Source organism: Camellia sinensis, chromosome 3 (genome assembly GCF_055761805.1).
Source record: "Camellia sinensis isolate YWXY chromosome 3, ASM5576180v1, whole genome shotgun sequence".
NCBI classification, from domain to species: Eukaryota; Viridiplantae; Streptophyta; class Magnoliopsida; order Ericales; family Theaceae; genus Camellia; species Camellia sinensis.
The window spans coordinates 17,694,266-17,838,444 of record NC_138963.1 but is presented as its reverse complement, the minus strand read 5'-3'; the positions used below and the strand labels follow the sequence as shown (position 1 = coordinate 17,838,444).

The 144,179-nt window shown below is 38.1% G+C and overlaps 5 protein-coding genes, 1 long non-coding RNA gene and 1 pseudogene across 12 annotated transcripts; 3 read left to right on the top strand and 4 right to left on the bottom strand.

Moving 5' to 3' along the window:
• Positions 1 to 8,046: 8,046 nt before the first annotated feature.
• On the top strand, positions 8,047 to 13,281 carry LOC114305720 (tropinone reductase homolog). Of its 2 annotated transcripts, none has more exons than XM_082919191.1 (5): positions 8,047 to 8,203; positions 8,691 to 8,898; positions 10,146 to 10,362; positions 10,652 to 10,764; positions 12,934 to 13,281. In XM_082919191.1, the coding sequence occupies exons 1-5, from the start codon at positions 8,109 to 8,111 to the stop codon at positions 13,105 to 13,107; spliced, it is 807 nt and encodes a 268-aa protein (XP_082775317.1). In that variant the 5' UTR covers positions 8,047 to 8,108; the 3' UTR covers positions 13,108 to 13,281. The 2 variants fall into 2 exon arrangements, with proteins under 2 accessions (XP_082775317.1, XP_082775318.1); XM_082919192.1 differs by lacking the exon at positions 12,934 to 13,281 and adding an exon at positions 12,660 to 12,715 and having other exon boundaries at positions 10,652 to 10,765.
• A 74-nt stretch (positions 13,282 to 13,355) lies between these two features.
• Positions 13,356 to 22,941, bottom strand: LOC145822360 (uncharacterized). The gene is made up of 2 exons (XR_014363517.1): positions 22,853 to 22,941; positions 13,356 to 13,692 (listed from the first exon to the last, which is right to left on the bottom strand). It is a non-coding gene; the product is annotated as an uncharacterized LOC145822360 (long non-coding RNA).
• Positions 22,942 to 28,793: 5,852 nt separating this feature from the next.
• LOC145821355 (uncharacterized) lies at positions 28,794 to 30,116 on the bottom strand. Its single transcript, XM_082917859.1, has 2 exons — positions 29,291 to 30,116; positions 28,794 to 29,092 (listed from the first exon to the last, which is right to left on the bottom strand). The coding sequence occupies exons 1-2, from the start codon at positions 30,114 to 30,116 to the stop codon at positions 28,794 to 28,796; spliced, it is 1,125 nt and encodes a 374-aa protein (XP_082773985.1).
• A 29,933-nt stretch (positions 30,117 to 60,049) lies between these two features.
• On the bottom strand, positions 60,050 to 61,332 carry LOC145821354 (protein FAR1-RELATED SEQUENCE 5-like). The gene is made up of 3 exons (XM_082917858.1): positions 60,747 to 61,332; positions 60,413 to 60,633; positions 60,050 to 60,262 (listed from the first exon to the last, which is right to left on the bottom strand). The coding sequence occupies exons 1-3, from the start codon at positions 61,330 to 61,332 to the stop codon at positions 60,050 to 60,052; spliced, it is 1,020 nt and encodes a 339-aa protein (XP_082773984.1).
• A 2,129-nt stretch (positions 61,333 to 63,461) lies between these two features.
• LOC145821353 (tropinone reductase homolog At5g06060-like) lies at positions 63,462 to 84,483 on the top strand (annotated as a pseudogene).
• A 1,798-nt stretch (positions 84,484 to 86,281) lies between these two features.
• Positions 86,282 to 120,937, top strand: LOC114300886 (uncharacterized). 6 transcript variants are annotated; one of them, XM_082919190.1, is made up of 6 exons: positions 86,282 to 86,620; positions 100,857 to 100,900; positions 119,782 to 119,982; positions 120,109 to 120,211; positions 120,318 to 120,351; positions 120,682 to 120,937. In XM_082919190.1, coding segments are annotated over exons 1-5 (561 nt in total). In that variant the 5' UTR covers positions 86,282 to 86,409; the 3' UTR covers positions 120,320 to 120,351; positions 120,682 to 120,937. The 6 variants fall into 5 exon arrangements, 5 of the variants coding, with proteins under 5 accessions (XP_082775316.1, XP_082775315.1, XP_082775314.1 ...); XR_014363516.1 differs by having other exon boundaries at positions 120,109 to 120,351; XM_082919189.1 differs by lacking the exon at positions 120,318 to 120,351 and having other exon boundaries at positions 119,800 to 119,982.
• A 58-nt stretch (positions 120,938 to 120,995) lies between these two features.
• LOC145822359 (transcription factor LHW-like) lies at positions 120,996 to 127,970 on the bottom strand. Its single transcript, XM_082919185.1, has 11 exons — positions 127,577 to 127,970; positions 126,074 to 126,643; positions 125,193 to 125,399; positions 124,294 to 124,384; positions 124,136 to 124,177; positions 123,986 to 124,045; positions 122,338 to 123,621; positions 122,120 to 122,221; positions 121,799 to 121,948; positions 121,571 to 121,696; positions 120,996 to 121,475 (listed from the first exon to the last, which is right to left on the bottom strand). Exons 2-11 carry the CDS (start codon positions 126,169 to 126,171, stop codon positions 121,386 to 121,388), a joined length of 2,250 nt encoding a protein of 749 aa, XP_082775311.1. The 5' UTR covers positions 126,172 to 126,643; positions 127,577 to 127,970; the 3' UTR covers positions 120,996 to 121,385.
• Positions 127,971 to 144,179: the final 16,209 nt, after the last annotated feature.

Below are 144,179 nucleotides of genomic sequence, written 5' to 3'. Positions count from 1 at the left end.
TCCGTATTTGTTCGTATGTGTCTGTGTATCTTTTGTTCATATTTGTCCCTTGGTGAAAATGTTGTGGAGACACCACGGGGTTGAGGAGGCGACTTGGGAACATGAGACTGATGTCAATGAGAAGTATTCGGACCTTTTTATCGATGTTTGGGAGTTGTAATATTAGGATGTACATTGTATATGTTATGGAATAGGGTGAATTTCTTATGTTTAAGTGGGAGGTTGTGTTATCATGCCATGGTTGTGTTTCTACGGTTGTAATTGATTTTGATTCAACGAGATTATCTAATTTAAATTTCGAGGACGAAATTCCTTATGGGGGAAAGGTTGTAACGAGTTGAATCAAATTGAATTTAAACTTTAATCTCAGTTAGGGATTTATTTTAAATTATTATACTCCATTCATTTTGAACCTAATTGATTGAATCGTGACCCGTTAGTAACCATGAAATATTGTTGTGGTTTTATTATTATTATTTGATTACCATAAAAGAGTTGTGAATATTTATGATGTATACCATTAAATGAGAGTTATATTTTGTGATAACAAAAATTATACCATTTTATAATTTTATGTTACAGAATTTTATAATTTTGCTAAATCATAATTTTAATTGTAGATATTTTTATCAATTTTGAGGATAAAATCACGTGGGGTCTGCTAGCCATGCCTTGTTTGGGTGATTGGTTTGCCACTTGCTTAGCTTTTGTTTATATATACTTTTTTAATCAATTTCTTTGCCAGCACAAGGCAGAGAAATAAGGAGACTTGGATTGCTTTTGTTTGTTTCCATCAAACACCTCTCTCTCTCTCTCTTTCGGTTATTTCTCTCCTTCTAAAATTTTTTTCTTTGGTTATTTTTTTTATTATATAAAATCCTTGATTCATCAAAACGTGTTAGGTTTTTCACCCTAGTTCCATAGATCAAATTGTAGAGGGTTCCAAAGGCTTCCGATTTAATCTGAACGAATCGAAATTTTGGCAAAAATTTTTATTTTCTTGGAAGCTCTTGGATCGAGGTAGGGATTTTTTCTACACTTCTTTATGCACTTTTGCTTGATTATAGGGAGTTTAGAGTTGTATATAATTTAATTAAAATTTTTGAAAAATTTGTGATTTATTTGCTTAAAAAAGAAATTTTTAGAAAAATAAAAAGTTGATACCCAAATTACGAAAGTGTAAACTTGGAATATGTTTGTAAGGTTATAAAAGAGTTATGTTTTAAATTTGAACAAAAACGGACTTCAATTCGATTGGTTTTGAAATTTTTACTGTTTGTGACCAAAAGAGCATTTTTAAAGAAAACAAAGGAATTACGTTTAACTTTTGGGGCTTTTGATCAAAATAGGATGTCATAGTTGAATAATGTTTGGAGAATGAGTTTGGAAAGAAAATGATGTTTTCTTGGGCATTAACGGTATTATTTTGCTTAATGTATCTGTTGAAATAAAACCGATACGGTTAGAAATGGACCTTAAGAGGTTATCGGACGTGATTATGATATAAAAACTAGTGTAGTTATTCATATTTGATAAGATGTGGAATAGATTGTATTTATCGATTTTTTTTTTGGAATTTAATTGTTTAAATATCTGTTTAAAAATATCTGTTTTGGGTTATCGGTAAATGATAGCTATGATTGTTGTAGAAATGCATGAAACTTAGGTAAATTGAACCACATTCCTCATTTGTTACATTGGACATTGCATTACATTCATTTCATTGGAAATGTATCTATTTTTGAGAAATGTTTGGAAATGTATTTGTTTGCGAAAAGATGAATACTTGGTGAATTTAGATAGGGGGTATAGAACCGCGCGGTTAGGTGTCGAGCCTTCCAGTTTACTGGTAAAAATGACAGTGGTAGGGCATTAGGGCCTACTTACAAACACTCACTTAGAGATTCACAGAGCATTCATGTAACAGATATGGTTTAAAATGGAAAGTTTTTATATCTGTTGTTGTACCTCAGCATTGCATGCTTTATAAAAAGAGAGATAAACTGTTTTATCATGAGCATACTCATCTTTAGTCTTGTCATGGTCCATATGTTGTGTAGTATATCTCTACTGGGCTGTGGCTCATCCTATAAGGGAAACCATTTCAGGTACAGGTGATATGCCTCCACCAAGGCACTAACTTTGGAGGACTTGGAGTTGAGGCTCCATTTTTGTTTTATTGTTATTTGTTGAATGTAAGTCCATGGTGTAGACATCCCCGAACATCCCGGGGGGAAATCCCCGTTCTGTTTAATTTCGGCTGACTACAGTTCAGACTCAAATTGTCACGGTTCTTAATCTGAACCAAAGAGTCCAAATCCGGCAAATCGTCTTGAGAAAAACAGATTTTTAGAAAAGAAGTGCCAAACATGGACTGTTTTGCCAGATACAGAGTCGCCACCTAAATATTTTATTTTTGGGGAATTTAGGAAACCCTGACTCGTGCCTAAGGCCACGTGTCCGTCATCACCAAAGTTTCCTTGGCTCGGGAACTTGGGTACGATTGGGGAAGGTCAGCTATGAGCACCCTCACTCGCCCGATCAAAGATCGGCCTCTACTAACCATGATATCTAGTTTTTGAAAATACATGCGTTCTTATTCCGGTTAATTAGCCTAGAATTACTATGTCATGCGTACAGCAAAACAAGTATAGACTAGATCGCTTAATTTGGAACAAAGTATTGCATATCCGTTTTGGAAAATGGTTTGAAGTTTGCTGCTCGCAAGTAGGCTAAAATACAGATTTCAATGAATTGTCCCAATTCAAGCAATTCAACCTACACCCACAAGCATTCAGACAGTTATATCATATAAACAATTAGCCTCATGGCAAGCATGCTGTCATGGCAACACTCACATGCATGTAAGGATGCTAAAGCATAAGCACTTACCGAGTACACCGAGCCAAAACAGAAACTAGTTAGTAATCAAATGCATGATCCTAATTCATGTTAAGATGACTAATGCAACACATGCAAAGATGCAACTAGAATAGGCTCGGCTACCCTAAGAATGGCATATGAGATGCGACAGTTCAATACATGTATTCAACTTGGGATTGAAATACAATGCAGCTAGTATGATGCGCCGAGCCCGGTGCATGCAATACAGATGAATGATGCAAACATGCGAGCATAAGGATGCTACTTGAAATATGCCCTAGTACTAACCATCAAAAGCAGGTAAGTAAAAGGGAGAAAGAAGTGGGGATTAGAAGACATGCATCACACACACGCACGCTTATTACAGTTGTGCCCTTGCTCGGAGGGTCCGAATAAATAATACAGATCGAATAAATAATTAACTACTCTAGCTAATTAAATATTACAGACCCTTAACCAATTAACCAACTTAATTAAGCTAGTAAAGCAGTAAAACAGCCCCGGGAAGAAGGATGAATGCATGTTCGGACTGGCTTCGCTCAGAAACCCAATGCCATGCCACTGTTGCTTCTGTTTACACTGTTTTGCACCTCTAAAAACTACATAAGTCTCCAAGATGCTTTTGAGCCACCTTCTGAGCACTGTGGAAGGTCACCGGCCAAGAGTAAAGGCCATCGGCCATCCATCGACCATGGATATTGATGTCGGCCACAAATGTTTGGTCGATCGGCATTGTAGATGGCCGACCGGCCATGTCTTCTTGCAGAAACTTGTTTTGACAGCAGCAGAGGACAGACAAGGCATGGCAATGCATTTCAAAGCAAATGTTTGCACAACCACACTCCATATCATGTTTAAGACTCAAGGAAGTATGGTGCTCGACCCTCGGACCACCAATCGCGCATTTCCATGCATGATGGCCCAAGAGGCCAAGTTGTGCATTTTGATTTCAAATGACATGCAAACCAAATAAACACATAAAGCCCAACCTCTATCATACTCAATTCAAGAGGCAAAGCATGCATGCTCTATGCAATGCAACCTAGGCATGGAGGCTAAGTATGCAACATGAACATGAGGGCAAGCATGCAACAACATGCTAGAATGGTCTTAAACTAATTTGGGCAACTCTTAACTAGGCCCAAAACAGTGGCCAAATGCTAAGGAAATGGGGGCCAAGTACACATATAATCATGCATGCAAATGGACCAACACTTAAATATAAAGGAGGGACTCTTAAGCACACTTAAAAGAGATAAACATGGACACATGGCATGCATACTAAGCTCTGAAATTATGCTAGAAAAGGTGCCAAACCAACCAAACAAATCAAGCAAAACATGTTCATGGCTTTACACACTCAAGGCCTACAAGCTAGAATGCAAAAAGACTATACAAAACATGTTGAGCATGACCAAAGCAACTAAAAACAGAGCTAAAGCATACTAAAACATGCATAAAAACTTCACAAAGCTTGGCTAAAATCATGCTAGAACATGGGTCAGCCTAAAGCATGTTAAGGCAAATTCATGGCATTACAAGACAAGTATGCGAGGCATGCATGGTGTGTCTAAACCAAGTAAAAAAAGTGCTATATCATGGAAAAATAAGCACAAATAACACTTAAGACATGGCCAACATGAACTTAAAAATGGTGCTCACACATGAGGCTAAAATGGCACTTTTTGAAGACAATAAGGAGAAGGGATGGCCCTCTCCTTCTTAGGACCTTAAGACACCATTCTCACCACTGAAATCCCTCAAGATTTCATTGGTGAGGAGGCCCAAATAAGGTGGTCCCAAAGCTCACCAAAAATAGCACAAAATGAGGCCAAACAAGGCCTGGGGGGGGGTAAACAATCCCAAACACAAAAGTAACCTTAAACAACTATTTAAAGCACTTAAAAACAAGACTTTTTTCAGTTTATGACAAAGGTCGAAAATGCTTTCAAGTAAGGCTAAAAGCTTGTGCAAGAAAGGGGGATTTAAGGCTTAGAAACTCATCCTTGAAGACCTTCTTCAAAACCAGTACTCCAGCAGATTTTTCTGAGTCAAAACCAAGTCTTGAGTCCCCACAAGACCCTCCAAGAATCTTAGATGAGTGGTGGAGGTGTGTGCTTAGGAGTTGTAGTGCAAAGGGGCCAAGAACCAAGCACTTTGGAGGCTTGGATGTAGAGATATCAAGAGAGACATGTTTTGTCTTGGACTAATTTTTCAACCGTTGAAAAGGAAGGAGAGGCTCTCTATTTATAGAGGAAGAAGGGTCCAAGCTTCTCTTAGAAGCTTGGAGCAAAAGGGCCAAGAAGGCCAAGCTTTTTGGAGAAGCTAGACAAAAGGGCCAAGCTTCTTGGAGAAACTAGACAAAGGGTTCAAGCTTCTTGGAGAAGCTAGACAAAAGGGTTCAAGCTTGAACAAAGATTCAAAAGGTTTAAGCTTCCTCAAGAAGCTAGAACCAAGGGTTCAAAAGGTTCAAACCCCCTCAAGAAAAGGTCTCGGCCAGAAAAAGTGGCCGATTGACCAAAATCAGTGGCTGGCCGACCAAATACAATGCCAACCGACCATCAATAGTGCCGACTGGCCATCACCAACGGCCGGTGGCAAGGAAACAAGGCTGGTGGCCTCAAGCCATGGCCGGTGAGGTGTGGGGATGGCCTACAAGCTATTTCCCCCCCTCAGAAGCAAAGCAACAAGTGTTTGATGCAAAACCAAACACAAAACAAACAAGCCGAGAGGTCTTGAGGCAAGGCGCGCAGCCGAAACCTCCGAGAACTCAAGACGAACACGAACATGGATGATCATCGAGTGTTCAAACGATGACGTCCAAGTCTTGAGGACGGTAAAAAATGGGGTGTCTACACATGGTTGTATTCGCATTGAGTTGAAACTCCATTTTGTGTAACCACGAATGTTCTTGGATAAATTTGTAAGCTTGTAGGGCACTTATTATCTGTTTGGCTTCCATTTCATACTTGTTGTAAAATGCATGTTTTGGATTGGAACTATATGTGTTTGTCTATCAGATGGGTTTTATTGCATAAATAGATATATCCTGCCTAATTTTTTGGGTGTTACAACTTGCACCAAAAAATATTTTGTGAAGTCATATAGGTTTCATATTTATTTTCTAAAATAGTCGAGTTTTATAGGGAGTTTGGTCATGATTTGTTCATGACTTTGGAATAGAGACTTGTAAAAATTGTTTGACTATTTTATCAGAATGTTTTGACTATTAACAATTATATCACACAAATTACAATTCATATGATTAGGCCTCATTTGGAAACAAGTTAGTTTAATAATTTTTTTGATTTTTTTGGTTAAAACATAAGATAAAAAAATTAGCATGTTTGGGATGACTTTGTAATTTTTTATTAAAAGATTTGTAAAAAGTAGAGAGAAAAAAGAATTTTTAATTTTTTTATATAGCCTTCGTTTGGCATGCCAGACTTTTTAACTTTTTGACTATTTTAGTCACAAAAAGACAAAATAAGTTTTTTAACCCAATAAGACAAAATATCACATCTAACTCATGATCATTTCATTTTTTTTTCACAAAAGTCAAAAAAACTAAAAAATCTATCTCAAACGAGATTTTTTAACTCCAGACTAAAATAGTCAAAAAGTTAAAAAATCAACTTAATTTGTTGGATTTCTGAATTTTTTAAGCTTTGTTTGGTTTTAAATTTTTGGCTAAAAAAACATAAAAAGATAAAATTGGCTACATGATCCAATAAGAAAAAATGTGACATCCAAACCATAATCATTACATTTTTTCTTTCAAAAAAGTTAAACCAAATGAAACTAAAAAAGTCAAGCTTAAAAAGTCATAACACAAAAAAATCAACTAAAAAAAATCAATATCAAACGAATATTTAATAATTTTTTTGGATTTAAAATTAAAATGTGATGTTAGCAAATGAATAATATTACATCACACAAATTATAATCTATATGACTATTTTATCGGATTTTTTAATATATTAATATAAATGCTTTCTAGTCCATGTCTATTACCAAAAATAAATAAATAAACAATACTAATTAGTGCTACTATTAATGATATGACAGTGAGTCTCACCATAAATGATTTGATATTTTGATCTTTATGTTATATTTTTTTTCTTTTTTATTAAATGTCATGTCATTAATAATTTTTTTAAAGGTCTAAAATTAGTTGTCTCTATCATTGAATAATAAAATTTACAAATATCACATGATGCCTTGCAGGTCTATCGTCTGCCGCGTCAGTGCCATCAGACTGTCACGGGCATGACAAGGACATTTCAGTCAATTTATCCACTTTTAACTATTTATATTATTTATTTTCACATCTTTTGATAAAAAATTAAAAATTAATTCCAAATCAGTGTGTTTGGTTTGAGTTTTTGTGATTAAATTTTTTTTAAATTGAGTTTTTTTATTTTCGTATTTTTTTGTTTTTAATGAATATTTTTTAAATTTTAAATATTTGTTTTTACTTTTTTAGATGCACCTTATTTAGATGTATTTAAAAAGTAAAAAATTTGTGAAAAAATATTTTTAAAAATTAATAAATACATAAAAATACAAAAAATGTACTGAATTCTCGTATTTTTTTTTATATTTTTTATATTTAGTGAATTTCTAAAAGGTTTCTTTCACAATTTTTTTACTTTTTAGGTATATTTATGTTAAGTATGTCTAAAAAGTAAAAAAAAAAATTTGCTTAAAATATTAAAAAATTCAATAAAAACAAAAAAACACGAAAAATAAAAAAGTAGAATTTTCTGAAAAGAGTTTTTGGAAAACTCTAACCAAGCACTTTGCATTTTTTTTTTTATCATATTTTAGTCAAAAAGGTACTAGAAAACCTGTTCTCAAACAAAGTCTTATGTTGTATTTGGTTGAGTGATTTAGAGAGGAATTTGAAAAGGAAAAGGGAAAAGATATGTGAAATGTAGGTATATTTTATTCACATTTCACTTAATTTTTTCCTTTTTCCTTTTTCAAATTCCTGCTCAAATCCCCAACCAAATATAGCGTCAGTGAAATAAATGATACACTATGGAAGATACTCTTATAAAATTTCTCAAATAATGATAATAATAATAATAATAATAATAATAATAATACTACGAAGGAGGAGGAGGATGAAACAAACAGAGCTGGGCTGTCCTGGCCTATATATATTGGTTACCTTTAACATTTCAACTTGTGGACTTAGGTTGCAACGCAGAGTGAGAAACATGGCTCAACCGGAGTTCACCAGTGGTGATAGAGATGAGAGGTGGTCTGTGAAGGGAATGACTGCCCTGGTGACCGGTGGTACTCGAGGCATAGGGTTGGTGACCCCATTTTCAACCTTACTCAAATTTCTTTAGACAAATTAAACTAGTAATTTTTATAATTTGCTTCTTATATCAATTTAGTTTCTATAATTCTAATTGCATTAATTTCATCATTGAATTTTACATTGTATTAATTTAGTTCAATTGTAACGCTCTTTTAAAAATCAAACAAAAATCAAGTTGGCAAAACATCTCATTCACTCTTCACAAAATAATTGAACAGTTAAACACACCCTTAACGTCCAATTTGAAATATTCACTTTGTTTTTTAATGAATATCATTTTACCCTTAATTTTTGTCTAATATCTTAGCCGGGGTTAACAATTGGCTAAAGTAACACAAGGCAAAAGAAAAAAAAAAAAAAATGGACATATTACAGGAACTATGAGTATAATTTAGCCAATTTCTTTTGTTTCAATACGTTATGAATTTCCGTTAACTAGTTAATCTTCTTTTTCTGTTTTTGTTTTTCTAATTAGGCATGCCATAGTAGAAGAACTAGCACAATTTGGCGCAACTGTTCATACATGTGCACGTAGCCAAACAGATTTGGCTAAATGTTTAGGAGAATGGGGAAGAAAGGGTTTTAAGGTAACAGGATCTGTATGTGATGTGTTATTGCGAGCCCAACGTGAGAAGTTGATGGAAAATGTCTCCTCTATCTTTGCTGGAAAACTGAATATCCTTGTAAGTTACTTCAAACCTTGAACTGAAAAAGATAGCCCAATTATTGAAGGATTGAACATGATATATGGAGTCATTTTTCCTAGTCTTATATTCAACTCTCGCAAGAAGCAAAAAACTGGACTTAATAGGTTGAAATGATTTGCCAAAGTAATTTTACATATTTGAAATTATTTACAAAGTTTCGTATTGAATGACATGATGACCTATTTGAAGTTCTTGATCAAAAGAAGGAAACAAATTTCATACCATCTTAGCTCAAAACAGCATTCACCCTGTTTCATTTCAGAAAATTGGGTTTTTTGTTTTATATATATATTTTTTTGTTTGTAACAAATGTTTTTTAAAAAAATTAGTAAAACATCCCTCTCTAACTTAGCAATAGAAGTGTTCCAATATATTTTTTCTTATTAAATTAGGTCCCTCAATAATATTATTAGAGAAATTTCTTTTTGAAGAGCTGAAATATCTTTGTGAAGAGATTTTCTATGCCAAAATTTCTCTGTAAAAATGTTGAGGAAACTCAATTATTATAAAAATGTTGCATGTCTTTTATCTTATAAAATTTTAATATCAGAAACCTTAAAATAAAAACATCATTTTTTTTTAATATTTTACGCAAATTTTTTATTTTTTAGATACACCTAATTTAAATACTTTAAAAAGTATAATATTTGTGAGAAAAAAAAATTAAAAGATCCACCAAATACAAAAAATATAAAAATTTAATACATTTTCGTATTTTTTTATATTTAATAAAAAAATTTAAAGATTTTTGTACAATTTTTTTCTTTTTTTTTTTTTACTTTTTATGTATATTAAGATTAAATGGATCTAAAAAATTTTAAAAAATGAGTAAAATATTTTTAAAAATATTTAAAATACAAAAATATGAATTGATAACTCAAAAAATTGTTTTTGAAAACTTTTTGGGTCACCAAACAGGGTGATTGCTACATAAACGGATTACTGATCAAATTTTTCTACTACTAGAGACACAAATAGTGGGTCCATATTAATAAATACACATGGAACCCTTACCTTTGTGTCTAGTGGTTCAATAATCAGCTAGAATTTTGCTTGTGTAGCGTTTAAAAAAATAAATAAATATGAAAATGATAAACAAATAGAATTTTTAGATTGAAATTTTATTCAAAATGATGTTGACAAGGTCATAGTTAAGAAGTTTTTTTCACAATTTTTTCTCTTTCTTTAGGCTTTGTTAAAATTTGTAATTATTTGGGTGTTAGGTTAATAATGCTGGAACATTACTAGTTAAAGAAGCCACAGAAATCTCTGCTGAAGATTACAGCTTTATAATGGGTACCAATTTTGAAGCCTCTCACCATTTAAGTCAACTTGCACACCCACTCTTGAAGGCATCAGGAAGAGGAAGCATCGTGTTTAATTCTTCTGCTGCTGGTGTGGTTGGTGTATCACGACTTTCTATCTATGCTGCATCTAAAGGTACATACATTTCTCCACCACACATATATTATATATATAACAACATTGCGAAATAGTTTTTTTACTTATACCGAAATCAATTATAGAATCTGACATAACTGTTACATAGATTTGAGACATACACAAAGATAAATCTCACCTCTTGCAAAAGAATTGTATCTAATTTTGTTGTCGATTTCTGATTCCTAAATTTTTTTGTATTCAGAAGAGGCAAACAAGAAGAATATTTGATATTTTTTCTCTTTTTTTTTTTCCTGCATTTTTTTTTCGTTGTTTTTGCCTTTTGTAGGGGCAATGAATCAAGTCACAAGAAACATGGCTTGTGAGTGGGCAAAGGACAACATTCGAGTTAACTCAGTTGCGCCAGCTATCATCAAAACCTCACTTATTGATAAACCGATGGTACAAACGTTATCTAACCTTTCACTATTATGTAATTTCAAGTTTTCATCCCCTCGTTTGATAAGTACCTTTTTTTACAACTTTTTTAAAAAAAATTCATTAAAAAAAAACTCTACAAAAATAATGTGATACTATCATTATTGTAAATAAATTTATTTTCATAAATATTTTATTTTAAAGTAAAAATTACACATTGAGTCAACTCATTATGTTTGAAAATTTCTATTTATATATCATTAATTGCTATGTAATTAGCCTATGACAGCGTCTTCAAAGTTCAACCCATATAATCATTGATTATTGCCCACAAACATTCTACTCCTTTTCAATACTTTTTCTTTTTTTTCTTTTCTTTTTTTCAGAAAATTGAGCTTAGTTTTTAGAAAATTGAGTTTTTTGTTTTTTATTCTTGTTTTTATTCAAAAATTTTAATATTTTAAGAATTTTTTTAGATACACTTAAAAAGTATAATATTTATAATTTTTTTTTAAAAAAAATCCATCATATACAAAAAATACAAAAAAATAAATATATTTTTGTATTTTTTTGCATTTATTGAATTTGTAAAATATTTTTTCACAAATATTTTATTGTTTAGATGCATATAAGTTATGTGCATTTAAAAATTAAAAAATTTACTTCAAATATTACAAAAAATTTACATAAAAAAAACACATAAAAATTAAAAAATTCAATTTTTAGAAAAAAATCAAAACCAAACAAGGTATTGTCATAGATGCCTTTTAAGATTTTTAATATATTTTGCCCATTTGATAACATCAATTTCTTTACAATTAATATCATAGACCAATAAAAAATAAAAATAACATTAATGTTGTCAAATACTATCTTTTATGATTAAGGGCAAATTATGTCGGTAATCCCTATATTTTGGTCCTTATATCATTTCAGTTCATGCAATTTTAATTTGCTCAATTTTGATCATGAATTTATAATTTTATTTTAATTTCCAATTGATCATAATTATTAACATTTTTAATGAAAAATAAGCACATAAGTGACAAGCGGCATGCTTTTAAGGGTACTATTATTTATATATTTAAAAATTATAAATATAAATAATAGTTAATCATAGATAGTACATTTATATAATAGTTGTAGTAGATATTATTATTTTGTTAAAATATTGAGCCTCTGTTTGGCAAGATGGTTTTCAGGCTTTTTTGGCTATTTTAGCCACAAAAAACAAAATAGGCTATTTTAGCCATAACAAACAAAACATCACATCCAACCTATAATCATTACATTCTTCTCTCACAAAAAAAGTCAAAAAAGCCAAAAAGCCAAAAAGCCCTTCCCAAACCAAGCTTTTTAGTCCAGGCTAAAATAGCCAAAAAAGCCAAAAAGCCAACCTACTTCCCAAACCAAGCCTGAAAAAAATTTTATAGTATGCTTATATATATTGTATATATAATTGTATAATCAAATTTTAATTGTAACTGTGATCTCATGCGTAAGTATAAATTTATAAATTTTTTAAATTGTTAAGGCTCGTGAACAACCTCGAATTCGAATCAAGCTTAAACCAACTCAGCTCAAACTCAATTTATTAAATTTTTATTAAACTCAAACTCAAACTTGTATTCATTAAAATCTTAATAGATAAATTTAAACATACTAAAATTTAGCTTGACTCGGTTAATTTGCAACCCTTCGACCCCAGCTTTTGCTGTCAATGCATGGGAGCTCTTAATTGCGCTCAATAATTAACTCTATACGTGAGTTTTTTTTTTTTTTTTTTTTTTTGTCTTTTTCTTTCCTCGGTGTACAAGAATTATAATGCATGTGTCGGGTGTAGAAAGAAATTATGGAGTGTATTGAGAAGTTCTATTAATTCATCAAACAACATTTCTCACATAAATTAAATTTTCAAGAGGAAATAGCAAAAGGCATAAAGAAATTACGGTGGGGCTAGATGCACCAACTAGTGTACTAATTAATGTACCAACACTAGTTATGATATTATTATTGACTCCACTCATTAATCACATTATAAATACTAAAACCTCTTAAATTATGTCACATTATCAATTGATATATTAATTAGTACACTAATTAATATATATAGCATTATTCAAGAAATTATGGAGTGTATTGAGGAGTTCTATTGATCCATCAAACAATTTCTCACATTAATTAAATTTTCAGGAGGAAATAGCAAAGGGCGTAGTATCTCGAACTCCTATTGGTCGGCCTGGAGAACCTAATGAAGTTTCGTCACTAGTGGCATTCCTCTGCTTCCCTGCCGCTTCATATATTACTGGCCAAGTCATTTGTGTCGATGGTGGATTTACTATCAATGGATTTTACCCTGACCATTAAAATATTGAGAGAGCGAGAGAGAGAGGAATAATTGAAAATCTGCTTCCGATCTGAATAATCTTCCATTTGAGATGATTGAGAAAGTTGTTATTGATGTTTTGTTTATTTTGCTTCCTATTTGTAATGGTAGTTGATGATGTTTTTTTACATCATTGTTAGTGATGTTTAATTGTATGTCCTGTGTCAGCCAAACAATATATCTTGTTATAAAATTAAGAAGATATGAATAATGCAAGATATAAGAAATATATAAAAATAAGTTTATCATAAAAACCCAACGGGTTCTAGCATTGTGGTAAGGCCTTGAGGTTTAAGTCCCAAGGTCACAAGTTTAATTCTCCCCTTGGGTCAATCTCTTGGGCGAAGCACTATTGGTTAGGAGGTTGGACCTCAAGTTGTCTAGTCAGCACTTAGTGTGGGTTTAATGCTCCCCACTGTGCGAGTCCTGACTTAAGCGGAGCTTGTCTTGGGAGGTCGGGGCAAGTTTCCAGGTTATAGTCTCTTCGCTCGAAACGGCTAACAGGACACCTTGGTGATCTCTGTAAGGAGCGGCCTTGGACCTGCGAGAGGGTATGGAGGATTTTTCTGTAACAACAACAAAAAAAAAAAAAAAAAAAAAAGTTATCATAAACATTTTTCTTGCTGCTTGGTACCTTGCCAAGAGCTGGTCTTGTCCTTGGTGTTTGGAAACTTAGTTGGGATATGCTCATCTTACTACCATGCAATCTTTTTACCTTTGCTCTTTTTATTGATGAAATCATTTTATATAGAAGTTAAAAAATAAAAAATAAAAAATAAAAAGAAAAAAAGTTTTGAGTCTTATAATAAAATGAATCTTGAATTTTTGTTTTTATTAATTAAAACAGTAATCTTTTGACTCGTTTTTAATCTAAATCATTTTTTTATTTTATTTTTGTTAAGTAAATTGTAAAAAAAAAAATTATATTTTATCAGTAAAACGGATATTTTAGACATTTTTAGTATACCTACAATGAGATTAATGACAAAAATATCAATTTTTCATCAATTTTAATTAACGAAAATAAATGAATGGTTTAAATTAAAATAAGTTAAAAAATTATAATTTAAATTGATAAAATTTAAAATTTATTTCAATATAAGGTTCAAACCTTTGAGGTTTTTTAGTAATTTCTCCCAGAAGTTAACTAAAAATGAAAACTAAAATTGAAAAACAACAAAAAAAAATTTCTCAACAGAAAAAACTAAAGATGATAAATAAATAAAAATAATAAAAAATAAAAAAGCCCAGCCACACAGTTTGGGGAAGTTATTAAAAAGGAAACACTACGGTAAGTTTTCACTTATTTGTTACTTCAATTGTAAAGTGTGAAGTTTTCAAGGGGAAGTGGAGAAGAACATGGCACAAGAAGCAGAGATGAGTTGCAGAAACGGAAGATTGTCTCTCAAGGGCATGATAGCTCTTGTCACCGGTGGCACCCGAGGCATAGGGTCAATAACTCTCAGCCATTGGGTAATTATTCAGTAATTTCGGAATATAATATGTAGTATTTCATTGTATTGTGATTGGTGAAAAAAATAGATAGGTGGAGTATTATGTTGAGTGATTGAGGAACATGAAGAAACATATTAAATGATGATTAGTTAAGGAGTATGGACACGTTGTATTTCGGGAACATTCTATAATTCTCCCATCGTTTTATATAGCAATATCGTTTATAGTAGGTCAATATAAGAACTATTGAACAATACCTATTCAGAATTAAATTCGGTGCTTTTCTTATTTTTTTAATGGATGAATTACAAATACATTCTTTGAGATTTACTTAAAATACAGATTGACTCATGTGGTTTGAATAATTACAAAAACTCCCTTATTAGAATTTTTTATTTAACAAAATTAGTTGAAAAAATAAAATTCCTAATTGTTCTCCTATACAATAATAAAATTACCTAAATTATTAATTGAAAAATATTTTTAATATTTTTAAAAACTGTTAATTGACTTGATGATTTATTAATAAAATAAGTAATTTGTTATGAAATTAAAAACCTCAAAAGGTAAAATATAATTTTCAAAATCACAAAAAATAATTCGTATTTTAATAAAATCTTAAGAGATCTATTTATAATTTACCATCTTTTAATCTATCAATTGCAAAAATAAATAAACAAACAAACAAGTGACTTCATGACAATCAAAACCGCCGTATTATTGAGAAACGGACCATTTAGGAAGCATGGATACAGGATCAGGACATGACACGATATTAATATGGTACTACGACAAAATTTTTAAAAAATAAGATACTAGTATAGTTATGATATTTTTTTTTAGCTGAAAGATTAATTTGAAAGAGAGGCTAGAGAGCAAAGAGTGTTTCTGTATTGTGTGTTATGTTATTACAAGAGAAATGAACTCTCTCTTTATAGAGAGAAGCAATGTACATTGGATGCCAATCCATTACCACCGAAAGCAGAAAGAAAGCCAGCTATACAATTAGCAAGAAAGCTAGACAGCTATACAATTAACAAATTAACAATATTATATTAACAGCCCCCCGCAAACTCAAGGAGGGAAAGCATCTACCAAGTTGAGTTTGGAAACAAGATCAGTAAAGCGGCCAGGAGGATGAGCCTTAGTGAAGATATCAGCGGGTTGATCGACTGAAGCAATAGGAAGAAGATGAACAGTTCCACAAGTAACATGCTGGCGAATGAAATGACAATCAATCTCAATATGTTTGGTGCGATCATGAAAAACATCATTGTGAGCAATCTGAATAGCACTCTGATTGTCACAGTAGAGAGGAGTAGGAGTAGATGAAGAAACTCCCATATCAGCAAGGAGCCAGCGAAGCCAGAGAAGTTCCTGAGTAGTATCAGCAAGAGCTCGGTATTCAGCTTCGGTGCTAGAGCGGGCAGTGAGAGATTGTTTTTTGCTACGCCAAGCAAGAAGAGAATCCCCTAAGAAGAAGCAGAATCCCGTGGTGGAGCGTCGATCCGTAGGATCCCCAGCCCAATCAGCATCGGAAAAGGCACGTAGGTCAAGAGAGGAAGAAGCCGAGAAGTGAAGACCATGGAACAGAGTGCCTTTGAGGTAGCGAAGGATGCGGAGTAGAGCAGTATAGTGGGGAGTGCGAGGAGCCGACATGTACTGACTGATAATGTGAACAGCATAGGCAATGTCAGGACGAGTGACTGTGAGATAGACAAGACTGCCGACGAGCTGGCGATAAAGAGTAGCATCAGAGAGAAGAGTGCCATCGAGAGGAGTGAGACGAATCTGAGGATCAATCGGAGTAGAGGCAGTTTTGCAATCAGTAAGACCAGCACGAGCCAGAAGATCGGATGCATATTTGGCCTGGGACAAATAGGAACCAGTAGAATCATGAGAGACTTCAAGGCCTAAGAAGTAGTTAAGAGTACCAAGGTCCTTCATCTCAAATTGTTGGTGGAGAAATTGTTTGAGGTGGAGAATACCAGCTGTATCATTACCAGTGATAATCATATCATCCACATACAGAAGAAGAAGAGTAGTACCATGAGCAGTAGTCCGTATAAAGAGAGCAGAGTCATAGGAACTAGAGGTGAATCCGAAGTCAAGAATGGTAGAACTGAACGTAGCAAACCAAGCACGAGGTGCTTGCTTGAGACCATAGAGAGCACGCTGTAGTTTGCAAACCTGATGAGGTTGAAAAGTGGACCCAGGTGGAGGTTGCATGTAGACCTCCTCAAGGAGATGACCATTGAGGAAAGCATTTTTGACATCCATCTGAAAGAGCCCCCAGTGGCGAGCAGTAGCAACAGCAAGTAAACTACGAACAGATGTAAGCCGAGCAACAGGAGAGAATGTCTCCTCATAATCAATGCCATATTCTTGGTTGAAGCCCTTGGCAACAAGACGAGCTTTGTAGCGTTCAATAGAGCCATCAGAATGTGTTTTGATTTTGTAAACCCATTTGCAGCCAATTGCAGTCTTGCCAGGAGGAAGATCAACAAGATCCCAAGTATGAGCTTTATCCAAGGCATGAAGTTCATCAGTCATAGCTTGCTGCCAAAGAGGATTAGTACAAGCCTCACGATAGGAGGTAGGTTCATAAGTAGAGAAGGCAGCAGATCCAACAATATAATCACGAAGATGGATAGGAGGTTGAGTTACCCGGCGTGGTCGACCCGGAGGAGGATCGGTGGGAGGAAGAGCCGGTGGAGAAGGAGGTGTGGTTGCAAGAGGTAGACCTTCAGGGAGAGCAGGCTGGACAGGATCAGGGGTGAGCAAGGGCGTCTCGATGGAGGAGGAACCTGTATCAAAATCAGCAGAGAAAAGATCGATGGAAGGATCAGTAAATAGTACAGTAGTGGAAAGTCCGGGTAAGTGAAAAGAGGATAACGAGGAAAACATTTGGTGTTCCCAGAAAACGACATGACGGGAGATACGAAGACGTTTAGAGAGAGGATCCCAACAGCGGAAGCCTTTATGTTCAATGCCATACCCAAGAAAGCAACAAAGACGAGAGCGAGGTTCAAGTTTGGTGTGTTCATGGGATTGAAGTAGAACAAAGCAGGCAGAACCAAAAACCCGGAGATTGGCGTATGGAGGGGGAGTGCCATGCAGACGTTCAAAGGGAGTTTGATTATGGATGACAGGTGTAGGAGAACAGTTGATAGTGTAAACAGCAGTGAGGGCAGCTTCGCCCCAAAAGTTTTCAGGGCAGGAAGAAGAGAGAAGGAGAGCGCGAGTAGTGTCAAGAATATGCCTATGTTTCCGTTCAGCGCGGCCATTTTGCTGGGATGTGCCAGCACAGGAACGATGAGGCAATGTACCATGATGCTGAAGAAAGGAAAGGAAATCTGAATCCCGATATTCCATAGCATTGTCAGAGCGAAAAATTTTGATGGTTTTGGAGAATTGGGTGTGGACCATTTGTGCAAAACGATAATAAATGTGTTTCAATTCAGACCTATGTTTCATGAGAAAAAGCCAAGTAAACCGGGAAAAATCATCAATAAAAACAACAAAATAGCGGGATCCCCCCATAGTAGTAGTAGGTGAGGGTCCCCAAATGTCCGAATGTATAAGATCAAAAGGTGCAAGAGAAACAGAAGTACTTTTATTAAATGATAAAGCAGGTTGTTTGGCCAGTTGACAGGGTATACAATCGAAATTATCGGGAATTACATGACCCAACTGTCCACTAGAAACCAAAGACCTTAAGCGATTAACAGAAATATGCCCTAAGCGACAATGCCAAAGATGAAAGGGAGATAATGAGGAAGTAGATGTAGGAGCAGCAATTTGAGGAGAGGCAGGAACATGAAGGTGAATGAGTTCATAGAGACGTCCATGCTTACGGCCGATCCCAATAGTCTGCCCTGTCTGAGGGTCCTGTACCAAACAATCAGTAGCAGAAAATGTGACAGTTAGACCAAGTTCACATAATTGACCAATGGAAATAAGGTTTAAGGTAAGAGCAGGGATATGATAAACGTGAGGTATGGATAAAGAAGAGGTGGAAACAGTACCAACATGACGAACAGACATGAGAGAACCATCAGCAGTATGTATTGAGGGAATATGAGGAGAGGAAGATAAGGAAGAAAAAATAGTAGAACTGGAGGTCATATGATTACAACAGGCAGAGTCAAAATACCAAGAAGAGTTACCTGGAATGACAGACAAAGCAGTAGGAGGAGGTGTACCAGATGGGGAGAGAAGCTGTTTGAGCATGGCCTCTACATCTGTTGGAGAAAAGCGAGGGGTAGATGGAGTAGGTGACTCAGAGAACCCGGCAGAGGTGGCAGTGTCAGTGTGATGAGACTGATTCCCGGAAGCAGCAGCAGCAGTGTGATGAGACTGATTGCCGGAACTGTGAAAGTTTCCCCGGGAAGAGCCACCGCGAGAGGAGTGGCTATTGGAGGATGAGCGAGAGGGATTGCGAAAACAATCCTGTTGCAGATGGCCAGGACCAAGTTTGTTGCAGTAGCGGCAGGATCTGACGGGGCAATGGACCAGGAGATGGGTTGAAGGAAGGCCCCGATTCTGACAGTAGAGGCAAGCAGTAGTTCGCTGGGGAAAGGATGGCCGGGACGGAGGAGTGGCAAGAACAGAGTCCACATGATGAGTTTGAAGAGTACCGAGACGAGTCTCCTCGGAGAGCAACTCAGAAATTGCTTGTTCAAGAGTGGGCAATGGATGGCGATGAAGCAGAGAGGCACGTACGGGCTCAAAAGATGAGGTAAGAGCCATGAGAAATTGCACCAACCATTGCTGGTTGCGATGGATAGTAAATAAAACGGCATCTTCGGGGTCATGCCATGCTGGTTCGGAAAGAGCAAGCTGATCCCAAACAGAGTATATTTGAGAAAGGAAGTCATTAATGGACTGAGTGGATTCTTGGCGCATGCGGTGAAGTTGGTTCTGAAGTTGATATTGATGGGCAAGACCAGTAGTCTGGTATCGTTCTTTCAAAAAATCCCAGATGTCTTTCGCAGGAGTAATTACAGAGTCAAGCTGAAAGCGGCCAAATTGAAGACTGATAGAGGTAATAGAGGTATTACGAAACCAGGTAATGATTTGGTAATTCTTACTGTCCCATTCCTCAAGTCGGTCTTCATAAGTAGCAGTATGAACAGGAGTTTCAGTAGTGGCACTGTCTTTTACTGGTTTAGCCACATCCCCGGTGACAATTCGCCAGAGCTTCTTGCCTTTGAGGAAATAGGACATAGCTTGGGCCCACAGAACATAGTTTGAACCATTTAAAATGACGGAAATGGGATGGGAGGCATCATGACGATCCATAATACTAGTTGAGTAGGGTTAAAGTAATAGAAATAGATCCGTAGGAGCAAAATTTGGTAAAACAGAGTGTACCAGTGAGTCCGGAAGGTCGAAAATAGCAAGGAAAGGTATGCTGGACAGAGATGATGTCAGCAATGATGTCAGCGGCGCACGTTAGCAGAGTGCAGGGAGGAGTACGTTAGCAGGAAGGCAACGGCGCACGTTAGCAGACAGCGCAGGCGCGGCGCACGGGAGCTGGTTTGGCGCACGCGGGTGCACAATAGTAAAGCGGCGCACGGTACGCGTACGGTAGCAGGCGCGGCGTATGGGAGCCGCGGACGTGTGGGCACGTGTGGGCGCGTGGCGGAAGTGAGCGACAGGAGTTGGCGCGTGCGAGCGCGTGTGAGAGTGGTGGCGGTCGTGTTGACGCGCAGAGGCTAAGGGCGGCGCGTGTGGGCGCGTGTTGGCTTTTCTGAGAACGGGCTTGGTGCCGTTGGACTCAGGAGAAAATTTCGAACAGGTTTATGCGCTCTGATACCATGAAAGATTAATTTGAAAGAGAGGCTAGAGAGCAAAGAGTGTTTCTGTATTGTGTGTTATGTTATTACAAGAGAAATGAACTCTCTCTTTATAGAGAGAAGCAATGTACATTGGATGCCAATCCATTACCACCGAAAGCAGAAAGAAAGCCAGCTATACAATTAGCAAGAAAGCTAGACAGCTATACAATTAACAAATTAACAATATTATATTAACATTAGCAGTGAGTTATACATAAGTTAAATAATATTGATAATCACATTGTAATTTTATAATGTAAAATATTAATGAATTAGGTACTTATTTAAATAAGTAAGTTGTTTACTTTTTAAATTTAAAATAAGTCTAACAAATATTTCTTTTTAATATCAAATTGAATATGTTTATATTATGATAATAGTACAATCCACAATCTCTCTGGACTTTTCCCTTTGGCACAAATGTTATATTCATATTTATTTACTTATTTATTTATTAAAAAATGTTCTTTTTGTTATATTCTCTTCTTAATCTTTTTTTTCTATGTAGTTATAGGGGACATGCATGAAATAATAAAGATATATTAATTTGACAAATTATAGAACTTTAACTCAATATGTTCTTATAAAAATAAAAATAAAAAAAATTAAACAAAGTATCAAAAAAATATTTTTGTATTTATCCTTGTAATTATATTATATTATAATACTATGTAAGAAATGTCACAAATCTAATTTTGTTAAAAAAGTAATACGTGACTTGAAGTATCTAATATTTTTAATAAATATCTAATACGCATCCATGAGTATCCAAAGAATATCATATCCACTACGGATAAGTCATCCTTTTTAAAATATCCGTACTTCATTCTAGGTCATATATTTGTGATTTTCAATCCAATTGATAAGTGTCCATATCAAAAAGATAAGACCTGATACAAATATATATTGCCCAATATTTAAAAAAGCAAAACTACAAGCTCAAAAAGAAAAAAAAAAAAAAAAAAAAAAAAAGGCAAACTATGCAAATAGTCTCTGTACTTTACATAATATGTTAATTTGGTCTTTGTAATTTTAATTTACTCGATTTTATTCCTTAATTTAACGGATTGTGTCATTTTAGTCTAATAAATAACAGTTATTAAGTTAATTTAACGAAAAATCAAACAATGTGTCAATTTGGTTTCTGTGTTTTTTGCAATATATCAATTTAGTTCTTGTCAAAATTGAGAAAATTGAAACTACAAGGACCGAATTGACACACAGTGTAAAGTACATGGACCAAATTGACACATTATTTGACATTCCGTTAAATTAACTTAACAGTTGTTATTTATTGGACTAAAATGATACAATCCGTTAAATTAAGGGCAAAATCGAGCAAATTAAAATTACAGGAATCAAATTGACACATTATATAAAGTACAGGGACTATTTACATAATTTACCTTTAAAAAAATCAAAATATAGTACCCAAAATTTCTAATCAGTGGATAAAATTCATCCTTGTTCTGTGCCCACAAAAATAAATTTAATTCAACACCTTATATCGAAAATTTTGGCACATTTTCTGCTTCTTTTTTTTGGAATTACTTCTCTGTTATTCTTTTTCTAGCATTTCAAGTGTTTTCATATAATTTTTCGTAGTTAGTCTTTTGTCTGGCACTACAAAAAATTTTCTTTTTTGCGACGATAAAATACCGTCGTCAATATTCAAAACGCCGTCTCAAAAGTTTTTTTGTGACGGCAAATAGCTTTTAGCGACAGTAAGAGGGGGGTCGCAACAAAGGGGGTTGCTAAAGGCCTTTAGCGACAGTAAGATGTCGTCGCAAAATATAGGCAACGGCAAACATGCCTTTTAGTGACGGCAAAATACTGTCGCCATTAATGTGTAGAAATTTGAAGTTTTTGAGACGGTACTAAAATACCGTCGCTAAAATGGTTATTTGCGACGGCAACAACACCGTTGCTAAAATGTTGGTTATTTGCGACGGTACAAATACCGTCGGTAAAATGGTTATTTGCGACGGCAAACATCCCGTCTCTAAAAATATTATTTGCGACGGTATTAGGTGAAGAATACCGTCGCTAAAAGCCTTTTGTTTCAACTAATTAACAATGCCAATATCTTTGGTGACAACTATACTACCGTCGCAAAAACCTGATTTTAATTTTTTTTGAGGCAGTGTGGTGCCGTCTCAAAAAAAAAAAAATGCAATAAGATTATTAAAAATATAAAAATTACCTGTATTAAATGAAAATAACTAAAAAATAAATCGATAATTATATAATAATATAAAAATTCCTGTATATAAATAAAAATTCATCCATAATTAAAGTATTCTTCCATTCAAAACAATACATCATCAAAATTATCTCATCACATAATGTTACATAATACATATATAATGTTGTTCCCAAATCTAAATAACGTAAATCAAAAATAAAAATTTTCGTACCTAAAAATTACCTCTAAATTATTCTGAGCTTCTCCTCGTTTCTTGCGTTCCTAGCTCGAAAACTCTATATTGATTATAGCACTTTGTGTACTTGTTGGATGCCTTCTCCTACACTACCCTTCCTATTTATAAAGGACCAAGAGTGAGGCCCAAGCAACACGTTGGTATTTTCTCTCAATGCCACCTGTACATAGAGGCTTCTATTTAGGCCATCTGTTTGGCTTTGCTTTTGTCTCATGCATTCACCAAGGGCTAATGGCAGTCATGTTGTTTCTACTTTCTGCCACGTTATTAGTTTGTTGGTATTTAAGGGGTGAAACCACCTGTCCTATATCGTGAGTCATCAAAATTAGTTTGGCTTTATAAAATTCTTAAGGGTTATCACTCCTTTGGTGATTCATAATGATTCCTAAAATTACATATAATTATAAGTTAGGTTCACGTCTAAAAACCTCACTACCAAACTATAAAACATCACTTACCACTTACTAAAATATTTAACGTGCGGTGTCTCACAATTTGTTTCCTTAACAATTTAATCGATTAATTCCCAATTTCCTAAATTATGTATTTATTTATTATTTATTATTATTATTTATTTATTGATTTATTTATTTTTGAGTTCTATTTATTGAAATTTTAAATGAAAATTCGGGTGTCACATTTCTCCTCTCCTTAAAAGAAGTTTGTCCTCAAACTTGACATACCTTGGTTTTCGAAGTGGTGTGGGTATTTGGCTCGCATTTGGCTTTCAGTTTCCCACGTTGCTTCTTCGATACGATGGTTCCTCCATAAGACTTTTACGAGAGGTATAGTCTTATTTCGAAGGACCTGATTACGGCGATCAAGAATTTGTACAGGCTGTTTTTCATAAGGGAGGTCTTCTTGCACTTCCAAGTACTCATAATTGACAACATGCTATGGATTCTGAACATATCGCCGAAGCATCGAAACATGAAACACATTATGCACATTGGACAGTTCGGGTGGAAGCGCAAGGCGATATGCCACAGGACCAATCCTTTCAAGTATCTCGAATGGGCCAATGTAACGTGGGTTTAACTTTCCTCGCTTTCCAAATCAGATAACCCCTCTCGTTGGTGAGATTTTTAGGAACACATGATCACCCACTTGAAATTCTAAGTCTCGTCTCCGTGCATCTGCATAGCTTTTCTGGCGACTCTGAGCAGTACGAATTCGCTGTTGGATGAGTTGGATTTTATCGCTTGTTATTTGTACGATCTCGGGGCCTAATAATTTTCCGTCTCTAATTTCCGTCCAACACAGAGGTGATCGACATCTCCTTCTATATAGTGCCTCATACGGTGCCATTCCAATACTTGCATGGTAGCTATTATTATACGCGAACTCCCCCAAAGATAGATGATCATCTCAGTTACCTTTGAGATCTAACACTCACAAACGTAACATATCCTCCAAAGTCTGGATCGTCCTTTCAGATTGCCCATCAGTTTGAGGGTGATAAGCCGTGCTAAACTTCAGAGTAGTTCCCAAAGCTTCTTGTAATTTGTTCCAGAAATGAGACACGAAGCGGGGGTCTCTATCGGATACGATTGAAACTGGGGTGCCGTATAAGCGAATGATTTCCTTAATGTATAAAGTGGCGAACTTAGATAGAGAGTACATGATTCTGATTAGTAGAAAATGCGTCGACTTCGTCAATCGATCCACGATAACCCATATTGCATCATTCTTCGAGACTGATTGCGGTAGCCCGACCACGAAGTCCATAGTAATGTGTTCCCACTTCCATTCAGGAATAGGGAGTGGTTGCAATATTCCTGCAGGTCTTTGATGTTCTACTTTAACTTATTGACAACGCAGGCATTTGGAGACATGGCTTGCTACGTCTTTCTTCATTCCTGTCCACCAGAAGTGTTCTTTCAGATCGTGATACATCTTCGTATTGCCAGGATGGATCGCAAACCTTGAGCTATTAGCTTCTACCAATATTCTTTTCTTGAGTTCTGGAAGGTCGGGTACGCAAATTCGATTCTGAAATTTTAGCATCCCATTGCTTATTGTGAAGTCAGGATCAGGCGTGCTTCCTTGTTCCTCGTACTTTTTCTTCAAAAGTTTATCTTCACATTGGCAGATTCTAATTTCTTCAATCAACTCGGGCTCCACGACTATGTTGGCGAGCAGTCCATGGATCTTGCGGGTAAAAAGGGTACATGCCAAACTTTTGGTCGTTTTTCGACTTAATGCGTCTGCTACTACGTTAGCTTTGCCGAGATGGTGATAGGTCTCTATATCGTAGTCCTTCATATATTCTAGCCATCGTCGTTGCCTCATATTCAATTCCTTCTGAGTAAACAGATATTTGAGACTCTTGTGATCAATGTAAATCTCACAGGCTGCACCGTAGAGATAATGACGCCAGATCTTGAGGGCGAAGATCACGGCAGCCAATTCTAGATCACGAGTTGGGTAATTCCTTTTGTGAGTCTTTAGTTGGCGGAAGGCATAAGCAATGACCTTCCCATTTTGTATAAGAACGCAACCCAACCCATTGTATGAGGCATCGCTATAAATTACAAACCCTTCTACTTCCGCTGGGAGTGCTAGTGTAACAACCCTCATACTGTTTACTGATTAATGACTGATCGATTACCGATAATCACCAATTACTGCTAAACGGAACTGATAATGACTGATAACTGACTGATAATTGAACTGATTAAAGTACTGAACTGACTGACTGAAATTGGAAAAACGAATTGATTGAGTATATGTTAGTTAAATTGCATTCTATCTGTTTGCCTGTATGATTATCTGTTCATGCTTATATGTTTAAACTGCTAATTGAAGGCCTTATCGGCGGCCGAACTAGAAACCGATTGATGTTCCGTGACCCTCATATTTAATGTGATTTTATGATATAATTATCTGAAAATTGATTAGGTATGATTAAATTAGATTAAATAAGCTAATTGAAGAGTTGGACTTAATTACCGTTCTGCCACTTAGTGGCCACCACATCACACCTCTTGAGCCTTTTACACTCCACGTATGTGATCAAACCAAACATTTCTTCTCCTCTTCTTGCCTCAACCGACCTTAGAGAGAGAGAGACTTGAGGAGTTGGTTTTCATCTCGAATTGCTTGGAATTGTTTGAGAATTGAAGTGTGATTGCTACTTTGAGCTCCTAGACCTTGAATACAAGACTAAGGTAGGACATTCATCTTCTTGTTGTTGTTCTTGAGTTCATTCTTGCACAATTCATGCTTTAATTGTAGAGTTAAGCCATGTTTTGGTGCATACATGTTGGATTGAAGCTCATCTCTTGCATGCATGTTAGTATTATTGCATTTTGAGGTTGATTACATGGACATTAGTACATGCATGCTCATATTGTTGTTATAGACCATGTTTTCATCTGGTTTTGGAAAGAAATGAGCTCATTTGAGCAAGCTTTGGAGCTTCAATTTGGTTTAAAACTCATTCATGCATGTTTGAATGTTGTTCTTGAAAATGGGTTTGAATGTGGTTTTAATTGACTCATCTTTGGGGCTTGAATTCATAAATTGAGCTTTGAAACTTGTTATACATTGAATTTAGTGATGTTTTCCAGAATTTGGGCCCAAGAGGTCGAGTTTGGAGTGGTAGAATGCTTGGTTTGAGCTTGGGAGGCAGATCTGGAAATTCCAGATTTGGCTTCCTCGCTCGAGCGAAGGATTCCCCGCTCGAGCGACCACCTTTGTCCAGGGCTCCGCTCGAGCGACCATCGAGCGACCATCGCGCGTAAAATCACAGCATCCAGTATTTTTACTATTTTGCAGACCGCTCGAGCGAAGGATTACTCGCTCGAGCGAAGCCTTTGAGTTTGGACTTACGCTCGAGCGGAGAAAGTCTCGCTCGAGCGAGGCTCCTATTTTCAGCAAACTTTGCAAAATGTTTTCTAAGTGTATTTTTGCATCCTCATCCCATCCTAGGCATTCTTAGGCCTAGTTTAAGACATCTTGATGAGGATATCGATGTAGAACACACCAAGGCAAATTAGGAATTAAGTTATGATATTTCCCAACTGTGTAGCTTAGTGTGTTCAACCTGTGAACTGTGTAGGGTTGGCGACTGGAGAGACACGCTCTAGCATACTGTAGCCCAGAACTCTGTGAGTAACGATTGTGTAAAGATATGTTCACAAATGATTATTTTCTGAACAACTGAACTGTACTGTTTTCTGAACTGATTACTGTTAACTGAATGAATGTATGTCCTTTATTTCTGAACTGTACTGTGGCATCCTTAGCACCTACTGTTTACTGTTACTGTTACTGTTACAGAGATCTCTGTCGGTTCCCTCGTGGAACCACTACTGTTTACTGACTGATGGCCATCATTACTGTTCGGTCTTTCAAGACCTACTGTTACTGTTATGCTAATGGATGTACCACATATGACTGTTTACTGTACTGAACGACTGAAATACTGATTGAATTGAACTGTTTTCATTACTGTAAGGACATTCATTCTAAACCCCTTTACGCTTTATGTTATTCACTGGGCTTTAGCTCACTGCTCATATATATATGTAGGTGTTCAGGCACCAGACCGCAGCTAGAGGCGTCAGGGTTACTCCAGTTTTGTCAAGCCAGCCTTTGTGCCTCACTGTGAGGTTCCGAGTTGCCATGCTATGGCTTGGGGGTGTTTTGTTTGTTTTTCCCCCTTCTGTACTGTTTTACTGTTGTGTATAGACCGAGTGTTACTATACTGTTATCAAGGGATTAGGTCCCTGTACCGTGTGACTGTAAATTTTGTATAGACTGTACTGTTTGTATATGTATGAATGCATGAAAAATCTTTTTGGCATACAGACTGTCACAGCTCAATGGACACTATTTATTTACTGTATTGGCTTCCGCCAGGCCCTGTACTCTGTTTACTGTATTACTGTTCTGCAGGCCTTCGGTAATCTCGGATTACTGGCCGGTTACGGTGCTAAACCCATAGGGCCGGGTTTGGGTCGTGACAGCTAGTATAGGAGCCATCAGGAGTTTATTCTTCAATTCTTGGAAGCAACGTTCCTGCTTGCCCGTCCATTCAAAGGGCCTGTTCTTCTGAGTTAGCTGGGTCAAGGGTGAAGCTATCTTCGAGAAATCTTGCACAAAGCGCCGGTAATAGCCGGCTAGGCCCAAGAAGTTTCGAATCTCAGACACGTTAGTCGGTCGCGGCCACTCCACGATTGCTGTAACCTTTTGGGGATCAACTGAGATGCCATCTTTGTTAATGACGTGACCGAGGAAGTGTACACTAGTGATCTAGAATTTTCATTTCTTCAACTTGGCATAAAGCTTGTGATCACATAATGTCTGTAGAACTCTTCGCAAGTGGTGCTCATGATCTTCTGGCGATTTGGAGTATATAAGAATGTCGTCAATGAAGACAATGACGAACTCGTAAAGATAAGGTTTGAATACTCGATTCATGAGGTCCATGAAGGCCGCTGGAGCATTTGTGACGCCAAATGGCATGACGAGAAACTCGTAGTGCCCGTAACGAGTTCCGAAGGTAGTCTTTTCGATGCTTTCTGTTTTGACTTTTATTTGATGGTAACCAGAACGCAAGTCAATTTTTGAGAATGCTTGAGCGCCTTGCTGTTGATCAAACAAGTCGTCAATTTGTGGTAGAGGGTACCGGTTCTTGATGGTGACTTTGTTTAGCTCCCGGTAATCGATGCATGGCCTCATTGTACCATCCTTTTTCTTTACGAACAGTACCGGAGCTCTCCATGGTGAGGTACTTGGTCGGATGAAGCCTTTGTCCAGTAGTTCTTGGAGTTGGGTTTTTAGTTCTTTCAATTCTGTCATGGACATGCAGTAAGGGGTCTTTGAGATTGGTTGTGCACCAGGTTAGGTTTCAATGGTGAATTCAATTTCTCGATCAACTGGGGTGCCGGGCAGGTCTTCAGGAAATACATCTGAGAATTCTCAAACCACAGGGATTGCATCAAGTGTGGGGGTCTCTTGTTGAGTATCAATCGCATAACAGCTATAACTACAACAACCCTTTCTTAGTAGTCGTTGGGCTGTCATGAAGGATATAATACATGAAGGGAGAGAGGTTCCAGTTCCTTCGAAAACAAGTTCGAGTTGGTTTGGTGATCGAAGGAAGACCTTTTTGGCTTCACAATCGATAGAGGCATGGTGGGCAGCTAACCAATCCATTCCGAAGATCACATCAAAGGTACTAATGCAGAGGGGAATCAAATTTACATGTAAGGTTTTACCTTTTAAGGATATAGTACAAGATTTGTACATATTAGTACTAAAGGCAGAATTACTAGAAGGAAAAAACACAGATAATACATATCCTAAGGGTTCGGGTGTTGATTCCAACTTGGTAGCAAAGTGTGGTGTAACAAAAGAATGAGTTGAGCCAGAGTCAAAGAGAACATGGGCTAAGTGACCACAAACAGAAAATGTACCTGACACGATGTTCTCTGCAATTTTTGGGTTTCCAGGCACCAAGGCAAAAGTTCTTCCTTGGCGTTTTGGGTCCTTTTTCACTCCTCCAGATACTGTGGGTTTTTGGACTAGTTCAAAGGGGCCAACTGTAGGACTGGCAAGCTTTGGGCAATTTCTCAGCAAATGGCCAACTTGGCCACATTTAAAGCATGCTCCCGTGTCTCGACGGCACTGTCCCAAATGAGTCCTTCCACAGGTAGTGCAAGCTGGAATGGTGTCACCACTGGGATTTGTAGGACCTTGATTGCTTGAACCGGTTGAATTGGTTATGTCTGTATTTACTTTCTTGAAAGGTGTGGCACCGGGCCTTCTGTTATCTCTTTCCCACAATCGCTTCTTCTGGCTTGATTCCCTGGAACGCAAGGTTTTGATCCCTTTCTCCGCAATGTATGCTCGATATACCACCTTCGCATAGGTTGGTAGTTTCAAAACCTCCAGCCTGTCTTTAATTTCATGATCCAATCCCGCTTCAAATTTTCTGGCTTTTCGAGCTTCGGTGGGGATAACATGTGTTGCGAATCGAGCCAGTTGCGTGAACTTGCTTTCGTATTCGGCCACTGTCATGGTTCCTTGCCTTAGATGTATGAATTCCGACACCTTTTGTTCCCGCAGCGAATCTGGAAAGTATTTTTCATAGAATACCTCCAAGAATCTGGCCCAAGTCACAATATCTTCTTTTTCCAGGGCAAGTAGCCACCATTCTTGTGCATCGTCTTTGAAGGTGAATGTGGCAAAAGTCACCTTCTGTCTTTCTGAGCAAGGCAACACGCGGAAAATTTTCTCCATATCTCTGACCCAAGCTTCTGCCACCAGTGGGTTTGTGCTGCCGGTAAATATGGTAGGTTTCAAGTCCTGGAACTATTTTATAGTCGTTGGTTCTTCTCGTCGTTCAGGCAATCCACTGTTAACATTGGTTTGTAGGGCTCGCAAAAAACTAGTAACTGCTCTTTCCATGATTTGCTCCATTTGGTCAGCACCACTGACCGATGATTTGGTTCCATTTCCATCATTAGCCATCACTACAAGGTGAAAATGGTTAGTGAACTTCTTTTTGTTGTTGTTGTTGTCTTTTTTTTTTAATCAATTATTATCACAATATTATATCTATGATTCATAACGATCCTAACATATATATCCAATACATACATTATTTACCTAATACCGGTTTTACTTATATAAGGAAAAGATACTAGTACAACACACTTAGATAACGGTCAAGTGTTAGTGTCTAATCCTACTGATACAAAATTGGATTAGGCTAATCACCGTCAGGTCACCAAAGGATCATCTAGAAGGGGCTGTTAAGCTACCACCATGAGAACTGACTTTGGAAAACTGGCCCATGAAATAACCCTGCAAACTCACTCTGCATGAGAGATTCGAATTCCTACCCACTGTGCTCTATCCCAAAGCAACTCCATACTACCTGGACTATGTAGATAGGAGCACCGTGATCATAACCCCAAAATTCCCGTCCGGTAATTTGTACCAGTACCTCCAAGCATGATACACCGTCAGTGAGGTCCACAACTGAGGTATGGACAATATGCTATGGAGGAGGTGTCGTGGTGCGGATATGGCTGCTAGGATATACGTGTCCCCTCCGCTCCGCAAAGCCTAGGGGTAGAGGTGCGACCAGAAAATGCGGCTTCTCTAAGTCTGGAGCAAGGCCAACGACGCGGGTCGGCCCTATGTATCTCTCACGAGTGCTGCCTCGGCTAAGTCTCTAGAATAAGAAATCCTCATCAGGGTCGTCCTGTAAATACGCGGGTCGTCCCATGAGTCGGTCTAGTGTGGGGTGGGTTTGCCTGACAAGACTCTCCGAATCACCCCAGCCCTCTAATAAGTTTGGGACAAGATGAACTCCTGGAGGCTCGAACCAAAACAACTCCACGAGATTGGTCATTTCTTACAATACAGAAAAACTTAGCCTAGACATTATAACATGGTTTACTTGTGTTAGACATACCACCTAATATCAAATAACACAATTTTTTTGGAATATATTATATATATATATATATAGTTACAATTCAAATAATGTGAATCTCAATTAATGTAAATAAAATTAATGCGAATAATCGTACAGGAAATTTCAAAAAAAATATACAATTTTGGTTTATACACATTTTTTTTTTGTAATAATTTTCAATTCAAATAATGTGAAAATTATACGGAAAAATTCAAAAACTTAACACTTCACTATGCTTGGTTACCACTTTTCAAAAACACTTTTCAGAAAATTCTACTTTCTTATTTTCCATATTTTTTTGTTTTTACTGAATTTTTTTAATATTTTAAGAAATTTTTTTAATTTTTAGACATACCGAACATAAATATACCTAAAAAGTAAAAAAAATTGAAAAAAACCTTTTAAAAATTCACTAAATACCAAAAATACAAAAAAATATGAGAATTCAGTACATTTTTTTGTATTTTTATGTATTTATTAATTTTTAAAAATAATTTTTCATAATTTTTTTACTTTTTAGATACATCTAAGTAAGGTGCATCTAAAAAGGTAAAAAAAAATGTTGAAAATTTTAAAAATATTCACTAAAAACAAAAAAATACGAAAACTAAAAAATTCAGTTTTCAAAAAAGTTAATTCAAAAAACTCAAACCAAACACACTGATTTTTTTTTTATTGCTCTGATACCACTTTTGTCACGACCCAAACCTGGTACCCAAAGGCTCGGCATCGTAACAAGATAAGAATAAAATAATTCAAATAATTTTGTAGTCGCAGCGCAATCAGATAAATTAAATAAATTAAAATAAAATAATAGGGTACCAACTGCTTATTTAAAAGGGAACAAAACATAGTCATTTGAACTTTATTGTATTACAAGAGTTCAAAACAAAATAGATAGAAATAAAAAAAAGATTTAAAAAAAAACAATACAGCGATTCATTTTCCATCTTGATCTTGCTAAACCTCATCACCTGAAAGGGGTAACAGCTATAAGCATATAGCAGAGTGAGAAATATTATACTGTGAGTATTAGGGTACAAAATGGCCATGGATAATTATTCAAACTAAAACATTGACATAATTTGAGTTGAATACACAAATTAATTAAGTGGCTGAAACTAAAATTAATCACTATAACCACGGTACAGAACAGAATAGAACATGGGTCACTAAAGTGACAATCAGAATAGGGGTCAATGGATCCATGACAAACAAGGGACCACAAAGTGGTCAAACAGGGGCCAATGGTTATTTAAGTCCCCCAAGGCGTGGGACTCCCGTGGTGGTACTTACATAAAATAATTGTTTACAAAATCATTGCCAAATAATCTCTAAAATTTAAACAAACATATCCATGGGTTTTAATTTAAGCAAATAGAGTTCAGAAAATAATCCACGTAATTGAAACATTAACCTAACCATAAAACATAATTTATATCAAATAAATTGTGGTAACTCAAAACATTCGTAAAATATATTATGGTAACTTAAAACATGTAGAAAACATATTATACTAACTCAATGTATAATAAAACTCATCTAAAAATTACCCCTAAATTATTTTGAGCTTCTCCCCGTTTCTTGCATTCCTAGCTCAAAAACTCTATATTGATTATAGCACTGTGTGTATTTGTTGGATGCCTTCTCCTACACCACCCTTCCTATTTATAAAGGGCCAAGAGTGAGGCCCAAGCAACATGTTGGTATTTTCTCTCAATGCCACCTGTACATAGAGGCTTCTATTTAGGCCATCTGTTTGGCTTTGCTTTTGTCTCATGCATTCACCAAGGGCCAATGGCAGCCATGTTGTTTCTACTTTCTGCCACGTTATTAGTTTGTTGGTATTTGAGGGGTGAAGCCACCTGTCCTATATCATGAGTCATCAAAATTAGTTTGGCTTTATAAAATTCTTAAGGGTTATCACTCCTTTGGTGATTCATAACGATTCCTAAAATTACGTATAATTATAAGTTAGATTCACGTCTAAAAATCTCACTATCAAATTATAAAATATCACTTATCACTTACCAAAATATTTAACGTGCGGTGTCTCACAATTTGTTTCCTTAACAATTTAATTGATTAATTCCCAATTTCCTAAATTATGTATTTATTTATTATTTATTATTATTATTTATATATTTATTTATTTATTTTTGAGTTCTATTTATTGAAATTTTAAATGAAAATTCGGGTGTCACATGCATTCCACAAGAAGCAAACTGCTACTCAGGAAATATCCGAAAATAAAAAATAAAAATAATTAAAGACAATATAATTATGTGTTAATATTTTAATTATAAAAAAAACATAAAAAATTAACTACTATATAATTACAAAGATAGTTAAGTAAATAATTTTGGCTAGACAGAAATCCGACCCTAACTCCCAAACCGGGAACCTGATTCGAGCCTTATCTTCTCCCACAAGTCTCTCGTGCCTAGGCGGCCGTGTGTGCCAAGTTTCGTGCTAAACCGACGTCGTTTGGTGATTTTGGGGGGTCAATACCTCGAATTCAAGTTTCTTCAAAAACTAGTTTGCCTAGAGTGATATCCGACTCTAACTCCCAAACCGGGAACCCAATTGGAGTCCCGTCTTCTCCCATAAGTCTCTCGTGCCTAGGCGGTTGCGTGTGCCAAGTTTCGTGCCGATCCGACCCCGTTTGGTGATTTTGAGGCGTCAACACCTCGAATTCAAGTTTCTTAAGGAACTAGTTTGCCTAGACCGAAATATGGCTCTAACTCCCAAACCGGGAACCCGATTGGAGTCCCGTCTTCTCCCACAAGTTTTTCGTGCCTAGGCGGTCGTGTGTGCCAAGTTTCGTGCCAATCCGACCCCGTTTGGTGATTTTGGGGCGTCAACACTTCGAATTCAAGTTTCTTAAGGAACTAGTTTGCCTAGACCGAAATATGGCTCTAACTCCCAAACCGGGAACCCGACTGGAGTCCCGTCTTCTCCCACAAGTCTCTTGTGTATAGGCGGTCGTGTGTGCCAAGTGTCGTGCTAATCCGACCCCGTTTGGTGATTTTGGGGCGTCAACACCTCGAATGCAAGTTTCTTAAGGAACTAGTTTGCCTAGACCGAAATATGACTCTAACCACTACAAGAAAAATCACTTTTGGCGACTAAACCAAAAGTCTGTTTTTAGTCGCCGAAAGTCCAAATTTTACCTTCCCCGACAAAATTTTTTAGTCGCCACATTTGTCGCGTATTGGCGACTAAAACTTGTTTAGTCGCCAAAATACAGGTCTTTAGCGACCAATAATTTAGTCGCCAATAGTGTTTTACACTTTTGGAAATCAGGTCTTTAGCGACTAATAATTTAGTCGCCAATAGTCACTCAATTGCCAACTAAACGGTTTAGTTGCCAAAATAAAGAGTTTTGGTGACTAAATTTTTAGTCGCCAAAGGTGTTTCCAGCGGAAAAAAAAAAAACCCACTTTTTTTTTTCTTTTCCTAAGTTTCGAACTCCAACCGTCCCACATTCCAAGCCTTTTTGCAACACACTCCCTCCACTATGCCACTACAATTTCACATGAATATATATGCAATATATATTTTTTATATAGTATATTAACCAATATTAATACAAAATAATATATATAAATATAATTATTTTAATTCAATATAATTTATGTAAAAAATAAATTACTTACTAAAAAAGATTTAGGCCACTTTTGGCGACTAAAGTGAGTTTTAGTCGGCAAAACCCCTCCTTTTAGCTACTAAATTTTTTTTAGTAGCCAAAAACATCTACTTTTGGCGACTAAAGTAAGTTTTAGTCGGCAAAACCCCTCCTTTTAGCTACTAACTTTTTTTAGTAGCCAAAAACATCCACTATTGGCGACTAAAGTGAGTTTTAGTTGGCAAAACCCCTCCTTTTAGCTACTAATTTTTTTTTAGTAGCCAAAAACATCTACTTTTGGCGACTAAAGTGAGTTTTAGTCGGAAAAACCCCTCATTTTAGCTACTAACTTTTTTTAGTAGCCAAATATCTCCACTTTTGGCGACTAAACTGAATTTTTGTCGCCAAAACCCCTACTTTTGGCTACGAAATTGATTTTAGTCACCAATAACTATGCATTTGGCTACTAAACTGTTTTAGTCACTTTTGGCGACTAATTCCATTTTAGTCGCCAATTGTCCTACTTTCAGCGACGAAAATTCACTTTTTAGTCGCGAAATCTGCTTTTTCTTGTAGTGAACTCCCAAACCGGGAACCTGATTTGAGCCCGATCTTCTCCCACAAGTCTCTCGTGCCTAGGCGGTCATGTGTGCCAAGTTTCATGCTAAACCGACGTTGTTTGGTGATTTTGGGGGGTCAACACCTCAATTCAAGTTTCTTAAGAAACTAATTTGCCTAGAGTGATATCCGATTCTAGCTCCCAAACCGGGAACCCGATTGGAGTCCCGTCTTCTCCTGTAAGTCTCTCGTGCCTAGGCGGTCATGTGTGCCAAGTTTCGTGCCAACCCGACCCCGTTTGGTGATTTTGGGGCGTCAACACCTCAAATTCAAGTTTCTTAAGGAACTAGTTTGCCTAGACCGAAATATGGCTCTAACTTCCAAACCGAGAACCCGATTGGAGTCCCATCTTCTCCCACAAATCTCTCGTGCCTAGGCGGTCGTGTGTGCCAAGTTTCGTGCCAATCCGACCCCGTTTGGTGATTTTGAGGCATCAACACCTCGGATTCAAGTTTCTTAAAGAACTAGTTTGCCTAGACTGAAATATGGCTTTAACTCCCAAACTGGGAACCCGACTGGAGTCCCGTCTTCTCTCACAAGTCTCTTGTGCCTAGGCGGTCGTGTGTACCAAGTTTCGTGCCAATCTGACCCCGTTTGGTGATTTTGAAGCGTCAACACCTCGAATTCAAGTTTCTTAAGGAACTAGTTTTCCTAGGCCGAAATATGGCTCTAACTCCCAAATCGGGAACCCGATTGGAGTCCTGTCTTCTCCCACAAGTCTCTCGTGCCTAGAAGGTCGTGTGTGCCAAGTTTCGTGCCAATCCGACCCCGTTTGGTGATTTTAGGGCATCTGTAGACACCCTATTTTTGACCGTCCTCAAGACTTGGACGTCACCGTTTGAACACTCGGTAATCATCTATGTTCGTGTTCGTCTTGAGTTCTCGAAGGTTTCGGTCGCGCGCCTTGCCTCAAGACCTTTTGACTCGTTTGTTTTGTGCTTCGTTGTGTACCAAACACTTGTGTTTTTGCTTCTGAGGGTAGGGAATGACTTGTTGGCCATCCCCACACCTCACCGGCCTTGGCTTGAGGCCACCGGCCCTGTTTTCTTGCTGCCGGCCAAATATTTTGGTCGGTCGGCAATGTTTTTGGTCGGCCGGCCATTTTTGTTGGTTAATTGGCCATATTTTCCAGCCGACCCCTTTCCATCTGCTTTTGGCAGATATTTTATGCCAGCTGTAGCTGGTATCCACGATACACCCCATCCATACACATGTATAGAGGGATTTGCTCCCTTGTGTTGGCTTCTCCAAGAAGCTTAGGAATTGAATTCCTATAAAAGGAGGGCCTCCCCTCCCTTTCCAGACGTTAAATAACTCTGAGATATAACCTATATATCACTCTCTCTCTATATCTCCCTCTCTCTCTCTCTCTCTCTATATTTGTGTGTGTAATAGTGTTCAAAAGGGGTTTTTGTTCTTAGTTTTGCACTAAAACACCTAGTGTTACACTATACTTTGGTTGCTGAGGTTTTGAGGGGTTGATTTCAGAGTTTTGAGTTGGGTTTTAATAAAAAAGAGGTGCTGGAGTTGGTGTTCTTGAAGTGTTCTTCAAGGGTGAGAACTTACCTTTTTATTTCCCATTTTTGCTTAAGGTTTTAGACCTATTTGCATATTGTTTCGAGCTTAGTGTATAACTGATAAAATTTCTGTGTTTTCATGCTGAAGATGTTTCATTTTGGTCACTTTTGTATTGGGGGTCGTCCACCCCCTCTTAGGCCTTGTTTGGTCTCTTTTTGTGCCTTCCTCTTTGGGTTTTGTAACCCTTTTGTTTTGGCCTTCTCACCACTGAAATCCAGAGGATTTTCAGTGGTAGAGAAGTAGTTTTGAGGTCTTGTATAGGGGAGGGACACCCCTCTCCCCTTGTGACTCATTTGCTTACATTTAGGGCTCATAAAGGTAGCATGTTTGCATGGCTCTATTTGGCTCCATTTCGGAGCGTATTTGGTGTTAGTCTATCATGTTAGACCTCTATTTCATGTTGGTTTGATGGCCCATTGTATGCATCATGCACTTGCTTTGTAATCCCCTCTATTGTCATAACATGTATCATGCATTTAGACCATCATACTTGCATATTTTAGCTTGACTTCATGAAGCTTTTGGACATGTTGTGACATGTTTAAGCTCTGTTTGGTGTTGATTCAGTCATGTTTGCCATGTTTTGTATAGCCACCATGTATCTTAGCTTGTTAGCTTCAAGTGTATGAGTCATGAGCATGTTTTATTTGGGTTATTTCAGTGATTTGGAATCATTTATCATTCTATTTTAGTCCATGCTCCATGCTTGTATGCTTGTATTTACCATCCTTTCAAAGCTTTGAAGAGTTGTTCTTTTGTGCCTTAAAATAGGTCATTGTGCATGCCTCTTTGTTTAAGTCCTTGGGCTGCCATATCAGTGGGTTTTGGGGCTCCTTTTGGCATATTATAGCTCTGTTTTTCTTTGAATAATCCATGTCATGTGTGGTTAAGGTAGTTGTAGTGGAGTGCCCTCTTTGTGGCTTTGAATGCCCCTCATTTTTGCACCCATTTCCTAGCATATTTTGGCCTTATCCCATGCATGTTCTAACATTATTTTGGCCTGCCATGGGACTGTTGTGGGCCACCTTGGTCCTTTTGGACTTGTGATTTGTCCATATTTGTTTCTTCTTAATGTGCTTAAGAGTCAACTCTTTTCATGCTTAAGTGTTGGACCTTCACATGTGCACGTTTTGGTGTGTCTTGTCCGTCTTTTCTTGGTACTTTGTCCTCTGTTTTGGACATGGCTGAGGCCTATCCATCCTTAGTGTAAGTCCATGGATCATGCATTTATGTATTGTTGTAGGCTTACCGCATTGCATGATGTCGCATCCTTGTGGTTGGTATCATTGTTGCATGCTTATGACTTTGTGTATTCCCATACCTAGGTTGCATTGAAGTATTGCATACTTGTTGCATTGCCATGACATTTGCATGTTAGGTTGCATCACATTGCACTTGGCATATTCATGTTACATTGCATTACTTTGAGTTGGCATGCTCATGTTGCATTGTTTGCATGCATTGCACTACATTTGGCATACTTGTATGCATTGCATTGTATTTGGTTTAGGGTGTCAAACTAAACATGAGGAATGAGGGACGTTCGTACTTGAAGTGACAAAACGTACCTCAATCCTCGGTCGTCGACACTTTTGATTCAACTTGATAGAGTGTGTAGCATTCATTTGTTTTGTTGCATTCATTCATATTGATTTGCACACTTGACATCTTTGGCCATCATGCATCAAAATGCGTGATTGGTGGCCCGAGGGTCGAGAGCCATACTCTCTTGAGTTCATAGCATGATAGGGAGGGTGGTCGTGCATACATTTGGCTTGCAAATTCCATGCCATGCACTGTCTGTCCTCTGTTGCAGCAAAACTAGTGTTCCGCAGGAAGAAATGGCCGATCGGCAACTTTCAGAGCCGGCCGATTAACAATATCTAGTCGGTGATCCCTTTTTTTGGTCGATAACCATATTTACATGGTCGGTGGTGTTTTATCTTGGTCGGTGGCATCCCAAAGTGCTCAGGGAGTGGTTCAGAAGTAACCTTAGGATTTTCACAATTCTCAGAGGTGCAGAACAGTGCAAACAGAGGCAACAGAGGCATGGCAACGGGTTTCCGAGCAAGGCAAATCGAGCATGCATCATCCAATCATTTCGAGGCGGAGCTGCAGCGGCCTTTTGAGTTTCATACTTAGTTTATTTTGTAATTAATTTGTTAATTAATTAAGGGTCTGTAATATTTAATTATCTAGAGTAGTTAATTATTTATTGGGTTTGTATTATTCTTTCGGACCCTCCGTCAAGAGGGCGAATTTGTAATAAGTGTGTGTGCGTATGTGATTGTCTTCCAACCCCACGTCTTTCTTTCTTTTATTTACTAGCTTTTGATGGTTAGTTTAGGGCATGTTTCAATTAGCATACTTATGCTCGCATGTTTGCATCATTCATCTGTATTGCATGCACCGGGCTCGGCGCATCATACTAACTGCATCGTATTTCAATTCCAAGTTGAATACATGATTTTTGTAGCATTTCATATGCCATCTTAGAATAGCCGAGCCTATCTTAGTTGCATACTTGTATGTGTTGCATTAGCCATCTTAACATGAACTAGGATCACGCATTCCTAACTAGTTTCTTGTTTTGGCTCGGAGTACTAGGTAAGTGTTTATGCTTTAGCATCTTTGCATGTGTGTGAGTGACTGCCATGATAACATGCTTACCATGAGGCTATGTGCTTATGTGATATAACTGCCTGAATGCCTGTGGGTGAAGGTTGGATTGCCTGAATTAGAATGATTTGTTGAAATCCGTGTTTTAGCCTACTTGCGAGTAGGAAACTCTAAACTATTTCCAAACAAACGAATATGCGATGTTTTGTTCCAAATTAGGCGATCTAGTCTATACTTGTATGTTGTGTGCATCACATAGTAATTCTAGGCTAATAACCGGAATAAGAACGCATGTGTTTTCAAAAAAATCGATATCATGTTTAGTAGTGGCCGATCTTTGATCGGGCGAGCGGGGGTGCTCATTGCATGACCTTCCCAAATCGTACCCAAGTTCCCGAGCCGAGGTAACTTTGGTGATGACGGACACATGGCCTTAGGCACGAGTCAGGGTTTCCTAAATTTCCCAAAAATAAAATATTTAGGGGGCGACTTTGTATCTGGCAAAGCAGTCCATGTTTGGTACTTCTTTCTAAAAATTAATTTTTCAAAACGATTTGCTGGATTTGGACTCTTTGGTGATTTATCAATCCCGTATTGCACTTTGTGAGATCAGATTAAGAACCGTGACATTGAGTCCGAACTGTAGTAAGCCCAATAAACAAAATGAGATTTTTCCTGGGACGTTCGGGGACGTCCACAGTTTCTGGCGACTCTGCTGGGGAGTTAGAGAATTTGACTCGAACTCATGATATCTTGTTTTGATTACACTTATGTGTCTCTTTGCATTGCATTTGCATTGGTGCGCCTAGGACACCGTGTTTGCCATCTGCTATTCCTGAACGGTTTGCCGAATACTCGCTTTGAGAAGCGTGCCATAAGGCTGTCACAGCCCAAACCCGCCCCTATGGGTTTAGCACTGTAACCGGCCAGTAATCCGTGGATTACCAAAGGCCTCTGAACAGATTAACAAATAATAAGGGGCTGCGGAAGCAATAATACAAAATAGACAAGGTCCAATGAGCTGTGATGACGTACATGGGATAGAACATTTCAAAACTTACTTATAGATATATAAACATGCCAGTCCAGATATACAATATTTACAAAATATTTATAAAAGTGAACTTCCCAAGATCTGACTTTACAAATAGTTACAGAGACTAGCATGAAAACAAAAGAAAACAGCCATGGCATTAGACTTTGATCAGAACCTCCTCGGGAGGCACAACGGTTGGCTAACAAAAACAGTACAAAGGCCGTCAACTCTGGCCCTGGTCATGTGCCGGCTCGCCTACATACATAATACAAACTGTGAGCGAAAGCCCGGTGAATAATAACAGAGTAAAGAGGTTATATGAATGATGTCCAGCACAAATTAGAATTCAGCATTTAAATCAGAGCATAATCAGACTTCGAACAGAAACAGATTCATATACATTTTCATATTCAGATTTTGCACAGGATCATACATGGTACACCCATTAGTTATCAGATCAGATTGGTCTAGAGACCCACATACATAGTTGGTACCAACGACCATAAAGGTCCATATCTTGCGCACAAGTAGCCATGGTATTGTTACCCCCAGGCAAGGGCCACGTGCAGATTGGCCGCGGTATTGTTACTCTCGGGCGAGGGCCAGATGTAGATTGGCCGCGGTATTGTTACCCCCGGGTGAGGGCCACATGCAGATTGGCCGCGGTATTGTTACCCTCAGGCGAGGGCCATGTGAACTAAGGGTGCCACAATTACTTTTCAGAAAATTGGACATTCATTCATAATTCGTAAGATAGCATTTCAGAAAACAGATCATTCAATACCAGTCAGAAAATACTTAAGTTGAACATAACTTTACAGAGTTATTACTCACAGTGGGCTTGGAGACAGATAGACAGACAGAGCAAACCGATCAGACAGGACATGGCACGTGACCTACACGACACATAATAGATACACACTTGAAACACACGTTCTAATTGTACAAAACTTATTTCGTTGGCTCTTAGTGTGTTTCTAATCCCTTATCCTCATTATAGAGTCTTAAACATGGCCTAGGAATGCCTAGGATGGAATGAGGATGCAAAGATATATTTTAAGACACTTTTCAAAATTTTGCTGAAACAGGGGTCCCACTCGAGCGTGTCCTTCTACGCTCGAGCGGACATGCAGACAAAAGGAATCCGCTCGAGCGTGGATTACTCTGCTCGAGCGAATTACAAGCTACAGTAAAAGTACTGGATGCACGAAATTCACACCCGATGGGTGCTCGATAACCGCTCGAGCGTGAGACACAAGTCCTCTCTCGAGCGTGCATTACCCCGCTCCAGCGGACTATAAACACATGCAAAGTACTGGATACACACATTTCCCGCTCGGGCGTCACTTTCCCCGCTCGAGCGGACTGCATGAACTCAGTATATACACTCGAGCGTGAAGTTCCCCGCTCGACCGTGAGTCCAAAATCTGGAATTTCCAGATTTGAATCTCAAGCTCAAAACTCAACTACAATGCATCAAATTCGATCCTTTTGGGTTAATTTTTTGGAAAACTCTTGTAAACTCATAGTATGACACGTTTTGAAGATCAATTTTGTAAAATCAAGCCCAAGGGTGAGTCAATTAAACACCATTTCCAAATAAAACATCAAGAACATGATGAACATGCAACATGCATGAATTTAATCAACTTCAAAGCTTCCAAAGCATGATCAAGTGAGTTAATTCACTCCCAAACATGATGAATTCATGGACTATAACCCAAATATGGACATGCATGCAATAATTTCCATGAAAACAACTCTAAACTTCAAGATATGCACATGCATGCATTATTTAAGCTTCAATTCAACTCATTAAGCCAATTCTAGACTCAACTCACTAAACTTCCATAAACCATGCAATATATGACTTAACTTAACCATTAAAAGGATGAAATCCTTACCTAGGTTCCTCAATTTCAAGTCTAAAGGCTCAATTATGCAATTAACCTTTAATATCTTCAAGTCTCCAAGCTAAATGCCTAGATGAACTCAATTTCTCCTATCTCTCTCTCTCTCTAGTCGGCTGAAGCTCTCAAAATGGCTGAAGAAATATGTTGTATGATCAAGTGTAATAAGGCTTCAACATAGTCTAAGGTAGTGGCCCACTCAAGGGTAATTTCGTAAATAATTAGACTAATGTAATTTAACGTTATTTAATCTAATTTAATCGCTCCGAACTGAATTTTAATTAAACCTACTATAAAATTCTATAAATCCTAACTAGCACATAAATCAAGTCAATTTCTGATTCGGACGTGGATAAGGCTTTCAATTCACAATTTAAAATCAATGACATGAACAGATCATTTTATGGCAAACAGATAGGAACACATAAATAATGCAATACACATGCAAATAAATTCCAAATCCTTCATAAATTACTGTTAAGCATAATTAATTATGAATTAGCATTAATCAGAGGTCGGGGTCATTACATAGGCTGACCGGTTATGGGCTTTGCTACGATGGGAACACAAACCCTGGTTTTAACTAGGGCACCCTCTTTGACCATTCGACCTAGTGCATATTCGGAATCCATAGTGACTATTCCAAACTAAGACAGGTTGCTTACCTGATTGTAGGTTGTTTGAAACCGCTGTGTGCGTAGTGAAACCCTAGCTCCTGACAATAGGACAGGGAAACCCTACCCCAACATAGGGGTGTTTTGGCTCTCACTTGCATGATATTTGCTGTCAGAGTGTGTCTCTACAGGTTGTGTGTATTAGTTTACAAGTTTAGGTATCAGGCCTGCGGGCATCAGTTCAGTATTTTGGGAATCAGTTATCTGCGGGTATCAGATTCAGTTTTGGGGGCAGTGATTTGGGAACAATGATCGGTGTTTGAGAAGAGTGTATTCAGCTTATCAACTGCATGTTTTTATACCCGACTGTGTGTTATGTTTATTTAAGGCGTTATGCTGTCCGTTTTCTGGTTGTTTATTTCCTTATTATTGCTTTATTTATCTTATCTTTTTCTAGGTAGTTTAGCACAATTGCTTCCGATCAAGCAGATATTCCCTAAGCACTCTAGACTAGAGGTCGTCGACTCCATCGATCTGAGGATCTAGTAGACAGACAACCAGTGTTTTATTCCTTACCCCCGGTTGTTAGGCAGAGGTTGAGAAAACGTAGTGTATCGGTACCGAGATTGCCAGATCAGTGGTCTTTGAACAGTCAGGTTGAGATTTTCGAGTCTACTACAGAGATACATATACCGGTAATTAGGATAGATCAGGGCAGTATGGCAGGAATGGAAGAAATGGTGCGTCAGCTCCAGGTGAGCATGAAAGCCATGCAGGAGGACGCTATTCGTCAAGCGAAATTTGCCAAATAGTAGGCCGTTGTTATGGCCCAACAGGCAAAGCTAATTACCCGACTACAACAGCAAACCGGAGCATCTGCTTCACACCAAACCCCCTACCAAGAGTCCCAATACCTGAGGAGACAGCGAATGTCCAGAATGCCCTGGAGGATATAGACATCCCAATAGGGCCAGCTCCACCCCCGATTCTACCTCAACTATCCAACGTACCTACGCCTATCAATCAACCGGACTCTCCCTTTGAGTTCGAGGTGGACCCTACAGCGTTGAAGTTGAGCGAGCTTGAAAAGTTGTTCAAGAAATTCCAAGGGGTAAAGTCCATCCCAGACATTGAGGACGGGTATACCGATGCGGCTGTGATGCTGTCAGATTGGTTCAAAATGCCACAAATCGACCGCTTTGACGGGTTCGGGGATCCCATGGTGCATCTACGTTTGTTTTCGGACATACTAAGGCCGATGGGCCTCACCAGACTACAGAAGCTTTTATTGTTTGGCCGGACCCTGTCGGGTGTGGCGGCCATCTGGTACGCAAAATTGGAAGACGATGTCAAGCGGAACTGGGATGAGATGGCCGAAGCTTTCATTGCATAGTACTCCTATAACACGCAAATCGAGATTACAACCCGTGATCTCGAGACAACAAGGCAGGAGCATAAAGAGAGTTTCTCTGAATTCGTAACCCACTGGAGGGGGGCCAAGGCCTCAATGATGACCATAAGGCTGACGGATAAGGATCAAATATGGATGGTTGTACGCAACCTCCAACCTAAACTGATGTAGAAAATGATCGTGCTCCCCTTCCCTACCTTTTCATATCTGCATGAGATGGGAGTACAGATCGAGGATGCCTTGAAGCAAGGCTTGATTGACAATGACAAAGAGCCCGGAAGAACCTTCAACCGAAACAATAATGCAATCACAAGCAGTGCTGCAACTGCTAGAGCTTCGAAAGTAAGCATGGTCACCACCACTCCCCCAAGAACCCTTGCGGCTACACCATTCTCTGGCGCGTCCAGTAGTAGCTCGCAAGCAACCAGATACGCACCCAAGAGCCAAAGAGCCTTCACTCCACTATATATACCCCTGTCCAAAGCTTTGGGGGTTTTAATCAGAAAAGGGCACTTGAAGCCCCTGGAGCCGCAGCCATTGCTAGAAAAATTTCCCCCTCCCATAACCCGGCAAAGTACTGCGTGTTTCACCAACAGCACGGTCATGATACCGACCAATGCTATAGATTGCGTCATGAGATTCAGGGTCTCATAGACAACAGGGTGATTGTGTCTCTAGAAAAACCAAACATCAAAACCAACCCTCTCCCACCACACAACTAAGCTTCACCTCCCAAACGCATCAACTTTATCTACCCAGGGTCATGTCATACGACCCCAGTATATATATCACCCCATCTCACCTACCCAAGCCGAAGGTGTTCTTTCCTGATAGCACTGACTTGTGCATGTTGGACAACTCCCGAACCCAACCCGAACCAATGGTGGTGACTGTCGAAGAAAGAATAGGGATGATTTCGGAGGAAAGTGGTACAGTGGATTCAGGGATTGAGAAATTGGGGAGCTTTGCTGAGGAGGTGTACAACCCGAGTGGCTACATTGCGTTAGCGGGGCAAATTAGGCCAAATGTGGAATTGCCGGTAGGGGCAGAAATTTGTGTTCTACAGGGGGACGGACTTGATCAGAGGATAGAGGACTTAGCAGTTCTGGAAAGGGACATTACTGACCTCCAGATTTTCAACAAACAAGATCCGGGGGACATGACGGTCAACTAGTTTGATTTTGAGGAGTCAGCAGAGGTCACAGGGTGGCTTGACGACCAACCAGATATTGTTGAAGAATTTCAGCTGGAAAAGGGCCCGTTGGGGGCAAGGACATCAATTGTGGCCAGAAAGGCCAGGGATCAGAATACATCGCTGGAAAGCGCTGGTGCCAAGAATGTCGCTTAGGATTTGGGCATTTTGAATACAGGAGATTTTGAACAGCAGGCTGCATTGACGCAGTTAGAATCGGAAGGAATCGAGGACTCTGAGAGAGCCAGAAAAGCCAAGGCCCCTGTGGGGACTGAACCTGCTGCGTACACAAAGATAGAGCGTGCTACGAGCACCTGGACCAAAAGTACTGCAAGTACAGGGATAGTTACAACGGAGTCGGACAGGTGTTTGTCGGCTGCCGATGGAATGTGGTGGGAGGAGGATGATCTATGTCTTGTCCACACAGATGAGGATTGGGGCAGTAACCAGCAGGATGATACCTGGTATATTGGTGAAGTTGACCATATGACTAAGAGTGGGCGGTATTTCAAGCCTCGCACCTAGATCAACCAGAGGCGTCCGGAAAGGACAAGGAGGTGGAGAAGCAGAAAGAGAAGCTACGTGAAGATGAGGCTGTGTTAAAACAATTGAAGAAGATACAAGCAGACATCTCCATCTGGGGGCTGCTTATGGCTTCGCTTGTTCACAGACAAGCTGTCTTATCGGCAATGGACAAGGCCAAACTCTCAATAGACACCACGCCTGAACAGTTAGTAGGATTGGTTTTTCCGGGAAGGGCTTCCCCGATGTTGACCTTTTCCGATAAGGAATTGCCGCCTGAGGGCGCGAATCACAACAAATCGCTCTACATCTCTGTGGAATGTAGAAGCAAACAGATACCGGTGGTTTTTGTCGACACAGGATCCGCTATTAATGTATGCCTGTCAAGGACAACATATGCAATCGGGTTGAAGCCCGCGGACTTTGTGCCAACAGCCCAGGAGATAAAGGCGTATGATAACACAAGCAGAGAAGTGATGGGGACTGTAAAAATTCAGACCCAGGTTGGTCCGGGACAGCACAAGATTGACTTTCATGTCTAGGACGTTCCCGCAACCTTTAACTACTTTTGGGGTGGCCGTGGCTGCACCAGGTAAAGGCAGTCTCTTCCACCTTGCACCAGATGTTGAAATACCCCCACAAGAAGGGGGTGGCTCTTGTTTTCAGAAATTCATCAATCCATCCGCCGCCGGGAGTGTCTACACCAGTTTTGGAAATTGAGCCTGGCACGGAGGATGTGTTCCTATCGGGTTTTACCCTTGCCGAGGCTCGAGTTGTACAGAATATCTTAGCTACCGAGGAGGGGGTGTATGTCAGCGCTCAATTAGTGTACCTCATAAACAAACTCCAGCACACCCCTGGGATGGGACTGGAAAGAAGTGTCCGGAAGGGCATCATAGCATCGACCGAAGTGCCGCACAACCCAGATACCTTTGGTTTGGGTTATCAGCCCACCAAGGAGGACTAGGTAAGGAAAGACAAGGAGATAACTGGGAGAGCCAGAGCGAAGCAGGCAGGAAAGCCTTTTGAGTTGATGCACCGACCCATCCAGGGTACCCTAAACGGACGCTTTGTCCGGGAGGGGGAGGACTTTCCATTTTATTGTTTCCCAGAGCCATGGCTGAATGCCGAAAAGAGGCGCCTGCCGGGATTCAAGATCTTCTTCGACCAACAGTTATCAGGAGATGATGTTGCTGAGGAGCAGACAGACCCATCAGCTGAGGTTGAGCAGAATAAGAAAGTGGATTCTGAGAGCATCGAATTTGAAATGGGGGTAGCAGTAGCTTGTCTACTTTCAGATCCTCTGATCGTACAGAAGTGCTTGGGAGATAACTTCTCGGTGTCCATGATTGGGAGTGGAACGGCTGCGAGCCCACCTAGAAACATTTTGGATGCATCCATCGCACCCTCTTTCATCTGGCAGTACGAAGAGGGATTTTTATCAAGTAGCACCGGGTCAGGTAGTGAGCCAGAATCTGATTCCACCGAATCTTTGGAGTCGGAATCAGGTTCCAGCTCGTCTGAGTCTGAGTCCGGTAATCCTGGGGGTGATAACCCGGATACCACAGTCCTGTCCAGGTCGTCTTTTTCTTTCTCTTTTGAGTCTGTTGTAACAGAGGAATCGGACGAATTGGATGTGCTTAATGAGAATGGAATAGCTGTGGCTTCTGAGTACTTTTCTGTGCCTTTGATTTATTGTATTAATCAGGACTTTCAAAATTTTGATGAAAACGACGAGGAAGAAATTCCTCCGATTTTACAACGTCTAATTGATCAAGAGCAGGAGAGATTTGTTAAACCCTTGGTTGATGAAATCACAACAGTTAATGTTGGTACTAAGAAGGATCCGCGGCTAGTCCAGATTGGGTTCACGTTGTCTTCGAAGGAACGCGAGCGCTTAGTCGCTTTATTAAAAGATTTCAAAGATGTTTTCACGTGGTCCTACGAAGACATGCCTGGAATTGATCCTGAGATTGTACAGCACCGGATCCCTCTTGACCTAGAGGTCCGACCCGTTAAACAGAAACTCAGAAGGATCCGCCTGGACTAGGCCCTCAAGATTAAAGAAGAGGTCACCAAGCAAATTGACGTAGGGTTCCTATTGGTATCCGAATACCCAACTTAGTTGGCCAACATTGTTCCGGTGCCGAAGAAGGATGGCAGGATCCAAGTATGTGTGGATTTCAGGGATTTGAATAGAGCCAGTCCGAAGGATGACTTTCCCTTGCCGTATATTGATGAGTTAGTGGACTTCACAGTAGGGCATGCTTTGCTTTCGTTCATGGATGGATTCTCGGGCTATAATCAGATAGTGATGGCACCTGAAGACTGGGAGAAGACTGCTGTCACCACCCCGTGAGGGACTTACTGTTACAGGGTGATGCCATTTGGGTTGAAGAACGCTGGAGCAACATATCAATGGGCCGCAACCACAATATTGCACGACATGATCCACAAAGAGGTTGAGGTATATGTGGACGACATGATTGTCAAGTCTAAAGAAAGAGAGGGCCACTACGCCGCCTTGCAAAAGTTCTTCCAAAGGATCAGAGAATTTCGGTTGCGGCTGAATCCTCAGAAGTGTACGTTCGGTGTCACAGCAGGAAAAATGTTAGGGTTTCTGATTACACAGAGAGGTATCGAAGTTGACCCTTCCAAAATCAAGGCCATCTTAGAAATGCCACCACCAAGGACTGAAAATGAGGTGCGAGGCTTTCTAGGTAAAGTGCAATTCATAAGACGGTTTATCTCAAAACTAATCTTGACTTGTGAACCACTTTTTGGTCTCCTGAAGAAAGGAAAGAAATTCCAATGGGACGGCTGATGCCAAGCTACTTTTGAACAGATCAATGAATACTTACAGAACCCACCCGTGTTGTCACCGCCTGAGCCGGGGAAACCGTTGATTTTGTATCTTTCAGTAACTGAGACTACAATGGGCTGCGTGCTCGCACAAGAGTCTGAGGACAAGGTGGAGAGGGCTATCTACTATTTGAGCAAGAAGATGCTGGAGTATGAAACCCGCTACACACCGTTGGAAAAGCCTTGCTTAGCCTTGGTATGGGCTACCAAGAAGCTGCGGCACTACCTGTTAGCTCACTCTGTAATGTTGGTTTCAAGATTAGATCCCATCAAATATCTCTTCGAGAAACCGGCACTTAGGGGTAGGCTAACTCGTTGGTTGCTGTTGCTTTCCAAATTCGATCTAAAATATGTGACGCGCAAGTTAGTCAAGGGAAGAGCGGTAGCAGAGTTCTTAGCTGATCATCCAGTGGAAGGAGGTGAAGCAGTTAAGTACTTATTCCCAGATGAGGCCATTTTTCATATCAAAGACGAAACTTGGACGATGTACTTTGACGGAGCGTCAAACCAATACGGGTATCGGGTAAGGGTGTTGCTAATAGCACCCGACAATTTCCGTATCCCTCTAGCCTTCAAACTCCGGTTCAAAGTCTCGAACAACGAAGCAGAATATGAAGCATGCATTGCAGGTTTAGAAGCAGCCCTAGAACTAAGGGCAAAACGGTTGGACGTCATCGGGGACTCGAACCTTGTTGTATCTCAAGCAAAAGGAGATTGGAAATTCAAAGAAGAAAAGATGATAATGTATCACCAGACCTTGGACTTGTTAATTCCTCAGTTTGAGAAACTAAACTTTGCTCATCTGTTAAGAGAGAACAACAGGTTCGCAGATTCACTAGCAACTCTATCTTCCATGATAGACATCCCTTTCGGAGTCCGGATGTGTCCGATCATCATTGACTAGAAATTTGCGCCAGCCTACGAGTCGATTGCTGCTATTGATAAGGTTCAAGATGAGAACCCCTGGTACTACGATGTTTGGAACTTCTTGGAAAAAGAGGCGTATCCACCAGGGGCAAATGCCAAGGATAAAAGGGCAATCAAAAGAATGGCCGTTCAGTTCATCATCTACGGGGGGAAATTGTACAAGAGAGGTCATCTGGGAATGCATAAGTTGTGCGTCGATGCTGAAGAATCGAAGCGCTTAATTGAGGCCATCCATGGAGGAGAGTGCGGAGCACATATGAACGGAGTAATGTTAGCTTGGAAGATCCTCAGACAAAGTTACTATTGGTCCACCATGGAGGAAGATTGTGTCGGTTTTGTTCGGCGATGCCACAAATGTTAGATCCATGCAAACCGCATGAACATCCCGCCGTCAAAGCTATACAATATGACTTCGCCATGGCCATTTTCAGTTTGGGGAATTGATGTGATCGGGGCTGTCACTTCGAAGGGGTCTAATGGGCATGAGTTTATCCTGATCGTGATAGACTATTTCACAAAGTGGGTTGAGGCCCAATCTTATGCGGTATTGAAGGCTTCACATGTCGCGAAATTTATCAGGAACAACATCATCTGTCGCTATGGGGTCCCGAACGAAATTATCTCAGATAATGGTTCCCATTTTAAGAAGGAAGTGTTTGACTTGTTAGAGAAATACAACGTGGCTTTTCACAAGTCGTCTACATATCGGCCGCAGACTAATGGAGCGGTTGAGGCCGCCAACAAGAACATCAAGCGTATTTTACAGAAGATGGTGGAAACCTATCGGGACTGGCCAGATAAGCTATCATTTGCTCTGTGGGGCTACCGAACTTCAATTAGGACTTCTACTGAAGCGACTCCGTTTTCATTGGTTTATGGGATGGAGGCCATTCTACCTATTGAAATTAAGGTTCCGTTATTGAGAGTGCTGGCTGAGTGTTAGATAGCCGAGGCAGATTGGTAGCAGAGCAGATTTAAAGAACTCATGCTATTTGATGAAAGAAGGCTAAAAGCACTATACCATGTTCAAGGTTATCAACGACGAATTGCCAGGGCTTTCAACAAGAAGGTCAAGTCCCGGAATTTGAAAGAAGGAAATTTGATGCTCAAAGACAACCGAGCCCCCATCCATGACCCTAGGGGCAAGTTCAGACCCAATTGGACTGGTCCCTACATCATTAAGTCTATTTGGTCGAGTGGAGCTATCATTCTGATGGAACTAGATGGCCTAGAGTTCTGCTAACCGATCAACATGGACAAGTTGAAGAAATATTATCCCTGAGAGGCTCGCTAGGCTGAAAACCCGAAAGGGCGACCTAGGCAAAAGTTAGAGCATGAAAAATTTGAAATTACAAAAATTGAGCTCACAAGGTTGAAAACCTGCAAAGGGCGGCCTTGGCAAAAGTTAGAGCGTAAAAAGTGATGGTTAATACACAAGTGAACTTGACCCGAACTACGTAAGGCTTGATTCCCATCTTTGGGATACGTAGGCAACTTCATCCTGAAGTCCAGCCATAAACCTTTCCCCGATCAACTTTGTCTATTTGATTACCTCGGTCATCTTTGTCTATTCAGCATTCAAAAGCTCGGTTGTGATCTCCGGTGCAGTGCTATTCAGACTAGGGGCAACTTTCCAGTTGCTGGGATCCGGGGTTGTGCATCTTAGTGACAGATCTCAGGCGTGTCCAGTTCTGATCCATATCGAAAATGGTTTTGAAAAGTTTTAATAAAAGTTGATTTTGCTCAAATTAATCTTTTACAACTTAGACAATTTTTGGACCAAACAAAAAATTTTCAGTACCCACAACCTTCAATTTTATTGATTTCAATACAGAGTTCTCCTGCTCTTGCATACAAATTGAAGTTGCTTTTCATTACATTCATAAAAAAAACTGGAAAGTTCTGATTAAAGAGAATAAATATGGGGCATAGTTAGGTGTTCTTGCGTCCCCTCCCAGAGCTGGTCGAAGCTTCTGATGCCAAACTGGGCCCAATCTGTGCCTCTTCATTAAGCCAATCTATGCACTCATCAGACAAAATGCAATTGAAAGTGGGAGCGGAGGCCAGGAGCTCTCTAGTCCTCCATGCTGTGGCATACCGAGCAAGCTGCGCGCCTCGGACCGAAAATGACCATGACTATAACTTGGGAAATTTGTATGGCCATGACTTGAACTGAACCATTATATATTGACTGACATCATCGAATGATTAGACCTGTGATCTCGAATTGTATACATGAATCAATCACGTGGGGAATTTCTGGAATTGAGAACCTATGTTAGTTTGGAAGAACGAACGTTTGCTCATAAATTGTGAATGAATGCCTGAATGATAAGGGATTGTAGACTCGTAACTGTATATATGTTTCCATGCTTGCAATACTATTAGAATTGATGGGGTTGAACTGTGGTTAATGAATCCTTTAAGATCTACTGTTTGATGCAGACTATATGCGCGACACTGCAAAGCTCTATGTTTAACAATTACCTATGCTATAGAAAATGTTTGGACTTGTATAGATATGCATACCTTTGCTTGAGAATGTTATTAGACTCTGGACATGTACATATATGATTATACCTTTGCTCAGATTGATTGATATGATTATTTGTTGATAACCTGACCATTGGGACTATGACTCTGGGAAATTGTTAGATTGACTGTGATGCTTCTTGATATGAACAATTACATACCTGTGCACCCACATATGAACTTACTTGGAGAATGTAACATTGTATATGACCTGAACTCTTCGATATGAACTATTGTGATACATAACTCTGATGTGATTTGAGAACCGAGGAACTTAGAACAACTGTAGAACTACTAACTATGCACCTAAGCGAATGGAGTATGAACTATAGAACCGAATGTGCTTCGCTTGGAAATAATAAGGATAGAACTTTCACCTGATCTAACCTGATAGAACCATGGTTTGATGAGACCTTTGTTTAACTGATGGAACTTCTGTTTGATGATTCACGCTTTGAACTTTTATTTGATATGACTAGGTAGAACTTTCATATGATATGACCTAATTGAACTTTCATTGATTTGATCTGAGGAGACCCTTATTGAGAGCTACTATCTGATTTGATTACATTATGGGGGATTGCAAATTGCTTATGATTGAATGACAGGGCCGTGTTGCTAAGGAAACTAACCTAATGAAAATTTGAATCAATCTCGAACACTTAGGAAGAATGTGAACCGTCAACAGCAGACTATGTGATCATAAATGACTTTTTACCATACGCCTATAACCGATTGGAAACACGCGAATGGCATTACAGAATTTGGTAACTTATGCTTGGAGAATATTTGAATACTGTATATATGACATGTGATTAATTACCCGGTATTACCGTTATGACTATGAACTTGTTTAACTAAAGAACGATTGCTTTGGTGTTACTGTACTTCAAAACTGACGGAATTTGTTGACAACAGCCTGGTTTGATTATAAACTCTGACTATCTGGGAGTATATGTAATCAGTACGACTGCTTCTGTAGTGACACATAGTACAATTGAATATGTGGAAACTGAGGCTGATGAATAGTATATGAATGAATACTTCGGAATCTCGTTTACTGCTATGGAGTTAATGTACGAAATTGCCTCGTATTTTTGCTATCCTTTGGATGACCTGGACTAACTGTAATGAATTACCGAATTGAAAACCAAATTGAACAAAGACCAGATGAATGACTCGGAAATGAATAAATCAAATCTCTATAACTTAACGGGGGAAATTACTTATGAAATTGGAAACAATGTGAATCTATGACCCGATAAGTACTTGATATAAGTAATGTGAGTAATAACTTAGTAAAGTTATGTTCAACTGCATCTATTTTCTGTGTGATAAAATAAGATATGTTTTCCAAAATGATATGTTTTTTGCACTGTGCAATGAATAATTGTCCAATCTCTGATATGTATTCGTGTGACACTTGGTATTATGTGATATGTGTTGGCTGTTACCCGGTATCAGAGGTTCCATCATGGAACTTAATCTGTCTATACTCTGTTACCCGTACCGGAGGCTCCATCATGGGGCTCAGTGTGTTTATTCTCTGTTACCCGGATTCGAAGGTTCCTTTATGGAACTGGTTATTCATAACCATCACGTGTCTGTATCTGTTCTGTTAGTACTAATGAATGCACCACGTATGTTTAAGCAAGATTGGTGACATCTGCGTATGATCTGGACAAGAATATGAAAATGAACATGTATCTGAATCTGTACTGGGCAAAAATCTGAATGTGTATAAGACCCTGTTTTGATACGAACCCTAATCTCTGTATATGGTTTATGATTCTGTTTCTGGTACTGAGATAATGTCGAGATTGGATCATGAACATGTTTATGATTATGGTTATGCTTCTGTTTTGTAAAGAGTTGAAGTTACATTGTAATGAACATCATTCCTTTTGATCTAAGATAACTCAAGTTTGGAGGACCAAACTTTTTAAAGTGGGGAGACTGTAACAACCCCGGTCCGTAATTAGCTACTAATTCCTAATTAAGAATGCTAACTAAGTGTTTAGAATGGAATTATGTGTTATTGTTAATTGTGATATGTGCTTTGTAGTAATTTGTGAATATCTATCTAATTTGAAAATTGTTTGTCATGATTCTTACTTTGAATCTGAAGTTGTTAGCCTAAATGCTTTTAGAAACCGAATTGAGTACATGGGTTGACTAATCAGAATTTTTAGAACCATCTGAAAAGTTTTGTTAAAAACTGATTCAGTTTAGTAAAATCGCATGTGATTAAATTAAGCCTTAATTGGAACTATTTTTGAATAATTGAATTTTGTGCTAACCTTGACTAATTAAGGTTACTTGTGTTTGATTTAAATGATGCATGATTGGTACCTAATCTAATCCTATTAATGATCCAAGATGGGATTAAGTGGTGATGTGCTAAGGCATTTGGTGATATTGAATGTAGAGGATTAAAACTCTTATGAGTGTGTTGGATTAATGCATGTGTGTGCACGTGTTGTGTATTCAAATGTGAGGTGTGTGTTGTGTATATTCTGATGAGAGTTAAGGGAGTATTGTACCATTCCTTTACTCATGTGGTCCTTGTGTGGAGAGAGAGAGAGAGAGAGAGAGAGAGAGAGAGAGAGAGAGAGAGAGTTAGAAAAAGAAGAAGAAGGGAACTAGGAAGACCATCTCTTGTTGTTTGAAATCAAGAATCTAGGTAAGAGTCTTGAGCCTATTTTTTGTAGTTAACCTTCTCTACATCATGATTTCAGCATGTCTTTAAGCTAATTTCATGATATTTGTAAGGAAATGGGTCTTAGAACATGTAGATGGCTTACATATACATTCATAGTAGACCATCTTTGATTTTATCATGTTGAGTTTGAGTTTTAAAGTCCTTGCATGCATGTGAGCTTTAATCATGTCCATGGTTTCAGAATTCATGAAGTTATTGATCACCATTTGCATGTTATGAAAAACCATGAAAGAGTTGAAAATGTGTTGCATGAAGAAGTTTTGACTCAAATCTTTCAAGAATTGGTGAGTTTTTGAATAAAAGATGTTCAAGGGTCTTGTATTGAAGTTTTCTAAAGCTATTTTTGTGTGTTTGATCAAATCATGCAAGACCCCAAGGTTTGAAGGTGGTTTGGAAGCCATTTTTGTTAAGCTTACTGCCCAGAAATTTACAGTTGGCTCGAGCGAAGAAGTGGTGGCTCGAGCCAACATTTTGAGTTCTCAGAATTTTGAACTCTGCAGAAGTTGGCTTAAGCGAACAAGTCCTGGCTCGAGCGAGCTTTGTTTTTGCCTTCTGCTGGCTTTAGCCCAGAAAAGCTGGCTCTAGCCACCAACTTATTTTCAGCATGTTTTCAAAAGATGTTTTAAGCACATATCTTCACTCCCATCTCTTTATGGGCATTCTTAGGCATGATTTATGAGCCGTTAAAGATTAATAAGCTAAGAAATAGCATAAGTAAGTGAATTAGAAAATATGTGTTGAATCCGAGTATATGTGCAATATGAACAAGTTATGTAGCATGGAATGAATGGGCAATTAAAGTGAGAAAGCTAGCCGTGTTGGCCACTTGAATATGTAATGATAAGATATGCTTGTGTTATGTATTTTGTGGTTGTAGGTCAAGACTCGAGGGTTGATTGACCATTGTAGGAAACCACTATGAGTAATGTTATTGTAAAGATACGTTCATATGAATTACGTTCCAAATGAAATATGATAAGTTCTGATTTTTGAAATGATATCTGTTTTCGTGAACAAATATTCCACGTTTGAAATCTATTATGGCATTCATAGATAGTCCCAAGTCATGGGGGACGGCATGAAAATGCGGGTCCATGACATACATGTGATTACGAGATCTCGTTAGCCACTTCATTGTGGTGATATGTGTTTAATCGATATCCGGAACCGATTACTCTAGTCGGAAGATGTTCTGTGATGTGTTCTATGGGATGTACCATTATTATGTTCTAATATGAGAATGATTATGCTCTGGTCTGTTTTTTGCTTATGATATATTCGGATTTCGTTCACTAACCCCTTTACCTTAATGTTATTCACTGGGCTTTAGCTCACTGTGTGTGTATATATATATATATATGTAGGTGGGCATTCTGGAGTTCGGATCTGTGTTCTGTTGTTAGCCAACCATTGTGCCTCACGTGAAGGTTCCCGAAGAGTCCTGTGTTTAAGTTCCATTGTTTCTATACATATAAGACTTGGTAGTTTTGTTGGCTGTACTTAAGATACTTTAATGTGTGTGGGTATAATGTATGAATGACTATTGCATACTTATATAAAGTTTTAAATATTCTGTTCATATAAGTCAGCACAGCTCATTGAATAACTATATTTATGTATTTGCTTCTGCTAGCCCCTTAATCTTGTTAATCTGTTCAGAGGCCTTCAGTAGTCCAAGGATTACTGGTCGGTTACGATGCTAAACATATAGGGGCGGGTTTGGGTCGTGACAGCCACTCACTATAACTGCCCCCTGACTTTGAATCATCAAACTTTGCCAAATATTGAATTTTCCCTGTAATTTAATCAATATATTCAATGTCGGTAAACTTGTTAATATTTGAAATAACCTTTTTCTGGATTGTAATGACTTAAACATAATTGTTGTCCTACATTTTATGTAACCACAATACACAACTTATTTATATCAAAAACAAAATATACATCTCGGGTTTATAATCATAAAAATGGAAACTACTTTTTTTTTAAAAAAAAAATTCACTCATCTTTTCAGCTAAATTATGATTTCTTATTTTTAAAAGATTCCTCTTTGCACCTATTTTTCCCACATCCTACCAACAGCTGCTCCATTCAATTAAGGACACATGGCAAGTCCACTTGAAGACAAGGGTTATCAACTAACATTGAATCTTGCATGCCACCTGACTTACACGGTGGAGCAATTACTGTCAGTGGTCATGGATTTGGCGGCCAGCCTCCAAGAGGAAACATGAACGAATTGAGAGTCTGTATCTGTCGAGGAAAGGCTAAAAGGACTTGGGCACAGGTGGCAACTTCAATGATATGCACTTCGACAGGTACAAGTGAAGGTTTTATGTGGTTTCAAGACATGGAAATGACCGTGCAGTTACAGAAGTTGCACAGAAGTAGTTGCAGATTCGGCAGATCATGGGGTGGGAAATAAGAGCTATAAAAGGTAGAAAGTTTGCAGAGAGAGAGGACATGAACAACAACACAACAACATACTTTCTACATTGTAACTTCTAAGTAGTTTTTTCCCTTCTCATTTGTACTTTGTCACTGGGTGAACTTTGGTGATTTCAACCTCAAATCAGCAAAGGTTTATCTTCTACGATTTGTTACCATCAGCTCATATTAGAAAGTTCATTTTACTTGTTTACTTTGTTACCATTAGTTCATCGAAAGAAGTCTTCATCCTTTTCAGGCATGCGAACCAACACCACAATTGCTTGATTTTCTTCTTTAACTTGTCAACTTTAAATTACTGATTGGTTGCTATCGATATAGGCCCACCATAATTTTACTAACAATAAACTCATCACTTTCATAGTTAACATGAAATAATTTCACAACTTCTGTTCGTAACTCGTAATTCATATACCAATCAGTATAGAGATAAAGTAAACGAGTTCGTTGGGTTACTTTCTCCAAGTAACACCCCCAAATTAACTGCCACTTGGATTATATACAAAATGCATGTGCTGGGATGTAATTTTGCAGAACCACATGGACAAAATTCATATTTTACTCAAAATATAATACTAATTTACTGAAACAAGTCATAACAAATCAATATGAAGCCAAACACATCGTGATAAACCACACCGCAAGAAATCCTTCAGTTAGATCCAACCAAATATGAAACAGAAACAAGCAACCTGCAATAGGAATCTTGGAATACAGACATAAGCCAATTTCTAACCCAAAAACAATACACAGAAAACCCATATATATCTCACCTTCAATTAGTTTTCAAAATGACAAGTCACTACAAACACAAATGACAACATCACTCTAAACAATATGAAAAATTTACAACTCGTGGCCTTGTACATAAGTAACGTTGTGCCATTTCCTGGCATTGCACGTAACCAATTATTTACACGTTACGTACAGCAATCCGTGCAAAATGAAAACTACATGCATATCTACCTTGTTCTTCGCAATGATGTGTTTTCAATAGCTAGTACTGTTTATCTAATAAATTAGGGGAATAAGTAAATCATACAAATTATATAATTACTTGATTCACCTCATCAATTGTGGTCGAATCATTTTTGCACATTGCTGCTTCGACACTACCGTATTGGCCCACAGGCTGTTTGGAATTAGGAGAAATATCGAAAAATAGTCATCGTTGCTTAATGTGCGGTGTACTTGGATCCACTAGCCCAGTTTTGCAGCGAATAGGCAATGACTCCGCATTGTACTCACGGTCAGTGCTGTGGGTTGTATCTGCATCTGAGTTACTACCCACAAATTGCAATTCCCACATCTTAGGACACGTTCGCTTTGTGTGCCCAATGCATTTGTAATTCCCACATTTTCTTAGTCTTCGACAGTTGGACATGGCCCGTCCCGGGTTCCCTTTTGTCTTCACAAGATCAGGATCTTCTACTCCAAATTGTCGTGGGATTGAATGTTTTCCTTTGTCTCCGTCCCCATCATTCAGATTCCTCTCATATATCTCCTTCATCCGGCCCATCATCGGAAGACATACATCCCTAGCCTCTTTGAAACCTTCCGTTGATTGCGAGGCATAGAAACACATTTCATTGTAGGAAGAACTCAATATCCCATACCGGGCCGTCTGTGTTGTAGTGCTATCAATTGAGGGTTGAGGCCATTGCTGGTTATCCTTGCTTGCAGCCCTTGTCCATCTATGCAGCACACAAGTTGGGGGAATTTGCATTAAATTTTTGGCTTTCATAACACATATCATGTGACAGCAAGGTAGCCCCAACGACTCAAACTTCATGTAAAAATATCTTATTACAGCATCCACTAGATTGTGTGTTACTATCCATGATCTATCATTCACCTTGTACTTATGAATATAGTAACATTTCTGACCATCCGGCAAAGGGAACACGTCATTGACATTTAACTTTTCCTCTTCTAAGATTTCATCACGGAACATTCTAAATATATTTCAGGTGAATAACTCAGCTCCATGTCTCTCTATATCTCGCAATGGAGTAATCAATACCGGAAAAGTGTTATTTGTTTCAGCATCATCTCCAGCCTCGTTATACCTTATCCTTGCAAGAGCCTGATCATAGTGCCTAACAAATTCATATAGCTTCAATTTGTGTTAGAGGAAGGGATTGAAATATGCATTCATACTCTTCGAACACTGAGTGCTCTTCATCCCAACAAAGAAATGTCCACGCATATATGCCTCAGCCCACATATGACGCTTCTCATATGTCTCCAACACCCAGCTATTGGTTTGAAGTCCAAATTTTTCGACCATTCTCGTCCAGCCATGCTCAAACTTTGCCTCATCCATTTCCATGTCCATGCACTACTTGAAAGCATGAACAAAGTCACTTTTGTGAACATTTGAAACAACATTTTTCCCAAGATGCCAATTACATAATCGATGTCTTGCATCTGGAAATACTCTTCTGATTGCCTCTCGCATTGTCTTATCCTCATTTGTCAGTATAGACACAGGTGCTTTATTGCCCATCGCCTCCATAAATGTTTCCAAAACCCATGTGTATGTATCAATTATCTCATTAGCTAGCAAAACGCATGCAAATATCGTGGTTCTAAAGTGGTTAGTCACACCAGCCAACATGACAAAAGGTTTCTTGTACACATTGGTTCTACAAGTTGAGTCAAATATCAATACATCACCAAACTTTGCATAGTCAGACCGCGATTTCGAATCTGCCCAAACAGATTTTGTAACTTGTTATCCTTACACACATCATACTTGTAAAAAAAACGTGCGTCAATATCAAGTTTTTCACATAAGTAAACCAACGCACCCTGCGCATTACCATCCTCAACTTCTGCTCTATGTTCGGCTTGAATATGGCTGTGCAGACCCGTACGGATGAAACCAATATTCTCATAAGACCCGAATTGATTTACCATATAGTCCATGATTTGGCTAGTCTTCATACCGACGTTGCGCATAGCCATTGCTTGAGCTTTGTCAGCGCTGTTTAAACCGTGATGTGACCTCAGATACATCACACAGTGTTGTTCCGCCAATTCATGATTGTGGTCTGCGACGAAGTGAGTCACAACATACTTTCCCCCTTCACTAGCATCTACATCGTACCGTATGTGAAATTGGGCTTTACAACCTACTCTTGTTCGTGCCTTGGGAGCTCTACTCTTCTCAGCAACACGATCCAAGTATTTTGGTAATCTCTGACCTTCCATTGAACACAACCACAGCCTACTAACAACCTTTCCCTCTTTATTTGTGTTAAATCTGAATTTTCGTATACTAAATCCCTTGGTTTTAGCATACGCATTGTAGAAAGCTTTTCCATCTTCGACTGAATCAAATTTCTGTTCCAGAATAGCACGTTCAACACCACCAACCATGTCATTGCGATGAGCATCGTCAACCATTTCTTGTTTCACATCGGCTCCGCCATATTCAACGTTCATGTTGGTTGCTTCTTCATTGCTCGGACCAGCTTCGCAACCATGATAAGGTTCCGTCCGACTTCACTGATCAAACGAATGTCATCTGCTTCGTTTGAAATGTCATAATCATCACATTCCCTTTTAACTTCCGCTGGGGCCATACTGCACGTGACATTAGTACAAACAATTACTTGATGACCGAAAAATGTTAACACAAACACAAACATGACATTTTCAGACGGTTTAATTGTTTGTGCAAACACAAACACTCGCTTGAGAAAGAGAAAGGTTAGTTGCCAATGGAGAGGTTTCTGTTTGAGCGAAGCGTAGAGCGGTTGAAGTTAGGATGGGGGTTTAGTTGAGGGAAAATAGCTTAAGTGAAGAGGCCAAAAAGAGAGGGAGACAGCTCCTTACCTCATATCTAGTTGGAGAGAATGCCTTCACTTCAGCAATGAAACCAACACAGCCTTGTAGTTGGTTCCGTTGTTGTTGAAAATTGTCCATTATACTGTTCCCTACAAAGCTTCGTCAATGGAACCCAGCAGGGGCTTATCGCTGTTAATGGAAATCAAGGGTTACACTGACTCAACCTTACATAGAGAGGAGAACAGAGAGAGATATAGACGAAATAGAGAGAGTGAGTGAGATGCAATCATGCAAATACAAGCATTAACCGGTTGCCCCGATTTCAACTTTTTTACGATTAAACAATTCAATGGTCTTGATCAATTATTGTAATCTAATGGCTAAAAATTGAGTTGCATATGGTGTGCAACCTTAAGGGAGTTGCACACTTAAACAGCGCCCTTCTTTTTTTTGTCCATTGGTATATTGTCAACCCATCTAAGACGAAGGACGGCCATTACAATGAGAATCATTTGGAGATGTAGAGGCCTCTAAAAAGGTTTAAGACTTCTGAAAAAATAAAAAATAAAAAATTATTAGTAAAGACCTTAATTTTTCAAATCCTCCTGGAAAAAATTATGTAAGTTGACTTTTTTTGTTTATTATAAAAGATGTGCAACAAAATAAAAAAGTGACGTGACTCAAATAAACCAATAAGCAGGTTATCTATGGTGTTGAGAAATGAATCCTAAAATTTCAAAAAAAAAAAAAATGGATCATTTTGTTGGGATGGGCTATTCATCTTCCTAAAAATAGAGATTTAAAAAGAGCTCTATACACTTGGCAAAAAATAAAAAAAGAAAAAGCAAGACCAAAACATTGCATCAGCTGAGCCCCACTATCCCTAGAGCTCTTAATTTAGAGCTCCGAAATATTTTTGTTGTTGGGATTGATACTTCATTATTCAACATACGACACTTGTCTTCTTATCTCTCTAAAATTAACATAAAAATTATGAGCCTTATTGTTTTGATCAATAAAGTTGCCATTTGACAACAATTTTTTTGTCTAAATAAGCATACAAAAAATAAAATATGTTAAATAAGTTAATAAGACAAAATGTTATATCAAAATCATAATCATTTAACTTTTTCTCTCACAATTATCACATCTAAACCAAAAAACCAAAAGTTCTTCCTAAAAGAAGCTAATTTTGCTAGGCTAACCAAAAAGCCAAACTAAAATAGCACTTTCCAAACGAAAATATAAATTAGGGCACCATACATATATACTTTAGAACCATGAAATAATTTTCCCAATCATTTGTCCTTTATTGTGTAGTCTGAGTCCGTGGAGCCCACCATGAATTCCATTCAAACTATTCATTTTGTCAAATTCGTCGCATGTATCATTCATACACAAAATTAAGTCAATTCAATAATCTTAACATATTTCCTTTATTATATTTGTTTTTAAAAAATAGTTTGACAATGGTATTATTAAAAATAGAACATCTATTTTTGTATAACAAATTTAATGAATTGAATGGACCTAATTTTTATCATGAATTTAGAATTTAAAATTATCAAAATGGAGCCGTGGCTCATAGCCTCGACAGCAACGGCCCACTTAGAAGCTGGCTTTATTTATTTAATTATTTATTTTTATTGTTATTATTATTATTTTTTTTGCTTGTCCTAGTTTTCACTTATATTTGCTACTTCCATTGTGAAGTGTGAAGTCTTGAAGGGGAAGAGGAGAAAAATATGGCACAGGAAGCAGAGAAGAGTTGCAGAGATGGAAGATGGTCTCTCAAGAGAATGACAGCTCTTGTCACCGGTGGAACACGTGGCATGGGGTCTGTCTGTCACTCCCTAGTTTTTTTTTTCTTTTTTTTTACTTGCATTCCTATTACACAGATTTTAAAATAACAATTTATGCTATTGGATTTTTAATTTTTCGATACCAATACATCTCAGTATATAAATTGAAATGAAAATAATACACGTGTCGGTCAGTTCTTGATTTCTGACAACTATTTTTCTTCATAATTTTTATATGATTATACTTTAATTGATATTGATACATCTCTGAATATAGTTATTTAAAACCATCGTATAATCCTATCAAAATTTGCATTTGGGAGTTAGTATTTGTCTGGTTTGATCAACCCAATCAATGATTAACTAGAAGCAACAAGTCCTTGGAATTTTTTTGTTTGTGAAACAGGTATGCCATTGTAGAAGAATTAGCAGGATTTGGAGCTGTGATTCACACATTTTCTCGTAACCAAGCAGAACTCAATGAACGCTTACAAGAATGGAAAAGGCAAGGGTTACTGTGAATGGATCAGTGTGTGACTCATTATATCTAGACCAGCGAGAGAAACTAATGGAAATTGTCTCCTCTGTTTTCAGTAGAAAGCTCAACATACTTGAAAGGCCCTCACAATATTTTATTAGCTTCAATTTTCAAATATTAGAAAGGGAGAAGCACATCTTCTAGTTGGGTTTTTAAGTGGATCGTTCTATTCTAGTTTTCTAAGTCAATAATAAGGTCCGTTAATATAATTTGAACCGGTCATGTTTTTACCTCCAAACGTGTAGATTGAAAGAAAGAAATAAATATTAGATTTATCGTATAATATATGATTTCAACATATTTGTATTTAGTACAACATTTGATTTATCCCCTTATGTTTTGAGATTAGAGCATTTTACTATCCTATGATTCAATGATTTTGAACCAATTTACAACCAACAATTTGTTCATCTAAATTAACAAAATGTGTAATACTGTTAATATATGAATATAATTGTATATGAATATAATATAATACTATATCTGTTAATATATTATAGTATAGAAACCAATTATAGCATGTATATAATATCAAAAGATAGGATTCCCTTTGTCCCCGCTTTCGGTCGTCCGCCATCTTTCGGCCCCTTTTTCTTATTATATTAAATTGTATCATCATGATGTTTTTGTATCCAGCTCCTATATTATGGAGCCTCTATCTTGATTCTGAATATATAGAGTTTACATTACAGAATTCTCTTTCAATATTACTCTCTCAATTTGTCTTTCATGGTATCAGAGCGCAGGTATTTTTCCTAAGTCTCTGTATCACATTTTTCTTGGCAGATTGCTACGTACCTCGTCCTTACCTAATACACAGATTGGACAATACCATCACCTTCGTCTCTCCACGACGAAGCCAACGCCACCAGATTCATCCTCATCTGACGTCTCACGCGCCTCCACGCGCCGCCAGAACATTCGGCCACTCGCTTGATCGTTCCAGACGCGCTCTACGCGCTTTCTACACTGTCCTGTGCTATTGTGCGCCACGGCCTCATCTGCTAACGTGAGCCGCGTGTTTCTGACGTCAGCTGACGTCAGCCCTGACTGCTTCCGTGCGCCGTGTATCTTCGCCTGCTAACGTGCGCCGCGCCACTCTCTGCTAACGTGCGCCGCGCCTGTGACTTCAGCACTGCATCATCCTTGTTTGACCAGCATCGTTGACTACTCCATTTTCAGCCTTTCTGGTCATATTTTTGGTCCGTTCACCCCTTTTCTGACTAATTTTGACCTTCTGAATTCACTGGTACTCTCGATTTTTTCCGATTCTCCCTCATTTGTGCTATTTTTCGCTCATGGATCGCCTGGACTCCTCTACCCAACCTATTTCTGTTATTCTTGACGGGACTAATTATGTCTTATGGGCACAAGCTATGTCTGCCTTCCTCAAAGGAAAGAAACTTTGGCGCATCATCACTGGGGATGTGTGCAAACCCGTTCAAGGGACCACAGATTCCGCTACCACGGACTCCGTTGCCAAATATGTCGACCGACTGGAAGATTGGGATAGTAAAAACTATCAGATCATCACTTGGTTTCGCAATACTTCTATTACATCTATCAGCCTTCAGTTTGGTCGGTTCCAACTTGACTCTGCTTCCTCTCCTGCCAAAGCAATCTGGGATTTTTTACAAGAACGCTATCAGACTACTGGTCTTGCTCACCAATATCAGCTTCTAAGTCATCTTCACGGTATGCGCCAAGAAACAACTCAAACCATTAATGATTTTCTCTCCCAAATATATTATGCTTGGGATCAGCTCGCTCTTTCTGAACCTCCGTGGGATTGTACTAAGGATGCTACCTTGTTTACTGCCTACCGTGACCAACAGCGCTTAGTTCAGTTTCTCATGGCTCTCACTCCCCGATTTGAGCCAGTCCGCGCATCTCTCCTTCATCGCACTCCTTTACCCACTCTTGAGCAAGCAATTTCTGAACTCTTGTCCGACGAAACCAGATTTGGTACTCTCCGTCCACACCCTGTGGACTCTGTTCTTGCCACTCCCTAGATTCGAAGTTCTCCTTCCTCACCTTCACCACAGAGGTCCAATGCCTGCAATTACTGTCACAACCGCCATCTTCCGTCGACTCATCTTCTGGTTAATTGTCCAGTTCGTCTTTGTCGGTTTTGCAACAAGACTGGCCCTGGTCATCTCCAGCAAGATTGCTTCCGTAATCCAGCCCGTGCCTCTCGCAATGGTCCTTCCACCGGGAATTTTTCTCGCAGCCACTCTCACCGTTCTGGGACTCCATTTAAACCAATGCCTGCTCAACGAACTGATGCTGCTGCCTCAGAGGATTTACCTTCCTCTGTCCCTATAGACCCTTCCACTCCAGTCTTCTCTCAAACTGACGTCGTAGCCATGTTTCAACATTTTTGGCAGAATTCCGGTACTCCTCCATCTACTGCTTTATCTGTCACCGCAGGTAACACTTCTTGGTACTTTGACTCCGCTTGTTGTAATCACATGACCTTTGACCCTACTATTTTTACTCCTCTCTCTTCTACTCCTCATGTTCCTTCTATCCATACTGCTGATGGGTCTCTTTTGTCTGTAAGTCATGTTGGTTCTGTTTCAACCTCTCACTTATCTTTATCCCATGTCTATCTTATGCCTGCTCTTACTTTAAATCTTATCTCCATTAGTCAATTATGTGAGCATGGTCTAACTGTTACCTTTTCCCGTACTGGTTGTTTGGTGCAGGACCCTCGGACGGGGCAAACTCTTGGGATAGGCCGTAAGCATGGACGTCTCTACGAACTCATCCATCTTCATGTTCCAGATTCCTCTCAGATCACAGCTCCTACCACTGCTACCACTGCTCCTCCTTTATCTCATTTTCAGCTTTGGCATTGTCGTTTAGGCCATCTTTCTGTTGGTCGTTTAAAATCTCTAATTTCCAGTGGTCATTTAGGTCATGTAAGTTCTGATGTTTGAGATTGTGTGTCCTGTCAACTTGTCAAACAACCTGCTTTGTCGTTTAATAAAAGTGACTCTGTTTCTCTTGCACCATTTGATCTCATTCATTCTGATATTTGGGGACCTTCTCCTACTCCTACTATGGGAGGCGCACGCTATTTTGTTGTTTTTATAGATGATTTTTCCCGTTTTACCTGGTTGTTTCTTATGAAAAATCGCTCTGAGCTCAAACAACTTTATTACAATTTTGCTACAATAGTTAAAACACAATTTTCTAAAAATATTAAGCTTTTTCGCTCCGACAATGCCATGGAATATAAAGATTTTGACTTTCTTTCCTTTCTTCAGAGTCATGGTACTCAACCTCATCGTTCCTGTCCCGGTACGTCTCAACAAAATGGACGTGCTGAACGGAAACATCGACATATTCTTGACACTACTCGAGCTCTCCTTTTGTCTTCCTGTTGTCCGGAACATTTTTGGGGAGAGACAGCTCTCACTGCTGCTTACACTATCAATTGTATCCCTACACCTGTCATTCATAATCACACTCCTTATGAACGTCTGCATGGCACCCGTCCTCCTTACACCAACCTTAGGGTCTTTGGATCTACCTGTTTTGTTCTTCTTCTACCTCATGAACGTACCAAACTTGAACCACGTTCTCGCCTTTATTGCTTCTTAGGGTATGGTATTGAACACAAGGGGTATCGTTGTTGGGATCCTCTCTCCCAGCGACTCCGTATCTCTCGTCATGTCATCTTTTGGGAACACAAAATGTTTTCCTCTCTCTCTCTCTTCCGTTTGTCCGTTCCCTCACCCTCTCTGTTTTTTACTGACCCTTCCACGGATCTGTTCTCTGATGAGCTTACTTCACCGCCCTTGCCGGCCTCTCTCGAGTCCTCTGATGAGCTTACTCCACCGCCCCTACCGGCCTCTCTCGAGACTGCCTTGCCTTCTGGTCTGTCCCATGCCCCTGCTACCTCTGATGGTCCTGCTCTTGCTCCCTCGGGATCCTCCCCTCCTGGTGAGTCTCTCCCTCTGGCTCTTCCTGCCTCTACTCGACCACACCGGGTAATCCAACCTTCCACTCGTCTTCGTGACTTTATTATTGGTTCTACTGCTTTTTCTACTTATGAACCGACCTCCTATCGTGAGGCTCGCTCTAATCCTCTTTGGCAGCAAGCTATGACTGATGAATTGCAGGCTTTAGACAAAACTCACACTTGGGACATTGTTGATCTTCCTCCTGGCAAGACTGCCATTGGTTGCAAATGGGTCTACAAAATCAAAACTTGTTCTGATGGATCTATTGAGCGCTACAAAGCCCGCCTTGTTGCAAAAGGCTTCAACCAAGAATATGGTATTGACTATGAGGAGACACTTGCTCCTGTTGCTCGTCTCACCTCTGTTCGCAGCCTGATTGCGGTTGCTACCACCCGACACTGGGATCTTTATCAAATGGACGTGAAAAATGCTTTCCTTAATGGTGTTCTTCTTGAGGAGGTCTACATGCAACCTCCCCCTGGGTCTACTTATCCACCTCATAAAGTCTGCAAACTTCAGCGTGCTCTATATGGTCTCAAACAAGCTCCGCGCGCTTGGTTTGCCAAGTTCAGCTCTACTATTCATGACTGTGGTTTCACCTCCAGTTCTTATGATACTGCTCTTTTTATCCGGAAAACTGCTCAAGGGACCACCTTGTTTCTCCTTTATGTGGATGATATGATTATCACCGGTGACGATCTTGATGGTATTGTATGCCTTAAACAGTTTCTTAGCCATCATTTCAAGATGAAAGACCTTGGTCCTCTCAGCTATTTCTTGGGTCTTGAAATCTTCCATGATTCCACGGGGTCTTTTCTCTCTCAGGCTAAGTATACCTCTGATCTTCTCACCCGCGCTGGTCTTACGGATTGCAAGACTGCCTCCACTCCCCTGGAGCCTCAGAGTCGTCTTACACCTCTTGATGGCACTCTTCTCTCTGATGCTACCCTATATTGTCAGCTGGTTGGCAGCCTTGTCTATCTCACTGTTACTCGTCCTGATATTGCCTATGCCGTTCATATTGTCAGCCAGTTTATGTCCGCTCCTCGTACCCCTCATTATGCTGCATTAGTTCGTATCCTTCGTTATCTCAAAGGTACCTTGTTTCATGGACTTCATTATTCCGTTCGCTCCTCTCTCCAGCTTCGTGCTTTTTCTGATGCTGATTGGGCTGGGGATCCTACTGACCGGCGCTCTACTACCGGGTTTTGTTTTTTCTTGGGTGATTCTCTTATTTCTTGGCGCAGCAAAAAACAATCTCTTACTGCTCGCTCCAGTACCGAAGCCGAATATCGTGCTCTTGCTGATACTACTCAGGAACTTCTCTGGCTTCGTTGGCTTCTTGCTGACATGGGTGTTTCCCCCTCTGGCGCTACTGCCCTCTTTTGTGACAATCAAAGTGCTCTTCAAATTGCTCACAACGATGTTTTTCATGATCGCACCAAGCACATTGAGATTGACTGTCATTTTATTCGTCAACACGTCACTCATGGTACTGTCCATCTCCATCCAATCTCCTCTGCTGATCAACCTGCTGATATCTTCACCAAAGCCCATTCTCCTGGCCGCTTTGTTGAACTTGTCTCCAAACTCCAGTTGGTTGATGTTTGTCCTCCTTGAGTTTGAGGGGGGCTGTTAATATATGAATATAATTGTATATGAATATAATATAATACTATATCTGTTAATATATTATAGTATAGAAACCAATTATAGCATGTATATAATATCAAAAGATAGGATTCCCTTTGTCCCCGCTTTCGGTCGTCCGCCATCTTTCGGCCCCTTTTTCTTATTATATTAAATTGTATCATCATGATGTTTTTGTATCCAGCTCCTATATTATGGAGCCTCTATCTTGATTCTGAATATATAGAGTTTACATTACAGAATTCTCTTTCAATATTACTCTCTCAATTTGTCTTTAATACATGTCAAATTAGAGAGGAAGCCTTTAGAAAATAAAAATAAAAATAAAAATGACACATGTACGCTCATTTTCTCCAAACTTAAAGAGCCCCAACTCTATAAACCCTAACCTACCATACCCTTCTTCCTCCGCAACACCTCTAGCCACCACATCCACCCTCCCCTGGTCTTGCCCTTTTTGCAAAATAATGTGGTACTAGTATTTTTGCAATTATAATAGGCCGTTTAATTTGAATTGAATGAATATAAATTTATCACATCATTCTTCGTAAATTTTATGTTTAAATTTTTTATTTGTACATCATTACTCTTACCTTATTTGTATAATAGGTACCATCTTTGACTACTTGTTTAACTAGCATAAAACTCGTACTATGCATGAGAAGTTTAAATTTTAATTCTAAAATTAAAAAATAATAAAAATCTTGGAGATTTATTAAAAAATATTTTATAGCATCATAATATATATATTTTAATCTTTAACATTTTATTTAAAATATTTTGATTTGTGAAAAAATTAAAATTGGAGAGAGAGAGAGAGAGAGAGAGAGAGAGAGAGAGAGAGAGAGAGAGAGAGAGAGAGAGAGAGAGAGAGAGAGAGAGAGAGAGAGAGGAATTATGTGATTTTGAATGTGGAATAGGCATGGTAATTCAAAATAGACAAGGAATTATTTTGTGTGTATCTATTATACCTTAGTCTTACTCTAACTTTGCTATTGTATATGTTGCTTTCTAGTGCATTAGTGAGAATTATGCAAGAATTATTTTTTAAGGTGAGGCTGCTAATATTATGGCTATGTTGCTAAGAAGTAAAGACCCTCTCGATTTGTTCGACATTCTTGAAGATAATACTCTGAGTACTTATTGTTCTTCTTACGAATCTCATCATGTTAACGAAATGATGCATTAAACAACTTGAAAAAGGAAGAAAAAGAGAAAAAAGGCTTAATTATTAGTTTTGCATCTTAAAAAATATGAAAATTCATTTTAATTAAAAAATTATAATTAAAATTTGTGTTTTTTATTTTCTAAATTAACAAAGTTGATTTGAATGTGAATTTTTTTTTTTCCAGATGCAAGTAAATTTTTTTTGCTTGATTTATCATGTTCATGATTATCCTTTCAGTCATTTTAATATTTTAAGAAAATTCTTGAGCTTGGCTAATTGAAGTGAACCTCACCCCATGACTTAAATCAATAAAATCTTAAAATCAATTTTAAAAAATATTATTTTTAGGTAAACAATGCTGGGATCCTCATTCATAAACAAACCAGAGTATACAGCAGAAGATTTCTCAAACTTGATGAGTACCAATTTTGAGGCTCCTTTCCATTTGTCTCAACTTGCACATCCTCTCCTCAAAGCTTCTGGGAATGGCAACATTGTGTTTATTTCCTCTACTGCGGGGATAATTGCTGCACCTTCTTCTCCTCCCTTTGCTTTAACTAAAGGCACATTAAGTTTGCTTGGTAAAAACAAACAATAACATTAGAGAAATTAAACACAAAATCAGACATAGAATACACATAAATGAACAAGATTTGTTTTTGAACCCACTGTTAGAACAATCTTCTGTGTATAACAAATAAATTGAAACAAATCAAACAAATAAATAAATTACTTATAGAATTTATTTTATCTAACCGAATAAAAAGATCAAATTGAGTGTGTGACACTCTGTCTTTAAAACAGATTCGCCCGCTACAGTGCTTACGGATAAAAGGCGTCTATCTCCCAGAATACAATGATCTTTACAAATTGTAATAACACTCCAAACAATTTGTACAGCGAACAAAACTTGTGTTCTATACTCTTTGAATTTTTCTCTAAAATTAGTATAAAGAATAACAATGCAAGAGAGCAAAATGAAGGCAAGAAAATCAATTTTTCGGAATGACTTGACTGCTGGAAATGGCCTGCTATAAATAGACCCGAACAGGTCCGAAAATCAAACTAAACAGGTAGGTTCTTAAATGAACAGGTGCAACAGATATAATTCAAATTTCGAACAAATAACTGCTTCCAATTGCAACAGATCTGCTGGCAGTTTTGGACAGATAATTGCTGGGCAATTTGGATTTGTCCGGGTAGTTTTAAACCTGTAAAACAGTTTGAATCTGTTGTGGAATTCGGAAGAGGCAGAAATTTTGGAAAACATTTGAATTCAAAAAATATTTTAAAATTCAAATAAATTTTATCTAAAAAATTAATATTAGAACCGACCCGACCCACACCTGCCCCCAGCACGGTTCGGCCAGCCGGCCGAACCACGGCAACATTCGTGCGTATGTGGTGGTTTAGCCAAGGTTCTATTTGTCCATAATTCCTCCCTTCTACAAACTTAGGGTGCCTCTTGAGGCCCAACCCAAGTGTTGCCACCTAGAACTTATATACACACATAAGTTCTCTTAAGTTTCTAATGTGGGATAACCATTTCAAGGAAACCCACATTTTCCTTCTTCAATTTCCTATTCCATGAACCCAAAAATGACGTCAACTTCCCATTCACTCATAAATGGTTTTGACGAACCGTTTTCACCGGGTGAGTTGCCATGCGACAAGGAATACGTCACCCCTTCGGACCCACTCCAAAAGACGTGTGTGACCCATTCTATTTTAGGCTCAAAGTTGGCCCATTATGCCTATAAAAACCAAATTTCCAACAATCTCCCACATGAATAGAATTTGACGGAGAGAAAATGCAACAATAAGTGGCTTTTGGTTTTGAACCTTCCCTTGTGAGACACTATCGGATTTACTAGCTAACCAGTGAACATAATGTCTTGAACTGTTCAGCCATTTGTGTAAACCAAGATAATATAACTCACACAGTATATTACCAGACACAGTTTAGTTTTCGCTATTGTGTTCATTTTGGCTCTGAACAACCTAGTTTCATGAGTGCTCTAAAGACTTGTAGCCATTCACAAATCTCATAGAACCAGCCCAATTCACACTCATATAGGTGAATCTTATGAAAAGTTTCCTGCCATACTCCACTAGGTATTCATAGATATAAGAATCATTAAAAGTATTACTTAACCTAAAACGCTGCAGACATCACTATTTCATTATAGAAATGGGTAGGAGTTTGACTCCCTAGTGATCCTTATGAGTTATACACAACTCGGTTGTCCTTTTGAACCTAGATCTTGGGATCTCCAGTCAACTAGGTTGGGTTTCCGTTGTAGTAACTCTTATTTAATAGGCTTAAGTCTCATTCCGCTCAATGAATTTTCAACTAACTCTCTTGCTAACCCTTTGGTTAACGGATCCAATATGTTGCCTTTAGACTTCACATACTCAATGGAAATAATTTCATTAGAGAGTAGTTGTCTCACGGTGTTATGTCAACGACGAATGTGTCGTGACTTACCGCCATACATAACTCTGTGCTCTACCAATTGTTGATTGACTATCACAATGTATGCATATAGCAGGCACCGGTTTTGGCCACAATGGAATATCTTCGAGGAAGTGACGAAGCCATTCTGTTTCTTCCCCAGCTTTATCTAAAGCTATAAACTCTGATTCCATAATAGACCTAGCAATGCAAGTCTGTTTAGAAGATTTCCAAGATACAGCAGCACCACCAAGAGTAAAGACATACTCACTAGTGGATTTTGAGTCTCTAGTATCCGATATCCAGTTTGCATCACAGTATCTTTCAAGTACTGCTGGATACCTAGTATAATTTAACCCAATGTTATGTGTAAATTGGAGATATCTTAGAACCCTTATAATTGTTTTCCGGTGTTCTACTCTTGGATTACTCGTATCTCTACTTAATTTACTTACTGCATAAGCTATACCTAGGCGAGTGCAGTTCATCAAGTATATTAAGCTTCCAATAATTTGGGCATACTCTAATTGAGAAATATTTTCCTGTACATTCTTAGAAAGAAACAAATTAACATCCACAAGTGTTCTAGTAAGATGATCATCATCTTTACTAAACTTGTCAAGTATTTTCTCAATGTAATATGATTGTGACAAAGCATATCCTTCTGATGTTTTGGTAATTTTCATACCAAGTATTACATCAGTAATTCCTACGTCCTTCATGTCAAAATGTTTATTCAACATTTTCTTGGTAGTTTTAATCATGTCATTATTACTACCTATGATGAACATATCATTCACTCAAAGACATACTATAACATAACACTTGCTTATGTTTTTAATATAAACACATTTGTCACATTCATTAATTTTAAAATCATTTGACATCATTGCCTTGTCAAATTTCTCATGCCATTGTTTGGAGCTTGTTTTAAACCATATAATGATTTAACCAATTTACACACTTTTTTTTCTTTTCCTAGAACAAAAAATCCCTCTAGTTTTTCAATGTAAATTTCTTCATCTAACTCACCATGTAAGAAAGCGGTTTTCACATCCATTTGATGAATTTATAGATTGCACAAAGATGCAATAGTAATTAGCATTCTAATGGACGTTATTCTATTAACTGGTGAGTATATGTCAAATTAATCAAGACCTTCTTTTTGTCTAAAGCCTTTGACCATAAGTCTGGCCTTATATTTGTTAATTGATCCATCCGCTTTCATTTTTCTTTTGAAAATCCACTTGTACCCAAGAGGTTTATACCCTGGTGGCAAATCCACTAATTCTCAAGTGTGATTTTGTAAAATGGATTCAACTTCACTGCTTACAATTTCTTTCCATAAAGGAGTTTCAGGACTGGACATATCTTCTTTAAAAGTTAAAGGCTCATTTTCTAACAAAAATGTTAGGAAATGTGGACCAAAAGATTTTGAGGTTTTAGCGCGTTTACCATGCCTAGGTTCCTCTTCCTCATTTTGATCTATCTCTTGCTCTTGTTCTTGACCATGTTCTTGATCCTGACTAGTAATAGTATCATGAGATCTTTTGTTAGTACTAGTCTCTTGACGCAGCGAAATACACGGGGGCTAGATATCGTTCTAGTAGACGAAAGGAGCTCTCGAATCCACGAGAAAAATAGAACCTAGAATTCACAAGGAAGAGAAAATATCTTAATATTATTGATTAAATGAATAAAAATTGTCTTTACTATGAGACTTACATAACTATTTATAATAAACTAAACATAATACTTGTAGGAAAAGTAATTATAAAATAAATTAAGAAACTTAAATCAACACAAATTAGGAAATCTAAGAGAATAGGAAACTAAAATTATAAACTATTTAAAATCCTAGTCAAAATCTAATTCTAAAATAATAAAATTAAGAAACCTAATAATTCTATAATATTTATACTAAATTAGAAGAATCCTAATAAAATAATATATCAAAAATATTAAAACTAAAAATATAAAAATTATTAAAATCTTGTCCTACATCAGACTCCTCTTCTTTGAAAGAACTCGTCCTCGAGTTCATATTAGAGATCTGCCATCTTCCATGCCAAATAAAGAGATATTTTGAATGTTTCAGTTGTTTGCCCCTCTTCCAAAAGTTGTATATAGAAAATTTTTCTTTCTGAAAGGATTTTTTATATGCTTCAATTGGTTCACAAGATTAATTAGACAAGCGTTGAAAATCAAATTAAATTGCTCTACACCAAGAAAATCAACCAAATTTACTTTATGTAGAACTTGCATGCTCTCTTGATATTGCACCATCTCAGATTCAATTGATCCTTCAATTATCAACCTTGGAATATCAAGTGTAGCATCAACCAATTTATTTTTTACACACGGTGGTTGTATTATCTCTTCTTCTATTTTCTCTTTGTTACTGGGCTCAATCAGATCTCCTTTTTCTTCAGTGTTTTTACGACTTGTTTGTAAAACTTTCTCCCTAGTATTCAAATTACCATGTGTGGATGCATTATCAACACTCGAACAAGACTTTGTATCTTTTTCATTAGTTTTACAGCCAATCTCACCACAAATAATATTTGGATGCGAATTCTTTTCTTTTGCAACTACAATTTCATGGCAATTTTTTTCCCACTCCATGAAAGTATCTTGATTTGTATATGACAATATATCTTCATGATCATAAAAGTAAAATTTTGATGCTAAAAACTTTTTCATTGTTAACCATAAATGGATTTTGTCTCTACCTTTGTAAACTCGATAATCTTATAATCTATTCCACCACTTCAATGCAATTTTATCAAGTTTGTAGAATGCAAATATAACCTTCTTTTCATGAGGAATCTTCATGAATTCAAAGAAATTTTCAAGATCAAGCAACCAATCAAGAAAATCTTCTTTTTTAAACTTACTTGAACCGTTAAAATATGAAATTTATGAAAAATAACATAAGCTAACAGGTTGGCCTCGGGTAAATCCTCCGTCGCAATTGCTGTCAACTATTGGTTGCCTTTGGTTGAGGATTAGACCTAAATCGACAAGTAGATTACAAATCTCATTGCGAAGTTCATGCACCTCTAGCCGATATTCCTCAATCGCATCCCATATGGCTTCCAGCCTACGATCAACGTCAATAAGGATTGTGTGTTCTCCATTGTCATGTGTCATCGAGCTAGGTGAATCCATGCTCTGATACCACTTGACGCAGCGGAATGCATAGGGACTAGATATCGTTCTAGTAGACGAAAAGGGCTCTCAAATCCACAAGAAAAATAGAACCTTGAATCTACAAGGAAGAGAAAATATCTTACTATTATTGATTGAATGAATAAAAGTTATCTTTGCCATGAGGCTTACATAGCTATTTATAATAAACTAGACCTAATACTTGTAGGAAAAGTAATTCTAAAATAAACTAGGAAACTTAAATCAACACAAATTAGGAAACCTAAGAGAATAGGAAACTAAAATTCTAAACTATGTAAAAATTTTACGAATTTTTAAGAATTTTTAAGAATTTATGAATTTTTAATATTTTTGATATATTATTTTATTAGGATTCTTGTAATTTAGTATAAATATTTTAGAATTATTAGGTTTTTTAATTTTATTATTTTGGAATTAGATTTTGACTAGGATTTTAAATACTTTAGAATTTTAGTTTCCTATTCTCTTAGTTTCCTAATTTGTGTTGATTTAAGTTTCCTAGTTTATTTTAGAATTACTTTTCCTACAAGTATTAGGTTTGGTTTATTATAAATAACTATGTAAGCCTCATGGCAAAGACAACTTTTATTCATTCAATCAATAATATTAAGATATTTTCTCTTCCTTGTGGATTCAAGGTTCTATTTTTCTCGTGGATTCGAGAGCCTGTTTCGTCTGCTAGAACGATATCTAGTCCCCGTGTATTCCGCTACGTCAAGAGATATTTTCTCTTCCTTGTGGATTCAAGGTTCTATTTTTCTCGTGGATTCGAGATCCCCTTTCGTCTACTAGAACGATATCTAGTCCCTGCGTATTCCGCTGCGTCAAGTGGTATCAGAGGAAGGTTTCTCCTGGCTCGATGTCATTCATCGAAAAAGGAAGCACAAGCTCAATTGACGATGATCGTAGAGAAAGATCTAATAGGATTCGAGTCAAGGGACTTACCTAAGGCCAACATGTTAGTCATGATGTTAATAGGAACTACGCTATGGGATTTGCCCAAAGCCAGCCTATTAACCACAACATCTTGAGACGATCTTCTTGTTATCAATACGATAGTGGGGACGAATCTAAAGATAAGTTATTCAAGGATTATGGTGAATACCAGTCGGTAAGACGACAACGAAGATTCAGTGATTTGTTCAATAGCAATAATTGCATCAATCATGACTTTTCAAATTATCAAGTTCCATTAGAAATTCCCTATTTTAATGCTTCTTGTCATGCCGAGGATTTTATTTATTGGTTTCGCAAAGTTGAAAAATTCCTTGAGTGTATGGAAATCTCTGAAGAAAAGCAAGCCAAATATGTCGCACGTAAGTTACAAGGTTATGTTTCTACATGGTGGAAACAATTGCACTATGATCGAAGGCGACAATACAAACAACCTATTTGGACGTGGCATAAGATGAGGAAGTTGATGAGTTCTAGATTCTTTCAATCAAATCATGGGCATATGTTGTATCAACAATATCAAAGAAAGCTTGAATCGAAATAATTGTTCCAAGGTAATTCTGATTCACAATACTCTTCATAACTCAATAATTATTATGCAATTGTGAAAAATAGATTATTCGAGGAACATGACTATGGTTCTATCAAGTTTGGGTCAATCAAGTCTTGTAGGCCAACAAATTTGTCACGCTCAACCATACATTGAAGAATAAAAGATTTTGAGTATCACAATGTTTCAAAATTTTGAAGACCCAAACAAACATTCAATTGAAATAGATAATCAAGTTGATTGTAACAATGGTGAGAACATTGAAATTGATAAAAGAAAGGTCACTAAAATTACTTTGATCAAGAAGTTTGACGAAGACGATGACGAGGTGAAGCAAGAGAAAAACGTTGAAGGTAGCCAAGAGCTTCTGATGACAGAACTATCATCTCTTGATTATTATGATGGTTACGAGATCGCAAAAAGAGATCAAGTTAAAAAATAAGAAATAAAAGAAGAGGTAATAAAGTTGACATGTGCACCAGAGAAGTTGATTGAGGATGCAATTGATATTCCAAGATTGATAATTGAATGTCCAATTGAATCTAAGACAGAGCACAGTCCAAAGAGTATCAAACATCAACATAAAAAACACTTCATTGATTTTCTTGGTGTAGAGCAATTTAATTTGATTTTTAATGCTTGTCTAATTGATCTTGTCAACCAATTGAAGCATATAGAGAATAATTTTCAGAAAGTAGACTTCTTTGCATATAATGTTCAGAAGAGGGACAAACAACTAAAGTATTCCAAGTATCTTTTTAATTGGGATGGACAATGGCAGATCTCTAATATGAACTTGAAAGCGAGTTCTTTCAAAGAAGAGGAGTCATGAAACAAGAGAAAAACGTTGAAGGTAGCCAAGAGCTTCTAATGACGGAACTATCATCTCTTGATTATTATGATGGTTATGAGATCGCAAAAGGAGATCAAGTTGAAAAAGAAAAAATAAAAGATGAGGTAATAAAGTTGACATGTGAACCAGAGAAGTTGATTGAGGATGCAATTGATATTCCAAGATTGATAATTGAATGTCCAATTGAATCTAAGACAGAGCAAAGTCCAGAGAGTATCAAACATCAACATAAAATACACTTCGTTGATTTTCTTGGTGTGGAGCAATTTAATTTGATTTTCAATGCTTGTCTAATTGATCTTGTCAACCAGTTAAAGCATATAGAGAATAATTTTCAGAAAGTAGACTTCTCTACATATAATGTTCGGAAGAGAGACAAACAACTAAAGTATTCCAAGTATCTTTTTATTTGGGATAGACGATGGCAGATCTCTAATATGAACTCGAGGGCGAGTTCTTTCAAAGAAGAGGAGTCTGATGTAGAACAAGACTTTAAGAATTTTTATATTTTTAGTTTTAATATTTTTGATATATTATTTTATTAGGATTCTTGTAATTTAGTATAAATATTTTAGAATTATTAGGTTTCTTAATTTTATTATTTTGGAATTAGATTTTGACTAGGATTTTAAATAGTTTAGAATTTTAGTTTCCTGTTCTCTTAGGTTTCCTAATTTGTGTTGATTTAAGTTTCCTAATTTATTTTAGAATTACTTTGGAACAATTGTTTCAATTCAAGCTTTCTTTGATATTGTTGATACAACATTTGCCCATGATTTGATTGAAAGAATCTAGAACTCATCAACTTCCTCATCTTATGCCACGTCCGAATAGGTTGTTTGTATTGTCGCCTTCGATCATAGTGCAATTGTTTCCACCATGTAGAAACATAACCTTGTAACTTACGTGCGACATATTTGGCTTGCTTTTCTTCAGAGATTTCCATATACTCAAGGAATTTGTCAACTTTGCGAAACCAATAAATAAAATCCTCAGCATGACAAGAAGCATTAAAATAGGAAATTTCTAATGGTACTTGATAATCTGAAAAGTCATGATTGATGCAATTATTGTTATCGAACAAATCACTGAATCTTCGTTGTCGTCTTACCGACTGGTATTCACCATAATCCTTGAATAACTCATCTTCAGATTCGTCCTCACTATCGTATTGATAACAAGAAGATCGTCTCAAGACATTGTGGTTAATAGGCTGGCCTTGGGCAAATCCCATAGTGCGGTTCCTATTAACGTTGTGACTAACAGGTTGGCCTTGGGCAAGTCCTTTGACTCGAATCCTATTAAATCTTTCTCTACGATCATCGTCAATAGAGTTTGTGCTTGACGTAGCGAAATACACGGGGACTAGATATCATTCTAGTAGACGAAAGGGCTCTCGAATTCACGAGAAAAATAGAACGTTGAATCTACAAGGAAAAGAAAATATCTTAATATTATTGATTAAATGAATAAGAGTTGTCTTTGCCATGAGGCTTACATAGCTATTTATAATAAACTAAACCTAATACTTGTAGGAAAAGTAATTCTAAAATAAATTAGGAAACATAAATCAAAACAAATTAGGAAACCTAAGAGAATAGGAAACTAAAATTCTAAACTATTTAAAATCCTAGTCAAAATCTAATTCCAAAATAATAAAATTAAGAAACCTAATAATTCTAAAATATTTATACTAAATTACAAGAATCCTAAGAAAATAATATTTCAAAAAAATTAAAACTAAAAATATAAAAATTCTTAAAATCTTGTCCTACATCATCTCTTGTCCAGTCTTATTTGGAAATACATGTTGAAAGAATGATTCATTTCGAGATTCAATAATAGTATTTACATACATTTCAGAATATTCTGATTTATGAATCAAAACCGATATGCACTACTATTCTTGCTTTAGCCAAACACCCTCACACTTTTAAGTATTTGTAGGATGGTATTCTCTCATACCATATTTCATAAGGTGTTTGATTCACTTTCTTTCGGGATACTTTATTAAGTATATAATTAGCAGAAAGTATTGCTTCCCCCCACAAGTTTTGAGGTAATCTAGAACTGATTAACATGGCATTCATCATTTCTTTTAAAGTCCTATTTTTTTTTTCAGCAATTTCATTTTGCTAAGGTAAATAAGGAGCGATGGTTTAATAAATTATTCAATCACCAAAAGGTGATTCACATTCACCACCTCTATCACTTCTTATATTTTTTTATCCTCTTACTAAGTTGATTTTCAACTTTATTCTTATATTGAATGAAAGTTTCTAAAGATTCATCATTGGTTCGAATTAAATAAACATAACTATATCTAGTATAGTCATTTATGAAAGTGATAATATATTTTTTCACACCTCTAGTTTGAATTGATTTAAAATCACAAATGTCACTATGAATTAATTCAAGTGGTTTCGTACTTCTTTCAATTGAATGAAAAGGAGTTTTGGATAATTTTGCCTCAACACAAATTTTACATTTATGATTTAAATCAATGTCAAATTTAGGTAAACATTCCATATTAATTAATCTACGCAAAGATCTATAATTAGCATGTCCTAGCTACCATGCCACAAATTTGAAAAGTAAGAAGAAGATGTATTTTTATTAATAATAGAGAATACAACAGTCATTATATTCATTTTGAAAAAGCCATGAGACATGTAACATTTTCCTATATACATCCCGTTTTTGGTAAATACAAACTTGTCACTTTTAAAAACTAGTCTAAACCCATTTTTACTCAACAAAGATCTAGAAATAGGGTTCTTGTGAATGTCCAGTACATGCAACACATTGTTGAGAGTGGTTCATTTCCAGATGTCATCTTCAAAATAATCTTTCATTGTCCTTCAACTTTAAAAGTCGACGAGTTGCCCATAAAAAGTTATTCACTATTGTCCACTGTAGAATAAGATGTGAACATCTTTTTGTTGGCACAAATATGGCGAGTAGCACCAGTGTCCACCCACCACTCTTTAGGATTTCCGACAAGGTTTGCCTCGGAAACAATTGCAAAAATATTTATGACATCTACACTATTGGAAATTTTATCCACTTCAGTCATATTGGCTTGAGCAACCTTCTTGCTTGATCTTTCTTTGCCTTTGCCAAAAATCAATTCCTAAGAACTTTTCTGGTTTTTTACCATGATTCACTGGTATAGTCCCAACATAAGAAAGGGTTGGCGCAATTGCAACCACCATACCAGTATTGGTTTGAATATTAGTTTGACTAGTTTCTAAAACCATGAACTCTAAATTATAAAATAAAATTAAAATTAAAATTTTATACTACACAGAAAATTAAACCAAAACTACATAATTAAATTCAGTAAAAATAAAAGAAATAAGAATTGTAACTTTTATTTCTAATTAATTTGAAATTAAATTAAATTTTATTTAAACAAATTAATTCCACACAGAAAATTAAATTTCTATAACACTTCAATAATTAAAATACTGAAACAGAATTTTAATTGATGAAAAATTAGAAAAATATTTCTGAAAACCAAAATTAATTTATGACAAACTTCACAAACAAATATTCTAAATTGTTAATGACACCAATATATTACTACTAGTTGTCAAAGAAAATAGACAGTATATTACTACTATCTGTAAAACAGTATATTACTACTATTTGTTTTTCCAACAAGAATATTATTTTGTAAAACCACAGAAAATAATTTCTGTAAGAAGAAGAAAGAGAATAGGAAACAAACGAAAAATTCAGTATAACCAGAATAATTTGAATCTGTCTTAAGAATGTTGGATCAATCTTCTGTGTATAACAAATAAATTGAAACAAATCAAACAAATAAAAAAATTACTTATAGAATTTATTTTATCTAACCAAATAAGAAGATCAAGTCGAGTGTGTGACACTCTGTCCTTAAAACAGATTCGTCACGCTACGGTGCTTACGGATAAAAGGCATCTATCTCCCAAGATACAATGATCTTCACAAATTGTAGTAACACTTCAAACACTTTGTACGACGAACAAAGCCTGTGTTCTATACTCTCTGAATTTTTCTCAAAATTAGTATGAAGAATAACAATGCAATAGAGCAAAATAAAGGCAAGAAAATCAATTTTTCGAAATGACTTGACTGCTGGAAATGGCCTACTATAAATAGACCCGAACAGGTCCGAAAATCAAACTGAACAGGTAGGTTTTTAAATGAACAAGTGCAACAGATATAATTCAAATTTCGAACAGATAACTGCTTCCAACTGCAACAGATCTGCTGGTAGTTTTGGACAAATAACTGTTGGGCAGTTTGGATCCGTCCGGGTAGTTTTAAACCTGTAAAACAGTTTGAATCTTTTCAAAAAAATTTGAATTTGTTGTGGAATTCGAAAGAGGCACAAATTTTGGAAAAAAAATTGAATTCAAAAAATATTTTGAAATTCACATAAATCTTGTCCAAAAAATTAATGTTAGAACGGACCCGACCTACACTGGTGGCATGCGCGTGTGGTGGTTTTAGCCAAGGTTCCATTTGTCCATAACTCCTCTCTTCTACAAACTTGGGGTGCCCCTTGGGACCCAACCTAAATGTTGTCACCTAGAACTTATATACATACATAAGTTCTCTTAAGTTTCCAATATGGGATAACCATTTTAAGGAAACCCACATTTTCCTTCTTTAATTTCCTAATCTACAAACCCGAAAACGACGTCAACTTCCTATTCGCTCATAAATTATTTTGACGAACTGTCTTCACCGGGTGACTTGCTATGCGGCAAGGAACATGTCATCTCTTTGAACCCACCCCGAAAGACGTGTGGGACCCACTCTATTTTGGACTCAAAGTTGGCCCAAAATAAGCCTATAAAAACCAAATTTCCAACACCCACCACTTCATAAAAATCTTATCTATGTATTTATTTTGTGTGTTTAATTTGTGTTTAGTTTATGTGTTCTTAAACTTATTGGAAAACAAATTTGTAAGCCCAAACCAAGGTCATAAATTTGCTCAATTTAATTTGTATTTACAGGAGCTATGAATCAAGTCACAAGGAACTTGGCTTGTGAGCGGGCAAGGGACAACATTCGAGTTAATGCAGTAGCACCATGGATTCTCCGAACCTCGCTGATAGAGGGAGTCGAAGTAAAATTCTTATCTTTGTTCCCCTCCATAATCAAAATATAATGATATTTCAAAAAAATTATTCAGTAGTCCGAGAGCACTATCATGTCATTCTTAAGATTGTAAAATTAACTCGTCTCCTACCTCCATTGCCACCTTGCAATTTGCCTCACCCCTAATATAATTTGGGGTGGAAACAGAGGCACTACAAACAAATCTGTCTCAACTCCAGCATGTTGGCATTATTATGAACACAGTATTGTGGACATTTGTGTGGACAAATTAAATTGTTTTCCTAAAAGGCCACCATTACAATGAAGTTCATCTTTTTGCAGGAAGATCCAATTATAAACGAAACAATTGCTCGCTTAGCATCTCAAGGTCCCATATCTCGGCCTGGAGAGCATAATGAGCTTTCATCGTTGGTTGCATTCCTTTGCTTCCCTGCCGCCTCTTATATGACAGGACAAGTTATTCGTGTCGACGGTGGCTTGACTGTTTGTGACTTCTATCCATCTCCAAATTAGGATGAGCAATTATTCCTTACCTCATGTGACAATCTACTATTAATTAGTGTGAGCTTCCACATCAATTAATGGCTTCTATTGTCTTTACAGCTGCCATGGAATAATTTTCCTATTCACATAGGCTTGGTGTTGTTTTCTTGTTTTTTTATTGTTCTATTACTAATTGTTGCTAATTTGACATTTCTTTTTCTTTTTTTAATTTGCTTTTGGATTTCTCCAAAACAATATCGAGCGAGCTATTTCAGCTTTGTCATTTAAAACTTGTACAATCTGATTTCTTTATGTGTTTGGTTGAGAAATTTGAGAATGAATTTGAAAAGAAAAAAAAAAAAGGTAGATGAAATTTGAATAAAATATACCTACATTTCACCTAATTTCACACATCTTTTCATTTTTTTTTTTTAAATCTCTTTCCAAATCCTCTAACCAAACATAACATAAATTTCCCATGTGCAAATGGACATAGTTATTAAAACTAATTAATTACAATTAATACTTTTACATTTTTATTATATTAAGTTAAGACTGAAAATAATTTAATTATGAAAAAAAATTATCGTAACTTGCATCATACTATAATCCTAAATAAAATTGAAATATAAATAAAAATATGATAAGTATACAATTATTATATTTTAAATGGGAGCGGCTTGCCTCCGGTTCGATGGATTGGACGGTGCTGTTTGATAATTTGAACCGTTAAATGTGTAAAACTAGTCAAGTATTATATGCCTGTAAAAAATTACATTAATCGATATTAATATATATGTGATCAAATCAATTTCACATAAAAAAAAATAAACGGTGAACAAATTAACGGTTGACAAAAAACTGATCCAATGAAATAGTTATCAATATCTAATCAACGTAATTTTTTACAATGATATAATACTCAACGAGTTTTACACATTAAATTAAATCATTCAAATTATTAAAATAAAACCCTGTGATAAACCTCCACAGACCCAACAATATCATCCACAGTCCGAACTCGGGCTGTATGCAAGCCGCTTTCATTTTGACTAACCCTTTTAAACACATTCTAAGCGTTTGGCTGGCCAACTTGAATAATTTGTCGGATGAAATGTCATTTCATGTGTCACTTGTCTAGCAAAAGTTGTTGAGGCACAAACAACTTATATGGGATGCTCTGTGATTTTTATTATTATTATTATTATTTTTTTTTTTGCAGTGATTTTTCAATAATTGTTATAAGGTTTCAAATGTCTAATTAATTTAATTTTTTACATAATTAATATATTTAACAAATTTTATAATGTCAACAAGTCAAATTGTTGAAGAAAAAAAAAAAAACTCAAGACGAGCCTTCAAAGAAGTCCCAACAAATTGTTGTAACTAACTTGTTTAGAAATATGTTATTTTAATTAGTTATTTAATTTTTTTTTGAAAAACTTATAAAAAATTAGAAAAAGATGTGATGGAGTGTTTTGTTTTATTGACTATTTTAATCTTGATGGACTATTTTGACCTATCCCAAACACTTATTATTGATATATTTATTTTATTTTGTTAAAGAACATTCACATTAATATATCGTTTAAATCAACACAAAATTTTATAAATATTAATAATTAAATTCTTAAATTTTTTTATTAATTTATAAATATTTTGTAAAAAATGGAAATTTCTCTTTGATTGTCTGCCCCATGCATGAACAGCATAATTTTCCTGCTGTAAGAAGCTCTGACGACAGCACGTGCCCGCCTGGACCACATGGATCCTACGTGGCATATGCTCTAGCTCGCAAGTGATACGCTCTCTGGTGTAGTGCATCACACACAAATGGTACATTCCATGTGTCTCTGGAAACAACTTGAAAGCCACGAGATAGAGAGAAATCCGAATACGCAGAGAGAAGCACATTCCAGAAATTTGTGATTTTGTTTTCGGTGACCCGGAAAAGCTATGAATGGAACTGGAAGCAAAGAGGAAGGTGTGAAGATGGAGGATACTAACGAAACTGTGGTGTTAATGTGGGGATATCTTCCCGGAGCTTCGCCGGACCAATCGCAGCTGCTTTCTCCGGAGACCGTCTGGTTTCCGCCGACGAACATCGCCGGTGATTCGTGGAAGGACGCTTGCGGTGGTGGATGTGGATTCGCCATGGCCATTCCAGGTGATTCTTCGATCCTTAAATTGCTTCTCTCTGTGATTGATTTTCAATTGTTCTCTGTTTGATTCAATTCGATTGTTCACGGAACTCTCGCTTGAGATGTTTAGATCGATTTCTCTCTCTCTCATTTATCACTGCTTTTGTCCATGTTCTCTTCAATATAATGGATTCATATATTATGTTGAAAGTCTAAATACCATTTCTGATCTATTTTACATCTTTTGGATACCTAAAAGTGGCCAATTAAGCTCGGTAAAGCGTGAGAATGTAGATATGAGCTTTACTTGTGCTAGTTTTTACTTATTCTCACGTCCTACATTGTTAAGATTAGTCAAGGATCAGACACATTATATTCATAGGATTTGGAGTTCACTATCAATTTCGTCTCCTCAATGACTAGTCTGTTTGTGTTGACACTAAAAATTGTATATTCTTTGTCAATTGTATGTAACAAATGCAGAGAATTAGTCTAGCGGATGCTAGGTTTAAAGACCACTAGTTTCCACAAGTTTACAAGTGAAAAGCGAGTGAATATGAAGCCTAGAATACAGAGCAAGTGACAGAAAGGAAATAGTCAAAGAGACAAACGTGGCAGTTGTAGTTTTCCTATCGATTCGTCTAGTAATGAAGTGGAATGTGGCCAAACATGGCCCAGGCGTCAAGCCATAAAGTTAGCACGCAAGGCATACAGGATACGTGTCATGTTTCTTAGAAGGAGAAAAGCTGCAACAGAGAAGCAGTTACTGGCAGTTGCAGAGATCATGGGCATTGAAGTGGAAGTAGCTGGCTATATGATGGGACACATGGCAGCAGAGCAGCAGTGGGGTTTGAAGACTAGCAATATAAAAGCTGGGAATTCGAAGTTAGAAAGATCTTCAAACAAATTCATAACCCTTATAGCATTAGGAGTAACTTAACTTTGTTAGTTCTTACTTAGGAGTAGTCTATCTGTAGTTCAATTTCTATAACTAAGAATTCTCTGTCGATTGTCATGTACATTGAACTTTGTTAGTTCAACCTCCAAAGAAGTCCTTGAATCTGTCAAGGCATAGGACGTTCAAACCACAATTGCTTGATTTGTTACTGTTTGTAAAAGTTTGGCATCTTTGTCGAATCACCCCTGTCGATTTGGCCCAGACCAGATTTTTTGCTAACATATTTTGGCACGCCCAGTAGAACCTGTCTAATTTGGAGTGATGGCTAGGAAGAAACAGCATGAAGTCTTTGAAGATCCTGAGAAAATGGTCGAAGATGAAGAAGAGTTGGACGATGGAATTGAAGGAGTACAAGACAACTTAACTGATGGCCATTCAGTGGCCAGGCAAGAAATAGGCCAAGGAAATGGCCAAAATGTGGCCAAAACTGGCTAATCCAGTTGTCCACTAGTTGATCCAAGAAGGGCTCTTTTGCTGCATACCCAGTAAGCAATTGGTTCCATGTCAGCATATAAGAACCAAGCGATGATTGATGACTTAATGGCTTTGTTTGAGAAAGCCAACATCAAGCCCAGTCAATCAAGAAAGATTGGAGAGGAAGCACAAGGGGAAAGAGCAAAACCTAAGCCCCAAATGGCCCCTTAACAGCATGAAAAAGTAAGTGAACCCGTATCATTTTATAGACCTCCCACACTCCAAGAGAGATATGAGGATGGAATGAACATAAATCCAATGTTTGAGAGGGAGCAACCCACATATCATACAAACCCAGTGTTTAATCACAATGTAAATAATATGGAAATGAGACCTGGGGGGCAACTAAGGCCACAAATGTATGATAATCTTGCATTTAAAGGACCTGGTTATTAGGCTGTGGCAGAACAGAGAAATAGGCCATTTAATCACATAAGGCCTCAAGATGCAAGGTATTTTACCATGCCTCAACCATTTTTTGAACCCTACATGATGTATCCAAGGCCTAGAAGGCCTAGTCCTCCTAATCCTTACTTCCAACGGGAGGTTGAAGGAGGAGGGCAGCAACGACAATACTTAGAACCTCAAGTTAACAGACAACAAATAATGAACATCGTACAGGAAATGTATGGTCCAGGCTTGAGAAGGTCAGATAGACCAATGTTTAGGAGTCCTTACCCTCCATGGATGGAAACAATTCCCATTCCAAGGAATTACAGAATTCCTGAGTTTACTTTATTCACAGGGGAGGAAAGACAATCAACCATAGAACATGCGGGCAGATTCATACTCCAGTGTAGAGAACCTGGTTATGATAATAATTTAAAGTTAAAGCTCTTTCCTCATTCTTTGTCGAAAGTGGCATTTACTTGGTTTATTAACTTGCCAGAGAACTCTGTTCATACTTGGCAAGACATAGAAAATCAGTTTCATGCTCAGTTCTTTAGAACTGAACCTGAAGTAACAATGGTGGACTTGTCAAAATTTAAACAAAGACAAGGAGAAAGTGCAGAACAATACATCAACAGGTTTAAAAAAGTAAAAAACCGTTGTCATGTATACATGCCTGAAATAGAAATAATAAGATTAGCCCAAAATAGTTTAGATTTTGAGCTTAGGAAAAAAATTGAAGGCATGATGTTTAGGGATTTATTTGAGTTGTCTTCAAGGGCAACTAGTTATGAGGCCATTCTCAGAGAAGAAGAACATAGAAATACAGCTTCATTAGGCACTTATTATCAAGAAGTTAAATTTGACATGGAAGTTAACATAGATATTGCCCAAGTAATAGGTAAAAAACCCGTGGTTTGTGAGACATTAAGAAAGACAGACCAACCTATAATCATGCCAGCAACACAACCAGCCAAAAAGAATGTGGCTATATCACATAGACAATATTATTTTGATTTGTCTAAAGCAGATGCATTATTTGATGAGTTATTAACAAATAAGTTTTTAAATTTAACTCCAGGCCACAACATTCCTAAAGAAAGGGACATAGTTGGTAAGGAATATTGCAAATGACATAATTGTTTCAGACATTCTACTAATAATTGTGTTACATTTCGCAATTGTGTGTAGGATTTAATTCAGAAATGGATGTTAAAATATGCAGAAAAAGATAAAGGGGTAATGGCAGTTGACAGTGATCCATTTCCTAGTATGGTGGAAATCAATATGGTGGCTACTGATCAGAAGAAAAAAGGAAAAAATCCTAGAGTTTTGTAGGTGAAGTTAGAAAAACTTCACAAGAAAAGGCTGGAGAAAATGGCAAAAGAAGCAAAAGGAAAAAGAGTTCAAAAGGAACCAAGTGAGAGTTTCATCTATTTCAGATGTAGTTCTAAAAAAGAAAAAAACTAAGGCCATTGTGATTAATGGGATTCAACAAATTAGAAAAGATGTTGGCCTAAGCTTTAATACTATAGGAAGTGGAGATTTACAAATTTTTGATAACGATTGTTTGTTCTATGATGGAACAGATCCTGGAATTTTTGGACCTGTAGAGAACTATGGTAAGGATGATGCTCCATTCTTATTCCAGGGAGCATCTGTTCATCCATGCTTGGTTGGAGCTAGTAATGTGAGGGCTGTGCTCAATCAACATAAGGGTTCTAAGCCTTATGGGAACCCAAAGGTTCTGACTAAGCCATGTAGTGGCCAGCAGCAGCAATTTGGTGCATCACATAGTGGCTATCAACAATTTGGGAGGCCATATGGAGGGCATCAACAATTCGCAAGACCATCTGGAAGATATCAACAGCAGCATCATGGCCTAAGAGTGAGGCAAGAAATGCAACTAGTCCAGCCAAGAATGGTGAAACCCCCAATACCATCCCATTCGGGATGGCAAGAAGTGTCACATCCAAAGTTTCCCATGAGTGGTTGGAGACCAATGGGAGAAACAAGAACTCAAAAAATGAGAGAACAAAGAAGGTTTCATGCTATGATGTCCACTGCTGCAGGGGATAAACTATCTGGAAGGCAAGACTTAGTATGGACTAGAGAAGGATTGGTTCCTGCTGCTAAAGAAAAGAAAGTGAAAGGTTCAACTTCTAAGACCCATCCAGTGCAACTAGTTCAGATTTTGAAAAGGAAAATGGGACTAGAAGAGACTGAAGACAGACCTGTGGGTAAGCTTTCAGAGAAGGCTTTGTTAAGGCAAAAGTTGAAACAGTTAGAGAAAGATTTGATGTCTGATGAAGAAGATAACAATAACAAAAAACATGTGGTAATGAAAGATGACCAAGATCAGAAGATGGTCATTGATAACAAGAATGTTAATAAAGGGGTTAAAGAAGATGAAGTGAAATCAGACAGTTCTGGTGGTGACTTTGGAGAAAAGTTGGCGGCTATTCATTTTGGTTCTTTGCCCCCTTCCAAGGAGTGCAACATGATTATGGCCATCCCACAGAGGTTTCAGGCCAAACCAAACCAGCCAGATAACTTGGCAGGTGATGTTGAAGATTTGATAGAACCAGCTGTTCAGATAGCAATAGTTGAGACATAGGCTAAGCCATTGAGATCAATCGAGGTCATTAAGTCTGTCGATGGGGAGAAAATTGTACTTAAAAACCAGAAGATAAGCTTATTAAACATCTTAGGCCTCTGTATGTTAAAGCTTTTCTGGATAGGGTACCAGTGGAAAAGGTGTTGGTAGACAATGGAGCTATTGTCAACATTCTCCCATCTAGGACACTGAAGGCTATTGGTAAGTCTGTCGATGACTTATTTCCTACTGAGGTAAATATAAGTAATTTTTCCGGTGGATCATCTGAGGCTAGAGGAGTAGTATCTTTATAGCTTCAAGTTGGTTCCAGGTTAATGGGAACAACTTTCTTTGTAATAGACTCCACTTCTAATTACAATGTGCTCCTAGGTAGGGATTGGATTCACCTTAATGAGTGTGTACCTTCGTCTCTACACCAAGCATTAATTTTTCTAACTAGTGGTGGTGTAGACACCCCATTTTTGACCGACCTTAAGACTCAGACGTCACCGATTGAGCGCTTGGTGATGTTGCATAAATGTGCTCGTTCAGAAGTTTTAGAGTCGCGGCCGTGAGCCCTACCTCCGGACTTCCGAACCCTCTTTTGTGCTTTGTCTCGGTTTGCGAACCAGGCTCGGTTTTTGCTATTCCTTTTTCTGAGGGGAGGGAGAGGTCCCGTAGACCATCTCTCAGTGGCCGTAGGCTACATTTTGTGGCCACAGGCCATTTTGCCCATTTCGGAGTCCGGTTCCCGGTTTTCGGAGCCGTCAGGCCGTGTGCCTCGGTTCGGGACCGTCTAACCATCTCCATTTGTTCTGATTTTGGCATGCATCTTATTTACTCCCTTTTGAGGGACACTGGGGTCTGAGAAACCCACTTCGTGGCCGAACGCCACTTTCGGTGCTTAACAACCCATTTTCGGGACCTCGAACTGCGTGTTTTGGTCCCCGAGCATTCATTTTGCAACGGTTTTCGTTCATTTTTGGCAGGTACCTCTGTTTTATCACCGGGGAGGTCACTGAAGGGGGAGAGGCCAGTAATTGTTGCAGCAACCAGTTATACATCCACCGACGCCCTCCGGCGCCCGTTTTTCACACTTCCGGGCTAATGTTGAACACCTTAGATCCATTTTCTTGAACTTTGAACCACATATTTGTGATGTACACACATGGGAGGACCCTAAAAAATGGTGGCCGGCCATTAATGTTACTTGACCCTTTTGACCCCCTCCTTCCGGGCTAATGTTGAACACCTTGGACCCATTTTCTTGAACTTTGAACCACATATTTGTGATGTACACACATGAGAGGACCCTAAAAGTTGGTGGCCGGCCAGTAATTCCACCTGACCCTTTTGAACCCCTCTTTCCGAGCTAATGTTGAACCCCTTGGACCCACTTTCTTGGACTTTTAACCACAGGGTTGTGTTGTACACAGATAGGAGGACACCATCAGTTGGTGGCCGGCCACTAAATCTGCTTGACCCTTTTGACCCCTAGCCGGCCGGCTAGGGGGTGTGGCCGGCCGGCCACCTGGAGCAAAAGTAACTGGCCGGCCGAGTTCCTTGCACTGTGCACTTTACAGCTGTGGAGCTTTATCCCCCAGAAAATATCTTTATCCGGGGGATATTTTGTGGGGGAAAGTTGCTCTCCTTTTCCCCCACCTTTACACCCCCTTTTTGGCCCTTATAACCAGCTGGTGGCATCACATTTAGGGGTTAGAAAATTTGTTCTTCAAGCCTCAAGATCCATATCTCCCTCCATCCTTTTCATTTTCCTAAAAAAACCTTAAGTCCTACACCTTGTTTTCTTCATCACCACCAAGCTCTACCACCACCACTTCATTTCCAGTAACAAGGAGGGCTTCTCAAAGGCTAAAGGAGCTGCAAATTGGTCCAAGAAGCAACAAGAGCTTTGGTCTTCAAGGGTGAGTAACATTTCTCCTCTTTTGACCCTTTTTCTTGATCCATTTGTAAGCCCTATATGCTTTTTGTTTCAAGCTCCGACCAAAACTGAAAGTACCTTTTTTTTGAGCTCATTTTCACTCTTCATTAAGGACTCAACCCTGTTTGAGCCCTCCATGATGCACTTGCTTCATTATCCCTCTAAATGAAGGTGTACCCCGAAGATAGCGAAGAATCCGAAGATAGTTTTAAAAAATGGTGTACCCCGAAGATAGCGAATATAATTTTATCTTTAGTGGGTAGAAATAATTTTAAAAAATTAAAAAAAAAATTGACATATATTTTTATTAAATTAGTTTATATTTTATCAAATTGATGGTTTTGCTTTTAAAATTGATTAATGACATCTTTAATTATTTTTACTATATTTAAAATAAGGGCAATTTTTCAGAAAGTCCTATTCCTAATTGTTACATTCCATTTAACCCATCTTCTTTTTTAATATTCCATTAAGCCATGTCTAGAATAATATGACTAAATCATCCTTCTAACTTTTTGTGCATGTTTCCATTTTAAAATCCATACACAATAAAAATAAATAACAACAATCCTTCATTACATAAAGAAAATCTCTCATTTATTCAATGGAGAAAATCTCTCTTTATTCCAAGGAGAATCTCTACATTTTAGGAATAAAATCTTTTCCTTATTCCATAAAAAAAATGTTGGGAAAAACTACTCACATTACATAATTTCACATTGCATATCGCAAAATTATGAGATGAACAAAACAAACCTTCAATCCCAGGAAAAATAACATGCTGAATAAAATACAGATAAAATATAAAATGGTTAAATGAAGCAAACCGAAACCTGTGTGATACCACAGTCTCATTAAAATAGATTCGCCGCCTCACCGTTGGGTGCTAGAGGTACGCTGGCGTCTACTTCCCAGGATACGACGGTTTTACCAGCTACAACAGAAGCACTTTCTGATGAGCTTAGCGAACGGACAACGGTAGAGGACAACAGTAAACCTTGAAAGATAGTACCCCGAAGATAGCGAAGAATCCGAACCAATGCAGCCCAATATGGGGAGCAAGAAGCAGAGACAAAATGGCTAACCACATGAATAGCATAGGCAAGATCAGGACAAGTAAACATCAAATAGACTAAACAACCCACAAGTTCTCGATATAAAGTAAAATCATCTAGAAGAACACCATCAGTAGTGTTGAGCTTGACATTAAGCTCAATGGGGGTATCAGAAAGCTTAGTGTCAGTAAGACCGACACGATGAATAACCTCATTGGCATACTTGGCCTGAGAGAGAAAGTAGCCCTTGGGAGAAGAATCTACCTCAATACCAAGAAAATATCCCAATGGGCCCAGATCCTTCATTTCAAAGGTGCAGAAAAGATGCTGCTTGACCTCAGATATAACAGAAGAGGCAGAACCAGTGATGATCATATCATCCACATATAGTAATAACGCAACAAGCGATTACACCAAGCACGAGGAGACTGTTTCAGACCATACAGAGCACGCCAAAGGCGACAAACTTGTCCAGAGGAATGAGGAAAGCCAGGGGGAGGACACATGTAAACCTCTTCGGTGAGATGACCATAAAGAAAAGTATTTTTAACCTTCATCTGATAAAGAGGCCAAGAACCAAGGTTCTGAAAAGCGGTTGCGGTCGCCGTAACGGTAGCGGTGGCGCAGTTGCAGTTGCGGGGTATAAAGGCCGTAGCGTAACGGTTGTGGTAATCGAAACCGTGAATTTTTTTATTTTTCGCACAATTTGAAAAAAAACTTATCGATACGCATATTTTTTTTTTCCATGATCATATTTATTGGGTTTAAAATAAGTATTAATCAATTTTTGTAAATTTTTAAGTATGATTCAATATATTTCATATTTTTAAATCACTATAAACTGAGTTTTTTATATTTTATTTTAATAATTAATGACTTTATATTATACAAAAAATCAATCACTAACTATTATATATAAGATAAATAATGACAAAAGTAAAAGAATAAATAAGAGTCTAAATATATATATATATATATACATATACATATTTTAACCAAGCCAAATAGATAATGACTACACTTATTATTATTATTATTATTATTATTATTATTAAACAATATATAGATAGACACACACAAACAAAATAGTTGAGTGATAGCAATTGAATAGAATAACATAGGTCTTACAGTTTCAACAAATCAATAACATGATCTTCATCTTCCCTCTTCTCTTTCTCTATCTCTTGCTCTTCTATCTTCTTTCTTTATCTTCTCTCTATCCCTCTTTCCCCATTTTCAGTTTTTTTTTTTTTTTTTTTTTGTGTTTTTTCGAAAGAAGCAATTTGGAACCGTTACGTAACGGTGCGTAACAGGCCGTTATAGCCGTTACGGCATCGTTATGACCACTACAACAGCCACTACGGTCGACACACCTGTGAGTCTCAATCACATTGCAAAAGCGGTCGCAATGGGTAGCGGTAACCACCACAACTGTTACATAACGGCATTACATAACGGTTGCGGCCGCTTTTTAAAACCTTGCCAAGAACGAACAGCAGTGACAAAGATCAAAGTAGGGACAGTAGTCATCTTAGCAACAGTAGCAAAAGTCTCCTCATAATCAATACCATACTCCTGTGAGAAACCTTTGGCAACCAGACGAACTTTGTAGTGCTCAAGAGAACCATTAGAATGAGTCTTGACTTAATAAACCCATTTGCAACCAACCAGATTCTTACTAGCAGGTAAGGGAACCAACTTCCAAGTACTAGTTTTCTGTAGAGCAGATAACTCATCCTCTATAGCTTGAACCCAATGAGGATCCGGACAGACCTCCTTGTAAGATTGAGGTTCTGAAAAAAAATGAATAACAGACAAAAAAGTACGATAGGAAACAGGAAAACATATATTAGACCAACCCAACCTGTTTGGAGAACAAAGCTCACGAGTAGGATATCTGTGTGCAGCAGGATCAGAGTCGTCAGAAGCAGGAGGATCAGCAACAGGGGCAGAGATAACTGGTGGAGGAGAGCCTTGCGACGAGAATAAACTAATAATAGAGGAGGAGAAGAAGCCGAAGGAAAAGAAACAACCAGAGGTGAAACAGGAAGAGAAGATGGAACAAACTTAGAAGGAACAGTGGAGATGTACTGATCAGACGAGACCTCAGAAGGAAATAGATCAATATGAACCAAATCCTTTTTGAAAACAGGGGCGGTGAGAGGAGGAAGTTGAAAATAAGGTAGGCGTTCGAGAAAAGCAACATGGCGAGAAACATAAAGGCGACGAAAAATAGGGTCATAACAGAGATAACCTTTTTGAATGAGACTATAACCCAAAAAGACACATAGGACAGACCGAGCACTAAGTTTGGTCCTATCTTTACGGGATAAAAGGACAAAACAAGCAGATCCAAACACACGAAGAAGGAAGTAATTAGAAAGTTGGGAAAACTGAGCCTCATAAGGAGATCGACCAAAAAGAAGGGGGGTAGACATATGGTTGAGAAGAAAAGCAGTAGTAAGAACTGTCTCATTCCAAAATGGAGCTAGAATGGAGGCAGAGAGAATGAGAGACCTAGTTCTCTCAAGAAGATGACGGTGTTTACACTCAGCTCGACCATTTTGGGCAGGTGTATCAGTACAAGAAGTTTGGTGAATGGTATCCAATTTGACCAAGTATTCACAGAATTCAGTTTTAAAGTATTTCCCACCCAAGTCAGACCGCAAAAATTTAATAATAGACCCAAACTGTGTAGTGACCATAGACTAAAAAGTACGGTATATCTAGTAGAAGTCAGACTTATGAGTCATAAGATAAACCTAAGTGTAACGGGTGCAGTCATCAACAAAAGACACATAGTATGCAGAACTCCTTTTAGTGAGAATAGGAGAAAGGCCTCAAATATCAATATAAACTAAAGAAAATGATGTATCAGATATAAAAGGACTTTTATGAAAAGGTAAGGCCGTCATTTTGGTAAGTTTACACCCCCGACATTCAGTAAGTTCACTAGGAGAAACTTTACCTAATATACCCGACTGAGCTAAGTGATCAGCAGACAAATGCCCTAATCTAGAATGTCACAAGTAAAAAGGACTAGACAGAGAATCTAATTGAAAAGAGAAAAAGGCAGTCTGAGAGGTTACCATAGGCAGATGTAAGCTCTCCACCACATAGAGGTCTCCAACTCGACAGCCGGTCCTAATCTACTACTTAGACATCTGATCCTGCACAGAACAGATAGAAGAATAAAAGATAACATCAAAACTAGAGGCATCAAGCTGATTGATAGATAATAAATTGACAAATAATTGAGGAACATATAGGACAGATGGAATAGAGACAACAGACATAGCAGACAGTAGGACAGACCCAACAGATATAACAAACACACCAGACCCATTAGCAGCATTGACAGTAATAAGAAGAGGATGATGAGTACAATTTTGAAGTAAGAAGAGATGGGAAGTCATATGATGAGAAGCACCAGAGTCAAAAATCCAAACAGACGAAGTGATACCTGAAGAAGACCTAAGCAAACCTGAATGAAGAGAGGAAACAATGGAAGTAGATGGGGATGGCTGGAAGGTAGACAATAGATATTGAAACTGACTAATCAGTGTATGCTGAAGCTGACTAATCTGAGCAGTTAAGGAAGCCAAGTCAAGATCAGGAGTGGAGTAAATGTAGTAGAACCGGCGGAAAGCCAAACGACACTCAGAAAAGAAGTCCAGAACTTGATCGAAAACTACTGAGAAGACGAGGCAGACACAGGCGAAGCAGATAAACATCTCTTCTTGGGACAATGATACTTCCAATGGCCTTTCTGATGGCAGAGGTACACTCATCAAAAGGCAGAGATATCATAGTAACCAGAAAACTGAGTTCAAGTAGGATAAAACCGAAATAGCCAAAGAAGGGTCTAAATGTAATGGACAGAGAAGAATGGGTCAAACAATAATAATGAGAGACCTAAGCTCCTGTTTGACTTCAACCCCTTCAAAATAACCAAGAGCAATATTACGACCCAAGCAGAACCAAAGAGAGAGAGAACTAGAGAAGTCGATTGCAATAAAGGCAGACGAATCGAAGAATTCGACACTGAGAAGAGATCGAATCCAAACCAGAAAGAGATCGTGAACCATGATGGGTATAGGTGTCGTGATTCTGAACGAGAGGGAGAGAGAACTGCTCGAGCACCTAATCACAAAACAACGAACACACACAAAGATGGACCAGATGCGTTCGAACAAGAGAACCAAGAGTTTTGGCAGAATGAACCGAAGATGGATCGAACTCATATCCTTGCGAACTAGGGACAAGTTGCGAGGATAGATTGGTCGAACTCCGATGACCTAGAAAGCAATCTCAAGTGAACCACCAACCAAAGGGAGAAGCAACTAAAGGTTTTCGTGATTGCTGCTAGGGTTTCAAACGCGGCTCTGATACCATGTAAGATTTCTGAATGTTTCTGTATATTCCGTTGTGTATCAATTACATCAAGACTAGTTTATATAATCCTAACGACTGACCAAAAAGGACCAAAAAAGGAAAATACAGAATTGACATCACAACTTTGCCTAATATGTATATACACAATCATGCCAAATATATAGAATGCCTAATATATACGATGATATTCTCACAGTCTTCACCTCAGAATTGTCTTGCCCAATGTTGAATCCACAATGCCGATGTCGAATCCACGACGATGAGCCACTCCAGAATCCACCAAAGCTTCAAGCCAAAATTTCACAGAATCCACCGAAGAACGACTCCCTCTTTTGTGAATAAAACAAAACAAACAAACCCTTTGATATAATCCACTCAATTCATGATTAAACTCTCACAGATATCAAAGGAAACAAGCAAAGAAACTCCATATGAAAACCATAATACCTAAAAAGAAGATCTGGCAGCTATATCCTAAAATCGGACTGAAACACTTATCTATAGAAAACAGATCCGTGATCTCCGCTCGAGCGCCCAAGAATGGACGCTCGAGCGAATCTGCGCTAGAGCACAGGAATGGCCACTCGAGTAGGAAAAAACAACTCCTGTTACTTTTGTAGGCGAGTGAAACTTCTGAAAGGTCGCAATCTCCGCTTGAGCGCAAGAATGGCCGCTCGAACAAACAAACAATTTCGACTGAAATTTTGCTTTTTGCTTCAAGGGCGCTGCCCCTCGACCCCGCCTAGGCGCTGCCCCAGACCCGCCAAGGGGCGCTGCCCCCTCGATCCTCACGAGCTGACCGGGCAACTGAATCCCCGACATAGTCAGCGAAGTGGCAAACATGAAAAAATTAGCACCACAAACTTCTCTACAAGGCACAATTTAGGTTTGATTCGCATCTAAAACTCATAGCCCCACTGAAATAAAAGAACGAATAAAATTACAACTGAAAAGAGTTTTGTCAAACGGGATTGCCAAGAATAAAAACCTAACATGGTGGAAATTCTTGTTTCTTCATGTTCCAAACCTGAAGATTCTAAGAGTTTTAATTTGTTGATTTCTTCAGTTCCCTTCCATTTTGTCAGCAAACAAATGAAGTATTACTAATTTTGTAGTATATTGGATAAGCTATGAAGGCGATGCTTAAAGAATAAAAGTAGGAGAAGGAAAGTGAAGGAGATCAAAAACAGATTTGTAATCTTATGCTGTTTTGAATCATCAAAACGTAGATATAGGTGAAGTATACACATGAGGATGGAAGGAATGTGTTCCCTCAGGGAAAATTGTTCGTGATTTTTCTTCTGGAGGGAGCTTTGAAAAGGAAAATTTTGGAAAACAAAGTTCAATCCTGTTTGAACAAGATAAGTTGGAGGCAACCTTTTTATCAAAGAAAGCTGATGGAACATGCTTTTGAATTTTCGAAGACTAATATAATAACTTAATTTTACTACAATGAGCCCACGATTTAACGGATCAAAGCCAACTGCTGCTGCAGTAACTTAATCCGATAATAATAAACCAGGAGAGGAAAGTGTAAATCGAAGAAGAATATCATCCACTAAACATAAGAAGTTGAAAGCTCTACATCTACTGATGAAACTCTCTCAGCAGCACCTTGTCTTGTAGACCTGGATCCAGGAGTAAGGATTACATCTGTTGCTGCTGGTGGCCGACACACTTTAGCACTTTCAAGTAAATCCACCTTCTCCTGAATACTGAGGCTCGCGAAGGACAGTTTTTAGGTGAAGTTACTTCTTTGTGGTTACGCAATATAGTTTTGTAGGTCATATGAAGTACGAAGCCATGGAAGATCTTTAGTGTAAAGCAAGACTCCTGATGCATCACGTTCTTACCAAAGTTTTAGATGTGGGATAGTATGGGGTTGGGGCTATGGAGGCAAAGGCCAGATTGGTTTGTGTTCTAGGATAAAAATGGTGTCTTTTCCTCTTTTCACACCTTGCATCGAGCCATCCTCATTTGAAAAAGATAGGTCTTCAGTAGTTCACCAAGGAAGCATGAACTTGGCAATTAAAGCTCTAGGAACTTACATAAAGGGTATCGCATGTTGAGGTCGTCACAGGGCAGTAACAACAGGTTTTTCCACAATCACATTGGATGATAACATTTTCAATTTTTCTTCAAGTGGACTTAAAATTTATAATAAAAAATAAAAAATGAAGATTCAGTGGACTACTCTAATATGGTTCAAGACTGAGTTTCACATTCGTAATTGACTATCTAGTTGTTGTGCCCTATTTCAGATGTCTTTTGTCCTTATAGTAATTTCCATCCCTTTTGGTTAACTTGGGATGCAACTTGATCAAGATTGCCTACTGCATCTTACCTGGTTCTTTTGAACATATATTAGTTCAAAATGATGTTAATTTATTGCAAGTTGTAACTATTTTATGCTGATATGCTTTCTTCCGTTCATCATTTATTTCATGATCAGATGCTGGTGCACTGGTTACTTTTGGTTGGGGACTTCATGGACAGGTGAGCCTCCTTATGTCAGAGCTTTATCTGGAAATGAGTTAGTTATGGTACTCCAACAACCACATATCTTTACCATTTCTTGCGTAGTTTGGTTCAAGTTTTAGAGTCCTGTATGTTGTTTATGGAAAGGATCTTTAAATGAAGACTAAAATGGTATTATGTCTAATGGATATCTAGCTAAGAGCTAATCTTTTCTGTAAACAAAGGTCTGGAGATGATTAGCTGGTGGAAAAGACAAAAAACTCATTGAATAATAGGGGAGAGCATCACGGGATTTGGGTGGTCAAACGTAGCACAGCATGAGCAGGGCATAATTGTGTGGTCTAAATCCTTATTGTGAGACATTTAAGTAGGCATTTCTGGGAAAAGAATAGATACAACAACATTAATGTGGTAAGAGTTTTGTATACTACTGTTAGCACCATAAATCTGCAATTTTTATTATTATTTATTATTTATATAATTGCAGGACACGTGTCATCCTTTTATTCATTTGGAAGTTAAAAGAAGTTATAGAGACAATGGAGAATATGAAGGACAAAGTGGATGAGTGGGAGGACACATGGCAAGACAAGAATGAAGATGGAAGAAATGGGTAGTTACTAAATAGTTATTGCTGTATTTTTTCTTCTATAAATAGCCATTAATGGTTACATTATAAAGGATCCAGAACTTAAATCAAAGACAATTGATTTCAATATTTCTTGTCATTTTCCTTATCTTAGGAGTAATTTAACATAGATTTATATTTCGAAGCATTTATTTTCAGCATTTTCATTTCGAAGCATTTTATGCACTTTCTTTTCGAAGCATAGGAGTAGAGGTAAGTATTTATTACTTTGATTGTTCACTCAATCATCTTTCTCCGTCCCTTTTTCTTCTTTTACTTTTTCTTTTCGCTACACTTGGCAAATTTGAAGTCCTCTTCGTTGAGGCAAAAGAACCGTCAACACAATCGCTTGATAATTGGCTTGAATTTAATCTATAAGGATTTTTCAATCCTTGCTGGCACGCTCGCATTTATGATATTTTCCTTCATAGGAAAAATAAGCCAACATTTTTGGCATGCCCAGTGGGACAGCCAAGTGTAAAAAATGACAAACTATTTGAATTTCGCCATTCGAACTTGTCAATATGAAATATATTGGCGTGAAAGAGAAATTTTGGATCTTCAAGAAGAGATCCATTTTCTTGATGAAATAAACTTTCATCCCTTACAATATTATTTGGTGGAAGAAAAAAGACACCATTTAATTGGAGAAATTCATCAACTTGATATGGAAACTCGCCAATGGAATGATGAGTTATCAACTCTCACTACCAAGTCTTTAACTAAGGCTATTGGTGAATTTTTTCATAATTTTTTCATGGTTAAAAATAGTAAAAGTAAAGAGTTGATTTCATCAATGGCGCGGGGGGTTCAAGAGTCCGTTTTAAAATAGCCAAATTATGAAATTAACACAACGAAAGAGCATGTTCTTGAGCCAAATTTGGCTAAGAATGATATTCCATGTATGACTCGGGGGGTCCAAAAACCAGATTTTAGAAAGTCAAGTCATGAAAATAACATATCTATGGGTGATTTTTATAAGCCATTAATGGTTAACATGGAAAAACAACCCACTTTGCTAAATAATTATGAAAACCTATTCGGCAAAAGTCATGTTTTTAAAACAAACATGGTCAAGAATAATGAACAAGCCACTGTTCATGAATTCAAAATTTTTGACATTTTTCAAAATGTCAAAAAGTATGAATTTTCAGGGTTACTCCATACCATGACTTTTGGTGTTCAAAATCCTTTTTGGATTTGTGGTTCACATCAAAATATAATTTTGACGATGTGGCTAATAAAATTAACAAATTGTTCTTATGAGTTCGAAGCACTAAGAACAAGGGATGACCATTTAAAATGCATGAATTTGGCTAGAAAAAGCCTGTGCATTTAAATAAATGGTTGAGAATGGCTTATCTTTTCAAACTGATGGCCAGTTGTTTGTATGTACATGTTGGCTACATATTTTGTAAAAGCCAGTTGCAGTTCGACACGTGGCATAGTAAGGGTAATAAAGGAAGGTTATTCAAGCCTTTAATCCTGATCGTACATGTGGCAATAACTATTGGTCCTCACATGATCTGAGTAACACTAGATCAAATAACGGGATGCAAGATGACGTGTCTTCAACGGTTACTCATATTCAAATCCAGTACAAGAGGGAAGCTCAACTGCCAGTAATGGCGTAATGGAGCTACTTTTAAGGAAGCATGATCAGCGATCATGGAGGAGCAGTTCGACGGATCGAAGTGCAGTTCGAAGGTCATCACTGACGAGTATAAATAGCAGAGCAGCCCCCAGGAAAAAGGACGGAACTCAGATCATACAAACCAGTCATTTACTTCATATATTTTCTTTTCCAGTCATTTACATTTCCAGTCTTTAAATACCTGTTCTTTAAATACCTGCACTTTAAATACCAGCACTGCACTTCGATTCATAGGAGTAGCTTCAAGTAGATTCAAGTAGATTGCTGTTGTAAACCTCTCTGAGGCTGAGTTCGGACCATTGTAAGTGTTCATTTTTATGAAATACTTCAATTGTTCTTCATATTACTGTTATTTTCTATTAACTTCTCCTAAATCAAGCCACCAGTAAAAGTCCTCTTCATTGAGGCTGAAAAGAACTAAAACACAATCGTCTGATAATTGGTTGGCAATCACAATTTCTGTAAGGACTGATTGATCCTTGCTAGCACGCTCACATTCACAAAAACACCCTTCGAAAAGCCAAAAAGCCAACATATATTTTTGGCACGCCCGGTGGGACTTAATTAAAAATGGCTAGAAGAAGACGACAAGGAGAAAGTGAACGCTTCGAAGAAGGCGTGGAAGGAGAGGTAGAAATACCAAATCCAGAGGATAATGTAGTAACACATCCCGTGGAAACTCCTATATTGTCAGAACCTATGGTCGAACAGACCAGTACTTCTGGACAAGAACCATATGTTCATATTATTGGACAAAACCAAGGAATTGGACCGTCCACTGTGCCATTTATTCAACCAACAAATCCATGGGATGGTTTAGTAAATGCCATGGGACAACAATTAATGAACACAATGGAAAGGTGGGCAACATCCTTTTTGGATCGAATGAATAACCACCAACCAACAAACATAAGACACACGGAGGAAGTCGTAAATGTCCCCCAACAAAGATTGGCTAGAGAAAAACAGCCTATGCAAGTTAATGGACATACTAATGGTCAAACTAGTACCCAAAACTTTGAAAGACCATCGCCTCAGTCTTGGTATGAACCCATTTCAAGGCCTATAGCAGGCCAAAATACCTCAGTACTTAATAATGAAGCCACACAAGTTGGTGGATCTGGCCAAGCACAAGAAACTGGCATAAGAGTGGTTACAAATCCCATGTTCGAAGCCATACCTGGCACGAGGGGGTACACTAATCCCTTATTCGAATTTACACCCGGGGGGTTGGAGGGTTTTCCCACAAATGGCAGAGACACAACACCTGTTCCAGCACCTTTTGCAGGTCCTTTCGTGGGTCATGCTCAAAGAGGTTACCCATACCCTCAACAGCAACCTGCATTGCAAGGACAACCAGCCCCAAATTTACCGCCTTATGGACCAAGAGGATCACAAGCACAAGTTTGTCCACCAAATCCTGTGTTTGCCCCTCCAGTAGTGGTTCAGCAGGCACAAAATATGGTCCCTAGAGACCAGATTGCTGATATTGTTAGGGAGATATGTGGACCAATGGCTCGGGGGGTCCAGACTCCCATATACAAAAAACCATACCCAGAATGGGTGGATAGGGTACATGAATACCCGAGGGGATTTAGGATACCAGATTTTACCCTTTTTTACGGGACTGGAAATCAATCAACGATAGAACATATTGCTAGGTTTGCTGCTCAATGCGGTGAGTTTACTAACCATGACTATATGAAACTGAGATTATTTCCAAATTCCCTAACAGGGGGAGCATTTGTATGGTACATCAACCTTACACCTGGCTCCATTCAAAATTGGCAACAAATGGAAGAGGCATTTCATGCCCAATTCTTCCAATCAGAGCCAGAAGTATCTATGACAGATTTGGCTAGATTGAGTCAAAGGCCTGAAGAAAAGGCTACTCAGTTTATTGCCAGATTTAAAAGGGCTCGAAATAAATGTAGAGTTATCCTGCCAGAGCCAGAATTCGTCAGATTGGCTCAAAATGGTTTGGAATTCAGGCTTCGAAAGAAGTTTGATTCAACTGAATTCAGAGATTTGGTCGAACTGACCTATAAGGTGTCTCGATATGAAGCATTATTAGAAGAGGAACAAGATCGAAATAATGCATCATATAAGACATATTATAGAGATCCTAATTATGAAATAGATGCAGCAGAGATTGTAGGCAAAGAACCCGTAATCTGTGAAGCATTAATTCATAAGGATACAATTATAGACCAGCAGTTTAAAAAGAAAGACTTTCACAGAAAATACTCTTTCGATTTAACAAAAGCAGATGACATCTTTGATCATTTGCTCGCGGCTAATTTCCTTAAGTTACCTAAAGGAGTAAAACTACCATCTCCAGATGAACTGAAAGGAAAAGTATACTGTAAATGGCATAATTCTTGGTCTCACTCGACTAAAAACTGCATTGTTTTTCGAGACAGGATCCAAGAACAGATTCGAAATGGAAGTTTGAAGTTCTCAGCTAAAACAGAAAAAGCCATGGGAATTGACAGTGATCCCTTTCCAGAAGTTGGAGAGGCAGCAGCCAATGTCATCACATCAGACTTTCAGAACTTGTCCTTGACAGAATTGGAGGAAGTCAATGTGCAGATGCATGTTGCTAATCAAACCAACATCAAGAAGAATGCTAGAGGCCCACCAGTTATTGAACAAGGTTTCTCGCACCAGAAGGAACACTCTGATGAAGAATCACTGGATGATGATTCTTTAGAAGCAGCGGTGATGCAGAGAATGTGCCCCAGGTGCAGACTCAGTTACAAGTGGTTGAAGGGGCTCCCAACTTATGGGAAGCAATACTACAGGGATGTTCAGAGACGTCCTAAGTCAACCAATGCTTACAACAAAAGGCCGTATCCGGCTAGTGATAGGCAGAGACCACCAGTGGTTGAGCCTGTGGTGAACAGAATGCATGACAAAGGCAAGAAGCTCTTGCATGAATCCAGGCCACATAACTATTATAGAGTGGAGAGTAGCCATTCCGAAAGAAAACTGGAGAGAGGTTCAGTTCATGGAATCAGAGCCAGAGATTGGCCCCCTAGGCCAGTTTCACGCAGGACAGAAAATGGTCACCCTTATCAAAGGTCTGAATCAGATTCAAAACATGAGGACAAAACCAAGCACTTACCTTCACGGCCAGTTTCGAAGATGGTTTCGAAGGTGGAAAGGGGCAGTTCAGCGTCTGAATCAGCAAGTTCATGGGTACCTGGAGTCCCAGACTGGTTTGTAATGCAAAACAAACCTAGAGAATTGCCTGTTCGAGGAGATGTTGTAAACCAAGGCAGGATGATCAGGCCTCCTATGGTAGCTCCAAATAGCTGGGTGCTGCTTAAACACCCAAAGACGAAGGAACCAGGAATGGTCCCAGTCATCTCAAGGTCACAGAGAAGAAAAATTCAGCGCAGGTACACCCAATACCAGAAAGATCTGAAGGAAAGTGGAGAAAATTCTTCACCAGTCAAAATGGAAGGAAGGAAGAACCCAAAGTCAGACCATGCTCCAAAGCCGGTTCCACAGAGCAAAGTGGTCTGCAGCCGAGAACAATTGGCTAAGGTTCATGCCGAACTAACAACCAGAGAGAAGTCTAGTCTTGTTGGATTGGAGAAGACCCTGATGGAGACAGATAGCGAGACCGAAGAAGAGAGTAACGTAAGCCAGAAGAAAGAGGTTGTGGAGGAAGAGATGTTCGAAGCCTTCATGGCTGAGCAAACGTTTCTGACTGAAGAACCAGTTGAGAAAGATCCTTCGAATGGATCAGTTAGCAATGAAATACCAGAATGCATCATGCAGGATGTTTCTGAGGGAGTCGACCAAAGTAACCAAGAGGGGGAACAAGTACAGCCAGCCATCCAGTTTGGCTCGTTTCCCCCAGTCTCAGTGAACATGGTACACATACTACCACAGGAATTCCGAGCTGGAGATGAAAACCAAGAGGGGCAGGAAGCTGATCCAGTTCAGATTTCTAGTGAAGACTCGCAAGCAAGCATGGTGCAAGATAACTTCGAAATGGTTACACCGATGGAAGATGAATATGAAAGTGAGGAAGTGGTAAGCATCAATCTATCGTATCCATTCGAGTACCCCTCAGATTCGATGACGCAGCACGTCAGGCCTTTGTACATCAAGGCTTTCTTTGATGGAATACAGCTGAACCGAGTCCTGATAGATAATGGGGCAGCAGTAAACCTACTCCCGAAATCTTCTTTGAAGAAACTAGGAAAAAAGAATCCCAGGTTGATACCAACCAGCACAACCATTGCTGGTTTTGCTGGAGATAAGCAAATGGCTCAGGGGATTCTTCCCATTAATTTAAGTGTGGGAACCAGGGATTGTATGACAGCATTCTTCGTAATCGACAGTAATGCTAAATACAATGCTTTGCTTGGAAGGGATTGGATCCACACTAACAAATGTGTGCCTTCTTCTTTACATCAGAAAATCATGATGGCTCTAGGCAATGGAGAGACAGAGGAAATCGATGCAGATCCTCAACCCTTCATAGCCTGTGCAGACTTTGCAGAGGCTAAATTGTATATTGAGGGAGTAACACCTCTCAGTATACTGATGAAAGATGACAGCTCAGCCGAAGTGACGGCTGATGAGGAGGTGACACACCTGAAGCACTTAGTCCAAAAAGGTGCTGATGAAGAGGTTGTCCTTAGAGATGACAATGATGCCTGGTTATAGGCAAAGAGAGGAACCGCAAAAAGCCAAGTCCTTGGCTTTGATTAAATTTTCAGCATTGGACATAAAAGCAATAGTCCAGAAGGTTCAGGAGCAAGAGAGAGAGGCCATGATAATTGGCCGCAAACAGTAGAAGCAACAGGCTGGAGTCTTGACTCTTGATAAGTACTGTGCATTGGACATTGAAACAAAAGTCCAGGAGATACAGGAAGAGGAAGCCTTGTGGACAGACTTTGTCTACGAGGAGGAGGACAGAGATATTGAATTGAAGAACTTGGGGGCAGAACCAAGCTTGAAGATCACTTCAAAGGTAGCAGAAACCAGAGGGAGTTCTCATGCACAAGACCCTTTAGAAGAAGTAAATCTAGGGGAAGGTTCTGTACAACAGCCCACTTACGTAAGTACTTGTTTGAACGCTCTGGACAGAAACCAGCTTTTGGTTGTTCTAAAGAAATACAAAGATTGCTTTGCATGGTCTTATAATGAACTACCAGGATTGGACAGGTCATTAGTGGAACATAGGCTCCCTATGAAGCCTAATTTCAGGCCATACAAGCAGAAACCAAGAAGGATGAGTCCAGAAGTAATTCAGAAGGTCAAGGAAGAGATCCTTAGACTCCTCAAGGCAGGTTTTATTAGAACAGCCAGGTATGTCGAGTGGCTATCTAATATTGTGCCTGTAGTCAAGAAGAATGGCAAAATGAGGGTATGTATCGATTTCAGAAATTTAAATCTGGCAACTCCTAAAGATGAGTACCCTATGCCTATAGTGGACTTGCTGGTGGATAGTTCAGCAGGTCACCAAGTCTTGTCAATGATGGATGGGCATTCCGGCTACAACCAAATCTGCATTGCAGAGGAAGATATCCACAAGACAGCATTCAGATGTCCTGGGAATATTGGCACCTTTGAGTGGGTTAAAATGCCATTTGGTCTAAAGAATGCTGGAGCTACATACCAAAGAGCCATGAACACTATCTTTCATGATCTTATTGGAGGATATCTGGAATGTTATATTGATGACATTGTAGTTAAATCCCAATCCATGGAAGAGCACCTGTTTCACTTAGAAGCAGCTTTTGAAAGGATGAGGAAGTTCAAATTAAAGCTCAATCCTCTTAAATGTGCTTTTGGTGTATCATCTGGAAATTTCTTGGGTTATGTTGTTCACAAGAAAGGAATACAGATTGATCAGAATAAAGCCAAAGCAATCATTGAAGCCAAACCCCCATCAAGTAAGAAAGAATTACAAAGGTTCCTTGGGCAGGTTAACTTTCTTCGAAGGTTCATTTCTAACACTGCAGGGAAAACTAAAGTATTTTCTTCCTTGTTAAGGCTGAAAGATGAAGAGGAATTTGTGTGGACAGCAGAGCACCAAATTGCTTTCGAAGGTATCAAGGCCTACTTGGCTAACCCCCCAGTGTTGATGCCACCAAAGGGTAACAACCCCTTGAAGTTGTACATAGCTGCAGCAGAAGATTCATTGGGAGCTTTCTTGGCCCAAGACAATGTAGAAGGCAAGGAGCAAGCTGTTTATTACCTTAGTAGGTTTTTAAATTCTTGTGAATGTAAATACTCAGCTGTTGAAAAGCTGTGCCTTACTTTGTATTTTGCTGCAATGAAATTGAGATACTATCTTTTACCTACAACTGTCTTGGTAATTGCAACCACAGATTTGGTTAAATATATGTTATCTAGACCAATGTTGAGGGGAAGAATTGGCAAATGGATGCTTGCCTTATCAGAATTTCATCTAGAATATGTCCCTCAAAGGGCAGTAAAAGGGCAGGTTTTAGCCAATTTCTTGGCAGATCATCCATCTCAAACAGAGAGTCAGGAGATAATGGAACTTGGTATGACCAGTGTTGAGCCATGGCAAATGTGGTTCGATGGGTCGAAAGCAAATGGGTTAATTGGAATTGGTATTGTAATCAAGTCTCCACAGGGGACAGAAACTACCCATGGTTTTAGAGTGGATGAAGCTACCTGTTCCAATAACCAGGCTGAATATGAAGCCTTAATTGTGGGACTAGAGATTCTTATTGGATTACAAGTACATGCAGTTGACATATTTGGAGATTCTCAATTGGTGGTTAACCAAGTGAAAGGAATTTTCAAGTGTCAAAGCATGAGTATCCTGCCATATTATGTTGTTGCATTACATTTGCTTTCTCAGTTTCAAATAGCAAATGTAACTCATGTTCCAAGATTCTTGAACAGTAGAGCCAATGATGTGGCTCAAAAGGCTTCGAACTTCAAGAGAAGGGATAATACCCAACGGGACATAAGCCAAACAACATATCAGCAATTAATTCAACCTTTGAATAAAAGGAATGTGATCTTGGAAGTCAATCATAATGACTTACAAGAACAAGATTGGAGGCATCCAATAATGCAGTACTTGGCTGGTCCGTCTTCGAAGGCCAGTAGAAAAGTTAAATTGCAATCTATGCAATATATAATATATGGTAATGCTCTCTACAAAAGGGGGGGAGATGGCTTATTGTTAGAATGTCTAGGCCCGAAAGAAGCATTAACAGCCATGGCTGAGGTTCATGAAGGCATCTGTGGTGCTCATCAACCTGGTGTAAAAATGAGATGGTTGCTTCGAAGGCATTCCTATTATTGGCCAACCATCCTTAAAGATTGCATAGAATATGCAAAGGGGTGTCAGGCATGTCAAAAGCATGGCACAATAAGGCACGTGCCCATAACTGACCTACATGCAGTAGTGAAGCCTTGGCCATTTAGAGGGTGGGCCATGGATATGATGGGAAAAATACACCCACCTTCTTCGAAGCATCATTGTTTCATTCTAGTGGCCACTGACTACTTCACTAAATGGGTCGAAGCTAAGCCATACAAGGCTGTAGACCAAACAGAAGTTATTGGTTTTATTAAAGACTTAATCCATAGATTTGGCATCCCGCAAACCATAACAGTTGATAATGGAACTGTGTTTGATGGGAAAATGGTGAAGGCTTTTGTGGCAGAATTTGGAATTAGCCTTGTTAATTCCACACCCTATTATGCACAAGCTAATGGTCAAGCTGAGTCATCCAATAAGTCTTTGAAAAAAGGAATACAAAAGGTTGTGGATGACAATCCCAGGGATTGGCATAACCTATTATTGGATGTTCTGTGGGCATATAGGACCTCACCGAGGTCAAGCACAGGAGTCACTCCCTATGCTTTGGTGTATGGACATGATGCAGTCTTACCAGTAGAGATTAATGTTAAATCTTTGAGAGTAAGATGTCAAGATCAATTGAATCCTGAACAATACCATCAAAGTATGTGCTTAGAATTAGAAGGCGTAGATGAAGCCAGAATTTTGGCATTAAATAGCATTCTTTTCCAAAAGAAGAAAGCAGCCAAGAATTATAATAAGAAAGTCAAACACATTGGCTTTGATGAAGGTGATTTGGTATGGAAGACAATACTCCCAATTGGGATTAAAAGCCATAAGTTTGGCAAATGGTCACCTAATTGGGAAGGACCATATCAAATTCATAGGGTTCTGCCTTTTGGAGCATACCATTTAAGAAATTTGAATGGTTATGTACATCCCAAAAAGATTAATGGCAGATATTTAAAACCTTATTTTCCAACCATTTGGGAAACACAAGGGATAGAGTGAAACACCATATGCAAAAACACAAGCTTGTTCAAGTAATATTCAAAATATTGTGCTTTCATAAAGAATTAAGTACATCGTGCCACAAATTGGCCCAAAAATCATTACAATGCTTTAGTTGTTTTTGTACAATAGCTTTCCTATTGCTAAGAGAAGGAAATAATTGAATAGCCGCAGCCATGTCTTCTTTTCGATTAGCCAGCCCTTGATTGGTGATGTGCAGTTTCTTATCAGTTCGAACCAAGGCTTGGTTTACCGCGGCTAACTCCTCTTCGAGCTGAGCTTTCTTCTCCAGAAGTTGGACCCGAAAGAGGGAGGCAGAAGAGTGTTGTTCTTTCAGAGATGATACTTCGGTATGCACTTGAGAAACAAAACTCTGGTCCTTAGCCAGCTTATCATCCGCAGCCTTAGCAGCATGGCAAATGTTGAGATAAAAATCAATAGTAGCTGCAGCCTGAGATAGATGACTTGAGACACTCATGGCAGACTGCTCAGCAATATTACAGCATTGAAGGAACCCATTTCTGATGATAGGCCTTTGTAAAGCCTCGAAGGGGATCCTTGAAAATGAAGTCAGCAGTTGCAAGCATGTGTCCAAATCTACTGAAGGTACAAAAGGCTTGTTACTGAAGGAAGGAGAACTCTCGAAGATTTCCAATAAGGAGTTAGCCAAGGCTAACGGCTCAGCTTCAGCAGTAGAAGTGGGAGAGGTAGAAGGTATGTCAAAAAGACTAGCTAGTCTTCCTTCAAAAATGTCTACCTCATCCCTTGACATTAAGGGCATAGAGAGTGTTGTGGTGGAAGACGCAAAGGGCTACATAGGGATGGGAGAAACAGATGGAGCATCTTTGGCAGCCTCTATGGTCTTGGCCACCAGCAAATCAAGAGAAGAGGGACTGGAAGTGGGCATTGGTGATGAACCATGAATTGAAGGGCTACCAGTGTCTTCTGTGGAAGAATCAACTGCCATTGGGAATGGAGTAGCAGTTGGATTTTCTACAAAGGATGGAGAAAGAGCAAGGCTCGAAGAAAAAATAGATTGAGGTAGGTTACGAGCCAAAAAAGGGAGGTATGGCTCTAATCCAAGAAAGAGAGAGGCAGGAATACTGGGACTTAAAGAAGGTACGCCAAATATAGGCTTTGGAGATGGAAGTACGATTTGAACAACCCTGACCATTGTTAAAAGAAGAAATGCAGAACATTGTTAAAATTCAATACCATAAGCTGACAAAGCAAAAAACAGCAGAGGTATGAGAGAAATTACTTGTCCCAGAGGCACTGGTACTGATGGGAGAATTGCGGAGAGAATAGTGTCCAGCAGACCGTTGTTTGCTGGCTAGTTCCCTTTGCAATGCATTGGCAGCGGCAGTTCTCTCTCTTAAAATTTGTTGTTGCCGTCTTTTCTCAGCCCTTTCAAAGACGACTATGGCTTTGGAATGTTCTTGTTCCACGGCCTTGGCGGCTGCCTCATGAAGGGGATCTTCAACCAAAGCAGTAGTTGAAGCAGTCATTTTTCTTCTCTTTCCTATGGCTTGGGCAATTGTCTCCGAATCAGAATTCTCAAGGGAGATATCAAACTCAGAAGGAGAGACAGTAATCTTTCTTCTCCTTTTTCTTTGAATTGGCTTTGTATGCCCCTCAATTGTTTTCTCAGCCCCTTTAGCCTGAGGTTCGGATCCCTTAAAAATAATCTCCTCTTCTACTTTCCTAATGGTTGTCTCTTCTTGGGGCAAATCAATCGCCTTTTTTCTTCTCATCAAAGGTTCAAGCAGTCTCTGTTTCTTTTGTTTCTGATTACCTTCAACTAAATAAACTTCCATATTACTCACCCACCAACTCTGATATCTCTTCAAAAAGGAGCCGTGAGGTATGAAAGGGATATACTCAAAAGTGGCCAGATCATCCATAAACTTGAAGGTTGCCTCTTCTAGCCTTGACTTTCGAACCTTCAAATCCCTCTTGGTCAGAGTTAGGTTGGTGTTGCTGCAGAGAGGTATTGGAACTCCTTGTGTGAGGCCAAATTGTCTAGCAAATTGAGCAGGACAATAAGGCTCAGCTATGCATTTATAGGCTCTGGGGTTGGTGGTTCCAATAAACAGTTCTCTAGGGATCAGTAGGGAAGCCCACATATCTTTGTGAATAGGCAAGGCACAGAGCCTGTCACTAAGGAAGTGATTCAACCAGGCTGGACCTATGCTAGCTTCGAAGGGACGGAAACGGTGATCAGGAAGAGCAGCTGGTAGTTGATGAAAGAAGGAGAAATAAAAGGAAAAAGTAGCTGGATAGAGAGAAGCATTGGCTAGTTTTATGCCATGAGTGAGAGAGTGTAGCCCAGAAAATTTGAGGCATTTGGATTGTAGTTCAGTAAAGTAGGCAAAGAGCCAAAGCTGAAGGATCCAAAATGGTCCCCCTTGACTAGCATCTAAAGGTTTCTCACAAAAGAGGGAACAAACTCTGTATACATGACCCAGAATGTATGGGGCTAAGGCCACTCTTTTCTGCAAAACCAAGGCTTTGGCAATAGGAGCAAATTCAGGCATGATTCTTTGGGAGGAGGTGCAGAATAAAAATTTGCAAAGCCAATAAAATAAAAAGGAAAAGAATTCCCTATCAGTTACTGGACCCACTCTTTTGTTCTCAGCTCTAACAAAATCACTGTAAGATGAATTAAGAGAGGGGAGGGAGAAAGGGACTGCTAAGTCGGGAAAATCTGGTGTTATGGGGGTACCAATGGGAGATACTCCTAATAGATGGCAAATATCAAGAACAGTGGGGGCCATCATCCCACATCTGAATTGAAAGAAATTGAAGACGGGGTTCCAAAAGCACAAAGCAGTAGGAACTAGGAAAGGGTCCTCAGAGATAGTTACCCTAGACAGTCGAAGGGCATCGAGGAGGCAGAGCTCCTGGAGATCCAGTGTCTTAGCAGGAATGATCCGATCATACCATTCTTGCCATTCCGGTCTTATCGTGGGCCAGCATCGATGAGGACGATTGCTTTTCCAGTTCTTCCAGTCAAGGCCACCTTCATAAAGGAGACGTTGGTCCTCCAGACGTGGATAAAAGGTTGGGAGCTCAGTAAGGACTTCCTTGAAAATTGGTCCGAGCACGTAGTTCTGCTGCTCATGATGGCGAGGGACGAAGATACGCCCATCGATGGCGTTTTTCTCTCCGGCCTTGTACTTCTCACATTCTGCGTCAATAAGCCTTTTCAAAGCTAAAGATGAGCCTACGCGCTCTGGGGCTGGCACCTTTTGTGAAGAAGAAGCCATTGATGATACACTCTTCAGAAGATGAAGACCAAAGCAAAGAGGAGCCAGTAGAGAGAAGGGTTTGTAAAAGGCAAGAGATTTCAGAACACAAAACGAGAGGGTTTTAAAACCTTTGTGTCCGAAATTATACCCCGTAAGTCGTTAAGTACAAAAAGTACGAATGCGAGGAATTTCTTCCAAATTGATAGTTTTGGAGGGAAGAGCTTATTCCGAGGATTGGGGCCAGCTTCGAAATGAAATATTTGGCTTCGAAAACAAGATCTTGACGTCAGAAAATCAAATAACAACGGCTTCGAAATACATAAGTCAGCTTCGAAGCCTAGTATCTGCTTAAAGGTGCTAAATTGCTTGATTATGGGTCTGTTTAGGAATCAAAGTAACGACCTTCGGAGCAAACCCTAGTATTCTCTGAGTATGAGAAGCGCTGTTCAGAGCATACTACATGCTTAAAAATGCCTGAATGCTCAAAGTATTGGTCTACTTCAAAAAATCCAAAGACCCGTTTGAAGGTTATCAGTCAAAATGACTCTTTAAGGAAGAAGGGCACTGTTCGAAACATCCAAGACCAATCATTGGTTTCTGTATGAGCAAGTGGGAATTGCCATAGGTTGCCCTTCGAAGCCAAAAGAGATCAGTTTAAAATTGATTGGCTATATCAACCATGACCATATATTGGTTACAGTTAGTGTTGAAAAAGTAAAGTCATTGAAATCGAAGTACTAAAATAATATCTGCCAGAATTGTCAATTATACTCCATGAATTGGACAAAGACATGATTGGTTCTTTTAGTTCTTCATTAAACAGTTGATTCGAAGGATGAGATTGTTCAATTCGAAGTTATGAGTTAGCTTTTAGAGATGAAAGGAAATAGAGTCAAACAGTGTTGAGTACAGAAAGACTTTGTTTATATTAAAGCCAAGATGATTACATTAAGTAACTCTATCTGGGCACAAATTCAAGCTCATAAAAATAAGGAATAGAATAAATAACAAGGTCATGAAATTTTGTCCAGCAATGGTCAATAAATTTCTGTTCTTTCTTTATTATTTCTTCTATCTCTTCTAAAGTTAATTGCATAAGCTGATGAGCTCTCACTTCATAATAGAGTTCTTCAGCCTTTGCTTCAAAGGCCTCTTCCCTTGATTTTTGTTCCAATTCATCTATAACCAAATCATCCCAGTATGCAGAATCTTTATTCCTGAAGTCATCGAACTCTTCGATAAAATTCTCTGCTTCATATTGGGCATGAATTCGGAGAGATAAGAGTTGATCCAGATTTTGGATGGTGATTTTAGAATTTCGATGCCAGTAGAGGAGCACTGGGAGTTGGTCCAAAAACAAATGAAGCCCTGCTTGGGCAATAGGGTTGAGAACATGACCTCTAGTCAAGATATCACAAGCCCATTGAAAGTTCTTAAGAGGAATGTCATCCTCAAGAACATTGAAGGGCAGATGGGAGAAAGCCGCGAGCAAAAGTTGAGCTTGCTTTCGCTCGGCTGGAGAAGGGGGTGACGGAGGTTGGTAAGGTGGAAAGACTTTGTCCATTGGAAGGGCAAGTCTTAGTTTTTCTGTCCAGGAAAGGATGGGAGGAGGAGAAGGAGAAGATGACTCTGCTTCAGAAGACGAAGGGGAAGGAGCAGGTGTTTCTATCTCAGACGATGCAGATGCAGAAGAAGGTGTGGATGCTTCTATTATGGGAGATGGCACGGGAGCAGAAGGAACAAAGGCATTAATGTAGTCAAGCCAATCAGAAGAACAAATCTTCGCCTTTTTGGCTAAAAATGAAGGGGTGTACCCTTGTGCTTCTTCTGGACGCTGGGCAGGGTGCATTATCTTCGTAGGCATGGAAGAAGTATACCAAGCCACAAGCAGATTCTCCTCCAAGCTACGTCGAAGGTCAATGGGCACGTAAGGGTAGACCACTGAGCTTCGAGCGTAGGAGGGAAACTCCAAGGGGTCAGTAAACTCAACAAAATGGTGATTGATTCGCTCCCTTAGATCATAAGTCTCAGGAGCGAACCAGCTTGTCCAGCCAGAAGCTCCAGAGGATGAAGAGGTCACAGTTTCATCCCATGCAGAGGTCTGTGAAGAAGAGTTTCCTAGATCCATATTTGCAACTTGTCGAAGCAAAGGCTCGAGGGTAGTTCGGTCAGAATACAAAGGGAGCTTAGGGGAAGAACTCTTTGTATCTGTAAGTTTGTAAACCAAAGGATTAAAGGCAATGTGTTCATAGTCCAAAGGTTTATAATCTGCAAAAGCCTCCATTACCTGAATATAGGAGGGCGGGTAAAGGTGGCTAATGAATGCGTGGAGGTTCTTTCGAGGGGGAACAACATCACTCAAAGGCTCTTCATATGCTTGATCAATAGAAAGGGAAGTTGATGCAGCCATAGCCTGTTCGAATACTAAGGTATTGGGATGTTCGACGAGTTAATGCAGATGATCTCCAAATGGATGACGGTTGTGTTTCCAGAATATGGACTCCATACACGTTCTGGAAGCGCGGGAAAACTGCAATCCACTAATATCACCAAGTATTGGGTATATTAGTGCGGGGGGTAATGTTGGCTACATATTTTGTAAAAGCCAGTTGCAGTTCGACACGTGGCATAGTAAGGGTAATAAAGGAAGGTTATTCAAGCCTTTAATCCTGATCGTACATGTGGCAATAACTATTGGTCCTCACATGATCTGAGTAACACTAGATCAAATAACGGGATGCAAGATGACGTGTCTTCAACGGTTACTCATATTCAAATCCAGTACAAGAGGGAAGCTCAACTGCCAGTAATGGCGTAATGGAGCTACTTTTAAGGAAGCATGATCAGCGATCATGGAGGAGCAGGTCGACGGATCGAAGTGCAGTTCGAAGGTCATCACTGACGAGTATAAATAGCAGAGCAGCCCCCAGGAAAAAGGACGGAACTCAGATCATACAAACCAGTCATTTACTTCATATATTTTCTTTTCCAGTCATTTACATTTCCAGTCTTTAAATACCTGTTCTTTAAATACCTGCACTTTAAATACCAGCACTGCACTTCGATTCATAGGAGTAGCTTCAAGTAGATTCAAGTAGATTGCTGTTGTAAACCTCTCTGAGGCTGAGTTCGGACCATTGTAAGTGTTCATTTTTATGAAATACTTCAATTGTTCTTCATATTACTGTTATTTTCTATTAACTTCTCCTAAATCAAGCCACCAGTAAAAGTCCTCTTCATTGAGGCTGAAAAGAACTAAAACACAATCGTCTGATAATTGGTTGGCAATCACAATTTCTGTAAGGACTGATTGATCCTTGCTGGCACTCTCACATTCACAAAAACACCCTTCGAAAAGCCAAAAAGCCAACAGTACACAATCAAAGCATCGAAGATACATTCGAAGCATCAAGAGTTGTTTCGAAGGTTGATTACTTCACCTTCGAAGCTGTATAAAGCTTTGAAGATACATTCGAAACATCAAGAGTTGTTTCGAAGGTTGATTACTTCACCTTCGAAACTGTATAAAGCTTTGAAAACTTTCGAAATGTGTACATCTCTTCAAGTATATGTAAAATGACAATTAATTAGTTATCGAATAATGCCTACTTTTGGCATGATAAGTTGGTTCGAAGAACAACGGTTTTGGTGTCTTCGAAAAATTAATAACTAGTTCGAAGCACAAAATCAATATTTTCATTAATTATGTATGAACCAGAACATACAAAATGTGAATAACTATAATGTTGGCCAAAAGTTGCTTCAAAGGCTCTTTTGCCTTAATTTCGTAAGCTCCGAAGCACTCCATCTTGCATTAATAGCTTCGAAGAAACAATAATGGTGGTTGTGAACCTTCGAAACTTTGCCGAGTATTTCTAAGGATGTAATTTGTCCTTTGTCGGCACTTTCAACCTTCGAAAGATGATTTTGGTCCTTTGTACCACCTTCGAAGCTTGTTACTAGTTCATAATAGCTAGCATTCGAGACATCTAGTCATAATGTCATACTCATTCGAAACACTTCATTGGTGCTATTATATCATTCGAAGCACTTTGTTGGTATTATTCAAAGCATTTTATTGCTTAGATTAGTCATGTGCTTGGTTCGGCCCTTCAAAAATTCAAGTAAACATCATTTTTAAGGGCCGCGGGGGATAATGTTAGCACCATAAATCTGCAATTTTTATTATTATTTATTATTTATAAAATTGCAGGACACGTGTCATCTTTTTATTCATTTGGAAGTTAAAAGAAGTTATAGAGACAATGGAGAATATGAAGGACAAAGTGGATGAGTGGGAAGACAAAGTGGATGAGTGGGAGGACACACGGCAAGACAAGAATGAAGATGGAAGAAATGGGTAGTTACTAAATAGTTATTGCTGTATTTTTTCTTCTATAAATAGCCATTAATGGTTACATTGTAAAGGATCCAGAACTTAAATCAAAGACAATTGATTTCAATATTTCTTGTCATTTTCCTTATCTTAGGAGTAGTTTAACATAGATTTATATTTCGAAGCATTTATTTTCAGCATTTTCATTTCGAAGCATTTTATGCACTTTCTTTTCGAAGCATAGGAGTAGAGGTAAGTATTTATTACTTTGATTGTTCACTCAATCATCTTTCTCCGTCCCTTTTTCTTCTTTTACTTTTTCTTTTCGCTATACTTGGCAAATTTGAAGTCCTCTTCGTTGAGGCAAAAGAACCGTCAACACAATCGCTTGATAATTGGCTTGAATTTAATCTATAAGGATTTTTCAATCCTTACTGACACGCTCGTATTTATGATATTTTCCTTCGTAGGAAAAATAAGCCAACAACTACTCCCATAATAGATCCCTATGTGACATGCACACATCTCAAAGGAGAGTGAAGCCATGTAGGAAATACTACATTACCTGTTTTAAACAGTGAAAGATGTGGTTTAAGTGAAACTTTAAGCTTACCTTTGTCATTGATCCCGACTATTTTATACATCCCCACCTTTTATTTAGTTCCCTCTCCATTTCCGTTACCTTAAAATATCCCTCTTTTTTTTAGTGTGTGCTTTTAATCCAGCGTGGGCAAGGGAATACAAATGATGTTCTGAGACCACCTTGTGTCTCTTCTCTGTTGGGCACTCAAATTGAAGGAATTGCCGCTGGATTATGGCATACAATTTGTATATCTGTTGAAGGTCAACGGCATGCCTTTGGTGGAGATCAGTTCAGTAAGTTGGGAACGGGTACTGATCAGTCTGAGGTACAATTAACAATGCACCCCGTTGTTTACCAATAGCTTTCATGCCTACTGTGTTGGATTTCATTTTATAAATTTCTTGAGGAGGCTTCAAAAAAATTTACTGTCGCCTTTCCTCATCTGTTGCAGAATCTACCTAAACTTTTGGATGATGATCCATCATTGAAAAATAAACACGCAAAATTATATCTTGTGGAGCTCGTCATAGTTCCATACTATGACTCAACAACTTGTAAGTAATAGGGAGTGGATCGAAAGATTAATCTATTTAGAGTCATGGATATCAATTTGTTCCAAGAACACCTAATCTCATCTCTATGCTTTTGTGGTTTTTGAAGAGGATGGAACAGTATACTGCTGGGGATGGAACAAGTATGGCCAGGCAACCAGTCAGCCAATAAAATCGAAGTACAGTCATAATACCTCTTTCTTTCTTCTAAGCCTTTAGGCCATGTTTGATTCACAATACTAATAGTGAGGTATTAATAATCCTATCAAATTAGTGTGGTATTAACTATCCCACCCCTACCCCATTACTAATAATCCTACAAATTTGTTGGATTAATTATCCATTGGATTAATAGTCCTAAACCAAAATGTCAAAACAAACATAGGATGATTGGGCCCACGGATTAATAATCCTAATCCCATGCTTTAATCCTTCCAATCAAACATACCCTTAGTTTCTTGGCTGTTTTGCAGCTTGGCCTGGGCAATTCAATTGACCGAAATGTTCCTTCTCAAGTTCCTATAGTAGGTTGCCTGCCGAAGAGTCTTGCCTGCGGTTGGTGGCACACACCACTGTCGGCTCAAATTCCCTTTTGAGCCTCTACTCGCAACAAAGGAAAGCACAGGAGTGGCACAGTTTTGTTAGGATAGCAGATGTATCATTTTTCTTCTCTATAACGTTCCTCCTGCATTTTCTTTCTAATGTTTGAGCATCTCTTATAATTCATTCCGTTGGGAAGAAGAAAAAAAAAATGTTCTCTCATATTTGGTAGAATAAAAAATGAAAATCATCAAAAAAATTATTTTTTATGATTTAACCAAAAATATGCCATCATAACTACCACCATCACACCACTACATCTAGTGCCACTATCACCACCAACACAACTATTAATACTTTAGTTTCAAGAATGCAACTAAATATAAAAAAACGTTTCCCTGGAAAATATTTTTTTAGAAAAAGCTTTTCATAGGATATGTTTTCCCCCTGAAACAAATGGAGAGTTATTTTTTTTAAACAAATTTGCTTATTACTGAAGCATATTCACATCCAACTTGCCTGAGCTGGTAAAACAAACAACAACCAATGCATCTAAAGCATGAATGTGAGCTAATGCAAGTATGGTTCCAATACATGTTACACACAAGTTCCTAGTTAGTTTATATGTAAAAATGCATCAAATTTTGCTGGAAACTGGAGATTGGTTTCGTTGTAGTAGTTGCATCAGCGGCCAAAAGATATCCAATCTGTGGAAGCCCCTCGACACCTGTGTTCATAACAGAAATAATGCTTTAGACATTGCCAACCACAAAGAAATTGGGAATGTTTTGCAGTGAAGGTTTCGGAAGAATTATCAGTTACCTCAACAATAAAGTGAGCCCATGTGTTGTTTTCATGGCTCTCCAAGACACCCTTCAAGATGGTTAAATCCAAACGACGAATTACCTCAGCAATCTCTAGAAAGAGCCCATTATCGTTGCAAAGCATCTGCCATGTATGATATCCGAGTTAGAACATGCCATAGAGCAAAACTACATGAACTCGCTAACTAAATACAACCAATGATATATCAAAAGCCACAGAACAGACCTCAATTAGCATGTGTCCTGGGTATTCAAGATCTTCCACGACTATGGGGCATACTTGGAGATCACTTCCCACTTCAAAAGCCCAGCTTGTCCCATTCGGGCGTTCACGCTTGGTGCCAGATGATTTCATATTCTTCCTCTGACCAGTTACCTGTATAGCAATCAAATGCATACACGTCACAAAATCTAAACAATGTCAAACATATTGCAGATTGATGCTTAAGTAAATCAATATTATGCTATTCTACCTCACAAAAATAAACGGTTCACATAAGGCTCAACAATTGAATGAGAGAAAAAAAAATGGACAACATTCACGTACCTTTTGATGAACCCGATGCCTCAACTTATCAGCCTGATCAGTAACACTTCTTAAGAACATCATGTGCTTTATTGTTTTGTCTAGAAGGCCATCAATGCTACACTGTATTTATCATAGAAAAGAATGCAAACTATTAGTCCAATTAAAGGGAGAGAGGAGATATCAAAAAAGTGAACCTATATGAACTACAATAGATGCTAACCCTGAAAAGCACTCACCTTTGAACCGTTTGGGACAAGTTCTCGTAGCTCTTTAACCCGATCCTGGATCAATTGCCTATCCCTAGGTCTTGGCCTCTGGTTTTCACCAGGTTTGGCCCTTCTTTTGCTAGCATTAGAGGGTTTTGACCCCTTCCTAGTCTGCAAGTACCCACACCCTTTCTTCGGCTTCTGCTCCCCAGTCAATGTGGTCAGCATGCTCTCAGATGAAGAAGCTGGAGGTGATTTAGTAACAGCATTTAGGCCTCTAGCACCAAATGCAGTTGTCACAGAGCGCCATGGAACTTTTTTCTCCTCCACAAATGCACTTTCTTCAGATTGACTTTGTGCTTTGGTGGATGCGGCAAATTGTCCCGAGGATGATGATGTAAGGGAAAACTTGACATCGACATCCACATCGTTGGGTTTGTTAAACAAATTATCATTCAAACCATTATGCATACTGGGAACCACAGCTTCCAAATGACGTTCAGCACCATCTCCTTTGGCAAAACATCCACTGGATTCCAAGGTTGATGGCCCAATACCATGGATGGGATCTCTATTGAAGATCTGACTTGAGCTGTTGCATGCATCCTCACCTGTGAGAGATGAGTCCCACAAATATTCATTTGCCTGTCCCAGGAAACAAGGTCCAAGTGCTTTGTGTAGTTCACAGTCCATGGGAAAGCTGAAGAAAGCATTTAAATCTTCATGACCCATATCCTCAGCATCATAGTCTGCAAATGGTTGTTCCATCATACCTCCATCAAAATAAGAGCTCATAGTTACATTAGCATGTTCTCCAAGTATGCCGACATTGTAGTAGTCAGAATAAAAGAAAGCTTGTAATTCTTCTTCAGGGGCAGAAAATCCAACCATGCTACTCTCTATCATCTCTGACTCTGTATCATTTAGTGATTGACCGAGTGGTTCTGATTCTTTGGTTAAACACATAGAATGGAATCTGATTTCATTTTCCCTTGTACTATTGAGACCATTTAGCATATCTTTTCCAGATATGCAACATGCATCTTGAACCAGGCATACTGGCATCATTTGATTAGTAGTTGACAATTTTTTGCCTGTTGGTTTGATACTGTAAACAGTCTTAGGATCTTCAGATTTCATTTGGTTCACGGTAGTAGCTGATGACTCATCCAAGTTATCCATGAAAGTAGGCACAAGTGATGATGACGTCTGAACTAGAAATTCCATACCAGCAAAAGGTGTTAAATCCATACCATTCTGATAGGCATTGAATTTCTCTCTGATATAAGAAACCAGTGCCAGATCTTCAGCAACCTAGTGAAAAGATTACAAAGCCATGCATTAGATGATTGAAGAGCCAATAGCAAAGCACAAAAAAACGTAATAACTTCACATGCGCGCCCGCACACACACACACACACAAGCATGAGAAAGTCACTTCTTGAGCATACAAAGTCTTTGAAAGGGGCGAACAAGCATCAGATAAGCAGTTAAAATGCCATCAAAACCATGATGATCTATGGCTTTGGCATCCCTAACATGATCACATGCTGCCCAGGTTCCCATTAGATAGTGAAAGGGATGCAGAAAGGACCTGGAGCTGCTGGCATCTCTAAAATAATGTTTAAATGAGCGTATGGTCACTACATAAATGCATGCCATTAAAATTAGAACACACCTCTTCCAATGTGCCAAGTTGCAAAACTCCATGTGGAACAACAGGTACAAGTGCAATCGCCTGCATCAACACATAATTTATTCAAGGATACACACTCCACTCAATCACAGTCAAAATACACGGAGTTCAACGCATTGCAATAATAATTACCTTGATACCTGCTGCAAACTGAAGTAACCATTCATCTGGACACTGCCAATGGAAGAATTACATTAGTAAGATAATAAGCTCAATAGTTACAGGACTATGGACTGTAGTCATTTCACTCTTGGCAGAATTTTAATCAGTTATATCATTTGGAAACTCACCTCAGGAACCACCTTAGATTTGAATTCACCAGCTGACATATTGTCACATACCCAGTAATGGCTTCCTGTATATGCCACTTCACCAACAACCCTGTACAAATTCAGAGTGTTACAATCAATTTCCATTATTTGACAATTTCCTTCATCTAGCATATAAATAGAACTCAACTCGAAAGTACACAATTCAAAAATTTATGAAAAGCTGGTAGCCACCTACACAGGAGTCCAGATATATCACAATATGTTTCCATAACTAAGGTGACCAATCTCCTAGTGGTCTGGTCACCTGAGCAACCAAAAGAGTGCAAAGGGTATCACTTTATTTATTGTAGCAGAGAGATGATGCAGTGGCTTACTTGGCATCTCAAACATACCTATGGTAAGGTCTTATAACTCATTCATGTGGCACAATATTGTGGTTTTACTCGGTCTTGTGGAATGCATGGGTAATTTGAGTTATCTGTCTTTTCTTGTTGGTTGAGGTATTTCATCTCATGTTCGTAACAAGAAGGGTTTATCTTGCATTGAAAAGTGTACTGACCTTTCAGGTGGAACCTAATGGTCCAGGTTTCTATTAACATAAATAAATCTGTAAACATCATTTAAATTGAAAGAAAAATAAGGTTTTTTTATATCATATATGATCTTCCATAAGGCTCCTTGCTAAGGGATTCAAGTTATTCATTCATCCATCCTTCCCAATCAACCAACTGGTTGGGTCACCTAAAATGATTCCACAACTAACAAAAAAAAACTTGTGTTATTCATTTTCTAGTGGAATAGTGTGTAAATGCCTTAGACTTGAATCCTTGAGGCTCCAGTAAGGAGTGAACAACATAAAATTATGGGGTAATTAACAAGTAAGGATTAGAATAAAATAAGAAAGCACAAAAATTTACCCCTCTCCCCATCGATACTGAACACCTGCCATACTAGCCACTGCTTGGACAACTGGATATTCACCTGAATGTCCATCATGCCTACTTGATCTCCAACTACAAGAAAATATCTCATTGGATCCATCAAAGCACATATCATCCAGTATGCTTTCCATGGATAATCTCAGTTTCGGATGATCATAGCATCCATCCTCCCATGTTAAAAACCTGAAAGAACAGGTAAATGGTTAAGGCATAAAAGAGAAAAGACATGGCCACCGTAAATTTTCTCATCTGTTATCTAAAAAGAAAAGAGGAAAAAAATAGAAGAAAACCTAAGAGGCTTACTATGGACCACAGTGATCCTTAAAGCTCTTCACATGTATACCAAACCTATGTCTAATGATAAAATGTAAAAACTCATTTACAAAAACATCCTAATTAATATCTAATCACAGAAAAGTGACAGAATCAGGGGCTAGCATAGTGATATGGAGACAACACCTGAAACAACAAATTTACAGAAAAGCAAAACAGATAGGTTCAATCAAGAGTCTCAACTCCCCAACACAAAGCCAAGTTTATTGGGTCTAAACACATGGACAAATTGGATTTCCTTTCCCAAAAAAATTACAAACAGGGACACAAGCAAGGTAAATTTAGTTTCACTCCATCAAAAATCCCTAAATGGAAGGAAAGAAAAATCAAATTCTCAATAAACTCTGAGGATTAGTTTATCATTAATCACTAATAGAAGCACCAGTTTTAGCACAAAAAATAAATGTAGGTGTAACATTTTTCTCACAGGATATGAAAGAATAAAGTAAATTGAATACCAAATTGACCATGTCTCATACACAATTTCAAGAAAAAGTACCTTAGAAACAAGTCAAGTAACTTACATTTGGTTATCATGCTGAAGCTTCCAAAACACTGCATAACTCCAACAAGAATTGTGGCAAAGACTCTGCAGGAACTGCCTCAAAGGGGTAGCCCCCATATTTAAATTTATCCGGAAACAAAAAGTCCAGTAGATCAAATAATTCAGGAAAATTCACTAAAGCACACTAACTACCCCGATATGAACCTCGTCCTGCCTGTTTTCTCCGCAAACCTGCTCTTCGTTTTATCGGTGGCCCCGTGGAAGTCAATAGCAAACACCCCATGGCTAAACCCCTTCCTCAAGAACAAAGTCCCAGAAATTACGTGTCAGGAGTAAAGGAATCTAAAGATAGCTAGAAGCAACGAAGAAAGCTATGTTTCTGATTTCTTCCAATGAGTTCTCCATAAGTTTACAGCTAATAATAGAGTTCACAATTATGTAAAGGACTAGACACTTCAGATCCAAATCTGCCTTCTGAGGACAATGACAAATCTTTACTTCAAACTATAAAATTCTGATGCAATACAACAACCTCAAAGAAGCTAAACTCGCAGGATTGCTATTTATGAAGTCGATGTGAACATAGCACCTGAAGGCATAAGACAAATTAATACCAGGTAGTTGCAACAATAAAAGCATCAAAGTACGTTACTGACAAATTGCTTAGTTAGGCTGATTTTTTTTTTCCACTTTCCAGTTATTTTCTCTTCTATTCTACAATTTTCCGGGTAGCCAAATACGTAAATTGATCTAAACCAAATTCTTACCTCTAATAAAACTTCCTGTTTGGTCACCGAGAAATTGATTAAATGCAAAATTTGACCTAATATGGTGATACAACTATGCTGCTTAGGCAAGCAGAACTATTTTCACTTTCCAGAAACTATAAAAACATTACGTTAGGTTACTGACAAATTGCTTAGTTAGGCCGAACTTTTTCCACTTTCCAGTTATTCTCTCTTCTATTCTACAATTTTCTAGGTAACCAAACAAAGGTCAAGCGAAATATGTAAATAGAATTAAACCGAATGACGATTAATAAAATTGTAAAAATTGACCTAATGCAATTTTTTCTCCTATTCTACAATTTTCTCGTTAACCAAGCACAGGTCAGGCAAAAAACGTAAATAGATTTAAACAGAATGTAGTTTCTTACCTAATTAAATGCAAATTTTGACGCAAAAAGCTAATACAACTATGCTGCTTAGGAAACCGGAACTTTTTTCACTTTCCACAAACAAAAACAACATAATAATTCAAAATCCTATTTCTTCCTCTCCTATTATACCGATTTTCTCAGCAACCAAACAGAATTCAAGAGAAAAAACGCAAAGGCAATTGAAATTTCAAAATTTGACCTAATAGGTTAATACAACTATGCTGCTTAGGCAAGCGGAAATGTTTTCGCAATAATAATTGAAAATACTAATTCCTCCTCTCCTATTAGACCGATTTTCTCAGCAACCAAACAGAAGTGAAGAGAAAAACGCAAGGGAAATCGAAACGAAATGTAGTTTCTTACCTATAATTGAACGAACTTCAGACAAGATGGCGTTTACAAAGTTCGAATTCGTTCGCCTCCATGCCTTTCGAAGATCATACCAAATCTCATCAAAGAAAAACGAAGATCAGCAACGATCTCATTTGCAGCTGAAATCACAAGAGTAATGCGATGAGAGAGAGAGAGAGAGAGGTGTTAACTAGGCCACAATGATTGTAGAGAGTGACAAAGATCTGGATGGAGATATTAGATGTGTATGGTGTGATAGTGATGAGAGAAGAGAAATGGAGGACGCAACGATGAGTGAGAGAACGAACGAGTGGCTAAACCACTTTTCCACACTAAGCCTTACCCCAGTTTACATGTTTTATACTGGCCCGCTTGCCGCCGCTGCCCACTTTCTCTTCCTTTTTCGGATTTTAAATTTTTCCAAAGCTGGATTTAATACTCCACTAGGGACGAGGGTTGTTTTACAAAAATAATAATAAAAAAAAAATTAAAAGTTTTAAAATTTTCAGAAATTACTTTTTATACAAAAATAAAAGTAATGAGTGTCTTTTATAAATACATATATAATTTTTTAATTAGAAAAATAGAAGAATAAAAATCAATGAAAATAAGAGTACGAGGCCTGCATCTTCAATTGGTTAATAAATAAAAGAGAGAATCCTATGTTTATGGTGCACACTATTCACATAAAATTGAAGGTTATTTTAGAAAAATAATTAAAAGTCATCTTTTAATTTTTAACTCATTTTGTATCACGTTATCTTTCACATTTTTTACACGCTTTTTAAAAAAATAAAAAAACCAAAAAATTAATTTTTAATTATCTTCTCAAAACAACCTAAATTTGTAAGTTATTATAAATCTTTTTCTAATTCTCCACTTTCTAAAATATATATATATATATATATTATTTTATACAAATTGGAATGGCAGAATAATGGCATTTGATACATCTTTAAGTAATTCAAAAATAATACATTTAAAATTGTTTATCAATATATAAAATATGATAATTTTAATGTGTGTGTATATATATATATATATATTAAAAGCGTAGTCCACTATAGAGTGTTTTGAAAAGTTGATTAAAAATTAATTTTTTGACTTTTTCAGCCTATTTTATTTTTTTATGAATAAATTATATGAAAAGTGATATGTCTTAAAATAAATTAAAAATCAAAAATTAAATCAGCTTCCCAAAAAGGCCTATGTGTCACCACCACATGATTAGTTGGTTGTGGCAACCACATGAACTAGTACCGGCTGCATGCGCACCATAGCTACTACAACATTCACCAAATTATTAACCTAAAGAAACCAACTTACATCTCAAAACAATATTAATATCTTGAATTTTATTTTTGTAGCTAGCATGTGTATCTTATGTCTCATTTGGGGTTAGCTCAAATATCGGCTTTTTTTATTTTTTATTTTTATTTTTTTTAAATTTACATTATTTCTTAAAGTTGGTAGGGATGGCTTTTGTCTCTTGTTTTCTTTACAAAAAATAATGAGTAAAATTTCAGAATTTGTTTTCTTTTTCTGAAAAACTAGAACTATTGGTGAGAACAATGAAAAATTAAAAACACTCATAATTTTTATATAATTTTCTATTTTTTAAGGTGAAAATAAATTATTTTTTTAATTTTAAGATATATATTTTATGTTTATTTTCATCAAACTAATTTTTTAAAAAATAAAAAAGTTGAAAACTCAATCGAATTAGTTGAGGGAAAAAAAGGTTACAAAAAGGAAAAAAGTAAGTAAAAACTTTAAAAAAATAGTTAGTGTTCAAATCAAGGGCAAATTATACCAGTAGTTTCTATATTTTTTCACTTGTATTATTTTAATTCATACAATTTCAATTAGCTCAATTTTAACCCTTAATTTTAAATTTTACAAAAACTTGGTCAAATTAATAACGTCATTATTAGAGTTTTTACCCAAAAAAATTACTGAATTGTTTGAGGTTAAATCATTGAATTAATCAAATTTATAATTTTGCTTATGAAAATATGGCATATGTTGTTCATGCCCGCATTTAACATCAAAATATGCTAATAATTTGAATCAATTTGACTAATTTGAAACAAAATTTAAAATTTAAAATCAAAATTGATCAAATTCAAATCACAAGAAGTAAAATACCAAAATATAGTACAAAATTATTCTATTATATTAATAATAGTATAATTTGCCCATAAATCAATTTAGAAAAAATTACTTATATCAGTGGTATTATCAGAAAATTATTACAGAACCACGAAAAAAAATTAATTTTAACTATTATTATGTATAAAATTTACTACTTACCTATAATTTTTTTCAAAAGCTTATTAAAATTTTCCCATCAATTTATTTGGCAGTTGGAATTGTTGACTGTTGCCAACAAACTAATCACTCTTATAATTAGTCACACGACACGTCATGTATGATAATAACATATTTATTAATATAATGATAATAATTGTACTCTTGATTTTTAAATTGATTGTTGACTTGAGCACCCAGATACTCCTCTAATTAGTAGGTTTGACATTTATAATGATCACCTTATATCAACTACTACTTTATATTTGTATTCTCATTTTGATTGCAGCTCTATTTCCAGCTTATACTTTGATAAGTAGAGTAAATTTTCTGAAATTGAAACTATTTCAGATAATGACTTTTGATATGTTGACTAAAGAAAGCAATAATAAATAATATTAGATTGTCCTTCTCCAAAGTAGCTAATTGGTGTCTGAATTTTAGATATTTTGATTTTGATTTTCTGTTTTCAAAAATAAAATAATTAAAAACTTGAAAATACTCATTTTTTTTATACACTTTTTATTTTTGTGGAAAAATAGTTTTAAAAATCAATTTAAAAGTGTTCCCTAAAAAGGGTGTTTTTCATTAAAAAATAATAATAATACTAATTTGAAATAGTTTTTCAAAAACAAGTATTCATATTAATTTTTTTATTTTTCTATTTTTGAAAACCAAAAAAAAAAAAAAGAAAGGAAAATGATATCATTTGGCAATGATTTTTTGGCTAAAAAAAACACAAAACAAAATAGGCTAAATAAATTAATAAAACAAAATGTCACATCTAAATCATAATCATTTTACTTTTTCTCCCACAAAACTTAAAAAAAAAAAAAAAAAAAAAAAACCTAAATCAAACAAACTTTTGATCTCAAACTAAAATAACTAAAAAGCCAACTAAAAAAATCAATTGTCAAACCGCAACTTAGGCTGAAATAGTGGCAGCCAGCCATGAATGATATAAATACTAATAAACAAGTCAATATATACTTGTGCTCTATTTATTTCAGCAAAATATATTTTTTATGAGAAAAAAAAATAAAAATATATATATATTTTATGTAAAACATGTTTTCTCGTGTTTAATTGTGATTTTGAAAAACTCCGCCGGGTTGATAACAACTTCGTTGGTCCCAAGCTTGGGTTAAGGAGGAGGGTTGTGTGTTACGTAGTCGACAACCAACAAGTAAAAAAGCCGCTCGGGTCCCTTGTGTCAATGAATCCTACTTTGAATCGTTTAAATGCTAGGTCGTTTCCCTCAAATGACGCGTTGCGCCTGCCTTCGGGTGTTTCAAAAAGTGAGCAAAGGGCGTCGCATCGACGCCTGGGTGAGGTGAAAAATGAGCAAAGGTTTCCGCATTTTTCTAGACGAGCGCGAGTAAAGAAGCTAGTCTAAAACTACAGGTTTAGGGTAGCCACTTGGAATATAGGAACCTTAACTGGTAATACGATGGAGTTGGTAGATGTTATGACTAGGAGGAGAGTTAGTATAGCTTGCGTACAAGAAACTAAGTGGATGGGTGAGAAAGTTAAGGAAATTGAGGATATTGGTTTTAAACTGTATTATAGTGGTAAGGATAGACGCAGGAATGGAGTAAGAATCTTAATTGTCAAAGGTCTTGTGGAGAATGTAGTGGCAGTCATTAGAAAAAGGGATAGGATTATGTTAGTTAAACTAGTTATTGGAGAGAATATAGTGAACGTTATTAGTGCATACGCTCCTCAAGTAGGATTAGATGATTAGACTAAGAGGAATTTTTTGGAGCAAATAGATGAGATCTTAGAGAAGATACCCATAGGAGAGAACTTAGTTAATAGCCATGTAAGAATAGATAAACTAGGCTATGAAGTGGTGCATGGTGGATACGATTTTGGTGACAGAAATGAGGCTGGAGAGAGTATCTTAGATTTTGCGTTGGCTTCTGACTTGGTGGTGACCAATACTATGTATAAGAAGATGGAGGAACATTTGATAACCTTTAAGAATGGGTCAGTTAAGAGCCAAATAGATTACTTCTTAGTGAGAAAAGTGGACTGCCTAAAATGCAATGATTGTAAGGTGATTCCTGGAGAGAGCCTGACCTCTCAACATAGGATTTTGGTATTAGATTTATGTTTTAGATGGCAATACCAAGCTAGGAAGGATGGTGGGCATCGTAGGACGAGATGGTGGGACCTAAAAGGGGATAAATTAGAAATATTTTAAGAATAGAATGGATAAGGAAGGTACTTGGGACTTGGAAGATGATGGGACTTGAAAGATGATGCTAACACTATGTGGAACTCAATGGCCAATTGTATGGAGAGAATCTCAAGAGAAGTGCTTGGAGAGTCGAAAGGAACGGGACCCAGCTTTAGGAAAACTTGGTGGTGGAGGGAAGAGATTCAAGTGGTAGTTAAGGTAAAAAAAGAGTGCTTTAAAAAGTGGCAAAAGGATATAACTAAGGAAAACCTTAAGAGTTACAGATTGACTAATAAGGAGGTCAAGAAAGTAGTAAGAGAGACTAAGCTGAAAGCTTACGATGACATATACACTAGACTAGCTAGTAAGGAGGGAGAGAAGAGAGTATACAACTTGCTAAGATATAGAAGAGGAAAACAATGGATTTTAATCAAGTTAAGTACATCAAGAGTGAGGATTCTAAGATATTAGTGAGGAATGAAGAGATTAAAGAAAAATAGAAGAACTATTTTGAGAAACTATTAAATGAGGAACATGGAGGCACGGTAATAGGGGAAGAAATAGTCAATAATACGATAAACCAAAACTATATGTTCTATTGCAGGATTAGGAACTTTGAAGTGGAGATTGCACTTAAGAAGATGAAATCAAATAAGGCTTTAGGACTAGATAATATCCCTATTAAAGTTTGGAAGTGTTTGGGTAAAAAGGGAATTGCTTGGTTGACTAGGTTGTTTAGCAAAATTTTGTTGATTAGGAACATGCTAGATGAGTGGAGGAAGAGTATTTTAGTGTCAATCTATAAGAATAAAGGAGATATCCAAAATTGTAACAACTATAGAGGAATCAAACTAATGTGTCATATAATGAAAGTGTGGAAGAGGGTGATAGAACGCCGATTACGAGATATAACAAAAGTGTTAGAGAATCAATTTGGGTTTATGCCTGGTAGGTCAACAATGGAAGCGATCTATCTTTTGAGGAGAGTAATAGAAAAGTATAAAGAAAAGAAAAAAGACATTCATATGGTGTTTATCGACCTTGAGAAATCATATGATAGAGTACCCCGGAATATAATATTGTGGGTGTTAGCGAAGAAAAGGGTGACAAAAGGTTACATTGATGTGATTAGGGACATGTATGAAGGGGCAGTGACCACTATTAGATCACTTGCTGGAGAGACAAATGAATTTCCTATCACTGTGGGGTTACACCAAGGATCTACCTTAAGTCCTTTACTTTTTGCTTTAGTTATGGATAAGTTAACGAGAAATATCCAGGTTGACGTGCAATGGTGTATGCTTTTTACAGACGGTATAGTACTAGTGAATGAGACTAGAGAATGAGTTAATAAAAAGTTGGAGATTTGGAGAAAAGCTCTTGAATCTAAAGGATTCCAGATAAACAGAACTAAGATAGAGTGCATGGAGTGTAAATTTAGTAGCAGTAACAATGAAAGCAGAGGAGAGGTGAAGATTGAGAACCAAGAACTACCTAAGAGTGAACATTTTCGTTATTTAAGGTCGATTATCACAACAACGGGGGAGATTGATGCGGATGTGGCCCATAGGATCAAGGCAGGGTGGCGTAAGTGGAGAAGTACGTTTAGGGTACTATGCGATAAACGAATACCCACTAGACGTAAAGGTAAGTTCTATAGAACAGCTATTAGACCAGCGATATTGTATAGGACGGAGTGTTCGGCAACCAAGAAACAACATGTAGATAAAATGAGTGTAACTGAGATAAGAATACTAAGGTGGATGTGTGGCAAGACTAGATAAGACAGAATTAGGAATGAGTGTATTCGGAAATGGGTAGAAGTAGCACTGATAGAAAACAAGTTGAGAGAGAATCGATTAAGATGGTTTGGTCATATTCAACGGAGACCAACAGAGGCAGTAGTGAAGAGATGCGATGTTGTAACGGTAGATGAAAGTGTTAGGGGATGGGGTAGGCCTAGATTAATATTGGTTAACGTTGTAAATAGAGATATGGATTTACTTAATTTGACTAACGAAATGGCCTTTAATAGGGCCGCGTGGAGAAGAAGGATTCATGTAGCCGACCCCATTTAATGAGATTTAAGACTTGGTTTGATTTGGTTTGGGTTTGAGTTGTGATTTTGAAACTAATATATTATTGACTGTATTAGTGGTGATGATTGTGGTGGAGGTGATGGTGCTAGTAGTAAGTAGAATAGTCGCATTAGTAAGTCTTTAATCCGGAAAACATGTTTTATCATTCGAAAGTGTAAAATATTGTTTACCACAATAAACTTATTTTCGGTTGATTGCGAAAAATATTTCTATTTTGATTTTTTTTTTCCATCATATCAAATGCAATATATATATATATATATATATTCTATCAAAATAAAGAAAGTGCTAGTCTAAAATAGATGCAGCCATGAATGATATAAAAACTAATAAACAACAGGAAATTCTAATATACACATCCTTGAGAATGGTGTATTATATGCATCTTTGATTGTATCATTTTATTTTTTAGTTATAATCAATTTTTTTCTTTAATTATAACATTATTTTAGTTATAACTAATGAATTCTTTAGTTGTCTCATGTTCTGTTTAGTTATGATAAAAAAAAAATTAATTATGACTCAAAAAATATAAAATTATGTCATTTTATTTTTTAATTATAAGGTACATATAATACACACCATAATGTCTCCTATAAACAACATCAGATATACCAAGTGAAGTTCCTTCCTACACGGCAATCAGTTGACAACATAGAGATCAGTATTATAAAAGTCGTTTTGAATTGCCGTGTGATTAAGCTATCTTGATGCCTATGAACAAAGTATAAGAAAATAAACACAAGAAGTTGAGAGAGTGACAAAAATTTGTGGATCAGATTTAAGGTTTTGAGTTTGAATCATTTAAAAAGCTCACTAGATGTTTAACTTAGTCGTTAGTTTCAAGATCTTGAAATTATTTGAGATGTGCGCAATTTAGTTCGAATACCCGGTTATAAAATAATAATAAAAAAATTGTAAGAAAACACAAGTTGTACATGTAATGCATAATGTAAGGTTGCTTCCGACAATGGACTTTCGTTAGCACAAGATTGCCAATAACAAGTTCAACAATGTTGTTCTCTTCTTGCCGATCAGAAAATGTTGTTGTCTTCTTGATTATGACATGCAATTCACACACATCAATGAAAGAATCATGAAAACAATTTTTACAATTTTATATATTAATGTTTTTGGGTTTTATACTCAATACATGCATATGCTATTAAAATTATTACAATAAAATAGTTAATTGTTTGTCAAAGTAAGCCTCTTTTCTTGTATCTCCACCACGAAAATTTTATTGATAACAATAACAATACACATGTCCATATAATTGTTGACCTAACAATTATTTATTTATGTATGATTAGACAATACAAAGTAAGCATAGCAACATGGACAAATGCATGATTCTAACAATAGGGTGAATTTATATGCAATCAGAAAAATTGCTATTAAAATCTATAATACCACTAATACTTTTATTTTTTTTATTTTTTTAAGAAGAAGAAGAAATGGGTATCAATTTTGTTTAAAAAAATTCTTAGTAATGCGAACATTATATATATATATAATTTTATGAATTTGAAAACGTTATATGATGTAGAAAACAGATGTTGCTTTGGAAAACAACTTTTGATAGTTGACAAAATCTCAGCTTACTTTTTCAGTTTTTCCACCTCTTCTCATCTTCCTGAAGACTTCGTTTGATTAAAAAGAAAAAATGGTAGATGTGGAGATGTATTTTCTGAATATCAACACGTGGTAAGGTGACGTCGACGTGTCAGCCGAAGTGCCACGTGTCCTGATTGTGACGCCGAGGTTATCTCGGCGAGGCCGATGTTATCTCCGAAGACATCGGAATCTGAGATAAGCGGATAATAGATAAGGGGCAAGAGTCCTAGAGTAAAGAGAAGACTTTGCGAAGATAAGGATAAAACTCTTAGGGAATTTATCTTTATCTCTTGAGAAATCCAAAGTAAGTACAGAATTGGAGTCCATAGAAGTCAAGCTTCTAGTGGGACTAGGATTGAGTAAACTATAAAAAAGAGGCACCCCCGTGGGTCTAAGGTACGCAGTTTTATGCTTTGAGTAGTGAGTTTAGCACTTGATTATCTTTGAGAGATATACTGACTTGATCGTTGGAGTGCCCCCGGGTGGAAGAGCCACCGCCGGAGCATTTTCTTTCTGTTACAGGTTCATTGAAGCCATCTATTCTGCCGGTACTCTCCAGCTGATTACTAGGCGGGCAGTGTGGTCAGAAAATCACTCACACAATTTGGCGCCGTCTGTGAGAACTTAGAAGAATAGATGGCCAGTAACGGACAGAAGGAAAACATTGGGGGCGACACTCCTGCTAGGAGTGGTAGACCAATTGACCTTGACGTTGAAGGAGACAACCACAATACAGAAACTCATGACCAGGGCCACGGAGAGAAAGACGTTGGCCAGGAGGGCGACACTTCGAAGAGGACAGACCAAAGCAAGTATTATAACGAAGATAACCTTCAGGTATGGAGGGATAGGTGCCTACGGAGGGATGAGGAAGTAAAAGACTTGGCGGACAAGTTGGCAGACCTACAGTCAGTGGTTAACTTCATGATGCAAAACAATGTCATGCAACCACCATAACCGCTGCAGGATACGCCGATGCCAGCAACTAACACCCAGAAGGGAGAAAGAAGAACAATTCCCGAAGTCCCTCAGCACACTAGGAGCGGAAGGCACTCTTACCGACCTTCCAGGGAAGGCGGACGAGAGGAGTCCCGAAGAACGTATCACACGAAGGACGCAGAACTCAAAGAACATCGGCATGTTCAAGGACAGACGCTTTGCTTTGACACAACACATGGAGAGAGATCAAAACGAGCCCACCACGAGGCCGAGAGTAGTGTGCCGAAGAGATTGAAGTCCAGAGATAGCCGAGCTCCAAGAAAGAGTAAAGAATACTTGAGAGATTACCTCAAGAGGAAGCAACAGAATGCTGAAGCCGAGGTAACTTCCCCGGTTAAGCCGAGGACACCATTCTCGGTGGAACTGGACAAATTTCAAGCACCAAAGTGATTCAGTATGCCGAGGTTCCAAATATATGATGGTAAGTCAGATCCCAACTTCCACGTCGGGTTATACCTGAATTCGATGGCATTATATAGTGGGAACGAGCCGTTGCTCTGCAAAGTGTTCCCCTCGTCCTTTGGGGAAATTGCATCAGATTGGTTCCATAAACTACCGAAGGGAAGCGTAAAGACTTGGGAAGGCCTGGCCGAGATGTTTGTGGCCAGGTTTGTAATGAACAAACTGCAGCCATTGAGGGTGAACGCATTGATGGCTCTGAAGATCAGCAAAGACGAAGGCCTTAGGGCCTATGCGAAAAGGTACTATGAGGTGTTCAATCGAATACCAGAATGTAATCAAGAAATAGCGGTCGTGTCATTCAAGAACGGCCTGAAAGACAATTGTCCACTACGGAAGTCTTTGGCAAAAACTTTGCCAAAAAGCATGGAAGAGCTCATGGAGAGAATTGAGAAATATGCCAAAGCCGAGGAGGACACATCGGGGAATAAGGAGGTAAAGCAGGAAAAAGGGAACGGCGAGCCGAAGCGAAGCCGAGGTGACAACGGATTTAACAAATCGGAGATAGAATTGAGGGGTAAACAGGCAGTAACGACTGTGTTCCGAATCCCAGTACACAAAGTCCTGGATCAAATCCGAAATCAACCTTATTTCAGAGCACCAGCAAAGGCCCCAGGGGAATACATGGAAAGGAACGTTGGTAGGCGTTGTGCTTACCACAATGAAGAAGGGCATCCAACTCAGGGCTGCAAAGCCCTAAAAGCACACTTAGAAGACTTGGTAAGGCAAGGACATCTGAGGGACCTTGTTGATGAGGCCAGGACTAGAGAAGAACATGCAAGATTGCCTCAAGCACCAGCAGCTCCGCCTCCCCCAGCACAGCAACCACCCGCAGGAGGACCACGGGTGGTTAACGTAATTCACTCAAAAGTGAACGAAAACGACATACGAGGGAAGACCCAGAAGGTAAAACACCTGCAGCACGTGAACCAGGTTGGACATAAACGACCTCGGCCTGAAGAATGCCAGGGACCGACAATAGAGTTCACTGAAGCCGACTTAGAGATGGTCCAACATCCCCATAATGATGCCTTGGTAGTATCCCTCCAGGTTGGGGAGTGCCAAGTGAAATGCATCCTGATTGATCAAGGCAGCTCTTGTGACATCATATACGTTAGATGTTACAAAGAGCTGGGCCTTCATCCCGATGACTTGGAACAATCAAATGGCCCGATGGTCGGCTTCAATGGAACGCTGACGTGGCCACTGGGCGCAACAAGCTTGGAAGTACAAGCTGGCACTAAGAAGATCAGGACAAAATTCCTAGTGATTGACACACATTCGCCATATAACATCATCTTGGGAAGACCATGGTTGCATGCAATAGGGCAGTTCCCTCAACATTGCATCAACTACTACGATTCTCAACAGAGCATGGGATTGAAGAAATCAGAGGAGATCAACTGCAGGCAAAGAATTGCTCCATGGCAGCAATGATATCCACCTGGAACATTCGAGAGCCAAAAGAGGCAGAAATTGAAGATGAGGACGTGGAAGTACTAGAAGACGTCGGCAAAGAACCAGCCGTGAAGAGCGAAGAGGTGCTAAAGAAAATCCTCGTCCAGGATGGAGACGAAGAACGCTTCTTTTTTCTCGGCTCGGGCTTAGCCGAAGAAGAGGAAAAAGAGTTGGAGACTTTTTTAAGAGCCAACATTGAGGTGTTCGCCTGGACACCTTACGAAATGCTTGGCATTGACCCCGAGGTCACTTGCCATAGACTGAATGTCGACAGGTCGGCAAAACCTGTGATTCAACGAGCCAGAAGACCGACGTTGATGCACGTCGAAGCAGTAGAAGAAGAAGTGGACAAACTTTTGGAGGCCAGGGCCATCCGAGAAGTTCATTACCCGACATGGCTATCCAACACAATAGTGGTAAAGAAGAAGAACGGTAAATGGCGGGTCTGCGTAGATTTTACAAGCCTGAACAAAGCTTGTCCCAAAGACTGCTTTCCTCTACCCAAGATTGACCAGTTGGTAGACGCCACATCTGGACATGGAAGGATGAACTTCCTGGACGCTTACAGAGGATACCACCAGATAGCCATGTACCCTCCAGACAAAGAGAAGACATCGTTTATCACCCCGAAAAGACTGTATTGTTACAAGGTAATGCTTTTTGGGTTGAAAAACGCAGGAGCAACTTACCAAAGGCTGGTAACCAAAATGTTCAAACACCTGATTGGCCAAACAGTAGAAGTCTACATCGATGACATGGTCGTGAAGACCAAGGAGCCTAAGAGTCATCTTGCCGACCTAAAAGAGGTATTCAAGATCCTCAAAACATATCGGCTTCGACTCAATGCATCAAAGTGCGCGTTTGGAGTTAGATCTGGTAAATTTCTGGGGTACCTGGTAACAAGGAAGGGCATAGAGGCCAGCCCAGATCAGATCAAGGCCATCCTAGACCTACAGAGCCCAACATCGGCAAAATAGGTACAAATGCTTACTGAAAGGGCCGCAGCCCTAAACAGGTTCATAAGCCGAAGCTCAGACAAATGTAAACCCTTCTTCAACTTGGTGAAGAAGACCACGGACTTCCTATGGACTGAGGAATGTGAGGCCGCTTTGGCCGACCTAAAGAAATATCTGACTACGGCTCCGGCCCTATCGACACCTGAACTTGGGGAAGAGCTGTTTTTGTACTTAGCTGTGTCAGAACACGCAGTAAGTGCAATGCTAATCCGAGAAGAACAAGGAGAACAAAAGGCTGTTTATTATGTAAGTAAAACCTTGGCCGACGCAGAAACAATGTATCTACCACTAGAGAAATTAATGCTGGCCTTAGTAATGGCCTCAAAAAAATTGAACCATTACTTTCAGGCGCACATGATTGTGGTGCTCACAGAGCACCCACTGAAGTCCCTGTTGCAACAAGGAGACTTAACAGGAAGAATCGCAAGATGGGCAGTTGCCTTGGGCCAGTATGACCTGGAGTTTAGGCCTAGAACAGCAATAAAGGGCCAAGTTTTGGCCGACTTCGTGGCAGAATTCACGCCTGAAACCATCGAACATCGGGCTCCGTTGAGCCAGGATGAGCATTGTCCCAACAAGCAAGGAGAATCCCAGCCTAAGGCAAAAGAGCAAAGGAAGGAAAAACTCAGACCCTGCAGCATCTACATCGGCGACTCATTCAGACTGTTTGTCGATGGAAGTTCAAACCGACAAGGAGCGGGGGCAGGAGTACTGCTGATATCTCCAGATGGAGAAATAATAGAACAGTCCATCCATTTGGGGTTCAAGGCCTCAAACAATGAAGCGGAATACGAAGCATTAATTGTAGGGCTAAAATTGGCAGTAGCAGCAGAAGCAGATGAGGTAATAATTTTTTGTGATTCACAACTTATTGTTAACTAGTCAACAGGAGAATTTGCAGCCAGAGACGAAAGGATGTCGGCATATGCAAAAGAGGTCATCAGATTGGCAGCCCTATTTCAGAACTGCCGACTACTTCAAGTTAGCCGAGATGACAACACCTACGCCGACGCGTTGGCTAACCTGGCAAGTTCAATACAGACTAGAAAAACAAGGACAATTATGATCGACTATATGTTGGGCCCGAGCATAGAACCACAGAGCACAGAACAGGAAGCAATGTGTGTGGACATGGGGGCCAAGCTAGATGGATACAGTTGTTGCATTCCTGAAAGAAGGAAAGCTACCAGAAGATCGTAAGGAGGCACACAAAGTCAGATTGAAATCGGCAAGATTCAGTCTGACAGCAGATGGACACCTCTACAGAAGGTCTTTCACTAGACCCCTTTTAAGGTGCGTACACCCTTTGCAGGTTGAAGATTTCCTATATGAAATTCATGAAGGAATTTGTGGAAGCCATGCTGGGGGCAGATTATTAGCCCACAGGGCCATTACCTAGGGGTATTGGTGGCCCTACATGCAAAAGGATGCTGAAGCCTACGTGAAGAAGTGTGAACAATGCCAAAGGTTTGCACCTTTGATACATCAGCCAGCTGCTGACCTAAAACCAGTATCTAGCCCTTGGCCGTTTGCCCAATGGGGCATGGATCTTGTTGGGCAACTTCCCCAGGAAACTGGGCATAGAAAATACTTGCTGGTAGCAACAGATTACTTTACGAAGTGGATAAAGGCAAAACCTCTTGCCAAAATCCGAGATGTGGACGTCAAGAACTTTATATGGAGAAACATCATCACCAGATTTGGGATTCTAAGAGCAATAGTTGCCGACAACGGAACACAGTTTGACAACAAACTCATCAAGAACTTTTGTGCGAAATTCAAGATCAAGAATTACTTTTCAACACCAAGTTTTCCCCAAAGTAATGGGCAAGCAGAAGCATCCAACAAAGTAATTTTGGATGGAATAAAGAAGAGGCTGTAGGCAGCAAAAGGAAAATGGGTAGACGAATTGCCCAACGTGCTTTGGGCATATCGAACTACGCCGAGAAGATCAACAGGGGAATCCCCCTTTGCCATGGCTTATGGCACAAAAGCAGTCATTCCACTGGAAGTCGGCATCCCAGGGATCCGAACCCAGGGAGTTGAGAACGGGACAAATGACATACTCTTAGCCCAAGATCTGGATCTTTTGGAAGAACGAAGAGAGAAAGCTGCAATTCAGCTCGCAATATACCAGCAACAGCTTGCCAGAGCTTACAACAAGAAGGTCAATCCAAGAGATTTTCAAGTCGGCGACCTAGTCCTGAGAAAAGTCGTCAGTAACAAGAAGGATCCCAGAGAGGGCAAGCTTGGCCCAAACTGGGAAGGACCCTACAGAATTACTTCGGTATTAGGCAATGGAGCTTATCGACTTGAAGATAATGAGGGCAAAGCACTGCCAAGACCTTGGAACACTTGTAATTTGAAATTCTTCTATCATTAGATGTGCATTATTTTTGGCCGATGTCATCAATAAAATCTTTTCCCTTTTCTTTAAACACATATGATTGATAAAGTTACATATTGGTGTTTGTGGAGACATGAATAATGAGAACCCAAGTAGAACTCAGGTTCACATTGGGGGCAGAGAGAAGACAGAGACACTTAATTCACTTGTTGAAATTTGTAGCAATTTACAAGTTGAAGTTAAGCTGAGATTATTCCTTATCTTCACTTGTTGAAATTTGTAGCAATTTATAAGTTGAAGTTAAGCCGAAATGGTTCCTTATCTTCACTTGTTGAAATTTTAGCAATTTACAAGTTGAAGTTAAGCTGAGATGGTTCCTTATCTTCACTTGTTGAAATTTGTAGCAATTTACAAGTTGAAGTTAAGCTGAAATAGTTCCTTATCTTCACTTGTTGAAATTTGTAGCAATTTACAAGTTGAAGTTAAGCCGAGATGGTTCCTTATCTTCACTTATTGAAATTCGTAGCAATTTACAAGTTGAAGTTAAGCTGAGATTATTTCTTATCTTCACTTGTTGAAATTTGTAGCAATTTACAAGTTAAAGTTAAGCCGAAATGGTTCCTTATCTTCACTTATTAAAATTTGTAGCAATTTACAAGTTGAAATTAAGCTGAGATGGTTCCTTATCTTCACTTGTTGAAATTTGTAGCAATTTACAAGTTGAAGTTATGCCGAAATGGTTCCTTATCTTCACTTGTTGAAATTTGTAGCAATTTACAAGTTGAAGTTAAGCTGAGATGGTTCCTTATCTTCACTTGTTGAAATTCGTAGCAATTTACAAGTTGAAGCTAAGCTGAGATTATTCCTTATCTTCACTTGTTGAAATTTGTAGCAATTTACAAGTTGAAGTTAAGCCGAAATGGTTCCTTATCTTCACTTGTTGAAATTTGTAGCAATTTACAAGTTGAAGTTAAGCTGATATGATTCCTTATCTTCACTTGTTGAAATTTGTAGCAATTTACAAGTTGAAGTTAAGCTGAGATGATTCCTTATCTTCACTTGTTGAAATTTGTAGCAATTTACAAGTTGAAGTTAAGTTGAGATTATTCCTTATCTTCACTTGTTGAAATTTGTAGCAATTTACAAGTTGAAGTTAAGCCAAGATTACTGTTTCTCTTCGCTTGTTTAAATTCATAGCAATTTACGAATTGAAGCAAAACCGAGGTTATTGCTTGAACACTTGTAGCAATCTACAGGTTGGTTAAACCAAAGAAGATGCTTAACACTTGTTGAAATTTGTAGCAATTTACAAGATAACGTTAAGCTGACATATGATCATCTGTTGAAATTTGCAGCAATTTACAAGTTGAGGAAAAAGTTAAGTATGTTGTTTAAACACTTATTAAAATTCATAGCAAGTCAAAGAAAAGGCAAAAAAGAATGCAATTATTCAAAGAAAGATAGTTATGTTAAAATATCCAACACAAACAGAAGGCATATCGGCCGTACAGAGAAGCTTCTACTGTCCAGGAAACAAAAAAGTACAAAAGACAAGAAAAGAGGGACATCAAAGTTATGATTCTTCTACTTTTGGCGCAATTTGAGACTGGACCTCAGCCGATTCTTGGAGAACTACCTCGACTGATTCCTGGAGAGCTACTTCGGCACTCTTTTCCGCCTCGATTTCGGCATCAATCTGCGCAAGGGTTTCATCAAGACTTTTTTTAGTTGGAGGAATGTCAGATGAGGCCTGTTCAGGAGTAGTTTCCTTGGCAACTGCATCACCATCATCATCTTGAGTCAGGTCCAAGACCTGTTCATTCAGAGAATGAGACTTAGGCCTAACAGTCTCCTTAGATTTCCTTACTAAAGCCTCATCCTCACCTTCCTCCTCATCTTCAGACTCAGATTCAGATTCTTCTTCAGCTTGACTTGGAGGTGGAGGAGGAGGAGAGAATGGGAGAGGAATAACTTCGGCCTTGCGCAGAGGTGAATCTTCAGGAATATTGAGCTTTTTGGCCAAGGACATCCAACCAAGGGAAAAGCCCCTGTTGCATGCCTGCCTAACTTGTAATTTGTATTCCTCTGTAACATCGGCCATCTTGGGCATAGGCTTTTTCGTCGGCTG

What these genes read in the sequence shown, in the direction of transcription:
- LOC145822359 (XM_082919185.1), bottom strand. Translation starts at nt 126,171, where the DNA reads ATGGGGGCTACCCCTTTGAGGCAGTTCCTGCAGAGTCTTTGCCACAAT. An exon ending in TTGTCCCAAACGGTTCAAAG is followed by an intron (nt 122,222 to 122,337) that starts GTGAGTGCTTTT and finishes TGATAAATACAG; the next exon opens with TGTAGCATTGATGGCCTTCT. An exon ending in GGGCTCACTTTATTGTTGAG is followed by an intron (nt 121,476 to 121,570) that starts GTAACTGATAAT and finishes TTATGAACACAG; the next exon opens with GTGTCGAGGGGCTTCCACAG.
- LOC114305720 (XM_082919191.1), top strand. Translation starts at nt 8,109, where the DNA reads ATGGCTCAACCGGAGTTCACCAGTGGTGATAGAGATGAGAGGTGGTCT. An exon ending in CTGGAAAACTGAATATCCTT is followed by an intron (nt 8,899 to 10,145) that starts GTAAGTTACTTC and finishes TTTGGGTGTTAG; the next exon opens with GTTAATAATGCTGGAACATT. An exon ending in CACTTATTGATAAACCGATG is followed by an intron (nt 10,765 to 12,933) that starts GTACAAACGTTA and finishes TTAAATTTTCAG; the next exon opens with GAGGAAATAGCAAAGGGCGT.
- LOC145821355 (XM_082917859.1), bottom strand. Translation starts at nt 30,116, where the DNA reads ATGGAGAAAATTTTCCGCGTGTTGCCTTGCTCAGAAAGACAGAAGGTG. An exon ending in TGCAGAGAACATCGTGTCAG is followed by an intron (nt 29,093 to 29,290) that starts GTACATTTTCTG and finishes TATCCTTAAAAG; the next exon opens with GTAAAACCTTACATGTAAAT.
- LOC145821354 (XM_082917858.1), bottom strand. Translation starts at nt 61,332, where the DNA reads ATGGTTGACGATGCTCATCGCAATGACATGGTTGGTGGTGTTGAACGT. An exon ending in TAGAGCAGAAGTTGAGGATG is followed by an intron (nt 60,634 to 60,746) that starts GTAATGCGCAGG and finishes CTGTTTGGGCAG; the next exon opens with ATTCGAAATCGCGGTCTGAC. An exon ending in CGATGGGCAATAAAGCACCT is followed by an intron (nt 60,263 to 60,412) that starts GTGTCTATACTG and finishes GCTTTCAAGTAG; the next exon opens with TGCATGGACATGGAAATGGA.
- LOC114300886 (XM_082919186.1), top strand. Translation starts at nt 88,489, where the DNA reads ATGCCTCAACCATTTTTTGAACCCTACATGATGTATCCAAGGCCTAGA.